The sequence below is a fragment of the Anser anser genome, assembly GCF_964211835.1.
Source record: "Anser anser genome assembly, chromosome: 5".
NCBI lineage: Eukaryota > Metazoa > Chordata > Aves > Anseriformes > Anatidae > Anser > Anser anser.
In genome coordinates, this window is record NC_139725.1 from 40,303,473 (window position 1) to 40,433,106 (window position 129,634).

General features: G+C 51.9%; 3 protein-coding genes across 16 annotated transcripts; 1 reads left to right on the forward strand and 2 right to left on the reverse strand.

Annotated features, from left to right (window-relative positions):
- Positions 1 to 2,866: 2,866 nt before the first annotated feature.
- Positions 2,867 to 20,359, reverse strand: LOC310900175 (synaptotagmin-6-like). 3 transcript variants are annotated; one of them, XM_083837688.1, is made up of 7 exons: positions 17,687 to 19,845; positions 17,324 to 17,503; positions 16,108 to 16,223; positions 14,143 to 14,520; positions 11,849 to 11,968; positions 10,539 to 10,644; positions 2,869 to 9,237 (listed from the first exon to the last, which is right to left on the reverse strand). In XM_083837688.1, exons 2-7 carry the CDS (start codon positions 17,490 to 17,492, stop codon positions 8,936 to 8,938), a joined length of 1,191 nt encoding a protein of 396 aa, XP_083693814.1. In that variant the 5' UTR covers positions 17,493 to 17,503; positions 17,687 to 19,845; the 3' UTR covers positions 2,869 to 8,935. The 3 variants fall into 3 exon arrangements, with proteins under 3 accessions (XP_083693815.1, XP_083693814.1, XP_083693813.1); XM_083837687.1 differs by lacking the exon at positions 17,687 to 19,845 and adding an exon at positions 19,874 to 20,359 and having other exon boundaries at positions 6,814 to 9,237; XM_083837689.1 differs by lacking the exons at positions 17,324 to 17,503; positions 17,687 to 19,845 and having other exon boundaries at positions 2,867 to 9,237; positions 16,104 to 16,223.
- A 3,039-nt stretch (positions 20,360 to 23,398) lies between these two features.
- LOC310900174 (ribonuclease inhibitor-like) lies at positions 23,399 to 35,313 on the reverse strand. Of its 4 annotated transcripts, none has more exons than XM_083837684.1 (11): positions 34,942 to 35,313; positions 33,892 to 33,990; positions 31,538 to 31,643; positions 30,073 to 30,243; positions 28,186 to 28,356; positions 27,408 to 27,578; positions 26,470 to 26,640; positions 25,804 to 25,974; positions 24,906 to 25,076; positions 24,591 to 24,761; positions 23,399 to 24,198 (listed from the first exon to the last, which is right to left on the reverse strand). In XM_083837684.1, exons 3-11 carry the CDS (start codon positions 31,621 to 31,623, stop codon positions 24,111 to 24,113), a joined length of 1,371 nt encoding a protein of 456 aa, XP_083693810.1. In that variant the 5' UTR covers positions 31,624 to 31,643; positions 33,892 to 33,990; positions 34,942 to 35,313; the 3' UTR covers positions 23,399 to 24,110. The 4 variants fall into 4 exon arrangements, with proteins under 4 accessions (XP_083693810.1, XP_083693811.1, XP_083693812.1 ...); XM_083837685.1 differs by having other exon boundaries at positions 33,892 to 33,987; positions 34,942 to 35,307; XM_083837686.1 differs by lacking the exon at positions 34,942 to 35,313 and adding an exon at positions 34,163 to 34,205 and having other exon boundaries at positions 33,892 to 33,987.
- Positions 35,314 to 38,380: 3,067 nt separating this feature from the next.
- Positions 38,381 to 118,600, forward strand: LOC310900173 (uncharacterized protein). 9 transcript variants are annotated; one of them, XM_083837674.1, is made up of 16 exons: positions 38,381 to 38,455; positions 48,786 to 48,867; positions 86,578 to 86,880; positions 93,435 to 93,508; positions 93,910 to 93,995; positions 94,954 to 94,993; positions 95,981 to 96,061; positions 101,927 to 102,034; positions 106,253 to 106,362; positions 107,060 to 107,108; positions 108,431 to 108,551; positions 109,397 to 109,491; positions 111,155 to 111,220; positions 112,217 to 112,316; positions 113,501 to 113,653; positions 114,065 to 118,600. In XM_083837674.1, the coding sequence occupies exons 4-16, from the start codon at positions 93,443 to 93,445 to the stop codon at positions 115,378 to 115,380; spliced, it is 2,391 nt and encodes a 796-aa protein (XP_083693800.1). In that variant the 5' UTR covers positions 38,381 to 38,455; positions 48,786 to 48,867; positions 86,578 to 86,880; positions 93,435 to 93,442; the 3' UTR covers positions 115,381 to 118,600. The 9 variants fall into 9 exon arrangements, with proteins under 9 accessions (XP_083693800.1, XP_083693808.1, XP_083693804.1 ...); XM_083837682.1 differs by lacking the exon at positions 86,578 to 86,880 and having other exon boundaries at positions 38,400 to 38,455; XM_083837678.1 differs by lacking the exons at positions 38,381 to 38,455; positions 48,786 to 48,867 and adding an exon at positions 50,004 to 50,527.
- Positions 118,601 to 129,634: the final 11,034 nt, after the last annotated feature.

The following is a 129,634-nucleotide window of genomic DNA, read 5'->3' on the forward strand; positions in this document are numbered from 1 at the left end:
CAGAACAGCATAAACCTGGTAACGTGGGTATAAATACACATCAAACTAGCTTTATTTTGGAAAGCAGCTAATATTTTATCTCTGGAAAAGCTGAATGCTCTGCAAGTACAAGCTTGCCGACCTCTCAGAAATACATGTGGTGATATGCTGGGCTCAAGATACACGTGTGAAGTTACAGAGACAGAGGGCAGGAAGCGTAGGAAGCTTTAAAAGCCCATCTCCAGTGAGTCACCGGAGCCTGGAGAGCAACCACCCTGTGCAGCTTGATATCCTTCCAGTGCATGATGAAGAAAGAAATAATTTTAATAGCTTTAACTGGTGCTCACCAGATCTGGTCCTGAGGGAGCCGGACTCGGGATCTAGTGGAGCTAAGTGTTACTGCTTGGTTTGTCCCCTTGTGGTAGCTGGAGGTCAGCAGGTCGACAGCTTATTTACACTTTTTGTCCCAGAAATTGCAACAGGGCTTTGCCTGTCCTGGCTCTGCTTAGCCCACTCCTTCCTCAGGGGAACTTTGGGCTTAACCTCTGCCTGCAGTTCCAGCTTCTTTGGGGTCACTGGAAGGGATTTCAGTGGCTCTTGCTGTGTCCTCCCTAAAGAACTGGAGGCAGCTCACACGAAGGCCAGTTGCCCTTTGTGCAGAATTTCTAACCCCGGTGCAGAAGAAGAGGATGTCACTCAGAAGAGGAGGGCTTTCGGTAGAGCTCTCTCCTCATGCCCCAGCTAAAACAATAGCTTTCCTTGGCTTGACCTTCACCTCCCTCTAATACAGATCCGAAGAATGTATGCTGATCTCTGCCCTTTTGCTTGATGTAGCCATATTTTCCATGTGCTTTATGGCTTCATGTTGCAACTACTTACTTTTACAAGTGTTTACTTGGCTCTTTTTTCCTCTTCAGATTTAATTACCTTGTGATAGCCCTTCTCATATCTGATCCTTTAGCTTTGGAAAAGCACTAAATTAAAAAAAAAAAAGGTCCTTTGGGGGGCAAAGAGACGTACTATGGATGTGCCTTGCTGCCACCCACTTAGATTGAAAAAGGTAAAATGGTAAAAACAGAGTGCTTAGATTGTCGTTATATGTGTTCATGTGAAGCAAAAGTGGCTGTGGGCTCGTGCCATATGGGTTTGGGTTTGGACACGGCTCACGGCTGCTGGTTTAGTGGTTTATTACGGCAGGGTTGCCATGAAGACAGCAGGCGCTGACTAGTTACTGGGCTGCCGTTCTGCCCTGCCTCGGATTTCCAGCAGAAAGCTATCTGAATTCTGCATTAAGATGCAGGCAAAGGACGGCATGAGCTCTGCAAACAGAGGGGAGAAAGCAGAGCGCTTTGCTTTGCTTTTCTTCGGTGCCAGATTTCCTCGCCTGCTGCTGGAGACCCTGGGAACTCCATGTCTGTGTGATCTGGGCCCTGCCCGTCCTTTGGAGCAACTTGGTTTCAGCTTCAGTACTTGGAAGCAAATGCTGTGCGTGCAGTGAGAGTGAGAGGCTGCAGGGCAGGCTGGTTGTGGGGCAGCTGATAAAGATGCTGGGCTGACCACAGGAGAGGATCTGCCCCCAGGTCGGTGCCCTTGCAAGGAAAACCAACAGCATGACCTCTGTTTGCAGCCCTCACTGGCTCCTTTGTCCTCAGCCTTCAGAAAACCAAACAAAGCCCTGCCTTCCAGGGCCCCAGGAGAGTTTTGGGTCCCTTTGTTTAACAAAAAGTATCCAGTCTGTACTTGCAGGAGGCCATCTGAACATGTGAATATACAGAAAAAGAAACAAACTAGCTTGAGGACATCTTGATTAACAACTTTGTGGGTACCAGTTACTCGTTTTAAACGATTCATTTTGTGATACCTTTCGCTGACTTGAACCCTTCCTCCTGTGTGTAAAACCTTCACATAGTGAGCACAGGCAGAGCTGAAGGCCTCCCTGAACTGGAGACCTGCTCAGCAATGTCTGGATGCTTTTGGTTAAAACATTTGGGCTAGTAAGAGGAGTTTGTGTGAGAAACCTTTATTTTTTTCAGGTAGTAGAGACCAAAACAAGTCCATAGGGGATGTGTACAGTCAGAGTCCTGTCCTGGACTCATTGCAGACACAACCACGGGATGGCTGAGGTGGGAAGGGAGCTCTGGGCCCACCTGGTCCCGGCCCCGCTCCAGCAGGGCCACCCAGAGCAGGGTGCCCAGGCCCACGTCCAGGTGGCTTTTGGAGCTCCCCAAGGAGGAGCCCCCACAGCCTCTGGGCAGCCTGTGCCAGGGCTCCAGCACCCACACGGCACAGCCGTGCTGCCTGGGGTTTCGAGGGAACCTCTCGTGTCCCACTTCGGGCCCAAATCCAGGCCCTCTGCAACCTCTCCCCGCTCCTCGAGCGTTACTGGGCCTGTGTGCCTGTCCTGGTGGCCTTTGCTGTTATCTCGATCTCAAGCTGTGCTTTCTAAATTGCAGGGAAATAACGTATTTTGTGGTTAATGATTAAGACGTTCTTCTGGGAACCGTGACTTTGCTTGGAGGCATGGGGTTTGCTTGCTAACATATGTTTAAAACCAGATGTCAAGGGCACTCTCTGGAAGGCGCCTGCGGGCACGCGTTTAATGTGGGTTTTGACCCAAATCTACAAGTCTTTCTCTCTCTCACTTAAGGAAGGGATCAGTTCTCTTCCTATGGGTGAGAACAAGGTGTCTGCAGACTGCTTGCTGAGGGTGTTTTCTCAAAATCCCACCATCTTTTGTATATCTTGGGGAAGCGGCTGCGTTAAGAACAGGTTTGTGCCATGCAGGTCTCTGGAGGGAACCAGACTGGCCAGAGGGACTAGAGCTGTCTCCAAAACATCAGCACCTGTGCAGGAAGCCTTAAAAAAAAAAAAAAAAAAAGAAATAAAAGGGAAAGAAAGAAAGAAAGGAAGAAGAAAAGAAAGAAGAAAAGAAAAGAAAAGAAAAGAAAAGAAAAGAAAAGAAAAGAAAAGAAAAGAAAAGAAAAGAAAAGAAAAGAAAAGAAAAGAAAAGAAAAGAAAAGAAAAGAAAAGAAAAGAAAAGAAAAGAAAAGAAAAGAAAAGAAAAGAAAAGAAAAGAAAAGAAAAGAAAAGAAAAGAAAAGAAAAGAAAAGAAAAGAAAAGAAAAGAAAAGAAAAGAAAAGAAAAAAGTTAACCTTTCCCCATCTGGATACCCAGATGAAAGAGCCTAATCTTAAGTAAACAAAGTGCAACAATTACCTGACCTGGGCAACAAGCAGTCTGGGGCAGCAGAGGCGTATATAGATTTCTAAAAACGTTACTGCAAGCAAAGGTCTTTACACAGCTGGCAGCGAGACGTGGGCGCCGCTGGGGCTTGCAATTTCTCTGGAAACAAGTTTAAGCAGAATCCCCATCACCAGTCCCCGGAGCAGCGGGGGGAAACGTGTTGCAGACAGGGCTGAGCTGAGCCTCAGAGAGGGGTCTTGGGCAGATGTAGCACGCTCAGCCCCCGAGCAGCGACTTCCAGCTGGGCCATGGCAAGCACCGCGTGTTTCTGAAGAGCAGAACCTATTTTACAAAAGGGGGTTTCACAATCCATGAGGACATGTGCAGGCTACTGGATAGTCTGAATCTGGCATCTGGTCAGCCGGGTTTTATTTCAATTTGCATTTTAGAAACTCCTTAGGCATGGGAGGGCCCGTGAAACATTTCTCCATTATCCAAGTGCTTCAGGAAAACGATATCCAGAGCTCTGTTTCCATGATGTCACCTGGGGAGCATGTTGTCCCATTTCGTGCCTGCTTGGGGGGGATGGATAAGCCTTTGTCCTTGTTTTAAAAATGGAGCTGTGGTGGTGGGAGAAAGGACCTGATTTTTAGGAAATATTGCAAAGGGAGGTGGGTTCCACTGGCAGGCTTTGTGACATTAGAGGGTGACATTAGGGCTGATCTTGAAGCACCGTTCTCAAACCAGGGATGGAAAGAAGCCTCCTTTTCCTGGAGGGGGTTTCCAGGGGAGGGTTTTTCAGAAGGGGAAATCCAGAAGCAATGACATTGCTCTGTCTCCTTGTCGGCTTTCAGCTGCCCAGGCCCCGGGTGGCTGCCGTACTGCAGTAAGGCAGTGCAAACACAGAATCGCTGCACCCCACACAAGTATTAGGGCAGGCAGCAAACTTCCATGGGCTCTCTTTGGCTGGTTCATAATCCCAACTTTCCCTAAGCCATCAACATCTTGCTTCAGCAGCTCCCCCACCCATGTGGCCACCTATCTCTGCTTTACGTCCCCGTCCTGGCCACCATCCCGCAGCTGCTGGTGTAGCAGGAACCTTGTGTACACACGGGGCATGCTGCAGCCCACACCAGCTGGATCCTTTCCAGGACTCTCCTTATCGATACCTGTTAATGCTCACTTAAATGTATTTTTCCAGCTGTCAGTCTTGCTGAGCTAAAAAAAAAAAAAAAAATCAGATTGCTGCCCTTGGAGATAAGGCTTGTGGATGGATTTGCAGACTTCTTTGGGGCTGGAATAAGAGAAATTCAAAATGCATTTGGTTTGCTGAGCTGCTGGGGGAAGAAATGAATCCAGCGGGGTCCCTGTGTCCAGCAGTGTGTGCAGAAAAAGTGCAAGGTGCCCCAGGGAGACCTGTCCCATGAGTGAGAAACTTGGTTGTCATTCCATTCACAAAATCTGCTGAATTCAGTGTCCGCAGGGTTGCCATGGCGAGGACGGAGCTGCTATTTTTGACTCATAGTGCTGCGATTGTCCGGGGACCACGGCAATCCTCCGCGAGAGGCTGTCCCCAGCCGGTGCTGTGCTCTGAAGCTGGGGTTATTGTCCCCTGGAGATAAGATAAGAGCCCCCCCCCTTTATGTACTAGGAATTACCTCAAGTGTTAAAAAGACATCACTAAGCCTTCAGACATCTTTTGTCTCTGTGCTGGGTGCTTAAAATTGAATTACGAGGTTTGGCAGCCCAAATTTTATTCATTGCTCTGAAAAGAGTTCAAGCAAATTGTGTTCGGTTGCCAGACCATCCCTGTAGGAGCAGAACTGGCTGCAGGAGAGGGCAACAGGAGGGTTCATTTCCAAGGCTCAGAGTTTCTCCTAGGGCTACAGGCTGAGTGAAGCAACGTCTTTGCCTCTCATCAAAGAACAAATTTAAGGCTGCACTTGGCTGAATCACTTGTACCTGAAGGAGCCTCTCCCTAGAGTCTCATTTGGCCCCATGTAACATTTCCTCCTTTTGCTTGCACCTCTTCCTCCCCCTGCCTCAGCCCCCACACATGCACCTTGTTTGCAGCGTTCTTTTTCCTGCCGCATCCGCGTCGTGACAGCAGCCAGACACGGATCGCGTTTGCTGAATTCAGGAATTCCGCTCCGGTTCCGCTGCTCCCCGGCCAGAGGATGCTCTGTGTTTGTTGCTTGAACTCTCTGTGCTCCATGCAGGGAGCCCAGAGCCAGAAAGCCTGGCACAGCCCCGGCTGGAGGGGTGCCAGAGGCACGGGGGAAGGCTTTCCCCTGCGTCAGTGGGGAAGGGAAGAGCCCGAAACGAGCCTGAGAGCCAAGCAAGCACCCCAAGCAAAAGCCAGATCCCAGAGGGGCTCGGCAGCTGGGCACCCAGAGCCACACAGAAACAAAGGGCTTGTGGAGGTGCCCAGTTTAATGCTGGTGGGTGCTCAGACCCCTGAGTGAAGGCTTGTGCTTGTCCTGTGCGCGGTGCCGGAGCAAGGTGGACCAAATGCATTGCCGTTAGCCCCTGCACCAAAGTGCAAGGCTTCCAACCCCCAAAATGACTTTGCCTGGCTGGCGGCTGTTCTCCATGGCCAAATCCATGAGCAGCTGATATTATTTTTAGTTCCCAGCAGCCCCACCTCGGGCGCAGGGTCACGGCACTCTCTCAAGGAGAAAGATGCTCCCTCCCCAGCCGCCGCGTCCCAAACACGTGCCAGGGAGAGCTCGCGGGGCTGTGCATGGTGCCCGTGGGGACAAACCCCAAAGGTGCTGGGGGCTGCTGTCCCCGAGGACCATGAGACCAAGGGGACAGGACAGGCAGCGGCCAGCACAGGCACTTCCGACTGCTTTGGCAACGGGAGCACTTAATTCTTTGTCACCCTGGTAACGATGCCCTGAGAGCAGCGGAGAGGAAACAGCAGATGTTGTGCTCTCAATTATTTTCCCTCAAACTCCGGCAAGCAGGTGCAGGTGTCCTTGGCCTTCCCTCCCGAGGTATTTATTGTGCCTGGCCGCCTCCGCAGATCTGTGTCAGCTCCCTGCACGATGCTCTGCCAGGCAGGACATGCCCTGCCAGCGCTCCCAGCCTTGCAGCGTGTGAGCATCCTGCCCACACGGGAGGCACTGCTCATTTCTGCGAGGTGTCCTGCCCAATAACTCATTTTTTAAATACAGCTAAGGTCCCCGGGAGCTTGTACAGGCTGGTGGGGCACTGTTCCCCACAGGCACAGGGGGTGTGAGGACACTGCGTGTCCCACTGGCTGCCCTGGGCTTGGTGGGACTTTGGGAAGCATCAGCGTGATGTTGTCTGAAGCCCTGCTCAGGCACATTAACCACTTGGGGTGCAGGGCCATAAAAGGGCTGTGGTGGTTTAACCCGGCTGGCAGCTGAACACCACACAGCCGTTCGCTCACCCTCCCCCCTCCCTCTCTGGGATGGGGGAGAGAAACGGGAAAGTGAAGCCGGTGAGTTGAGATAAAGACAGTTTATTAAGACAGGAATATAATAATAACAATAATAATAATAATAGTGATAATGGTAATAGTATTAACAATAATAATGTGTAAGAAAACAAGTGATGCACAATGCAATTGCTCACCACCCGCTGACCGATGCCCAGCCTATCCCCGAGCAGCCAGCCCCCCACCCCGGCCAGCCACCCCTATATATTGTTTAGCATGACGTCAGATGGTATGGAATACCCCTTTGGCCAGTTTGGGTCAGCTGTCCTGGGTCTGTCCCCTCCCAGCTCCTGCTGCACCCCCAGCCTGCTCGCTGGCAGGACAGAGCGAGAAGCCGAAAAGTCCTTGGCCTGGTGTAAACACTGCTCTGCAACAATTAAAACATCAGCATGTTATCAGCGCTCTTCTCATCCTAATCCAAAACATAGCACCCTACCAGCTACTAGGAGGGAAAATTAACTCTGTCCTAACTGGAACCAGGACAGATATCCACCCCTTATTCCATACCATTTATGTCATGCTCAGGTTACACTCTTTCCAACACACAGCTACTTGCACATATTGTAGTATTTACTCTGTCAGAGGGAAATTTCTTACCAAGGAAGCAAAAAGACTGGAAAAAAAAAAAGAAAAGAAAAAAAAAGGAGTATTTCCAAGTAATTAAGATCTCTCTTCGAATTCAGAAGAAATGCAAGCAAGTGAAATCCCTGGCGCTTTGTGCTGCTATTGTCTGTATCAGTGCTGCTTTTGGGATGTTCGCCGTCACTTCGTGTTTTGTGGGACTGTCCCTCCTCAGGAACTTGTGCGTCACGAACACTTCTCCTTTCAGTTCAGCAGGGAATTCTGCTCCGATCCCAAGAACGCTGTGATGTCTGTAATTTCCATGGGTAGGCTGGAGAAGCTGTGCAAGGACCCAAGCCTGTGGTTAACGCTCAGAGTCCTGCTAACACAGGCACACCCAAACCAGTCAAATTGCCAACAGCCAGGATGAGCAATTGCACAGAAATAAATCTCCAATTCATTTTAATAGCTCCAAATCTGAAGTTGCTGGAGGCTAATTATAGAAGCTTTGACAGTTCAAGGATTAAAATTATCTTAATAGTTTAACAGTATAAACACACTGACTCATTGCACTGACAGTCTCCTAAGCGGTGTGTTCACCTGTGAGCTAGAGGCTGATTTATTTGTTCCAGGTTGGCCTTGAGATGGGGAAAGTAAGTGAACGATATGGCTCTGCTGTTTGACAGTGCTTTGCTCTGGTGATGTTTTTCTGGCAGGATTTGCAGAGCTATTTGCTCACCTGTATCCACGCCTGTACATCTTTATTTGTATAATGTATACATTCATATGGAAGTAGTATCTCTTTATTTATAAGCCACCTTTTTCTTCCTCAATTTGTAGCCGCTTGGGCCGGTCAGACCTGCTGGCCACGTGCGCTCAGTAATTGCTTGCAAGGGCAGCACAACTAAAGGTCTGTGCTGCAACCTTTCAGGGCAAACAAACACGAGAGGAGCTGTGCAAGGGTTGGTGGCTGCAGGACAGCAGCACCAGCACATCCTCCTCTCCTTTTCTGCTGGCCTCATTTCACTTGCTTCCCACACCACGTAAGCCGTTGTGACCTAAATTACCATTATTTTTTTTTGGTCGCACTGTGTGCAAAAACACATTTAACAGCTTTCTCATAAGGTGACATCTTACGTGTCTTGTGACTGGAGCAGAGGTAGGATTTTTGAGGACTGTCGCTAAGAAAAAAACGTAAGAAAGGGAAAGCTGGAGCTCCAACCCACACCTGCCTGCAGGCAGGCAGGGAGGATGGCTGCTGCCATCCATGTGAGGGAATGTGCCACCTTGAAAGCCTGGGAGATCAGTCAGAAGGACATGCTAGGAGTGTAGGAAATGACAAATGGGTCTCGTCTTATCAGACCAGGACAGGGAGACAGGTGGAATGTTAAGCCGTGACTCTTCCTCCCCATCCCCTTTTTCCTCTTGTCCACCCAAAGCAGTGAGCACCTCAGGGCAGCCATTATTTCCTTCCATAGGCGCAAACCTTCTCCAGCCCAAGGTGCTGCTAAAACCCTGCTGCTATATTAAATATGATACGGGACCAGCAGAGATGAAGAACCTTCTCCCTGCCAGGAGCAGCAGCACGGAGTGGGAGGGAGCCAAACAAGGAAGAGATCATTACTTCTGTCTTATCGACAGTTCCAGGCTCTGACCCATCTTTTAGCTATGCCTGCCGTGAGCATTGCTTGTTTGTCTTCGTGAAAGACAACTTGGCCAGCTTCAGCATGAGGAACCGGTGCTCCTCTAAACGAGGAGAGGGTGCCACTTAGCTACGGGCTGCTGGATGGACTTTTTCACGAGGTCCCAGTGGTCGGACGCTTCCCTCGCTCTGCTCTTCCCCACTGCGGCCTGTCCGATGAGGTGCCTGGGGTCAGAGCCCACTTGGTAAATGGAGACAAGCACGGTGCAGTCCCACGCTGGAGGCTCAGGCATGTGGAACAGAAAAGTCTCGTTGAAAATGATGAGCGGTGTGTGGGCCCGCGGCCTGGATTTCTGGTGCTTCTGTCTGTGGCGCCTGCAGGAAACATCGATCCTCGCATATACATCTGGGAGGGAAAGAGAAAGGGAAAGAGAGGTGCCTGGGAGCACTGCAGCATCTGTCTCTGTCTCGGTTGGCTTCAGCAATGCTGGAAATCAGACCACTTGGCCAAGGCAATCGCATCTCAATAGGTAGGTAGCTAGTAGGACCTATGTGATCCTCACCATCCTGCAAAGGCAGAGCACGATTGGCAAGGACCACCTCTGAGTAGTTCTGCAGTTGTGTAACAAGCTCTGAAGTCAGTAGGAACAGGACGATGGAGGAAAGCTTACTTTTATTAGTCCTACAAATGCTTATGCTAAACCCAACACCTGCAGCAAAGCTCGGAATGGAACAACAGATAGGAGCCTTTGCAATTGCTTTAACTGCATTTAATTAGTGAAATGGAAAAGTGTGGCTTTAGAGGTTCAGAAAAGAGATCTTCTGAGCACGTAAGGCCGTGGGAAGAGTTCAGCCCAGGCTGTGGGAACAGTTCAGCCCAGGAGACAGCAGCCCGGGGATATCAAAGTCTCCTGTGCTTCTCTCAGTCCCAAGGGGTTACCTTGGGAATACAGCGAAGAGGGAGAGCAGGACACAAAGTGAGGCAAAGCAAAGAGCTGCCTGCCTTCGTGCTGTTCATGTGCTGAGAGCTACAGAGGGAAAACAGCTTCCTGGTCTTCCTCCAACTCACTGCTTGGTGCAGGAGAGAAATCCACATAAGACAAGGGGCCAAAATCTGAAGTGTGGCTGAGTCGGGCTGGTTGCCTGAATCAAATGTTGGGTTATAGGAAAAAAAGGTGGCTCTACCTCAGCCTTTTCAGGGCAAGGAGCTGTTTACAGCTTATCTACAATGCAGAGCATCTCTAAGGCTGCTCTCAGGTGTCATCTCATTGTGGAGATGGAAGGATGATAGCAATGCTCTGGTTACAGCCCCGAGGAGCAACGTAGTACCTCTGCACTTCCTTCACCCCAGGGCATCCTCAAGAGGAAAAGCAAATTGGCTCCATACTGAGGGCAACAGCACTGTAATGAAATCCAGTTTTTGGGTTTCTGCAGAGCAGAGAAAGGGAATTCAAGTCTTGTGATGGAGGGAAGAGGATGAAAGGCGCTGCCCGAAAGAAGTAGCTGGGTGTTTCATTAGTGCGATGGGCCTTGGGGGCTGATTCAGCAGCACTTTTCTGCCAAGGCTGGGGTGTGATGGGCATGAAAGGGACCTGCTTCTCCAACACCCCCACGCTCCTCTGTGTGGGTGAGATAAAGGTAGCGGGCAGCAGAACAGAGAGGAGCAACAAGCCCAGCCAACAGCGGATATAAAAACCTTACTCTTACCTGCAGTGCTGCGAGGGGGGGTCGTCTTCGCCTTGAGCAGCCCGACCTCTATCCTCTGAGAGATGGGAAGGCACTTCAGCGACACGAGCACTTCTCCCACGATGTCCTGTGGAGGGCAGAAGGGCATGCAGTGAGCAGCCAGTGCAACAATCTGCTGCCACCGGGACCACACACCAAACTTTCTGCAGCTCACCAGGGTGCTCTTAGTGGCCCATCAACCGAGGCTGCAGGACCACCGCAGCATTCTGGCCATACCCTGATTTTCAGCATTTTATTGAGACTGACTTTTAGTTTGTTAACTTTCAGCAATTGCCAGCATCGGTTCTTTATTTGTTCGGTGTAGCAGTTTCTCTTTCTCCTGGTGAGGAACAAGAGAGCTCCTGCTCTCCTTCAGCTGGATTACCTAGGTGCAATTCTGAGTCTTCAGGCTCACCAAACCCAGACTGGTTTGTTAGCGAGCATCACGGAGCATCAGTACCCTAACCATCACTTAGCAGAGTTAAACAAGCTGCTCTGGGCTATAGGAAAGAGGCTTTCAGCTCTCTCTTGTTCCTAGGGGCAGTGAGAGATGAGGTACTACTGTACAGACCACATCTGTGCTGATTTTATGGTACTAAAGTACTAATTCTTATGGTACCACAGTGTTTTTTTTCCAGAGGGCCACGGGAAACGCTAGAGGCTGCAGACTGTGACATTTTGGGGTGCTGTGAGAAGCAGGACTGCAACTAAATTCATGTTGCTCACATTTTGCACCAAGTTCCCGTGTATAAGCAACAAATCAATGTTTCTTACACAGTTAATTGTTCCAGTTGCTGGACTTGGGATGCCACTTTTTCTCTGTTACATTATGCACTGCTGTTGTTAGCAACCATTTAAAATACACAGCTATCATTTAAAAACCATTATTAATTCTTTACTGGAACACATCACGTGTTTTCCTTTTGGACCATCAGTCTCTAAACAAACCAAATGGCCACCAGCGCAATGCAGAGACTCTTGTCTCTGTGGGTGGAGAAGGGAAAAGGTGCTGCAACATAAGCCTGGTCATCAATACGCCTCAGTCCTTCCCTGGAGATCTCACCTTTAAGAGGCAATTTGAAACTCCACGCCCCCAGCCTTCCTGCAGAGCCTACCTGAGCAGAGTGCTGGGAGCAGAAGGGGTCTGTTACCACCTGCATCCCACGGATGGATCCCAGGGATGCAGGGATGAGATTTTCCATTAATAAAACTAACGGGTGGCTGTACTGACGTGCAGCTCCCTGGCACTGTGTGGGCACACTGGGTAAGGCCATGTGTTAGTCATTAATTACCTTTGTGGTCTTCTGCAGCTCTGCACACACAGCCAGGCTTCGGGAAGCCTTCAGCTCCCTTAGGGCAACCCTGACTTCCCCCAGCGCAGCGTTTCTGGAGTATTTGTCAAACCGTTGAACCTGTGGGAGAGAGGAAAAAGGCATGTCCAACGGGTGAGGTGTGGGACGGAGCTGTGCCACAACATCCACGTGGCCCACACCTCCTTCAAGGGATCTGCCCGTTTCCACATGTCTCCATTCTCACTGGTGGGCACCAGGTTTTGGGAGCCAGGCTGTCCTGATAGCAAAAGATGCTCATGGCAAGAAGATGCAGAAGATGCATCCATTCAGATGCAGTAGTACCACGCGAAGCAATGTTTCCACCTCTGCTAATGGCCTGGCCCCTCTGGCCTTGCTGAATCCTGCCCTCGCTCTGTGCAAGATTTGCTCCCTCCCAGCTGGCCGGGTGGTTGCTGGAATCCCCTTGCACAAGAGCGTGTCTTCTGACAGCTGCCCACACTTGCTCCGGGCCAGCTCGGGACCTTTTCTGCATGTGCTCACACGTGGCTTCAGTACTGATTTGTGCCTGCCCTCCGCAGCTGTTCCCCAGCAGTTTGCTCTCCGGCATGCAGCCGTTTCCCAGCTCTGCTCTGAGCTCCCAGGCTTCACTGCTTGCTTCCCTCTTGGGAGCACGGTCACAGTGTGTGGCCATGGCTTTGCACACACATTTTATGCAGGTGTGTTTTAGTTTTCAAACGAAATCACTTAAAACTGCTGCCTGATGTGGAACAGATTTACTGCTGTCGCTTTGTCACACTCAGAGCCTATAGCTCAATGTCAGTGCATGAATCTGCCAGGGTCTGGAAGGGAGCAGCGTGAAACCACTTCAGCAGCTAGCAGTCTTGCTCCCCTGAGGTCTCTTGCAGCTCCACCTCCGTCTCTCCTTCCACCTCTTGCTCTGCCTGCACAGCCCAGCTCTCCTCTTTGTGCTGTGCTCCTGCCCTTCCGCTGCAGCCAAGTCAAGCTGTTGCTTTGCTGCGGTGGTTTCCTTTGATAAACCCGCCAAGTGCTTTTTGCTTGTGAAAGTGGCACTCAAAAACTGAACGAGGAGTAAACAAAACTGGGACAGGAAAATGTAATGGCCAAATCAGAGGGGCTTTGAAGTAATGTGAGTCTGGACATTAGTCAGGGAACATGAGATCTGCAGCAACACGTGGGGATCACCATTCACATTCAGACCTACAGTCTGTCTAGCCCACTGATGTCTTTTGAAGCGGAAATTGCTGGCTGGTTGCACCTCAAGCCAACACCTCCAGACCTGTGAGCTTGTCCCAGCTCTGGTTTGTCTTTTCTCTGCTGCTTGTGAGACTCCAGATTTTGGGGTGATCCACTTCCCTCTGCCTCCAGCTGAACTCCTGGGCTCCATGGAATAAAGTGGAAAAAGGAAGAAAGCACAAAGACTTCATCTTCCTGCCCCAGCTCACTGCTGGCTCGTGTCTGACTGCTGGCTTGTGGAGAGAACAGTGGGACTGGCTGGGAGATGTCCTGTCTGCTGTGGATTTCACTGGTGATGGCTTTGCTGCTGTCCCCTCAGCATGCATTTCAGGTACACCCCAGTGTATAGGGTGTCTCACAGCTATCTGTTGCCAAGGCACATTTAAAATCCCTGGGCATTCATGGCTACACTGCAGCGTTATCAAGGCAGACCTGAACTGGCTCTAAGTGAGGCAAGTCCGAAGCTGTCAAACCACAGTAAGAAAGAGTTAGGTAGAAGAGGTTTCAGGCTGCATCTGCTCACCATGTTATCCCCACCAGCTACCTCTGCCCTGCCAGCACTGGGGGATATCCCTCAGCTCAGGGGGCAGCCACACGTTTACCCCAGGCCCCAGCCTCTAAGCCATACCCTACTGCAGGACCATGCATCCCAGGGGATTTCTGCAGGGAATGGCTGTGACAAAGGACAAGAGAATACAAGCAAATACAGATTTCAGGGAAATCAAACCATCCCTACAGCCTTAAAATGTCCAAGAAACCAGTCAGGCACCCGTTTGAAAGCCAAAGTGTTTAGGGTCTCCAGGCTTTCTGACCCTTCTGTCTGTCAGTGCCACATGTTATTGGTGACCTTGGTCCTATTTCCGTCGCCAAAGAGCCAACGTCTCAGCTGGCTGTAGTCCAAGAGGACCTGGTGAATGAGTCTGGAGAGTTACCAACCCCTTTTTTTGTTCCTCTGAGGGATAAGAGATGGAGACACCTCAAGAGGCCAGCGGTCAAGGCAATGCTCTATGCCTGCTACCAGAGCTAGCGCCCCAGCCCACCTCCAGCTTCAGAGTGCTCTTCTCCACCTCGGCGTCCCGCAGGGAGCAGACAAAATGGTCCCCGAAGGCCGGCCTGCTGCAGCTCTTCACCACCCGGCTTCTCCACTCCTGGACCACGCACTGGAGCCCGGGGATGCGGGACGGGACCTCCTGCAGCAGTCGGGCCCGGACAGCAGACCCGGTATGCCCACGGCCTGGCAGCCCCCATGCCTCGAGGCCGCTCACGAGCAGCTCACATCGCTCTCTGCGGTAGAGGAGAGAGAACTTCAGTTTGCCCCGGGAGCTGGGCAGGGGTCCCCCATCATTGCTCGGGTCTTCGGAGGTGCTGCAGGAGGGGCAGAAATGTGGCTCGTCCGGCCCTGCTTGTAACTCCGTCATCTAAGGAAAATGAGGACAAGAGGAAGAGAGAGAGATGGGTCTTTTAAAGTGTGTTGGTGTTGAATTTTCTTCTTTTTCCTACAATGGTAGGCACAGAAGGTGTGCTGATACCTAGTGCTTTTGCTCGTGCAGTCATGCCAGCGTCTGACAGGCCAGCTCCCTGGCATAGCACAGCCTCTTGGGCTGGTTCAGACCACGGGAAGAAAGAGGTCGAAGAAGCTTTGCTGCTCTCAGGATCTGCATTCGAGCTCCTGCTCCCCCCAGGTACTGCTCTGCAAACATCCTCTGCTGGGATCTGTGCCACGGGGGCCTCTCTGGGGCATCCCCAGCAGCTTCAAAGTGTTCTTTGCTTTCATTTTCTCTGCAAATGAGCGCCGTTGATGTGACGCTGAGCACCCTGCATGGTGGAGCCCAACAGCCACGCTGCACCAGCGAGAGCACGGGCATCAGCGCAGCCGCCTGGCTGTGCAGGATGGCCACTCTTTTAGCATTTTTCCCTTCTCGCCATGCTTTTTTCTCCAGTGAGAGACGAGCAGCTGCAGCCCTGCGATAGCCATTTTGTACTCAGCAGCTGCTGATGGTATTTTGGGGCTGTTGCTGAGCAGGCTCTCGGCTGGCTGCAGAGCCGTCTGCGCCCGCCTCACTTCTGCTCCGCTTCCTGCTCTGCAGCGAGGCCTGGCCAGCTGCGGGGAGGTCAGCAGGAACTTGAGGAATTCGTTTTATTGGAAACCACATCCCTCCCATAACAGAGGCACAGGCTGGAAGTGGGGAAGAAAGCGGGTTGTGGGGGAGGGAGAGGGGATGGGAAAGGCCCGCGATTGCTTCTTCAAGAAAACCGGATAAATTCTGGATGAAGGAGAAGCAAGGAGAAGTGAAAATTCCGATCGAGTGAGGTTTTTCACCAGTTTCCCCAGAAATGGCACTTGCGGGTTTCTTCACTTCCCTCAGTGACAGACTCCATGAGCTCTGCGACTGCCCCAAAAACACCTGAAGTAGCTGCAAAGGTCCCTGCTGCACACTGCGACACCTACCTCCTATGTCTTGCTTGCAGCCTGCAGAGCTGGAGCATCTCCTAGCAGCCCTACTTAGGAGATGTCTAAATCTGAATTTGTCACCCAAAACTCACCCAGGGCACTCCCAGTACCCGCTGGGAGGCTGAGGGACGATGACACACATGGCCTGAGTGCACGGGGGCTGTGGGCAGACTGCAGTACCCATAAAACAACCTCACTGGGGTCCTCGTGTGTCAGTGCTTTGCTTCTTTTGCTCCCCCCCTTTCCTCCTGTGTATCTCCGGGACTGTCTGGTCCTGCCTGGGAAACAGGGGCAAGCGGGCTCATGGCCCTGACACAGGTCTGGCCCTGGCACCCCATATGAAGAGTTGTTATTTAAGTGAAAGAGCAGTATTTTGCTTCCTCCGTTCCTTTCAGCTGGAGACATTCTCTCTTTATACGTTTTCTTGCCACAGGGTTTTGCATCTTGTTTTCTAGCAGAGTTGAGAGGCTGTCAGTCAGCCCACCTCTTGACCCTGTGGGGTTTCTGCCAACAATGATGGCTCTTGACCTTGCCCTAGCATCAACGTACTTGCCTTGAAATCCGCATTGCTCGTCTTAGAGGTGTCAAGCAGGAGAGGTGGCATCTTCTTCCCCCAAAAGCCATTCTCTGCCTTTATCCTCACCCTGTCTTCACTGTGGTATTTCTTCTCTGTGGGAATACAGAAAAGCCAAGTAAGTGATGTCCAGCTTGGAGATGGTGATGTTTGGAGGCTGAAAGTCTGAGGATGGGATTTTTATTTGGGAGTTTCTGAAAGTCTTTAGGGAGACCAGAGTTTAAAAAATCCCATCTCTGGAAATCAGGGCCTTTAGATGGGATACCCCAAAAGCTGGGTACAGGTAGAAGGACAACGGATCCTACAGCCTGTCTTGACCTCTCCTCCCTCAGGGACCACGTTGTCACCAGCAAGGCCTTGTTAGTGGGACCTGCTGAAGGGTACCATGCTAATGCTACCATCGCGTGGGTGCTGGCACCGACCTCCTGGTGTGAACGACCTGTATTTTAGACTTTTGGGGACAGCCTTGCAACATGCTTACAATAAAAATGCAGCTTGGAGATGTCGAGCAAGCTGTGCTCAGATGGCACTTGGCCTGATGCTCCCAGACAAGAGAAGGGGGGTGGGCCACGCTCAGTAACATGGCTTGTGACACCGTGCAGCTGGGAAAGGAAGGGGAGGATTGGATTTTTTATCATTTCTCTTTTGTAAAAGCCATCCAAGCAGAGAGGGATTGCTGAGGCTGGGAGACAGGAGGCCGAGGAGAGCTGGAATGAGAGCGAGGAAGAGCTGGTGAACCTGGCATCACCTGGGGCCTGTGATAACAGATGGGCTTGGAGGGACAGAAGCCGTGCATACATTTCTGGCCTGGTGAAGAAGCAGCTGGTTTCCTGGCAGAGCAAGGCTACAACAACTGTATTTGCAGGGTATGCTTGTGGGGTCCTGAAACGTGTGCCCCATTTGTCTCCTTACAGGCAACAGCCAGGAGAGGTGGCCTGCCCCAGCTCCACGTCATGTCAGCAAGAGGGACCTGGTCCCTTGCCTGCCTCGGGTCAGGGCACCTTGGGCATGGTGCGTGGCACAGTGACTGTGACAGAAATGCTTGCAGTTGGAAGCATAAAAACTGAGGACATAGCTGTTAGCGAAGCCATGCTCAGCTCCCGCATCTGGTCCAGGATGGAAGTTGCTTTTTGAGAGGAAAAGGTAGCAGAAACAGGCCCATGGTGGCTGCTGAGCACTGTTGCCCAATACTTACTTTTTCTAGCCCTGTGGCGTTTCTGGAGTTGACACACCTGGCAAGCTAAGATGGTCAGGGCCACCAGGAGCAAGAGGATGGCTATTGCCAAGATCCCGTACTTCCAGGTGTTGGAAAAGGGCAGCTGTAAGCTGTGCAAGGTGAGCGTGATGGAGCTGTCCTCTGTCATGCCTTGTTCCTCTGAGAGAGAGAGAAAGAAGAAAGGGGTCAGCATTGCTAGCACTGCCTCGCCGTGTTGTACGACCCAAGCAGGATGCAGGCTGGGAAGGAAAAGGTCTGTATTCAAGTCATATATAAACTGCAGCTTAGGCCCATACACACAGAATTAATCAGTCATGTTGCTGGCCATGCAATATTATTTACGCGTGTTTGTGCTCGCTGGATCACTGCTGCATCATCACGGATCTGTACTCATCATTGCCACACAGGCAGGCTTCTGCTGGATTTCACTGCTTTTGGCCAGAGCAATTGACAAAGCAGCTCACAGTCTTCCAAGATGAAAGACTGCTGGAAATGTGCCACACCTGCGATTTCCCTGCAAGCTTCTTTTCAGCCTGCTTCCTTGCCCTCCATATACCACTGCTGCCTCCTACCGTTGGAGAGAGACACTTCATCAGGGAGTGGAGTGATAGGACAAGGGGAAATGGCTTTAGACTAAAAGAAGGTAGTTTTAGATTAGCTATAAGGAAGACATTCTTACTCAGAGGGTGGTGAGGGACTGACACAGGTTGCCCAGAGAAGCTGTGGCTGCCCCATCCTTGGAAGTGCTCAAGACCAGGTTGGATGGGGCTTTGGGCAGCCTGGTGTGGGGGGGTCGGAATTAGATGACCTTTAAGGTCCCTTCCAACCCAAAACACTCTGTGACCCTAGGATTCAGTTACTGTCCCTTCTGCTTATTGCCTTCTGACAGTGCCTGGCAAGAAGATGCTTGGGGAGAGCGCATGAGAACATGCTAAGTCCCTGTAATGGGAGCCAAGGGAAGGCCTCTGTTTGGAAATTTGAAGAAAGGGATCTGAAGAGTTTGTCATCTGTCCCTAGAAGTAACCTGACAGTCCTAGGAAGAAGAAGAGGCTTAGTTTGGACTTCCATCTCTGTCCCTTTGCTCCAAGAGAAAAGATGGCAGTGGTCCATTAGGCTATGGCTCGCCATAGCCTTTCATCCTGCTTAGCCTAAGTAACCAGTCCTCTTAGGGTAAATATCCTTTAAGAGCATTATCATCCTTCTCAGGAGAAGGTTGAATCCATCTGGAGAGGAGCAGGGATGAGTGCTCCCTCCCCCTAGGCCTTTACACCCATTCACAATAGAGCTCTGGTTAGGAACAGCACGTGGTGGTGGTGGTTTTTTCTTTTTTTCTTTCTTTTTTTTTCATGATTACTTAAGATGAGATTAGGACACTAATCTTTGCAGGGAGCAAACATTTCACCCAACTCTAGCAAACAAGAGCAGCCAAGAAACAGAGCCCAGCTTCAGATGAGGTCTGTTCCAAGAAATTACTGCTGGTTTACGCAGCCCAAAGCAAGCTTGAAAGCAGGAATCAGTTTAGTGAAACTTCCTGCACAGAATCCCTAAATGTGCGTGATTTCTTCACCTCAGAAGATGTTGCTGTTCATACCAGCTATTTTCTTCTATGATTTCTCATCACTGACTGTGTTATCTGTACCTTTGTTGCAGGACCATGTGCAGCTGCTGGGGTATATGCTCTGTATAACGTACCCCATCCACCTCCACTGGAGATGAAGGAGTAGAAATGAACGGGAAGTGACTGGCAGAGACATCCTTGTGTGGGTGAGAGCTAAATCTCAGTCTAAATAAACACTTCCCTGAAAAAAAAAAAATGGACTAAGGGGAGCCTTTAAAACTGGCTGAGAAATTTAACTCACTGCTAACCTGCAACAAGTTGTTGTGCCATAAAAATGCTCAAAGAATCACAGGCAGGCTGAAGGGCAGTTCTATGGCATCCAGAGGAATTCACCTATAGTATAACCCTCAGGAAGAGCATAGCATGAAGGTAAAAGAACCTGTAGTTTAACAGGCAAACAATTGCATATATCCATTAGTCCTGATTCTGCACTGCAGACCCAGAGACCTTAAAGCTTGTGGCTGGCTGTCATTCACCTGAGAGGTTTCTTATTTTTAAAACCTGCATCTGAATTATGTGGCAGGAAAGCAGCTATTTAAGTAAAAGCAGCGAGGCTGAATGTCTCCTGAACCATCACACTCAGCCTAGGACTCCTGGAACTTGCTCCAAATCAGCTTCACCTTTCAAGGTCTGCTGCGAGCTGCCCCAGCACTGCTGGGTGAGTTAGGCCAACCCCAAAAATGTGCACGGCCGCTCTGCCATCACACAGATGGGGCAGGACAGGCCCGGCGTGGCACGTCCATCGCCCTGTCCCATGTCCCCCTCATGTAAATCTGGCTGTCACTCGTTCCTTGTCATGTGGATGGCAGCCTCCAGCAGGCCAGGTGCTCCCCACACAAAGAAGAGGATCCCATCCCCAGCTCCTCCCAGGTGCCTAACTCAACACTGGGTGACTTAAACAAAAATCATACCTTCAGAAACGGCTTAAAAGCGGGTCTCTGGGAGCCCTCTGAGAGCCTGCACGCCACCAGCACACAGCAAGATCGGTTTGTTATTCTAGAAAAACAAGGTCCCACCCTGCTCAGCAAGACGGGAGCCAATATTGACGAAGCCGGTTCGGAACAGGGCGTACGTGTGGAACAATGCAATGGCAAGGCCGCCGCTCGGTTAACTCCACAAGAGCTGCAGAGGGATGGGGTTTTGGGTGCCCGCTTGGCAAATCTGGCCGTGAGGGTCACCGCATGAGGTGCTCTGTGCTGAGAAACCCTGCAGCTCCCTGGCAGGTCCTAAGCAGGGCGTGAAGGGGAAAGGCTGAGCTTCTGGGCTCTGGGAGGGGAGCTTTTGTAACCCTCTGCTGCTCTTGGCGAAATCATAAAACCATGGCAAATACTGGCCAGTAATCCCGAGTCACATGTGAATGCAAGCCCCCAGAAAACATGGGATAGGTGAGTGGAATAAGAATACATGCTCTTCATCTGTTTTTGCTGTGCAGTTGTTTTTTTTTTAACTCTTCTTCCTTTACCCAAAGCAATAGGATTTTTTTTTTTTTTTTGGCCCAAGTCTGTCCTGTGGATGTCGGGGCTGTTGCAGCTGGATACCAGGATGCAGCTGGATGGGAAGTCTTTGCACACACTACTGGAGCTAGATCCATAGACACCTGAAAGGTAGGAAGGGTTTTCTCCTTCAGGATTAAGAGGGAGGTGCCAAGTTACGTGGCAATTAGAGGGCCAAGAATTGAGGAGGAAGACGAGGAAGGAGGTAGAACAGCATCCTCCAGGGCTTTCCTTCCTCCCTCACCTGGTTCTCATTCCTTGTCCCATCTGGACTTGAGGGCTTGGATCAGTCCTGTTTGGTCTTTCCAGTCAGGAACTCTGCTCTCTCTCCATCAAGTCGCCCAAATCCAGCCAGATTTCTTCCCCCAGAGCATTTGTTAGCAGCCACTAGCCCACCCCGTTGGGATTACAGCTGTAAACCCTGCTGGGATTACAGCTATCTTTGATCCCTGCAGTTAGGAGATGTGGCTGCATCCTTGCTTGCAGCATGTCTACTTTAGATTTGCTTTGCAAGCTGCGGCAGGGAAGGGGGGAATGGATCCCCTGGGAGTCTGCTGTGAAGACAGCAGCATCTCCCCCCTGCTGCAAGGGCTGAACAAGATAGCCCTTTCTCCTCGTTGTGGGAGGTGCTGAGGAGTAAACTCTTTGGTGCTTTCTATTCTAGTGATCCCCGAGTGCAGCCTCGCTCCTTGAGTTGTGGTTGCTGCACATTACTGATGAGCTGAGGCATCAACCCCAGCTACGAGGAGCTCAGTTAGCCACGGCACACCTCGAAGTGACGGCAGGCAGGCAATTCTTCCCAGCCAATTACAGCGTGGCCTGGGGAGTGCTTCTGCACCCTTTGCATCATCTGCAAAGCGTAATTAGGGTCTCAGCTAAGCGTCTAAATGAAGTGTGAAACAAGGCAAAAACAATGCATATCATGTAAAGAAGTTAGGCTGGGGAAAGCTGGCTTTGCAGAAAGTCTGTCCCAACACCTTTTGGTTCTTGGGGTGTGATGGCCCCCGGCGAGGCAGGAGAAAGCCAGCAGCACCAGAGGGTTTGCACAAGTGGCTTGTGGGGTGCAAAGAGGGGCTGTTCTGGTTCTGTATTGCCCCCTGTGGGAAAAGATAACAGAAATATATATATATATATTTTTTCTGTGCAAAAAGAGGATTCGGGCAAGACATAAAACTCCCTTTCAAATTATTTTAGTAGAGGAGAAGCTCTGGAGAGTTGAAATTGCTGTTAGCATCCGTGTTGTTCAGAGGGGGTACCTGGGGCCCTGTTGTGCTCCATCCCCTTCTCCAAAAGCTCCCGCAGCCTGGGTTGCCAGGACAGCAGTAAAACGACACTCTTCCAAAGCAAGCAGCAGGTTTAGCTGGGGTATAACCTGCCTGTGAGGCCAATAATGTTCGCTTAACTGCTTCTGGCAACGTAGCTGGAACACCGTGACCTCCCCGCTTTAGATCATATGATGCAATGAGCGAAAAAATAAGGTTGTTGCAGAGTCCTAAACTACTAGCAGAAACCCAACATTTTAACACAAACTAAACAGCTGTTGCCACTACTGAGATCTAAAATACAAACCTGTGAAAGAATATAAGAGCTCTAGACTCGAGTTCTCTGCTCCCAAATCTATTTGATCTCAGGAGCCATGGTTCTTTAAAAGGGTTTGCTTAAGGTGTCAAGATGTCAGTGTTTGGAAATGTGCTTTGGGGTTACATGCAGTGCAAAGAGATGGTGCACGGCAGCTTATGTGTAAATTAGCCCGCTGTTTGTGTTATAACCCTGGGCTGCACAAAATTTGCAATGGCATTGAGCTGTCTGCCATGATCTGAAAGTTATACCTGGATTTCTCAATCTTCTATTTTGGCTGTGTAATTTTATTATTAACCTTTATAATGTAATAAAAGAGAAAGCCAGTATTTGCAAGCTGCTGGTAAAAGGGTACCCAAGGTCCAACGGTTCACCCTGACAAAGAACCCTGGCATCCCAGGACCAGCAGGCACCCTTTAGGCCACAACATCATGTGCTCTCAAAAACCCACTTCTATTTATTTTTTTTATTTTCTTTTTGGAGCAATGTCTCAGCCCAGCCTTGTGCCTAATTTTTGTTGCTTCCCTCATGCGTGCACTGTCTCTTGCAGCCCCTCTTTGGGTCTACCCTCTCTGCTTCTTCCCACGTTTGAAACGAGCCCACATGTGCCAAATATGCAAGGGACCACGGATGCAAAAAACCCGTCTAAGAGTTCCTCAGAATGGGTAGGCTTCTAAACACAACAACTGCTTCTGCCCTTGATGGAAACCAATTAATTCTAGAAAAAGGGAAGTTTTTAGCATTTTGGGCAGCATCAAGGGAAGCGTGGAGGAACTCTGCTCAGGCAAATGCTCTCCTTTGTTGGAACCATTCTCAGATCAATGATTTAGCTCAGCCCAAGAAAAGCCAGTTACAGCCTCTACAAGATAAATACGTGAGCATCACAAGGCATCTTCAAATTGCTCGCCACACTAAGCAATTGCTGCATGGAGAGAGATGTGAGCAAACAGGATTATTTTTTTTTTTGCATGCTTTCTGCAGGGTTAGCCCCAGGCAACACCAGGCTTCTCACCTGCATTTTTTAAGCTACATTCTTTCTTCCGTTGCATTGTAGCATTTTAAGTGCGCATCAGATTTGTTTTCCCTTGCAAGAAGGTTTATTAAAGCTCCAACTGGACAAGTAGCCCCAGTCAGTAACCTCTGAAACAAAGGGAATGTTTTCTAGGCTTGCAGCCTTCCTAGGGGCTTGACTAAGGTCTCGTGACAGGCTTCAGCTAGGAACGTAACCAAAAGCAAACAAGAAACAAATTATTAGTAGTAGAGTAGTTCAGAGTGATGGATTGGCGTTAAAGAAGAAATATACAGATTCAAGCTATGGGTTGTATCTTATTATTCTTTTTATAAGTAGAAAAACGAAGCATTTAATTATTTGCAAACAGATTTTAATAAAATGCCTGTAAAACCACTCTTGCCAGAGCAAACGTATCAAACCATTTAATCTTTTCCCATACCAGCAGAAATGTACAGCATCTTTTGTTTGTGGGAAAAATCACTTTTCAAGGGATGCTAATTCCTGAAGTTAAGCAGCTGAACAGCCACTCGTTTCTTTTTCCTCTAGTAGCCTGGTCATCACTGCTTTTCCAACAACTCCTCTACAGAAAGGCAGTGGAGAGCTGACTTTGAGATTAAAAACCACATTTGTTGTGTGGCTTGGTTGTTTTGTTGTTGTTGTTTTGGAGAGCTTTCTCCAGAGACCTGGCAAAGGCACCACCCAGTAATAATACAGTAGGTAGTTCTTCCCTTGCCTTTGGGAAGGAGCTCTCTTTTAGAGCCCGACTAATGCGTTAGGAGGGATTACAGGATTAAAGAGCTCCTAAAGGGTACAGACCCGCTTCTAGCAGATGCCCAGTAATTGTTTACTTCAAGGATAACGATGCTGCAGTGAAAATGTACAACGCTTTCATGAGCCTCAGCGCTGCACGGAAGGCTTATCAGCTACCTGGACACCCCACTCAGGGAACCCACAAGTGTTTTTTGGTAAAAGCACATTCTATATTAAATTAATTAGCTTTATGTACGAAAAGTTCAGATTAAGAAGAGGACACTGCTTTGACTTTGCTCTGTAGGCAGTCACCACTCATGAAATGATCTTCACTTCAGGCTTGGACTCTTCCAGGGCTCTTAGTTCATCATCCACTTCAGAACTCCAGAAAATGTCATACAAACTGCACCAAAACAAAAAGGCAAGCTGGTTTAGCAAGCATCCTCCCATTGAGGTAAGAGAGAGCAGGAAGACACACAAATTGCTGTTATGAGAAGACCACATAACAGAAAGGGCCCCATCTAGGTTGGGCAGTCCGCCCCAACAGCCAGTAATGGGTCTTACAGCACCGGACCATGCTCTTCCCACCATAGCACCACCATCTCCTCTTCCTCAGGCCTCAGAGACCAAAGCGGATTAAGCCATTATGGTCACACCACTCGGACGGGTCAGGGAGGGCTTTGCAACAAGCAGATGGTGTTTCGCTCCCCCTAGGGTCACCAGGAGGACTGGTTCCCTTGGCTGGAGCTTGCTGTCTGCCAGCGGAACGCAAGCAAGACCAGAAACATCACTCACATCAACTGCTGCAGCTTGCAGTTGGGATTCCTCACGGCTTCGCAGAGCTTCCTCACGCCTTCATCCTCCAGAGTGTTGTAGCTCAGGTCCAGCTCCGTAAGGCACGGCTTGGCAACCATGAGGGTGGCGAGCGTGGCACAGCAGGCTGCGGTGAGATCGCAGTTGCCCAGCCTGAAGGGAGAGGAGAGAGCACAGCAGAGTGGGAATTTTGGCCCCCAAGCAAAAAAAAAAAATGTAGTGCTATCCCTCTCTGTATGCTGTTCTTGGAAGGGTAACACAGCAAGAGAGGAGATGACTTGTGAGGGTTCCCCTTACCATAGGGAGTGGATGTTGCAGTTGGGGTGCAGCAGCCCTTCACACAGGAGTTCAACACCTGCATCTCCCAGCTTGTTCTCGCCAATGTGCAGCACTTTCAAGTGTTTGTTCACGCTGAGAACAGAGCTGACTGCCTTGCAGCATGCAGTTGTGAGCCCGCATTCTCTAATCCTGCAAAGGAAAAATGACATGAGAACTCCAGGGATCTAGAGAGCACCAAGCACTGTTCACTTCACGTTTGGTTCAGAGGAGCCTGCAGAGTGAGGAAAGAGGAAGTGAAGCCTTCCCACAATCACTGAACTTCTCTCCACCCCCGTCTGCCAATCCTTTCAGAGCAGCACTTCTCCCACCATTTATATTTGGGTTGTTTGTCTCAGAGTATGTATCTAGGACAGACAGCTGCCCATAGAAGCACAGAAACAGACTCCTGTTCAGAGAAGCATGCTGCTCTCTCAGCTCCACCATGCACTCCTGGGGCACTTCACCAATTCCCATGCCACGGGGGTAGGGCAAGAACTCCACTGAGGGGTAGGAGCTGAACTTGCGACGTAGAAAACTTGAAGAGCTGCCTGTTACAGTTCTATGTGAAAGAACCGTTTTCCCCTCCAGGCCATGCAATAGCAGAGCACCCCAACCTGTCATGTAATGTAATGCTGTCAGCAGTGAGAATGCTGAGAATGGTTTTGTCATCCAAACCTTCTCTGGTTAGATTTAGATTGTAAAGTTGGCACCACAGGTTCTGGTGCTGACTTTTATCCAGTCCTTCCAATAAGCAATTATACTCTTCATTTGTGGAACCATCACAACTGAGGATTTATTTTGTATTATTTCACCTACATCCCTCTTTAGTTAGGTCTCCAAAAAAGTAGTGGGTATGTGAAGCCTCACAGCAGCTTACCATAGCTCCTGGAGGTTAGCTTTGGGATCCTTGAGCGCCTGACACAGCATCTCCATTCCTGAGTCTCTCAGGTTATTGTCTATCAGACTGACCTCCAGGAGGGTCTCTTTTGTACTGAGGACTCTGGAGAGGTCTTTACAGCTAGCGCTTGTGAGATCGCAGTCCCATAACCTGCAGGGAAGAACCAAATATTATTTCCCCCAAAAAATTACTTAGATTAGAAAACACAGTTCTCTGTTACTATTCTGAACTTCTGGTTACAGCATTTCGTTTTCTTCAGTCCTTTACCAAACTCGTCCATGTATCGTACCACGGAGCTTTCTCTTTACTTTCCACCCTTTGCACTGAACATTCTGTTTGTAACAGAAAAGGAGTATGAACACTCGTTTCTGGTAGACAGACATCTCAAGAGGAGGAAAAGACACTGTCATCACAAATTCTCATTCACCCTCTCCCCAGAGTTTGGTCTAAGTGATTTCAGTGCAGCCTTACTCCTTCATGGTGTCCTCCACCGGGTTTTGTGAAGCAACTAACTTGCAGTAGAGACATCCTTGTTTCACTAGGGGGTGTAACTGAGAAGCTTTCCACTTTGGAGCAGACCAACAGTAGAACCTAGATAGCTCAGAGGCCACAAGAGAGATTTAAGCAAACCCTCTCTACCCTTACCACAGCTTCTGGATTTTGCAGTTTGGATGCAGCAGTCCTTGGCACAGCAGAGCCAGGCCGGAGTCCCCGATCTTGTTATCCCCCACAGACAGATCTATCAGCGACGACTTGTTGCTCAACACCGCGCTGATGTCCCGACAACTATCGCTGGTTATTCCGCAGTTTTCCAGGCTGCAGGAAAAAAAAAAAAAAGCACAGTTTGAATTGCTGCTCCAAACCTGCTGCATTAGGTACGATCCTCCACTCCCAGTTTGGACATTCACCCTTATATCGACTGTCTTTTTGAAGAGGAACTTTTGGACGTATGACACTGTGAGTTCCCAGCAGCCACAAACCAAACTGGGACACAGAGAATGAAGGAAAAGGGACTGCTGGCTGCTGCAGAGCCCTGAAGCCTCTGCACAGCTGGAGCTGGCTCCCTAGATCTACGTAGCAGTGACTTAGCAGCTGCGTGCTCCTCCAGCCTGGCCGTGCTGAAGCACATGGGCAAGTTAAAACAAATCGTGCTTCTACCCTGAACCCTTTCAGGGGCTGTACCAACAAGAGGACAAATTCAACATCTCTTTCTTGAAGAAAATCTGGGTCTGAATAAATATGCTCAGCCAGCTGGTAACTCAGGGGTAAGAACTAGAGTCTCTGAAGTCTGTTGCTCTGCCACTCGCAGGTACTACTTGTAATTGCAAATTTAACCTGGGGTACATGTTCACACCACACCAATAGACACGGGAGTGAACTTCGAATCACGATAGTTAAAAAAAAAAACACAAAAACACACAAACACACAGATGTGCCTTCAGTTTCCACAGTTCTAGAAATCTGAGCCTGCAAAAAGCTGGCCTAAATTTCAAGCATTCTTGACAACAGTTTTTCTTTCTTTTGCGCACGGTAGGAATAGCAGCAGGGTTATTTGCAGCTAGGGATGACCAGCTCTTCCTTACTGTAGTAACTCTAAGTTGCAGCTTGCCTCCACCAGCCCCCGGCACAGCTGCTTTACAGCTGTATCTCCCAGCGTGTTGTTGCTCAGGCTGAGCTCCTTCAGGGTGGGCTTGGTTTGCAGAGCAGCATTGAGAGCTTCCACAATATCAGCCGTGAGTTCACAATACTCCAGCCTGCAAGGAGAAAAGAAACCCAGGCAAAAACAAGTGTCTCCACCACGTCCTGCTACCAACAGACACATCAAGGCAGAAAATGTGCCAGTGGGGTCCACGAGCTGAGACTAGGCAATACATGAAGGAGAGAGGACCACAAGCAAACTGCAGCCGCTAGTTCTTCATAGCATGTTATTTCTTAAACTTACACTGCAGGGAAACCAAGCAAGACTAGTCCCCCACTGAAGCAACACACAGGCTGCCTCAGCTTTGAATTGCAGCACATCACGCAGCCTCACCACCAAGCCTTCCCAAGAGGGGCTGGAGACTGCAAAGAGACCTGGGTCCAGCTCAGATGTAAAGCACGGACCAGCTGCAGCAGAATCAGCCTTCCCCTGGGAGTCAGAGGCATCCTGCATTAACAGGACGCTGCCAAATGAGCTGAATAAGGCCTACGGGAACAGGCACCCAGCTCTGACAAACCCTCAGGACCCTCCCCCATGAATAAGCATGACCACGTTCAGATAAAGCAGGAAGAAATCCACAGCTGGCAACAAAACTCCTGTTTGTCTCAGGTGCAAGACGTATGCGAACTGTCTGATGACCACAATGCCCAGGGACTACTTACTGCAGCTTCTGCAGCTTACAGTTGGGGTTCATCAGCCCCTGGCACAGCACCTTCACTCCAGCAGTTCCCAGCTTGTTGTCACCCACGTGCAGCTCTGTCAGCGACGGCTGCGCGCTGAGGACAGAGCGGAGAGTCTCACAGCTGGCGCTCGTCAGGTTGCAGTTCTGCAGCCTAAAGGAGAGAGGCAGCTCAAGTGAGAGAAATGCATCCCCAGTATTACCCCAGGGCTCTTCTGGGAGAAGTGCAGCTGCTGGGGTTTGGGCACAGGAAGGACACCGTGGCACCACCAGGGTGTAGCTCTCTCGAAAGCAGTACGTCCAGGTAACTACTGTTATTTTAAGGTCTGCCAAAATATTGTACCAGCTAATATTGTATCTGTAACATGAACATGAGCTCCTAGGTTCCCTTTGGTCTAATTGCTCACGTAGCATCTCTAGCAGAAGAAGGACCCACCCTACATTAAGCAGTACCACAGCTGCTTTATAGCAGCGTTTTAATAACGATAAGGTTAATCCCTGAGAGAAAGCACATCTTACGATTTCTTGTTCCCCTGGAAATGTCATCCAGAGTAGCTAAAAGTAACAATCTTGTCTAACTTGGCTTAAATCCCTGGATGTATCATTCAGAATTTTTACTGTAAGCTTCAAGAAGGATCTATGAAGCTTATCCTTCAGTGCTCAGGCTGGGAGAAGCTGTATAGGAACCAGGCTGTTATTTCTACAGGGTGTTTTGAGCTACTGGACATGACATCCCTGTAATGGAGAAGTGTTGTGCATAGTGGTGCTAAGTTTGGCTTGGATTTGGTTGCTCTTTTTCCCTAAGACACCTTACCAGAACCCCAAAAATGAACAACCATGTTTCTACAGAACTGATACAACCTAATCCATGCTATTTCTTGGGGCCCTGGAGAGTTTGGAGCTCAGGTCAAAAGCTCTCTGAAAAATATCTGGAGTCAGTCTCCCAGTACAGTGTAGCACAGTTACACTTGGAAGCCCACCTGAGAACTGCCGCTTGAGTAGCTTCAGCCTACTCTCCCTTTATTTGCCAATGACTCCTCGCTGCAGGGGGCACGCTGACTTTGAAGCAGGCCTATCTGGTCTAAAAAGTAAACAATTTGTACGAGGCAGCGTCAGGAAGATACCAGATGCACCTCAGGAGCTGGCAAACTCCAGTTCTCTGCAGAAGAGCTCCTGGACAGAGAAGGTAGCACCTTGCTGAAGGTCACTAAGGAGCAAAGGCAGCAACCGCTGGCTTTGACTAAAGCTCCTGCAGCGTGGTTGGGCTGTAGGGCTTGCTAGGGGAAGTCTTTTAATGCCACAATATGCTGCTGGTGCCTCTGCAAAAACTGCTGGCTTGAGCCGAGCCCCACATCTAGCCTCTGCCCAACTGAGAAGACAGGGCTGGTGGCAGAGCCAATTCGGTAGGGTGCAGAAAGACTGACAGCTCATGAAATGCCAAGGAACACCAACACTCACAGGAACACCCTTTTGCTTGGTTCCCAGAGAAAGAAGCAAGCAAACTGGACGGGACTGCTAAACCCCGTGCTGATAACTGGCAGAAGAGTACTCCGAAAAATACATTTCTGAGAATGTCAGTTATGTCCTAAAGGCACATACTCTAAAGAAGGTCTCCGTAAACCCTTAGCTTGGCTGGGAAAACTCTACCTGTCCTTCCCTTTGTGCTGGAAGACAGATTGATAACCTGGAGTCTTACAGCAAATATGCTAGCTAAGTAAAAAATCCTGCAGTATTCCAACCATCTGACCTAGGTAACAGCTGAGATGCACCAGCACAGCTCTGGTCCTACAACCACATACTAGTTTGCCTTGTGACTTCACCTACAGCACTCTGCAAGCCCATCCGAGCGAGGCAATCAGCGTGGCTTTACCATAACTTCTGCAGGCTACAGCTGGGCGTCAGCAGCCCTTTGCACAGGTACTCGATGCCTGCATCTCCCAGCTCGTTGTTGTTCAGCTTCAGCTCGGTGAGGGACGGGTTCATGTTGATGATAGAGGAGAGGTCCTTACAGTTACTGCTGGAGAGATTGCAGTCATCCAGCCTGAAAGAGAAGGAGAGGTGGGGTCCGTTAGTACTCAGGGCCTCTCTGGCTGGAGCGCTCCCCAGGAAAGCAAAGCGGCCAACCTACACCTCCTTGGTCCCTGGGACACCTCCAGAAGGATGCGTGTGGCTCGTTGTGCAACACGTGGCCCAGACCTCTGCTTCTACAGGGCAGAAGACACGCTCTGCCTGCAAGGCTGTGGCACACGAGGGGCTGACGGCAGCTTCCCAAGCCCCAGGCCTCCTCCGTGCTGCGCAGCCACACGTCTTGCCCCCCTCGGCAGGGCTGCAGCTGGAGGACGATGCGCCTTCATCTGGTCTTCGCTAGCGACAAACTACCCATGTCTGAAGCCACGTTTAGCCAGAGGCCGGCTTGCGGGCTGCCGGACTGGTTCTGCCCCGAGACTAGCCCAGCCGGGCCCGCAGCCAGGCTTCCCAGCCCCTCGGGGATCCGGCCTCGTACGGGTGAGTCATGCAGCCCTCACAGCCTCTCTCAGCAGGAAGCAAGGCTGCAGCATGACAGCGGCCTCTTGCACTGAAGGCAGGGTTTTATTCGCTGCCGCTCAGTTGAGGAGAGAGCTGAACGGCGTGGAGAGTCAAGGAACGGACTGGGAGCCGGGGACGGAGCAGGACGGGCAGGGGGTGAGATGGAAGAGGCACGGTGTAAGGAAGGCATTGCAAAGAACCTCACAGTCCCAGGCACGGTCTGTGGGGAAGACTGCAGAAGCAAAGCTTCTGAACAGCCTCATCCCATTCCCCTGCTTGCACTGGGGAACACGGTTCCCCCACAGCGGCTTGCTCAGCACTCTAGGAGGGTACTTTTGGAGACTGCCTGCAGAATTAGGAGGTGTTTGCACGGGGCTCATGCATGGCAACCAAGGAACAGTCACTTGGCAGTGTGCATGCAACTTAATGACCATGAAGGACATTTGCCTTCCCTCACCTGAGGGATCTGACTGTCAAGAATTACCAAAACAGTGGTCAAATGTGTGGATAACCACTCAAGACATTACCTGGGTGAGTGTGCATGCTGTAGTACAAGGGCAGCATTAGTTCACACCAAGGGATGCTCCTCTCTAGACAAAATAAATCCTTGCAAGAGCATTTTTATCTTTTTATCAACTTTCTGGGCAAAAATACGTAGAATCATCTCTGTTCCCGGGCCACTTTTAAGTCATGGGTCAACGATACTACAGCTCAGTCTTGCTACTGAAATGCATTGTGCCTTGTACCTCTCCTCACAGCAGAGAAACACAACTCTTACTCAGAGGAGACGGAATGCAGCTAGGGACTACCTGATGCTTTTGCAGGATTTCATGGTAGACAGAAGCTCAGCCCATCGAGACGGGTCCATCTCCTCACACTGGATGTCAAGGTCCATTTTGGAAGCTGAGCTAGGATCTGAAAACGGAAAATCAAGCTGTTATTTTCGCCACTGACCGAGAAGCAAACACAGCAACCCTCTTCAAACCCACCCGCAGCCCCGATGCAGGTCGGACCATGCAAAGTGGACAGGCCGTGCTTTTTGCAGCTTGCTGCGAGCAGCAGCGTTGGAGCAGCCCAGCTTCACGAGGTTCGGTGCCCAGGCTTTGCAGGGGCACTCTGGGTGGGCAAGTCTAAGCACGGAGAGCCTGCCGAGAGGGATTCTTCCTTGCTTCGCACCCAAACCGTGCTTCAGAAGTACCCCGGCCGCTGCGATAAACCCGCACGGGGATGCTGCGAGGCCAGCAGCTGGGCAAGGACCCGAGCCCGCAGCCCCGCAGCCGGGTGACAAAGCGCGCTTCGGGCACCCCAGCCCTGCTAACGTGACTCAGAGCACGGCGCAGCCGCTTAAAAAACACCCAAACCCAACGCGCTGAGTGATCGCATCGGAATGGGGCAGCTAAAAGAAAGCCAACGAGGCAGCGCCGATGTGCGGCACCGCCTGCCCGAGCCCGGCACCGCCTGCCCGAGCCCGGCGCTCAGGAGCGGCGCTCGTCCAGTTGGCTAGGCAGGCGGCTTTTACAGCTATGTCAGCAGACGCCCCCCGAGCTCCCCCCCCAATTACAATTACCGTTTTTTAGGTGTTTTACCAAACGCCCCCCGAGCTCCCTCCCGGACTATTATTATTATTATTTTACCTTATGGTATCTTAGCCAGCGCGCCCCGCGCCGTGTTCCTGCGGCTATTGTCGTTACTGTCCGGGGCTTTCCGGGCCCCCCCCGGCCCTCACCGCCGCCGCCGCCGCCGCCCGCACGCTGCGCCCGGCCCGCCCCGCCCCGCCCCCTCGGGTGGCCCCGCCCCGCCCCCTCGGGTGGCCCCGCCCCTTTCCCTGCAGGCCACGCCCCCTTTCCGGATAACCACGCCCCCTTCCGCCTCGCCCCGCCCCCCGGGCGCTTTGCCACGCCCCCTCCCGGCTCGCCCCTCCCGGCCCCGCCCCTCCCTCGTGGCCCCGCCCCGCCCCTCGCGGCCCCCCCCGCCATTTTCCCTCCCTCCCTCCCCTCTCCCCCCCTCTTCCCCTATTTCCTTTATTCCTCCCCCATTCCTTCCCCTGCCCTCCTTTTCCTTCCCCCTCCATTCTTTCCCCATCCCTATTTCTCCTTCTTCCCCCTTCTCCCCCCCTCTCCCTATTTCTTACCACTTTTTCCATCTCTCTTCCCTCTCTTCCCCCTCCTTTTCCCTCTTTTTCCCTGCCAGAGCCCACAGGAGCACAACCCCACAGCGAGGGGAGGCACAAAAAGGGACGAGAAGACCAAAAGTTATCAAAAGTGGCGTCCCAAAAGGGACGAGAGGACCAAAAGTGGCCAAAAGTGGCGTCCCAAAAGGGACGAGAGGACCAAAAGTGGTGTCCCAAAAGGGACGAGAGGACCAAAAGTGGCCAAAAGTGGCGTCCCAAAAGGGACGAGAGGACCAAAAGTGGTGTCCCAAAAGGGACGAGAGGACCAAAAGTGGCGTCCCAAAAGGGACGAGAGGACCCCACAAAGTGCCGTCCCACTTTGGGCTGCCCCCTTGCCTCCTTTGGGGCCATTCAAACGAGGGACACCCAAAAATACCCGTCCCTCCGCGGGCTGCCCGGCTGCCACGGGGAGCCCTGTGGGGTGCCTCCCACCCGCCCTGGCCCTGTTTTCTCCCCTACTCCCTCCCGTAGCAGGACGTGCTGGGGAGCAGCACGAAGGCCTCTACCCCGAGCCCCAGGGGTGGAGGCACGGAGGCCGGAGTCCTGCTGCCTCCCCCCCGCAGCCGCACGCACCCAGCCTGGTACCGGTGGGCTTCTCCCGCACATCCCACCCAGCGCGGAGCGGGGCCAGGAGGCGTTCGCCATCCCCCGGCTCGCTTCCTCCTCCGGCTGCTCCCAGCTTCGCTATTGTTTCCCAACGCTTTTAGCCCCGGGTAAAAGCTCACGCAGGCCTCCAGAGGAAGGCGGTGAGGTGCTGAGAGGTTTCTACGCCGCCTCCCCTCGTGCCCCAACCCAAATCTCAGCATCTCCCCCGGTTTCTTCTGGCAGCAAACACCCCGCTCCCCTTCAGTTCTCCGGATAATCCCAACCGGCCGCTCACGACAAAGCAGCGTCCGCCACGCGTGGCCCCAAAATCCCGCGGTTCCCCCTTTTTGCTAAGGGAAAGGGGAAGTTTGGGGAGTTTTAGGGCCCGTTCGCGCGGCCGACACGTACCTCGCTCCGCTGGGCTCTCTGCGGGAGCGCGGCGGGCAGAGCTGACGCCTTCCTGCTGCAGTTACTACGCAACCTCTGCTGTTGTACACACGCCGCCTGCTAGAGGGAGAAGGGCACGGTGGGGCTCTGACGGCGTTTTTCCTCCCGGGAGCACCCAGCATCCTGCTCCCGCCCGTGCTGCGTGCTCCCCAACAGCCTGCAAGGCCCCGCAGGGAACGACGCCGGTGCTGCCCCCCCCTAAAACCAATTCCTGGCTGGTCCCAGCACCCACAGCAAGCAGAATCCTGGCTCTCAGACCTCTACCTCCTCCTCCCAAAGCCCCGCAGGCTCGCCCCCTCACTGGCACGGAGATTAATTAATGTTTCACGAGCCCACAAGCGAGGCGGAGGCAGAAGGCAGGCTCCATTCTTCCCTCCAAAAGAGCAGCAGGGGCTGTGAGGCGGCTTTTGTTCCCTGCGGGGGGGCTGCATCGGGGGCTGCTCGGTCCTGCCATCTGCGCCGAGAGCCGGGCTTCACACCTGGCCGTGTGAGTTTGGGTCATCGGCTTCCTTTAGGGGCGAGGAGAGCAGCTGCACGGTGGGTGTCGCAGCCAGGACGGCCTCGCCTGAGAGGGATAACAGCGCAGCGAGGCTGCGTCCCCGCTTTGGGGTCGTTTCTCAGCTTTTTGCCTTCACGGCCCGGTCTCCAGGACTGAGTGCGTCCATGCTGGAGGACCCTTTGTCTTCAAAGGTCTCAGGGGGTGCTGCCCTGAAAGGGGTCTCAGCCTGTGCTAGCTGTTCTCCCCCCAGCTGCCTTTACAACCCTTCTCCCAGGGGAGGTGGGAACCGACCACCAGAAGCCTGAAGAGCTAAAACTCTCCTTCCATAGTGCCCAGAAGAGAGCCAAACACCAGAGGGTGCACTGCTTCCCCTTCCCTCCCACGAGAGAACAGGTCACCCACAAAAAGGGGTTGCTGGAGCACTCCTATGACCCCCAGGCCAAACCCCAAACCCACCAAAGCCCCGGCAGCATGGTTTGAGCATGGCACTGGTGTCTGGCCTCGGTGCTCACCAGATGCTCCTGGACAGGAGGGCGGGAGGGATGCTGCAGGTGGTGAGCGATGACTTCTGCTCTCGCTCGGAAGACCACAAACTGCAAGAAGACGACGAGCACTGCCGAGAGGTTGCAGCACCCCACCAGGTTCTACACCTTCAGCCTTTCTCCAAAAGCAGGTCACTGCTGTTCCTGCCTGTACCTCCTCAGCGCTCGCTGGTTTAGAGGTTTCAGAGTGTTTTGTGTCACTGGACTTTCAGCAGACCTCCCACCCTGGACAAAGCATCTGCTCCACACTGGTCTGTGATGGTAAAAAAAATGATTTACAGTCCAGGCAGCCAGGCCAAGATGTTATCGGCTTCTACCTCCCCTTTGTCCCCTTGGCTGCCCTCACTGCGGGGACAAACAGAGGCATTTCGGGAAAAATCTATCGCCCTTTCCCCAGCAAGCAGGGCCAGGCTGTCCTACTCACAAATACACGCAAGTCCAGGGGAAACGGTGTGCAACTGGGCTGAGAAAATCGACAGGAAACACCGACGAGAAAGGCGTGTGCATGTCTTTCCTCTGCAACAGCGGAGTCCCAGTGAGTGAGATACCTTCTTTCAGGTCTCTGCCTGTTTTTCCTTCTCCTTTATGTCCTCTGCGAGGTCACTCAAGTTTGCCCCCATTTTTTGGGAGGGGATTGCCTCCCAGCTGCACCTCCTGATGTACCAGGGAGCCTTGTGTCCCGTGGCCTGGGGAAGTCGAGATGCGTCTCCGCATTTATTTCATTTTAAAATTAACATATGCACATAACCCTAGAGCAAGCAATCTAGAAGGATGCTTAAATTATCTCAGAATTAAACTCATTAGCATAAGCCAAAAGCTTTGTCTTTTCTCCCTCTAGCTGTTTGCCATTATGTCCTCCGTGCTCTCAAGATGCCCTTGTGCAAGCACTTAATTGCAATTAAAGACATTAAAATTTTCAGGCTAGTGACAGATCTTTTGCAAGCTTGGCTGTGTGAGGCCTACCAGCAAACTCATTACGTAAATTCAGTGGTGGTGGTCATAACAGCGAGCTGTAAGAACATGCACAGCTCCATTTGTTGCCCTCGGAGCCCTGCTTTAATTCCTGCTCAATCCATTGGCACTTCCACGCTCGGTCCCACTGTCCTTCCTTCTGCCTGGAAGCCATTTGATCCTTGAGCTTGTGAAGCAGGGCTTTGTTGGGGAGGAAATGCAAAACTCGTGTCGTTCCTCTAGAGACAGCAGGCTGATGCAGCTCTTGGAAGTGAAAGCAGCCCCAGCATCTGTGGAGCCAGGGTGGAGAATCTGACACCGTGGCTTAGCTGATGCCGCAGGAGCAAAACACAAAAAAGGGAGGTCAACAAACAGATGCCACTGGCAAGCAAGTGGCTGGGAGCCATGAGGTGGCCAAGCAAGCCCTGGGCTCCTCGGCAAATGCAGGCAACTCCCCCCCCCCCAGCTCGCATGTGTGCACACATATGGTTGATCTGCACCGTGACAGCTCGTTAGAGATTCCCACAAGAAATCCATTAGGAGGAATTTTTAGCTGCTCTGATGTGGTCATCTTGTTCTTGTAAAAGAAAAGCCGATCTCTTTGTTTCATGCTGGCTTTATTTTGGGCGCGGGGATGGGAATCGTTATAATGAAATAATTCTGTGAGTATATGTGCAATATATTGTCCCTGTGTCTACTGGGGTCACCACTAGCCCATGCTGGGCAAGGAGAAGCGTGCAGAAAAACTACAGCCCGAGGAAATATTCCGATGAAGATGCCAGATTGTGCCCTGCCTGTCTGCAGAGGGCGGTGCAGCCTCAGGCTGAGCGGATTTGGGTGCCTGTGGTCACCAAGCTGAGCTACCAACAGCTAGCGGGGAAAATGAGAGCACCAGGCCAGAAACACAACTGTGCTTCGTGACGCAGTCTCCTCATGTCGGCTGCGTGGCAGCTGATGAAATAGGAGACTGCAACGGATTTCACTTTCCCATTAAATCCCGCTGCATATGAATATTTGAATCATTTGTACGAGCTTTGAAGGCTGTGGTAGTGACAGCTGGTTATTTCATGAGTTTGTCTGGGGCTCCAAAGCCTGAGTATAAATCAGCCTTAAAAGATGAGAACAAACTTTTTCAAGTTAAAAAAAAAAACAACCTCCATACGTTCATCTGTTTTTCAGACTTCAGCCTGCGTGCTACCATTGCCATTTTCTGGAAAGGGCTGGTAGGTTGCCTCTGGCGGTGGAGAAGTTTCTCTCTGCTGAGAATTCATGGAAATTTGTGCCAAATAATCCCTTTGTAAAAGGCGCTGCATCTTCCCTTCGATCCAGTTCTTTGTGCTATCGCAGCAAATCCCGTTTTACTAGGTATTGTCCTATTTACGTGGCCTTGCTGCTTAAAATGAAGGGTAGTGGGGTCAGGATTTTCAAAGACAGGGTTACAACCTGCAGGAGTTATAATGTAAAACAGTACTGTTGAGACCGGGGTATGGCGCTGCTCTAGGTATGCGTGAACCTAGCCGTGTAGTGCAGCTCTGCAAAACGTCTGGGTGTCAGATTTATTCTGACAGGAAAAAATTGCCCAGGTTTGTTCTTTTTAAAAGGAGGTGTGGTGTGGTTGAGTCTTCTTGCTCTTTCTGTATGAACGGTTTAGGTGAAGAATGCTGTTGAAGAATTGGGCCAGTCCGCAAGATGCCCACTGACGCTTTCCACAGTGCCTCAGGGCCTTCTCGGGGACCTGACGAACGTGCCACGAGGACCCTGCGATTTAAGAGCGTGGGCTCCAAGCCACATCTCCTCCCCACCACCCACCCCCAGGGCCCCAAACGCCTCCAGTACTGAGGCAGATTTTAATTAACCCCAGCACCGCCTCCACAGAGCTCTGAAGGAAGACCTTTGGTGCAGCCGGGGGCTGCGGGCTGTCTGAAAGCTGGAAGCCACCCTTGGCCGCTGAAACGTGGCCAAAAGGCCCTTTCCCCAGGCACGTAACTGGAGGAGCCGTGCCGAACTGCTTCACACCTCCGGTTCCCAGCTCTGCTTTCGACTTGGATAGGAACACCATTGAAGCCCTGAGGCGGGTCAGGCAGCCATGCTGGGAGGATCTCCTTTAAGAGGGCGTGTGCGGATTAAAGATGGTTTTAACGGCAAAAAGCGTTTGCAGATGACAAGGGCCGACCTCTCGGGATATCTCGCAGCCCGATATAACATGGAGGGAAAGAAGGAAGGAAAAAATCGTAGTGGAGAATGCGGGCATCGATCCCGCTACCTCTCGCATGCTAAGCGAGCGCTCTACCATTTGAGCTAATTCCCCCCCTTGCTTCACCGCCTTGCTGCGCCCCCTCTATTCTCTTCTCGCGATACTCTCCCCTCCCTCCGCAGAACTACAGCTCCCATCGCGCCCCGCGCGCGGAGACGGGCCGGGGCCTTGCGCGAGCCGCGTGAGGGGGAGGGGGGCGGGGCTTGGCGCGGCGGGGCGGGGCCGAGGGGCCGGGGCGCGCGCGCGCGCGCCAGTGGCGGGACCGGGAGCGCGCGCCCGGTAAGGAGCGGCGGGACCGGGGAGGGGGCAGGAGGGGGAGCACCGGGGGGGGGCGCTGGGGGCGCCCGGGGCACCGGGAGGGTCTGGGGGCCTCGGGGGGCTCCCGGGGCACCGGGGGGGTTTGGGGGTGCGGAGGGGTCCCGGGGCACCGGGGGGGTTTGGGGGTGCGGGGGGTCCCCGAGGCGAGGCGGTGCCCGGGGTCGTGCAGGGCTCGTAGGGGATCATCCCCCCGGGATCCCCCCGTCGGTGCCCGGGGGGGTCTCGCCTCCGGTCCTCGGGTCGTGCAGGGGGATTTTGGGGGTCCCGGGGGGATTTTGGGGTCCCCACCGGGCTGCGGTGCCCGGGCTGCGGCCGGGGGGAGCGCTGGGGTCGGTCCGTGCGGGTGGCGGGGGTCACCGGGGAGGCTCGGTGCGTGCAGCTTGGTCGCCGAGGTGCCCCCCAAAAAGCGGCAGCCCCCCGAAAAGCGAAGCGCGACGAGAGGCCCTGCCCGATGGCGGGACGGGGTGCTCGGGGCGGGGGGACCGCAGCGGATGCGGCCGGGACGCGGTGCCCCGCGCTGGGGACGGATGTGGGGCGGTAGGAAAAGGGGGGGGCGCTTTTTGGGGAAAAAAGTGGCCAAATGGGCGAGTGCGTCGGGACCCTCCGGCATGGTGGCGTCGACCTCTGCCGCTTCTCTTCCTCCCCAATTTCGCTCCTCGTGAAGAAGGCGGCCAGAACGGAGCAGTAACGAAGACCTGCTCTTCCTGCGATGCGCAAGGCGTCTTGTTCCTGGGTACCTTTTCTGAGCTACCCTCGTGAGGTTCTGGTGAAAAGCTGCCGTGTACCAACGGCGTCACAATCGAGAAATGCTCTTTTGGTATTTATTTCTTTTCCTGGACAGGTTGTCATCTGTCAGTGGGCTTTGCCTCTTGCAGAGCTTTCTCAGTAGCTTGTCTGAATGTTATTTTCTCTAAATTCCTTGAAAGTTTAAATTTACTCCTCTCTTCTAACACTGCATCTTCCTTTAAAGGGCCTAAGCAGCATGGTCTCAGCTCTTCAGACGTTCTCTTGGCTTTGGTTTTTTGTTGTCGTGGTTGTGGGCTCCGTTCTTGTTTTGTGCAGCTGAGGGAAGACTGGCGAACACGTTCCCCAAGACACATTTATCTTCCAAAAATCCCAAGCAGCAGTGACCGACCAAGCAGGCTTCCACACCCCCAGCAGCACGACTTCTTACCTTGGAGCATGTTTCTGACAGCTCTGTACCTTTTTTCGCTATTTTAAAATCCCAAGTGCTTCTCCCAGGTGAGCTACTGCCCTGCTTACCAGCTTGAAGAGCATTGTATCGTTTCTTTCTTCGGTGCCCTCCTCTCTTCTGCATCCCCCTGAGCTTCAGGAACTCCAAGTTTTTTTCCTCAGGCTTTTTCTTTTTGTGATGCACAGAAACGAGGAGATGCCTGACAGCATTTCCTGCTGGCAAACCTCACCTGCCCTCGATACCTTCAGCATCACACCTGCGGGGTTCTGCGAGGCTTCCGTCTGGCTCTGCAGGGCCGGAGGAATATTTCGGCTGCGTTTGGGGTAGATGCTCTCAGATGTGAGGTTTCGCCTCCGTGGCGTTACATGTTTTTCCCATCCCGGGGCAGGCTGCCTTCCCGCTTTGCATGTGGCAGAGCACAGGTGCGAGGTGCAACAGGACTGCCTCAGCCTTGCTGCGTCTGCCCCGTCCGTGGTCTTTCCCTCGTTTGCTGCTCGTGTGGTTTAATGACGGGGTTGTTCGGCGGGATCAGTTCTCCCAGCAAAACCTTTTGGCTTTTTGTAGGATTAAAATTGCGCTGGAGAGAGCGTGTGTTGGGATTGACTTTGAAACTCGAAGCCTGTTCAGTCCTTCATGGTCACACTGGAGTAATTCCTGCGCTTTCCTCTCCTGCTTTTTAATTCCAGGAGAGAGTAGTCCAGCTCCCACTGCCCAAGCTGTTGCAAGGGCACGTCTATACCCTGCAAATGAGCTCTCCCCTTGCTTTCTTTTACTTGCTTTGGCACTGCTGAGCATTGGGTTTCCGTAGCTGGGGATCAGGCAGGAGTTGAGGCTCAGCTGGGTTTCCACGGGGTCGAGAATCCACCGCTTGGTAGCACTGATGCAGGCAAAAATTGTTCAAGTGCTGGTGAATCTCCATTTTCCCCTTGCATTCTCTCCCTGCAAAGGACAGAAAAGTCTCTTTGCAGGTGGCAGGGGGGGAAAAAAAACAACAAATCTACATCACCTTAGTGCACAGCACAGTCCTCAGGGATGCTGAAGCTGTAATACACGCTGTGGGGTTTTGCTGTAGACTTGCTGCGTCGAGGTGCCCTGGAAGGAGTGCTCTCTGTTTTACACGGCGTTTTTTGAATAGGTGCTGGGGCTCAGGTGCTTGCTCTGACGGCAAGGTGCGCTCCTTGGCCACGGGTTTGCTCTGGCAGCCCCGGCACCAAGCGTTTGAGCTCCAGCCCTGCCAATTAGCCGCTCTTCCCTTGCTTTATTACCCACGCCGTGCCTACGCGTGGCTTCATCCTCTGCTGCAGGAGAGCTAAATGGGATTGGAAGAGAGCTGGCACGAGGCCTGGGTGTTCCTAGAAAGATATTGATTGCCCTGGACGGTTCGTGTTTGCTCCCTTTGTTCCCCAGCTCTTGTCACGGCTCGGGCTCGCCTGCCGGAGGATGGAGAAGCGGGGCAGGGCGTGCAGATGGGGGCTGGACGGCTGCCATCCCATCCCATCGCCTCGCCTGGAGCGGAGCCTGAGGCAGCCCGCCTGGTAATTCCAGCAGCAGCAGCCCGCTGCCCAGCCGATAAATGCAAGCCCAGGGTAAACCCTGTGCTCGGGCACACTGGAGGGCATGCTGCTGTCGGTAACGTGCCCCCGTCTTGCCCACAGCTGATATTTAAGCTATTGGTGTCAGCGTAAAGACTGGGCGGTAAAAAAAAATCGCAACTAAATCTGCCTGCGGAGAAATCCTTAGCTCTGGAGCCGTGCTCCCTTTCGGAGCCTAGCAGTCTGCTTGTAATAGGTTGTGCCACAAATGAAAGTTTCCTGCTTTAACTCCTGCCGTGCAGGATGACACAGGGCTGGCCCACCAGCTGCTCCGGGAGCTGGCTTGCAGGGGATGTGTCCAGAACAAGCTCGCTGTGTTTAATCCGTGCCGAGCAAACAGCACAAAAGTGATACCGTGTGTGAAACTGGGTTAAAAGCTTCCACGTGCACCAGCACTACCCACCACAACTGCAGGAGCTGCTAGCAAAGCTCCTCCAAGGTTTTTTGGCCATATGGCCCACCCTTGACTTCAGAGATTGCTCTCCTGGCCAAGTGTTTTCCCAGTTGGCTTTTTCTGCAGACCGCATCTTCCTGTCCGCAGTCGTATAACACCCCGGCGGCACCGTCAGCAAGTCCCGCATTGGAAAGGAATGGTTAATTGGGGTATTTTTAGCTCTCCATGTGGCTTGGATCCTGGAAATCAGGCGCAGGAGCCAGCACTGTTTAACCGTTCAGCTTTACGTGGTGGAAAGCAGCGGGACCTCATAGAGTCTCGCCGCCCCGCACCAGTTCGTAAATCTCCTGCCCAATTTTCCCCCCAGCAGCAGCATTCCCTGCTCTCAGCGAGTTGCTCAGGGCATGCTTTGCACGCCTTTTGCCAGCTGCTAAGCCGTCTGCATGGAGGAAACCCTCGTACCATCGCCATGACGTCCCAGTGCTGACGGGCCATCGGGGACTCAGGTACAAGCCGTCAGTCTTCCAAAGTTTCACCCGTCCGGATCACGTTTTAATTTAGTCGCGTGATTTTCCTTTCCCAAAGTAAGCTTTCCAAGAGTCTCCTTCCCTGCTTTCTTCACTACTCATCGTAGAAGCGCCGATACCTGCTTTGAGCGGGGGGGAGCAAAGTTGCACCGATCGCAAGTTGCCCATCTTGCCCAAGGGGGGTTGGAATTAGATGGGCCTTAAGGTCCTTTCCATCCCAAATGGCTCTGTAATTCTATCAGAAACTGTTGTCGTAGTCTGTGATGTCTTGTTCTTACTGTCTTCCCTCGCCCCTCAGTTTCATGAGTCAAAACCGGCCGTGAGAGCATAGTTGCTCTCAGTTGTTTGGGGGTGACTTACCAGGGAGGATGTAGTAAGTGTATTTCCTCTGGGTGATAAAGTTATAAGTAGGTCACAAGTGTTGCGTGTGTTTATTTGTGCTGATTACAGTGCTAACCGAGTAAAGTTACCGAATTTGTTTCAAAGCGTCAGTATTTTCTTGGCTCCCTGACTCGCCTCATGGTTTTCACGGGGAATCCTGTAGCTTAAAGCTGCTCTGCAAAGCATTGCTTTGCTCGGTGGTTCTTCCTGGCCGTGATCCCCTGTTAAGTCACCTCTGAAGACCCACACCATCACACCCCTCCCTAAGAACCAGTGCTGGCAGTGGTATCGCTTGGCCTCCTGGAGACTCCAAACCCGCTCCATTTGCTCTTGACATCTAGAGGTTGAGCTAAAAGAGCCTAATGACATCTTCTTTTTGATTGCCTCGAGCTGATGGCATAAATTGCACAGCGGACTGTGCGGGTCATGAGCTGAGGGTACCATCTGCTGCCTGGCTTCCATGAAATGTTCGAATTGGGGAGCTTCTTGCTGCAGTTTTATGATAAAACACCTGCAGCTGCCAGCAGGGAGGGATCGTCCTGCTGCTTATCAGACTCTGGTCCTGCTCCTTGCAGCGGCCAGCTCCTATGGGCGTTAGACCCATCGCCGAGCCCATTTAATTCAGTGAAGTAGCAGGGAGCTGTTGAGATAAGCATATTTATTTTGCTGCCAGGGTGTTGCATCCAGCACAGGGGTGGCTGGCGAGGTGTGATGGACAGAGAGGTCTGGGAGACGGGGCAGGAGGTGCTGGCTGTCCCTTCTGGCAGGGCAGCTGCTGCCTCTTCCCGAAAGGTGAGGAGCCGAGGTGTGCCCAACCTTTGCTGCCAGGAGGCTGTGTGCAGGCAGTGGAAAGGTCCCCAGCAAAAACATAACAAGTGTCCTGCCTAGCCTCGTGAGGGCTGTGGTTTCAGCTAGTTGCAACTGACTTTGAAAGTCCTGCTGTGTTAAAACTGGCCTGAATTAATCAGTTGGGTTTCGTCTTTTTTTTTTTTTTAAGTTGAGATAAGATCTATGCTTGAGCTTTGTATATATAAATAAAATAAAGCTCACTGTTTTCTTAAGGATGCTTTGGGATATTTCTGGGGTGTGCATGGTGACAGTTATCAGGGGATCTGAGAACAGGGTGGTTAGAGATGCTTAGCTGTTAAACTGATTTTAATGCTGTGGAAGCTACATTTGAGTAGCCTTATGCTTTTTACAGGGGCAGAAAAAAAAACGTGGCGGAGCAACACTGGGTATTTCTGTGAAGGGTGAGGCTTGAATGTAAGGGTTTTAGCTGTGCTTTTCTGTTGGTGCTGGCAGTGTTAGTGGTTTTGGTGTGAGAGTGCGGAGGAGATCACTCGTGGTTCAGAAGCAAGGCCTGCAAGTCCTCGAGGTGGCTCTGTCAGGAGCTTGTGTGACTAATGCTGCATAAACTTGAAAAAAAAACAAAACCCAAGCACCCAAAAAAGAGATGTGAATTCTGCCTCCTCTGTCTTTGAGGTCTAGGGGTGCGGGGAGCTAGGTGGGACTGTTGCTGAGATCGGTGGTTGTGTTTAGATGGCATCTCTGGGTGCGTTGCCATTTCTGGGTCTAGAGATGTATTGGCTCACTTCACGCTTCGTGGCTTTTACCCCTTCGGTGCTGACTGTGCTCTCGCTGTTTTTTGAGGTGAAGTCACCTGCTTTCGGACTCTAAACCTCAGAGCTATGGTCCAAGCAGTGGCCCTTGCAAAGAGGGCTGGGGGCAAGGGGACCTGAGGACAAGCCTGGTACCTAGAGCTGTGGCAGGCTAGAAATGTCCAGGTGGATTTGTACTTCGGTGTTGAGAAAGGCTGCACAGGTTTATTTTCAGCATCCTGCTGCCTGCTTTCCTTATGAACTTTTGCTAGGTCGTTTGCATACGCCTGGCCTTGCTCATTTCCCCTCAAAAAAAACCCTTTTGAGAACACCCTTCAGCTATGGCAAAGCACATCAAAACAAAAACAACAACAACAACAACAAAATATCTTAAAGAAAATCTCCGGCTGTTCTTTGTTAAGCCACAAGGCTTACATAGCTATAGTGTGTGGCTGTTAGGACACATCAGCCCGATTTGCAGACCTCAGGTAGCACGTCACCAGGCTGTTTTGGATGGGTCTTCAGAAAAGTGAGCATCTGGGCACGGTCAGAAGGGAATGGAGCTGTTAAAGTGGTTTTGAGTGACTTAACCCTGAGCAGAGACAAACCAAGAGGGGTTGCTTCTTCCTAGTGCTGCATCCTGGCTTGAAGGCCCCACCTAGGCTTCCAGCTGTACCACAGGGCCATCTTTCTGAGGCCATGCTTCCCATCAGCTTAGCTGATCACAAGCTGTGCTCCTGCCAGAAGTCAGGCTCCTTCCCCTCTTATTTTCTTCTTTCTGGGATGGCTTCCAGTTGGATCAAACGAGCCGTGGTCGCTACCGCAAGCGTGGAGGAGATGACTGGGACATGTAGAAGTGGGAGGAGGGAGAAGGCAGGACTGTCTTTTTTGGCAGCAAAAGATAGTTTGGGATCAGCTAAGTTGATGAGTTAATTGCACCCCAGAGGCATGACGCGAAACACGAGCGCTGGGCCCTCCTGTCTCCACAGGGGCTACACCACAGGCAGTCGCTGCGTATGAGGAAAGGCCTGCTTTTTCAGATTTATCAGAGCTGTGGGGGGAAAAGAAAACACATTTGATGGTAGCTGATAATTCTGTGAGACTTTGGGAGAGGGACAAGGCTGGTCTAGAAGAGTTGGAGGCCCTGTGGGATAGGGCAGTGTCAGAGGGAATGAGCACCACTTTGCTGAGGGCAACTATGTGGTTCCGGTGGAGCATCCGGCTGGAAAATTGGGTGGTGATTTCATTGTTAACTTGCTTGTGCTCCATCTGCCTCAGTTTCCCTCCCTGCAAAGGATGGGTAAGGGCTGCAGTGTGTGTTAACATTTCTGAGAGGCTTTGAAGTTGGTAGAGCCCTTTGAGGTGCACTGCTGACAGACAGCTTCGTGTACGTGCAGAGTAACAGCTGAAAACGTTCAGCTTCCCAATTAACCCAGGGGAGGTATCCCTCTGGGAAGACTTTGAGCTCAGCTTTTAAATAAAACATTTTTTTTCTGAATGTATCAAGCTGAGTATTTCTCTGTTTAAATACACTGCAGACCTGGGCCTGATGACTCTCTGGGAGGGAGCAGGCCAGATCCTGCCATCCTGTTCTCCTCTGGCCGTAGGCCTAGGGGTAGGTTTATTTTCCTGCCCAACTTGTTATAAACATTTATATGACCTGTCTCAGGCTGAAAAGCTGTCATCTTAGGTGCTCGTTGCTTGTACGTTACTGCCTTGACAATGACTTTGCAAGGTCTGCAGGCTGGGGAGCCTGCGTATTTTTGATAGCTCTTTTGGTGTGCTAGTCATACGCGAGGAGTTAGTCCTATCTGCTTGTATCGAGGGGACAGAGCATCATTCCTGTTGAAAACCACACAGAAATTAAACCTTGTTGTTGCCTGCAGGGGGCCAGAGCTGTGTGCTTGAGCTTGAAGATGCTGGTATGGCAGGATCATCACCAACAGGCTGCAGGAGAGGGGAAGAAAATTACCATAAGCCTCTTAAACAAAACTTGATGATTTCTCAGTGTTGACAGGAAACACCTTGCACCCCTATTTAGACTTAAAAGTGGTGTGTATTTATGGTTGGTGTATCTGCTCCTGACAGGGGTGATAGCAAAGCTGCGGGGTCAGCCCTGGGGACTGGCAGACCCCTTGCAGCCTCTGCGTCCCCTCGCAGTTCCTTGCCTGCTCTCGACCAGTGCTGCCTCTCTTGTTACTTATCATCGAATCATCTAGGTTGGAAAAGACCTTCTCCAAGGTCGGTTGAGATCACCCAGGCCAGCCAAATAGTGCGGGGCTGTTGCCGTCCTTCCCACTGTGCAGAGCCATGCTGGTTCTCTGCCCCATTGCTTTGCTTGCACCCTTCAACCCTTACCCTTTCCCTTTGTAAGTCACCCAGCATTGCTCAGTCCTCTACCCCTATGCTTCCCAACTTTGTTGCCCACAACATAGTTGTATCTGGAGGAGAGCAGCCCTTGGGGAACGGCGCTGCTGGACCCTGCGAGGCTTTGCTGAGAGGGGAGCTCGGGAACAGAGAGCACGCGGTTGAATCCTTGGCACCAAGCTGTGTTTCCAGTGTATCTGGCTGTTGTGGGACAAAATGCTTTGTTTGAGAGTTGTGGTTGCTTTGGGGAGGCAGGCCAGGCCACCTGCATATGGGTTTTATTAAATCCAGCAGTCAGCAGCACTTAGAGAAGCTACAAGCATCTCTGTTTGCCTTGCTCAGCAGTACTGGTGGGAGATGAGTTTGAACTTTGCAGTCATGTTTCTGTAACATTGTCCAGTAGCAGCAATCGTATCAGGAAAGTTGTTAGAGGAGAGGAGCTGGAGGAGGAGGCAGGGAGCAATGGTTTTATCCACGGGAGCTCTGCTGCTTCCCGAGCAGCAGGCTGGGCCCCGGTGCAGGAGCGGGTTGATGCTGACACGGATGAAGCCCTACAAAGCTCCTGCAGTTCCTTTCAGATGTAAGCCATGTGAAGCTAAGGCAGGAATTTCCTTGCTGGGGGGAAATTGTGTTTCTGTACTGCATAAATAAGCTGTCACTGAAGATTATTGGCCAGGTTGGATTTGTGTTGTGTTATTTCTGTCTTTGTAGAGATTTTATGTTCCACTGCAGAACAGTGTTCAGTTAGTGACTTCAAAAGAAAAACAACAAAGATCCTCCTGGAGGTACATAACATGAGTAAATAACTCGTGTTCTGGTTAGAGCAGTAATGTAAAGCAACAGGGAGAGCATTATAAACAGCGACGGAAAATTTGTGCTTGAGGCTTGCGTCCGACGTCCGTGCTGTGGTCTTGTGGTCTTCAGCATTGTTTGCATCCTTAGAAATGACTTCAGTCCTTCTGTAGTGGGAAAAGAGAAAGGAAAAAATGGGGGAAGGGTTAATGGATTATGATTTTTCTCTTCTTTTTTTTTTTTTTTTAAATATTGGTTGGCAAAGGCTGAGGTCCATGAGTCATGCACAGAGGGAATGCAGTAGGGAAAACAAATAAGTCTCTTTTTCTCAGTCCAAGGTAGACCTATGCACTGCATGAGTAAGTTTTCTTGCGTTTTATAACAAGGTCCTCCGTTTGGCTGGAAATACGTGAGACATCCTTGGGCTGATCCTTTTTGTTAAAACCTCGGTACGTCCCCCTTGCTGTTTTGGTGCTTTGACTGAAGAGCTGCTCAGAGAAGTTGTCCCACCCTCGCTGTCCCTGTGGGGCTTTGCCGTGCCTGTTTCCTTACCTTCCCCATTGTCAAATCCCCTCTCAGTTAAAACGTGCTGAAGGATGGTTGTTCAGTGACTCTGCTCGTTGCTGTCCCCAAGCCGTTCTGCGAACAGAACAGGAAGAGTAAAACCATCCTGCGTTTGACTTCTGTTACCCTACATGGCGACCTCCGCTTTAGATGTGTGGCCAGGCAAACGTCTCCTTATGGCTGCTTAGAAACGTTTCCAGGAAGACCTCTCTTTTTGATGTCTCTTCATCAGCATGCAGCGGGGACTTTGAATACCTCCAGCTGGGTGTTTCCACAGCTGGTGGAGCAGATTTCTGTCACTGCCTGTGCTCCGTGCTGCGAGTTATCTTTTGGTGTGACTCACCTACAGAGGCTGTATAAAGTGATTGGGAGGAAATAGCAAACCATTTACATGATGAAACCGTCATGTTGAATAAATAATAGTGAAACAAGCAGCGTGGCTCTGATGTCAGATGTGATTCACCTGCTTTAGGAAGTAGAAGGAATTGCAGAAGAGCTGTAGTGCAGATCTTCGTCAGCGTCACAAAGGGATAGGAGAGCTTAGCAGGTGACCACTCATGCAGTTTATCAGCCTATTGTTTGCTCTCCTGCTTAGACATTAACTTCACTGCATTGACTGCTGAGGAAGCTTTGCTGGGTGAACAGCTTTGTTTTGGGACAGATAGTCTTGCCTTTTTTCTTGGCTTCCTTCTGTGATTTTGGGTAAGTCCATTAAAATCTTGTGTCTGGTAGCTCAGCTGTGGGCAAGGACTAGGCAGGAGTATGTTCCGTGCAGAGATCTAGCATCCTTCAGTCTCTCCTAAGGTAGGCTTGGCTTCCTTTCCTTTCACCAGCCATGTCTTATTAATGTCACTAATTAACATTCTCTCTGACGCTTGCAGGATTTGCCGGTTCCCGTACGCCAATGGGGTTTGTGCTCTGGCTCGCTGTCGGAGCCTTCAGGGAAGCTGACGCTCTGAGCAGGTACGTCACGCCGTGCAGTGAGTACTTTTTTCTGTGCAGATGTGAAAACACACGTGCAGAAGGTAAGGTCTTCGTTTAGCTTAGCCGACAGCCTTATGGGAAGAGGGTTGGAAAAGGTGCTGTCACTGCTGAGTGGGCGGCCTGCGGGATGCTGCGGGGTGGGAGGCTGTATCCAGCCCTCAGTCCAGAGTAGAGACCTCCTCCTGCTTCTCCTGGCCTTCATCTGTGGGGAAGCAGTGCTTCAGGTGGGGCCAGGAGTGTGCTTCGAGCAGGAGGAGCTGTGTTTTTTGCCAGAGCTTGGACCGTCTTTGCTCCCACACATGTTGCGCGGTGCATCGTGTCATCATCAAACGCGAGGAGGCTGTGAGCTGGGGTTCGCTTTCAGGAAAAAAAAAATCCTCACCTGATTGTCTGAGCTTGACCGTATGAGGTGTTTGAATACGAAACCCATCTCCTTCCCCCTGCTTGCCACAGGGCCAGCCCGTGTCCCATCCCAGCGGGGCAGCTGGCCACGCTCTGGGAGCTCCTGCGTGTGTGCTGCTGCTGCGCTGCCCTTCTCTGCTCACTCCCCTACGGCGTGCGTGCACACACCGTCCTCAGTGGGACCCCAGATTGCTGCTTTTGCCTTGATACATGAGCAAGTCCACTGCTGTTTTCTTAATGTGTCTCTACTTGCAGCCTGTAGCAGCTTATTCTTCCCTGGATAATTATTGCTCGGCTCAGCCGCCGATTGCTATCGGAAGTAGTGGAGTTGTGCCCGGTGCTGCCCAGTGCATCTTCTTGCTTGAGTTGTTCAGCGTGTTTATTGCTTTAAGGCATCAGTGCTCAGCTGAAAAATCTCATCTGTGCTCTCTGAAACTGTTTGGCAATGAAAGTGGGTTGCTGGAGTTGGTTTGAGTTGCCAAGATGCTTTCGGTAATCACCCCTCGCTAGGCTACCAGCAGGTCCGCGTGCTCCTCGATTTCAATTACTGCATTACTGTCAGGGCTGCTTTTTTAGTGACTGCAATTGTGTTCCCAGCTGGCCGGAGGCATGTGTGCAGCCGTGGGGATTGAAGTGGAATATTTTGCCGTTTGTGGTCACTCAGGGGAGGTCAGAGGTAGGTGGATGCTGCTGTAGGTGCGTTGGTGAACATGGAGAGATTGGCCTGGCACACCGAGCTTCAGCTTACCGCAAACGCTCATGAAGTTGAAACAAAACAAACAAAAAGCTTCTTTTCCAAATGTCCATCCCTGACAGATCCCTTCTGAAAATAGCATTGCACTTGGCCAGCCTGAAGCCACCCTTTCGGTCGTAGGAGGACATAATCCTTAATTCGCTGCATGAAGCTTTCTTGTTCCCTAAAAAGGCAAGTGGATTAATTAGGGGAACCAATCTTTCCTGAAAACCTGGTTCAGCTGGGATTGTCTGGGTGGTGCAGCAAATACACTGGAGGAGTAGGAGTTAGGGCGGAGCTGTTCCTACCTTATCCCGGGTATTTACTGGGATTTATCACCCTGTGCAAGAAGACAACGTGCTTTCTCCTTCTGAGCTGATGGCGGAGGCAGTTAGGCTTCCCGTGCTAGCCTTCCAGGCATGCTTTCCATTTCTTAAGGCTATGTGCTAGCTCAGAAGACCTCTATTTAAAGGCAGGAACGTAACGAAAAGGGGAACAGCGAAGGTAAGCATGGTCCCCGTTTGCTGGTCTCCTGAGGTGTGTCCGCCTCGGAGGGGAGCGGTGCTGAATCAGTGCCCCGGACTGCTGGTGAGTCAGGTGGCAAAAGCACAAGTTGTTTTCTTCCATGCCTGAAACATTGCAGTGGATTTCCTGCAATGGGGTTTTGCCTCCTGTAGCGGCCTTGTAGGGAACAGTTTGTCATCCTTTTCCTTTCCTGCGGACAAAGAGCAGCTGGGTTCTCAGGGAGCGCAGGCAGGCGTTGGCTGGAGCCCTTCTCGTCCTGCCGTCCTTTTCTGAGTGCCCAGCCCGCTGGAGGAGCCGGGTCTTGGGAGGCTCAGTACTCTTGAGTGGGAGAACTGTGTTTTCAGGGAGCTCCTGTGGCTTCTTCAAAGGGGAGTTCTGTTCTTTGCATGTCAGACACAGATGTGCTGGGGTGTGTGCGTGTGCGAAGGGCCTGAAATGCAGGCAAAACAGATGGAAACTTGATTTACCCCAGTGCCCTCAACCCTACCCCTCCTTCAGTCTCACCTCTCTCTTTTTTTCCTGTTTTTTTTTTCCTTTTTTTTCTCAAGGTGGGGCAAGTTAATGTAGTTGCAGATGCTATCTGTTGAGCTTGATGAGATTCTCATGCAAATCTGGAGTCTGTGTTCTCCTGTCAGGTCTCCTTGCATGTATAATCCACTATTTTACTGCAAAGGGGTCTATTTTCTGCTGCAATTGGGTTTATTTTTAGCCAAGGCTTTCCCTGTCTAATTGGCAAAAGTTCAGCATTTGCAGAAGAAGCAATTTCACCAAATCCACGGGATGGGGGAAGGGAGGGAGAGGGGGAGAGAGGAAATGTATTAGATAAAAAAAGCTAAATGCTGATTTGGAAACACGGCTTGAGATGCTGTTGTGAGAGCAGAAGGGTGGTTAATCACAGCTGAGAACAACGTCGCACTTGCTGCATCGGGTAATTAAATTGCTGGGAGCTGGGCAGGTAAGGGGTGGATACAGGGATGCTACAAGCTTCATCACCCCCGGATTTCAGTACCCCTGTCGGGCACCGGAATGAACAGAGCGGTGTGTGGGATTCCCTAGGGCGCTGCTGCAGCTGTCTGTCCCCTCTTCCCCAGCGGCTGCCCCAGGACAAACTGCCTTCGCGTGCCTCCTTGGCTTGACCAACTGCCCATAACCATTCTGGGTCTTGAACCGGCTTGTCACGCGAAGAACTGCCCTTCGGAGGTGATCTGCTTGCTTGTTCTTCCATCTTCCCTGACGTTTCCACCGCCCCTTTTATGGGGTCACCGTTGTTACTGTTAGCTGCAACGCCACAAGCACGAGCTCCCCCAGCACGGCACAGGAGGCGGATGGATGGCTGTGTTCAGAGCCTTCGATGCTTGCCCCTCTGACAAATGAGACTTAGCTCCACGTGTGTGTCTAGAAATTTGTTTGCTGCTGCTTCTACTGAAGTAGCTGCCCTGCAGGTTAACCCCTGTGGTTTGCTTTGTCCTTCTGGATTTTCCAGAGCCTCTTGCAGACAATCGCACAGCAGGCTTGTTACAGTTCCATTAAGAACGTGGGGAGAGATGTCGGAGTGTCGATTTTCTTCTGAATGTTTAGAAAACGGAAGAAAGAGGGGAAACAGCACTAGGACGTTATTTGTATTCTGTGTTCAGTCTGAGGGGGTGTGCTCTGCTGCTTCTCTGCTCTGCTGAGCAGCATGGCCTGCGTGGAGCTGCGTCTTCGCGAAGGAATTGGGGACGAAACTTCTCAGTTCTCTTTCAGTCACTGGGAGAAGAGCACCAGGAGAACTGAGGTAAGAGCACCCATTAACTGCCTAGAGCAGTAATCTTCTCTGGGGTATTAATCTAGCCTCACCAGATAAAAGGATTTATGCGGTGGGGGCTCTGTTTCTTTTCCTGCTGAGCCTCCTGAGAAGACTGGGAAAAATTAAGCGCCAAAGCGACCCTCTTCTCCCTGGGAGGGCTTCTCTTTTCCTAAGACATGTTGTTATCTTCCTGTTGAAAACCATCTGTATCAGTTGGCAAATCAGGGTTGTTTTAGCTGCTCAGCTTCGCGTAGTGTCCCCGTTCGGGTCCCTGTGTCGCCGCGGTGCCTTGCCCCGTGCCCCCAATGCCTGGGAGCCCTCCTGGATGTAGGTTTCCTTCGTCAGTTCGTTCCTGTGGTTAACCAATATACTGAGTTAAATAAAAATGGTCCTAGGGAGTGTTTTTTCTGCATTGCATGAGCTCTGGAAAAGCTGCAGCAATTAAAGAGCTAATACAGCAGTAGATCTAGTAGACTGCAATGAGCTTTGGGTATGTAGGTTTAATTATTTTGAAGCCTTTCCTTAGGGAAAGTTTGTTAGTTTTTTTGCCTTGTACTGCTAATTAGTTCAGGGGGAACTCCTTTCTCATTAGTGCTTTCTTCCTGAAAGGCATCTCTTTTCCTGTCTCTTGCCCTCAGAAGGCTGGAAGAACCCTTACACATTAGGAAAGTAAGTCTCTACTTTAAATGGCCTTAAGCACGTGAATATTCAGCTCAATTTCCTTTTACAGCGGCTTGTTACGAAATGAACAGGAATCTCGGGGCATCCCTGGGTCAGCTCTTCTTTTGAGCCCTGGGAGAAAGCCCAGCAGGTTTTGTTCCAGCGGTTGAGCGCTTGGAGGAGGTGTCCACCTCCAGCTTTGAGTACTCCATTAGGAAAATATTTCTCCTATCAGTGAATTCCTGCTGATGTTGTTGTGCTGTGCTGGAAGTATGTGGGCATGTCTTTTAATCTGCTGCTTTAGATAGTGCGAAGACAGCCGTACCGGGTTGAACCAAGGGTACACCTGAAACTGATTGCGTCTAAAGCAGTGCCCTGCCTCCAGCAACGGTAGCGGAGCTACTCTAAAGAGCTGGATAAAGGCTGAGCTGCCTCATTCTGCACAGTAGTAGCAAAAAACAACCAAACAACAAACAACAAAAAAGCCCCTGTCCACCTTCATCTGCCTTTTTCAGGCTGGTGGTTTGATCCTCACCTTCTCCTACAAGGACTTGATGGTTGGGCTTAGCTGGAAGAATGATGCTGCTGGTGACGTTGCTCTTTTTGTTGAATTACCTGTGTCTCGCAGCCTGTTTCTTAGAAGGACAAGGAGAGAGAGATTGTGGAGCTTGCAGAAAGCCATGGTCTGCCGACACCACGAGGCAGTGCGTGTGCCCGTGTACGGTGCCCGTGGCTGGGGGTTCTTCCCCAGCCCGTCCTGTTGCTTCTGAAACCCCATAAAACTGCGAGCGGAGCAAACACCTCATGGCAAGGAGTTGCATGGCTTAATTCCACATCACGATGTCGTCTTAGTAAGTAGTTTGGTTCCTGGCACATCTCCTCAAGCAGGTAGTCCCGGGCTCCAACAGAGTACCAAAGGAGGCTGTGAGCTCCCTGCCCGTGGAGGATGTGTCCGGGGACAGGGGCAAGTGCAGGGTTTCACTTCAGAAAGTAAAACCTCTGTCTCTTTTGGGTCAAACGGTCCTCTCGCAGCCAGCAGAAGGGGAATTTCCTGATCCTCCTGGGAGCATGGAGCTGTGAGCACTGGAGGATGGTCAAGACTCAAATCTGCTGTAGCCTGAATTATTTATTTTTCCCCAAATTTTCTGGGTATTGAGCAGCTTGAGAGCTCTGTTGGGGTGGAAGCCTTTAGCCGCACGTCGTCTGGCACGCAAGGAGCGGCCGTGTACATGGCTAAACTTTGAGATCGAGGCCTGCAGGTGTGGTTGCAGCGGTGGGGAGGCTGTATCTGGGTTACTGCCAGCGAAGGACGTTCTCACAAGGTTCAGATCACCGCTTTCAAGACCTTCGTTCAGAGCAGATGAGCAGTTGTGACATGCAGGTCTGTTTCGTGGGCACTCAGCAGTTTGTGGTTACCCGGCCCGCTGTAACCATGACAGCACAAATTTAAGGCTGTTTGAATTTGCTTTCACATGCAAAGACCTCGTGTAGCCCTCCCTGAAGGCAGTTTGGTGGCTGCCTAAATTGCTGCTTTTCCGACGAGGTGACTCAGGTTCTCCTCTGCTCTGCTGTATATTTACTTGCCCCACGGTGGTTGACAGCTGTAAAATGGGATGCGAGGAAGGTGGTAACGGTGACCGTCTTATGGGCAGCGTTTCGGTGACCTGGGGTGAAAGGCATGGCACTAGCCAAGTCTCTTCTGCACATTCAGTTTCCAAACAAAGCATGCTTTCCAGCAGCTTTTGCTGCATTAAAAAAAAAAAAAAAAGAAAATGAAGTTAACAGTGAATGGACATCTAGGAGTGCTGCTGGGAGTGGGTAAGGGGAATGATGCCTTTGCCCTGATACTTGCACGAAGCGTGCTCTCCAGTCGGATCCCACCAAGGCTCTTTCTGAAGCTTCTCTTTCCTTGGCTGAGTCTTTGGAAAACCCTTTTCATTCCAAGTTTGGTTTGGAAAGAGAAACACCCCCGCAGATGGCTGCTCTTCAGTTGTCATTCAGGTTGGGGTTTTTATGTTCCTTTTTGCATTACCCTCAGGTGCAAACCAGGCTTCCGGCCAAAAACCGTGTCCCAGAAGTAGAGAGAAGCTGAACAATAAGGATATTCTGTTTTTCCTCTTTTCTTCTCTAAGCTAGAAATGCAACAGGCTATCTGATGTTTTATCAGTTCATAAAGGACTGTGTTGCTTTTTTCCTCTTTGGCTGAGTCTCAATTTAGTCAAGTTTTGTTTTCCTCAGATAAAAAACACAGCTTTCATTAAGACTTGGGTTGGCTCTGTTTTGCTCCTTGCTTGATAACGTCTGAGTGGTGCCACTTCTTCTAGACAAATGCCACTGCTCTGCTTCAGAGTCCTGCTGGTCTCATCTGATAAGCTTTTTTTTTTTTTTTTTCATCCTAAGCAGCTCTCAAAGGAATTGCTGGATTGTTAAAGAATAAGAAATACTTTTAGGCCTTTGAGATACAGAAAGACTTATCGTAGCTGAAGGCAAGGGAAGGAGAGCGATAGCATTGCTGGAGGACTTGGGTTTGGTGTGCTGGTGAGTTATAAAGCTGAGGTTACAGCTGCTTGCTTGGATCCCGTGTTGGGATCCAGGATGCTGCGGATGGCGCAGTCGGTGTCGACTCCAGTTTTCTGGCCTCACAGGAGCTTTGGTGTTGCATTTCTCCTGGCTTTTTAGACACTGAGGAGAGCCAGAGGGAAGTTGTGACTGTGGCTGGGCTTCTCTCTCCAGGTCCCTGTGAGCGGCTGAGGGAGGTCCCTGCTCTGTGCTGCCCAGCTGCAGGCAGACAAGGCTGAGGAAGCTGGTGAAAGCAGCAATGTGGAGACAAAAAGGCTTTGGGCGGGGGTTTCTAGCAGAACTGGTTGTTACCTAGCCCTGCAAAATCCCTACAACAGTGCCTGGGGTAGCCTGTAGTTATTCTAGCAGGGATGCCAGTCAGTGCAAGGAGGTGGCGGTACTTCCATGTGTACTGACTCGTCCCTCAAGTGTCCATATTGATTGATTTTTATTTTATTTTTTTCTGGGATAGCTGTTCCTCAGGCCTGGCTAGCTGTGCTTTGCGTGGAAGTGGGACTAGGTGCTGCTTCGGGACCTGCCATTTAGCAGGCTGCATGTAAATCTGCCGAGGTTATTTGCTGCTTGTTAAGCCGTGGCTCGAAGGAAGCCCTTGCTGTCTGCCTCCTGCGATGGGGTTTTTTAACGAGGCACCTGCAGAAGAAGCAGCAGGCACGGTGTTTCTGTAGGGAATGGGAAGGCGAGATGTTGGGCTGCTCTTCCCCTCCTCAGCCCCGTGTTTATCCCACGGAGGTGCCTTCCCATCTCCTCGCCTTCACTTTAGAAGGAGCTTGGGGGACGGGGAGCGCAGTGAATAAAACCTCACGTGGGTACCTAAAAACAGGAGGCGGCTGCGACAGCAGAGGCTCCTGGCAGGGTTGAGTAACGAGACGCTGGGTGATGCTGAGCCCTACGCCCTGCTCTTGCACAAGCAGCAGCACGCAGGAGGCAGCAGCAGCCTGCCCTGGGTTGAAATTCTCCCCCAGCTGTTGCAAAAACAGCTCCAGCCTTGCAGAAAGGGCTTGAAAAAAATGAAAACGGGCAAACAGCAGGCGTGTGGCAGCTGGAATAGGTGACTCCAGCTCAGTGACTTTCTTTTTTTGGTCTTTAGTCCTAGCATGCGTCTGCTGCAGTTCCTTTGTGTTGTTTCTAAGCGCTGGCCATCCTGGATTTCTGAAAGTGTGTTTTCATTTTTCTTTCTTTCCTGAGGGTTTTGGGAAGTGTTTCCCAAAGCTATTGTGGTGGGCATTTCCCCTTCCCTCCCGACAGCAGCTTTCATTTTTGCCTGAATAGCTCAGCATTGTTCACATTGTCTTCTAACTTTATGAGCTTTTTTTGATTTTTGACCAAAGCAGTTTCCTAAATGCTTTTGGAGTCCTTGAAGTCACTTTGCAGAAACGTGGGAGCAACTTTTCCTCTTACAGCACGTCTTGTATTTGGAGCTCCAGGCAGGAAAACTGTTTTGTAGCGCTCATGTTTGAGTTTCTGAAAGCATGATTCTTGTGGGCTTTTTGTTTGTTTTTCTGGACAGTTTTCTTTAAGATCATGCTAAGTTCAGCTTTGAGGAGGACTTCATAGGCTTGATGGAATTTACTTCTGTTGAAACTTGAGGTTTCTGACAATGTAATGAACTCTGCTCCAGGTTTCTAAACAGCATCCGTTCCTCCTCTTCCAGCCCAACAACTATTTCTCCCCCCTGCAATTCTCGCCAGAAATAACAGGGTATTATTAGGATTTGTATGCATATTCGTTTACTAGGCCTGATATCGCTTGGCACTGAGGATGTTGATCTCTTCTACCCACTTTGGTCTCAGAAGCTGGGCCCTGTGTCAGCACGATGTCCATCTGCAGATCTCCCATGGTTTGTTTGGAACATGGTCTCCTGGCTGTGCAAAGGCTTAGGGGTTTGCTCCCCTAATTCAAGCAGCAATAACAGCTTTCCCCACTGATATTTCTTGGAAGTAAGCATCTTTTAGCCAACAAGTGGGCATTACTTGTTTTTCTGGGTGGCTGGTTCCTCCCTCCACTTTGAGGACTGAATACTGATGAAAGGCTTTGGGTTATGGCAGCCCAGGTAGGTGGTATTTGGGGCATAGAAGTGGCATCTCCTGGGATGTGTCTGACTTGTTCCTTGTCTGCCTGTGGATGTTGGTCTTGCTGGTTGGGTGCTAGGCATCTGCTGATCCTGCGGTGGGAGGACCCCAGTGAGCCAAGGGCTCAAGGACGGGCCGCGAGCCACTCACCCAGTACAGCAAGTCACTGGCAGCTCCTCAGCCGCTGGGAGACGACGGCGACCTTGCAGTGCTTGCGGCTTGTGACCTGATGTTCAGGAGCCAGGTTCCCTGAGCATTAACTGTTCAGAATCATGGAATCATCTAGGTTGGGAAAGGCCTTCAAGGTCACAAGTCCAGCTGTCAGCCTAACCTATGGAGTCCCATCACTGAACCACATCCCTGACTGCCGTGTCCGCATGTCTCCCCAAAACACCTCCAGGGACGGGGACTCCACCACTGCGTGGGCTCGAGCTCTGCAGTCCCGTAGGGCAGCCCGCAGCTGAGCCATGGTGGATGTGCTCCGACGGATGACGCGCTCGTTGGCTACTGTGTGCATGCATGGCGTTGGCTGGAGCATCTGGCACTGGGACGGGTGCTCTTGGAGCTGGGGCTCCCCGTGTACAGGAATGTATCTTTACACTTCTGGTTCGAATTGGAAGCGGATCTGCCCATGGCTGCAGCCAGCGCTGTGCAGGAGAGCGGTGCTCGCTGGGGTCGCTGGTGGTTTGGGACCCCTTAATTCATCTTTCTTTGCAGCATGCCAGAGCACAGAGCTGGGCACGTGAGTGCTTTTACAGTGTTTTTCCTGCAGGCACTGAAGGGCCAGTAATGTGGTTTCTTTTCAGTGAAGGAGGGGTTGGTTGGCGTTTTTTTTTCCCCTTCTTTTGTTTAGGTGATATATTGCTGTGAGATGGCCCTCATAGTGCTGTTCCTCACAAAGACGTGAAATATTTTATTGTTGTAGGTTTCCTTTCCCATTCAGATAGGAAAAATAAAAAAGGCATTAAAAGGGTGTGTGGAGCGGGGGGGGCATGTAGTGGTTACTAACCTCTTTTAAAGTCACTGTTCTCATTTATCCTTTGAATTAGGTTTTTGTTTTTTTCCAGTACTTTGGAATAAAATCACCAGAATTTTGCAGTAAAATCCACATGTGGGAAACCAGTGGCGCATCTTCTAGTCAAAACAGGTTGCATGTGATCTAACTACTTAAATGGTCATAGAGAAATGTTTTGATTAAGCAACTGGAGGCCAAATGCATGTTGAATTGATTAGTTTCTACCTACCCTTCACACTGTAATGAAGATGCCATTACAGAAACTACGTGAGATGAACGTATCTCAGAGTATTTTTTTCTGAGTTTGTGTGTTTAAAACTTCAAACCTGAGTGCTTTTAATTGCAATTAAAACCTTTCTGGTTTCCTTTGGAGATGCTTTTCCTTGGCTAGGCTTTGCGGAAGGGCAGCTGTAGTTTACATGCTCAGAGCCCAGGAGGCTGAATCCTCTTTTCTCAGCCCTTGACCACTTTCAAATGATACTTGGTTGTGTCAGGCCCTCTGAGAGGCTTGGTGATAGGTGTGGAGCAGTGTTAATTATTTTTCTTCAGAATGATGTGGTGCTCGCTTATGTTGAACTGGAGTAATACTCTAAGCATGGTAATGACTTATTTCCATAGGAAGAGGTGCATTTTCTGTCCTTACTTAACCTTGCTTCTCTGCTCTAAGCAGCTGTTTCTTTGGTTTTTCTCAGATACCAGCCAAAAATACCGACGTTCACATTTCAGAAAGCTTTATATGTAGATTAAATGAAGGTCCCTTTAACAAAGGACCTGACCGTGTCACACAGTTAGGTGTAGTCATAGTTGCCTAAAAAAGCAAAGGTATAACGTAGGAAGGTGAAGGTGCTGCTCCTTGCAAAACCTGGTTAGAATTAGGTCAACTGGTAATTGTAATTTTTTGGAAAGGCTTTTAATTGACAGCTCTCTGAATACTTAAGGTTATTTCTGAGTGACAGTGTCTCTTCCTCCTTTTTTGCACTTTGTGTATTGCTATGGTACGAGCAACCTGCAGAATGTGTAGTTTGAATCTTTACCTGCGTGCTTGGATGACATAACTATTCCCATTATTCAGAACTGTTCATATATCTAACGAAGGGCTGTCCTAACTGTGGGACTAACCTTGAAAAATCACTGTGCTCATGCTTGTTTCGAGTTTTATTGATCTTCAAGTTGGGCCATCTCCTTCTTTTTAGCTGGGAAATGTGACTACCAAATGCAAGTCTTCTGATTAATTTCAGTTGCATTATTGCCTTCAAAATCTAGAATTACAATTTATGAAACTAACAATTATTTTCTTGATTTATCTTAGTTCTGCCTTATAAAACCACAGAAGATCTTCAAAGCGTGCAGCTGGCCAGACTGCCTAGTTCTGTTTTTGACCAACGGACGTTAATTCTTTAGTTGTGAGTGTTGCAAAGGAGATCCCTCTGAGACCGGGGGAGAAAACAAAACAAAAATAACTGCCGCGTTTTATCAAAATAGATTAATGCAAAATATTGCAAAGCAATCTCTTGATCTGGCCTCAAAGATGAGAGTTGACAGTATTAAAAGAAAACAAAGCCTAATCTGAAACATACTCTGCACGCAGCTGAGTGTCGTTTTACGAGTAGGACCTGGAGCCTGCGAGGGCTCCTCGAGTTTTCCTTGTGAAATGGTGAAGCTGGGCACGGTCACACGCACGGCATGGCTGTGGCTGGTCATTGTGTCAGTTCAAGGCCAGAATTAAGGCTGGTGTCCACGTTTTCATCAGTCCTCAAGGCTGATGAAGGATGAGGTTGCATTGTCGGTAGTGCTCAATAGACATCCAAACACAGGCTGGCTAAAAGAGATTTAAGGCAAATGCAATCCATGCCGTAAGTTGGATGGAGGTTTATCTCAGTCCAAACACCGTGCCTACAACCGCATGTCTGCTTTGTTCTTTCAGCTTTATTTTTGTCAGAATTGAAATAGCAGTGAGATGGATCTGAGCTTCAGCTTCCGAGAGGATTTTTTGGGTTACCTGCTGCAGAGGAGAGGCAAGGAGCTGCCGGCCTTCTCGGCTCAGTGAGCTGGTCCCCAGGCTGCAGAGCAGATGTTGGAGGGCACCGGCTGGGTCTGTGCGCCTCGCAGGTGTGTGTTTTGCAGACTCTGCACTTAAACACTCTGCTTGACTTGAGATGTGCAAAGTTGCTGTCTCTTCCCTAGAGGCCGAGCTGTTTGCCTGGAAGGGGAAAAAAGCAACTGTTAGTAGTAGATGAAGAAGAGCAGTCTGCCAGCCGTCCTAACGCACAGGTTACACTCCAGCCTGGAGCTGAGCTCTTTTCATGAAGAGCAACTCAAAAAAAAAAAGTAAGCAGACAGAAATAACCTCTGAACAAAACAGAAACCAAAACTAACAAAGGAAGTGCTTGCTATTCAGATGAACCGATAGAGTTGAGGGAGGAAAAAACAACTCATCAGAGATCTCCAAAGGTTTGCTGCTTTGGCCAGAAAGGTGCAATTTTGAGAAGGCAGGAGTTTTGTAGTCTGCGCAGCCATCTGAGAGGTGATGCAGACGTTCCTGTGGTGTAATCCTAGGCGAAAGCAGGCTGGGGGATGATGAAGAGGATGCTGAGCTGGGATGCAGGAAGGCAAACCTCAGCTCTTGCCCCGTGTAGATGAAACCTCTCCAGGGCAGCTTCAGTTCTGTTCCCCAGCTCAGTTTCGGTGCAATGAGAAGTACAGCAGGGAGGAAGGGAACCTGGTCCCAGCCTTCACCTCCACCACTGTTTCGGGTGCCGAATAAAGTTAGTGAATGTTAAAATTTAAATTTTTTTTTTATGTAGTATATAGTTTGTATACCAGCATCTGTAACCCAGAACTAACACCAGAGGAGGAGGCCTGTTTGCTCTTCTTGCTGCCTCAAGCTAGTATGAGGTGGGAGAAGACATGAGAGTAAGTGTTTTAGCTGCGTGACAAGAGGCTGGGTGCCAGATGTAAAGAGCAGGTAGGAAATGCCAGCGGGCTGTGTGGCTGGCGTGTAAGTCTTGTGAACAGAGAGGACAGACTGCTTGTATTGATGCTGCTGTCAGCTCTCATTTCCTCACAGCTCGGGGACCGTGACTGAACAGGCCCTGTTGATAGGATGTGCTGGTTTTATGTTGTGAGTGGAGGGATTTGTCTGCCCTGAAGCGTAACACGGCTCTGTGCGCGCCTTTCCGGCAGCACCGGGTGCAGGCCTTCCCGGCACTGCAGCCTGGCTCTTCCTCGCCTCTGCCGTCAGACAGGACTTGAGGGGAACTGCTTTATGGTTTTGCCAAGCTTGGGACTGTTTGGCTATGTTGGGTATGGGGAGAAAGGGTTGGTTGGTTGTTTTGGAAGTGTGCAGGGGAGGTGGTGCTGCCTTCCCTGAGAAAGCAGATGTGCTGGAGAGAAGGTGCTGCTGGTACCCGCCGTGCCCCGTGTGCCTGTCTCCCCACACAAGTGCTGCAGCTGCAAAGGGTTTTGCCCCAAAAGTGTCCCCGCCAGCCCCAGAGGTTTGTGCTGTGCCACTTAATCCTTGCCTCTCCGTGGAGTGAGAGATGCCCGATCGAGGCTTTTTCCTGGCTGTCCTGTCCGCGCCCCTCAGTTCAGAGCCTTTTACTTAATGAGCAACTGGTGAGAGCATCCGTATTTTTACCCTCATAACGTTTTAGTCAGCTATCATTTTAACGCCTGACAAGTCTTGCCTCCTTGTATTTGGAAGTGCTGGAATGAGTAACCTGGTGGGAGAGTCCCTGGCCGCTCACAGCACGTCCGGATGCTTGAAGCAGTCACCGGGGGTGGGAAGCGTAGGGTGACTGCAGAGAAACAGGAAGAGTTGGTCAGCACGGTTGCAAAGTAGCTACAGCAACGAGCCAGTGCTTCCTTTTCTGCGTGCACACTTCTGACATTGAGGCAGAAGGCAGGCAAAGTGCCTTGGCGAAGCAGCCGAGGTCTGGAGGACAAATCCCTGGTGATTACCTCTCTGGAGAAGTGGATAAACGTGCCAGAAGAAGAGAGCCCACCACCTGAAGAGAGCTTTTGTTGCTGATGTTTTGTTCTGGATGGCTGGTTGCCGCAGGGAGAAGGATCTCTGATCTCTCTGCTCCTTATTACTGGTGCTGCATCTGCTCCCGGTTTGATGGAGTGAGGAGAGGTTTTGTGCTGAAGGAAAAACTCACCAGCAGCCGTCCTGGCAGGCTCACTGGCACTCACCTCGGGTGCTTGCTTGGTCAAACGGAGGAACAGCTTGGAACCAGCATCAAGGTCTTGGTGCTTCAGTGCTAGAGGGTGAGTGCAGGAATAAACGGCTTAAAAAAGCTTTCTTCAGCAGCATGACCCAGAGCTGTCTTCCTTTTCCCTGTGTGTGTGTCAGTTTTTATGGCCTTCCAGCATCGTCTACCCACTAATGGTTTTGGTAAGTGTTTATCGGGGAAAAGCTGTGGTTTGGAGGTGATCCTGGCGTGCCTTCCTGGAAATTTGTCCTAGCTGGTGGCCCAAGAGCTTTGTAAGCACGTCGCAGTGTCTGATTGCAGTGGTCGATGTGTCGGGGCTGTCTGGAGGTGCCTCCTACGCTCAGATTTCCTTTGTGAAGCTCGTTGGGCTGGGAGCAGCTGCCCTTCCGAACAGGCTGTCAGTGAGCAGGGTGCTTGTGGATGCTGGGTAGATCTTGTACGACTCGCTGGGGGTCGCTGGGAGTCTGAGCTGCCTTTGAAGGGTTGCTGGGCTCGTTCTCACCCGTTTGCACGCTTGCAGCGTGTGTTTGAGTGACACGCTGCGGAGAAGACGGGACGTGCCGCCCCTCACTGCTTGGGGCTCTGCACCGGAGCAGACAGCATTTCCCCTCAGATCTGCTGCCCGAGGAAGAGCAGGTGGAAGTTAGCAGCGTCTGTGGTCCCTTCTTGCCTGCTCCTCTTGCAGAGGTGGTCTCCTAACACGCCAGGACAAAGGGCTGGAGCCCTAAGCTCTCTCCACTGGCACCGTAATAGCAGTGCGTGGTCACCCAAGCGTGGAAGATCTCCCACGCTGGCTCCAGCCAGGTCCACCTCGCCCAGCGTTGGCCCAGGCACACCCAAAGTGGATCCTCAGGGAAGGAGGAAGAGCCGAGGAGGGTCGGGGCTTTAGCAGCGACAGATGGCCCTGTTCGCCTGCCGTTTGCGTGTTACTTTTTGGGCAGTTTCTATAACTTGTTGGAAGCAGCAGAATGTGCCCCAGCCCAAGCGTGTGTCACACGGAAGAAGCATTTCCTCCTTTTGTTGGACTTTTATAATATGCCATCTGACCGTCTTTCACCGAGGGGTGAACAATCCTTCTTCATTCCTAACATGCTTTGCATGAAACCAGTGGCTCCTGCAGGCTCTTCAGCTGCGTGCCTCAGCACATAGGGTGGCTTTTTTTATGATGCCCACGGCTGAGTATTTCGTGATGACAGACTGTTTGCCTTGACTGTGCTGCTCTGGAGTCTGCTTTTAGGCAAAGGCTTTGGAGGGGGGTTGGAACTGACCTCTTAATTGCAGAGAAAATAGGTTAATTGCAGACTTGGTTGAAAAAAATGGTCTGTGCTTCATCGTATTGACTTTCTTGCCAGAAGAGTTGTTGAACACATATACTAAAGAGCAGGAATTTGGAAACATGCCCACATGACCCCGTATCTATTACTCAGCAGACATTTTTCTTGCACATCTTGCATTTACTCTCTCGCTGGAGCGTTAGGCAGTTCATCAGTCTTTCCGTTCTGTAGCTGCGTGCCCTTTGCTCTGTCTTTGCAGCTAGAAATGAAGTGAGAGTGACGCTCGCTAGCGGTGTGATCTCTGTGGCTCATCTAGAGGAGGACAGAAGTTGGCTGCTCTCACCACTTAATCCCTTGGTTAGAAGTACTGGAAGCTGCACGTGAACTTGCTTGGGTTTTCCAAAAGGTGCGATATTAAAATAACCAGCCCCATTTCTTCAAATTGCCAGAGCTGACTTAAAAATCAATTGCACCCAAAACCCAACTCAGAGGTCCCAATGTAAGAGTCTTCTTCTCGGGGTCACTTGATGGAAATAATAATGCACTCAAGTGAATTGATGTACGGGATTCCTGTGGGCTGTCAGAGGGGGAAGGTAAGCCTGGAGAGCTGTCATCCTCGGCAATAAACACTGCACTTTCTGGCAGCGTAATTATTTACTGTGGTGCGTGGGGAGGACGGTTCTGGGGGGTTTTCTGGTCTTTCCTCAGCAAAGATTTTCTTTGCCTGTCCACAGGTTCCTGTTCCGTGCATATTGAGCATTATTTAATGTTGACTTCGGAGGCAAAGGGAAAGTTGTACCAGTTTCTGTGGATAATGAGAGCTCTTGCTTGATGTAACTGGCAGAGGGAGTAGGCTCGAATCTCCACTTCTGTGCCAAGCCGTGTATTTTCCCAGTGCTGATCCTTGCTGGGAGGATTGGAGATGCTTAGAGAAGGAACTGGGTGACTGGTTTCCCCTGTGCCTTGGTTTCTCTTTCCAATGACATCTTGTAAGCTCTCCCTGTTCCTTGTTTTCTGTGGACTGGTGCTAGAAACAGAAATGCTGGAAAACAGCTCTGGTGTCACACGGAAGGGCCTCCGGTTGAAGCTGAGATGATTTAAGCAATAAGATGCACAGTTACCGTAGTACTGTGAGAAGGGGCTTTATCAGTGACAAGACAAAGGGCGGGGGGAAGCCAACCAAGCATTATTTGAATTGATAAATCATTGTCTAGGGATGAGAGTGCTGGATAGGTGAGCGAAATGTCCGTGTCTGCAAAATACGGAGGTGGTGTATGTGTCTAGGGAAGCTTACTGGCATTTTGGGTGACGGGGCAGGTTGTATTTCCGGTGGTTTTATGCTCGTCTTGCGAAGTTGAAAGCCTAACCTGTTTTTGCGATAGCCCTTGTGGTTTATTTTTGAGAGCTCCTTGCTAAAACCAGACAGTTTGAGACATCTCGGTCGCTAGCAGAGAAGCGCTCTGTGTTTTCAGCAGCTAGATGTACATCTACAACTCCTGTCAGAGGGCTTCTTGGTACAGAACACAGCAAGCGGTGGAAAAGCTAAATAACATGTCCTCAGTTTCCTTTATTCACTGCACGTGCAGGGTTTGTGCCTAACCTGAGACCAGAACCAGGTAAAGTAAGGGGATGTTACTCCAGGAATAACCAGCAAAGCAGGCTGCTGTGAGCTCTGCTCCCAGTGCTCTGCTAAGTAGAATTAAAGGATTGCCGTTACCCAGCATTTTCTTCTCTTATCCTTGCACTGCTGGCTTTTTGCGTGTCTTTAAGTCTTTGGGGAGGCAGCTTTGGTGGCCTCTCAGCTGTGAGGTGGTAAGCCTCTGGCTGAAGATGTGCAGCTACTCTTGGTGAGCTCCCCCAGTGAAATAGTACCACTGGGGAGCCCGGGAGCAGCCAAAAGGTTGGGCATGAGTAGGGGTTAGTGGTGTCTTCTGTCTTCTCCGCTTGGCTAGCAGATCCGTTCCCCCTCCTGTCTCGCTGCAGCCCATCTTCCAACATCTGCATCTTCCTCCTCTCCCACCTGGATCGAGCACTGCAGCGTGTCTGGGTGGTTTTCTCCTTCTGAGGACAGGCACAGGGCATTGCAGCATCACTCCTTGCAACAGGGGCTACTACGGGGAAGACGTCCTGAGCCACAGACCTCTGGGGCTGCTGCACACGTGGTCTTGGGAAGGCCCGAGCTTTGATTTCAAGGTATCAAGTAGCATCAAAGCCTCGGTAAACAGCTAGAGGACGCCCCGTCCTCTTGTGAATTTGGTTGCTGTTCCTACCCCTGTGCCACAGCAGAGCTTCCTGCTGCGGAGGCGTGTGTTGAACCAAGGTCACTCCAGACTTCTCCATCTCCTGCGCCAAATGGAAGGAGCTTTCTTTCTCCTTTCGTGTTCTTTGAAGAACCTTGTGCCAACACAAAGCCACAACTTTGCTGTTCAGGTTGAGGTTTGCCACGGCCCTGTCCATCCCTTTCAGGGAGGCGTGGAGAGCATGGACCAAAGATCACAGGTGTTAGGCTTTAAAGAAAATTACCCACCAGACCTCCAAAATCAGAAGCCTGATGTGTCTGATCTTGGAGCAGGCCGTGCTCCCGGTGGTATTCAGAGCCAGCTGCGAAGACTTGATTAAAAAAGGTGTTTGACCCATGGAAAAAAAAGAAAGGGGAGTGGTACCTGCAGTGCTCGTCAGCAGCAGCGTGCACACAGGCTCGGTGCTGGAGGCAGACGCTGGGTGCGGGGACGGAGGAGTCTCCTCGCAGGTTGGGAGCAGCGAGCATCTGCAGTTGTGCTGAGCGTGGTGCAGACCTGCTTGCCAGAGAGTGTCTGTCACAGCGCGTGTTTACAAACAGAGATCTCATTAGTGAGGGCAGCCGGGGAACGTGGCAGGGGGCCCAGCTTTGGGGAAGCTTTTGGGCAGCTTGCTCGAAGGAGGAGGCAGTTGCCGAAACGTTCGTAAACTTGCCTGTGAGCAAACTCTTCCTGGCTTCCCTGTGTGCAGGGGGAGAGCTGGGGGGCGAGCTGGGGCTTCTCCACGTGCTCCTCGTGGTCAGGCTGAAGAGGTGTGCTGGGGGTTAGTGATGGCTACCGATGGCAAGTCTGAGCAGCCTGGGCATTCCTGTCATAAAGTTCTGCATTCAAAACTCTAACAGAGTAGAGATCTGCTAGGCTGATTTCAGGGGCAGGAGCTTTTTCATTTTTTTTGAGCCTTCTTCTGTAAGGTTCACCTGAAGGAAAGTGCTTTATTGTTGGTTTTTCTTGAGACTATAAAAGCAACACAAAGTATCTGGTTGCAGTGGCAAGCCCCTTGTGATGCTAGCTCCTTTCCTCTGTTGCTTACAGAAGTGCAAGACCCTTTCTAACATTATTCCCATGTATTTAGAGAAGAGGGCGCCATAATTCAAACTCTGAACACCTTTGGTCTTTGCCTTTCTCCCAGGATGGGAGGGTGCCGGTGCCTGGTTCTGCAGACCCTTGCACAGCTGCCAGGCTGTGCAGTCCTGTCCAGTGGCGCTTTGGTGTCTCTAAGCCTGCATTATCTTTCCTCACTCAGTATAAGGAACTGCAGACGTCTACGTTGAAGAGGTTTATTTCCTTTGGCAACAGGTTCCTAACCAGCCCTGAATGCTGCGTGTTCAGCGCGGTCACCTCAAGCTGCATGGTTAACACTTTAGGATCACCGTGGGGTTTACTTGAACTTCTGCGTTTGGCCTTCAAAGTGTGTAGCTCTTTCATAAACAAATTTTCCATGAAAGTAACTGCAGTCCCTCTAACAGGCTGTTGTGAAGCAGACTGCGTTGTGAGAATTTCCCAAATCGTTTTGTTTTCCTCTGTACATTTTCTTCTACTGCAAATGAACGCTGGATGGTGGCAGGAGCAGCGGAGCCAGGGAATTCAGAGTTAACTGATCAGCTTGTCCTTAGTTCACCCTTTTCCCTTCTCTGACCACAACAGTCTGTCTTAAGAAAAATGATGTTTTGTTAGCCGGAAGAAATATATTTACTCTGAAGTGGAAAAACCCAGAACCCAGCAGTTGCTCTGGTCAGGTACTGGGAGTTGAAATGCTCAGCCCTTCCCTCCTCTGCTGGAGCCATGCCTTGCTTTCCTGCCCGTGTAAAAGCTGGATGGAGCAGCGATGTCACGGAAACCCCAGGCTGGCCGCAGCGAGCATCCTGCAGGAAACTCGCCTGCACCAGTAACCAGCTTTGGATGTTAGGCTGCGATGGCACAAGCGTACAGTGGGGCTGTCAGCCGCTGTGTTTGGGCTCACAGGTTAGTGCAGTGACCTTTGTGGCACGGCTGATCTGTTGCCTAATGCTCTGCGGTTGCTGGAAGCTCCAGTGTTCAGCAACGTTTTAGTCTTAAATGAAAGAAGGTAGATTTAGGTTAGAAGTTGGGAGGAAATTCTTCACTGTAAGGGTGGTGAGGCACTGGCACAGGCTGCCCAGAGAAGCTGTGGCTGCCCCAGCCCTGGAGGTGTTCAAGGCCAGGCTGGATGGGGCTTTGGGCAGCCTGGTCTGGTGGGCAGCATCCTGCCTATGGCAGCGGGGTTGGAATTAGATCTTTAATCTTTAAATCTTTAAGGTCCCTTCCAACCCGAGTCTTTCTACTCTATGATTCTGTGATGTCTCTGCTCAGAAGGTGAGACTTCATTTCATCTGATCACATGGGGAATCAGCTGAGTATTACGTGCCTCAATTTCCCCATTTGCAAAGGTTTTCTTGAAGGCCAGGCATTAACCTGCCTGTCTTCTAACGAGCTTGCATCTCCATCAACCGGGCGTAAATTCTGACTCCAAATCAATTTGCAGTGGCTCAAAACACACCGTGTGTAAACGGGAGCGTGCCTCGCGTCCTCTGCAACAGTGCTGCGTCGCACCAGGCTGAGTCTGGCTCAGCTTCCTACAGACAAGCACAAAGCGTCTTTTTGGGCATCGTTTGTGGCGCAGCCTACCTAACAGGATAGACTTTGTTTTTCATGCTTCTCTTTTTTTTTTTTTTTTCAGGGTATTTTTGCAGACGTTGGGATTAAAGACCTTCTATTTTTAAAACCTTTAAAATCTTGGAATGTGGCTCCATAGCAGTATGTAGTGGAATTTGGAAAAAAGTCTGTTAAAATGTCATACAAGGGGGAGTGCAGCGCTTAGGTCATGTTTAAGCTGTTAGGCTTTCTGTTGCTGGTGCGTATGAGTTCTTTAATGAACGCAGAGCTATGAATGTTTTTCTCTTTAAAGAAAAAACAAACAGTGGGCCTTCCATCTTAGACAAACGTCCCTTTTCTGAGAGGGCCTCTTCACTTAGGTTTTTCCCGTTTAATGGCCTTTTTCAGTGGCCCTGTTCTTTCCATCTGATCTCTGTGCCCACACGTCTGAATGTTTCCATCTCAGAAAGGAGGACAACGGTGCCAGCAGACAAACTTCCAAATTCTGAAGCGCAGAAGCGTTTTTAACACCTCAGAGCTGTGGCTAGCAAGAAAAACCCCACCAAAACCCCTTCAACTTTTACTGCAGCGTAAAGATAACAGCGCTGCTTAGGTGCTTGTCGCGCTAAAATACTGGAACGGAACAATTTGCTAAAAGAAGGGCAGAGTTTGTCTAGCAGCACTGCAGCTTTCGGAGCAAGTCGGATGATTTGCCTATCTAATGCTGCAGCTGGGCTGTCAAACGTGTGGTGGCTCAGAGTGGGACTTTTGGGTGTTTCTCGGCTGCAGGACGCAGGAGGAGTTCTGTCTCCACCTGCACGTTGTCACGCCGCAGAGACGAGTGTCCCCCAGCTTTCTGGGGGGCCGAGCTCACCCCTCACCCCCGTCGCTTTGTGAGTGATGCCCAACTGCAACCCAACTCCGGCCACCGTGGTCGAGCAGTCTGAATCGGGCAATGCTTTTCTGTCTGCCCCCAAGCCTTCCAAGAGTCTGATGAGGGGAAAGGGGAATGGCTTTTTTTCAAGAGCAGCTGAAGGCAATGCCCTAGTTACCATGGTTTTTAAATGGAGCACTTCAGGGGTTGTACAAAAGCATCTTTAGCACTTGCGGTGCAAAGGAGAATGAAAGGACGTGGATTATGTCAGCACTGCATCAGAGGCTTAAATGAATGTCATTCATTTATTGTTCGGAGCTGACCCAATTTGGGTTGGATTGATGGAGTGGGAGGGGAGAGGGGACCTGTTTCGGATGACTTCCGAGGCTAAAATGCACTCGCAGGCTTTGTGTCGGGCCTGCATTGGCTTCTGCAGGGTAAACAGCGCGGTCTGGAGGGTGTTCCCGGTGTGCCGGCGTGGCGACGCGTCCTGCCCTTCCTGGCTAGACGCGCTGCCAAAGTGGGTTGACTCACGCCGCCTCTCCCCGTGCCGCGTTCCGCGGGAGGGGAAAATTTACTTGTCGGGGGGAACCTGCCCCGCCGAGGTTTGTTTTATTTATTTTGCAAGGTTTTGAAAGCTTCCAGTCGCCGGATGATTTGCGGAGCGGCTCCAGCCGAGCGGATCCGCCTGCTGGTGGCTCTGGATGAGGTAAGTCCGCCTGGGCTCGCTCGGTGTGCGAGCTCCTGGGATTAATTGCCAAGTGGCACTTGGTAATTAATGACAGAGGCCATTACTGCCAGCACTGGCTGAGGAGGCTGCATGGTGCCAGGCAAAGGCTGTGAGGCCGAAAAGGCACGATGGAGGGAACAACCTGTTCAGCCTGCCCATGGCAGGACACTTCTTTCTGCTTTTTCCCCGCACCCTGCGGTGCTTGCTCGAAGCACCAGTTGTGCCTCACTCCTCATGTAGCAGAGATGCTGGCGAAGAACTTCGTTCCCATCTTACGGGGCTCTGAAGGTTGCCTCGGGGGCTGCTGCCTGCATCTCCTGCTGGAAGGCTCTCGTTTGCATCTCTTAAACGATTTTGGTTCTGCCAGGAGGAACGCTCCATCTGCCGATCCGGTGAAGGAGGCACTTCATTGGATTTTCTTTTTTTTTTTTTCCTCCCTTGCACAGATTCCTGTGGTCGTTACAGCACGCTCCTTCCTAACGATGCGGCTTGGTTTGAGAAGTGCCCCATACAGGTGGTGCTGTGCACCTGAACCTGTCTGCAGATTTGTGAGAGAGAAGGGAAAAAATAAACATAGAAACTCCTGAGGAGCCAGGCTGGGAGTTTCAGAGAATCTCAGCCTGTTGAGCAAACGCTCTTTTCTCTCCCTGTTGTGCAGACCACTCAAACTCTGAGTTTCATTGTATGTTCGTTAACAACATTCCACTTAATTTCAGTGGAGCCAGGGCTGCGTCTTCCAGCCAGCCGCCGTGGTAAGCCCCTGCCTGGGCTCTTGCGGTCCCTCTGGAGTGGCACGTCTGCCTCGCAGCCTGTTCAGAGGAGTTTTGGAGGGGGAGGAAGGCTGCCGGGGGGGTCCAGGAGCGTGCTGCAAGGAACAGGAGGCTGAATTTGCTTCTTTTTGAGATGCAACTAGCAGAAAGCCCTGAGGCGTCAAAGCCAAGGTTGCTCTGTGTCCCCTAGCCCGGTGTCTGCATTAAGAAAGGGTTTTGCTCTATAGAAATCGGTGTCTGAGGCTTTTAGGTTCGCAAAGAAACCCGCTGGCTGGGAAAGGTTGCTCGTTTGTGGGTGAGAGTATCAAAATGATGTTAAAAGCAGCTGTAGTGCACAGCAGGGCTGTGGGGCAGGGGCCTTTGGGGTCTGCCAGCGCGCCCATGTCACAGCGGCACCTGTCAAGCGTGGCAGGGCCAACGGGTGCTTTTCTCTTTGCCCTGCCCTTCCCGGGGGTGTGAAGGGCAGGGGTGCCTTCTGGAGAGCAAAAGGGTTAATGGGGAGACATCTGCCTGCTGTGGGAGACCTGAACCTGAGACCGGTCTGCGATGTACCCGTTTTCTGTCTGTGAGAGCTTTTGGCTTGTTGTTTCCTTAACCGCTGTTCTGCGTTTCTTCTTACTGATTTTATTTCTTAGAATCAAATTTGATAATGGCTGCCCAAATAAAGGGTAATGAAAGTCGAGTAGCTTGCCTTACCCCTTACACAGCCGCTGCTGGGAGCGGTTAGTAGTTTCATGAGAAATGAGGCACGACAGTTCATTTTGCTTTGCTGTGCCTGAGCTGGCTCTGCGGGGCTCAGAAGTACGACGGGGTGGTAATTGGGCACGATGCGATCCTTGTGGCAAGGCTTTGCTTTTATGTGGAGCCACCGAAGGCTACAGGAAATTCATTGTGTTCCTTTGAACAGGATGGAGCCTTTCACGTGATCCTTTTTTTGAAATTTAATTCTGCAATCTTTACCCATTACCTAACAGCAGGAAGACTCCCTAAACTTGGAAGTGTATTTCATCTGCTCGAAGGGAGGGGCGGGGGGGGGAACGCCTCTGCCTGGGTCCATCTGGGGAGCTGTGTCTGTCCCCTCGGAGGGGTTAAAAGCAGCAGCTGCGAGATGGCTCGCTCAGTTACGGGAGGAGAAATCATCCCTAGCGTGAAGCATTACGAATGGCAGCGTCCGCCGGCCACGTGCAAGTTCAAAAAATGCCTCCCGGATTTGGGCAGCGAGGGGCAGAAACGTGCTCGGGTTCGGAGGATCTCAGGGGAACCGCTCGCGTGGGCGAGGGCGTGCTGCGCGCCGGCCCCCAAAGCCTGGCGCCGGGGCACTTCTTAGCGCCGCGGTTGGCAAATGCCGCGGGGCGCCGTGCCGAGGGCGCCGCGCCAAATCAGCCGAGGCTCTTTTAACTCGCGTTTAAGGCTGGAGGGGTTTGTTGCGAGTTCTGCTGCTGTTTAGAGGCTTTGCCTTCCTGGCCGGCCTCCAAGGTACGTAGCTGGCTGTGTAGCACTCGCTGGAGCGTACCTCCCCCAGACTTCCCCTCCGCTTTGTCTGGCGTACCCGCGACCTCGCTCCGGAGCAGCGTTCCCCTGCATCTTCCCACCGCAATGCCCGCGGTGAAATCTGGCTGCGGGGCGGCCTGCAATTCATCTGCTCCGGCTGGTAAGCTGACTGCTTCCAGAGCTCCCTGGGATTTAAGGAGGGAAAAGAGGTTTTTAATGTCAGTGCTTTGCATCAGGAGGGCTGACGACTGGAGTCCTGATGGCTTTTCTTCTAGAGCTTTTGTGCATGCGAAGGTTATAATTTAGTTTCTTCTTGAATTTAACAGCTGTGAAAGGACTAAAATCTGCTGCTTGTGGGAGCTGTGATTGGGGATGCATGAAGAGGCAGAAACTTTCATGCCCTTCACTTCTAGAGCAGGTAGTGCTTCATGTGAAAAGGAGAGCGGAGAGCTGTCCTATAAAGTGACCTGCTGCACGTTTACAGCTAGAATCCTGTTTCAAGCCATGCGGGGTAATGTTTTGGGATGTTCTTTTAATCTGTGACCGCCAGCTTTGAAATAGCACAGCTGAGCTGGCTTTGTTACCTTGCCAGGTTCAAGTTGTGCGTGCTGTGGTCCCTGGGCCTGGAGGGCAGCACTTCTGCCGCGGTGCTTCTCCCAAAGACTAAGGAGTTAATTTCCCACTTGCTGGCTAAGCAGGGAGAGCTGCGATCCTCAATCCTCAGTTACGGCTCGCCCTGAGGGAAGGACAGATGGGACTTGGTTGCCTTTGGCAGCTGCTAGCAGTCCCGTCTGCTTCTCGTATGCTGGCAGTCCATCGAGGGTAGGCACAGCGTGTGCTTCCTCTTGTCCGGTGGCTTGTCACCGGAGATGCAGAAGAGGTCATTAGTGCATTGCCAGAGGCTGGCATAGCTCTGGGGACGCAGGGGACGAATCGTTAAAAATTGGGCTGCGGCAATTAAGGCATCCGCAGAATAACTTGCGTCCTTGTGCTGCTCTGACGCCTGGTCTGGAGCTCGGTGGGGCCGCGTGGCGAGAGCCTGCTGATGGAGCCGCGGTGCTGCCACGTGGAGCAGGTGACAGCCTCCGATGGTCCTGCAGGACCGTTAGAAGATCCTGCAGGCGGAGAAGTCCATGGAGGCCGCTGTTGGCTCACTCATAACATGCACGGGCTCCTCATTGTGGTCCTGGAGCACGGGGAGCGTGAGCTCTGCTCTCGGAGGCTGGTGCGAGACAAAAAGCAAAGTGCTACGAACCGCCACGACTTCCACTCTAAAAACACCATAAAAGGCTGTGTCCTTAGGAGCTGGGCATGGGAGCCGTTCCCACCCACATTGCTGCAGCATGAGTCACTTGGCTATCACAACTGCTCCTGGTGTGGATGCCCTGCCGAAGATGCGGCGAGGAGCGGAGGGAGGAAGGGGAACTGCTCCGCAGCGCTGCCGGGGCGATGGAGAGTTACAAAGAAGAGGAAGGCACGCACGCTTGCGTGAACTCGCCTGAACTGCTGGCTGGTTTTGCTTTCGTTAGTATTTTTTGAGAGCTTCCAGAAAGTGCTGCTTGCTGGTGACGTGAAACTGAAGTATTTGCAGCAGAGGGCCTTCTGAATGAGCAGAAAAAATAAAAGTTTGCTTTTAGGAAGCACAGTAACTGCCACATGAATGTGAAGCTGGAATACCTCTCTGACGTGAAAGTATGTTTTATCCCCTATCTTTAAACTTTAAACTTAGTTTTTTTCTCTTCTTCTTCATCTTCATCATTCTCTTTCCTACGCCGGTGCAGGACTAGGCCAAGCTGCTTTTTTGACAGGCTGCGTCCACAGAGAGCTCCCTTAATATACCCATACCTGTGCCTCTTCTCCCACACGCAGGTATTGGGAAGTAAATCTGGGTTTGTTTTGGTTTCTTTCCCGAGGCGCCACCCACCTGCCCCGGCCCCAAAGATGGGGCGGTTATTGTTTTTCCCTTTTCCTTCCTTCCGCTCGATGAAGCCTTGGCTATCGGGGCTTACCGGATTAAGTCTGTCAGTGGGAAATTCTATAAAAAGCTTCCTTTATTTAGACGCCAGCCCAGTGATGACATCATGTGGGCAAGTTCTCCAAGTTTGTCCGGGCTGCGTGCGCAGAGGAAGAGGTAGCGGCCGTGGAGCTGTGTGCTTGCAAGGACGTCTCCATGGACCTGCTGGGTGGCCTGAGAGCGGGATCCTGTGCCAGAACAGGGGTCCCCATCTCCCAAAGAGAGCACCGAGAGGTCCTGCAGCAGGTGGTGTGGGTCACTCTCATCTCACCCCAGTCTCTGGCTGGTACATCTCCTGAAGGAAGCTTTTAAAGGCCGTGAAACCATAGCCATGGTTGTACTGCTCACCGCTTTTCAGGTTAGTCCTTTAATGTGTTCTTGTGCTGCTCCGGGCAGCAGCCACCCAGGCTCTGCTCCTGAGTGTCTCCTTGCTGGCCTTGAGGCAAAAAGGGCAGGTTTACGGATGCGTCTCCCAAAGGGCTGTGAGGAAGCAGGGAAACAAGCTGCTAGTCTGGAAACATGGCAGCGGGCAGGCAAACCCACGTGTCAGCGTGAAGGCAGGTGTGAACATCTCGTGGGTGTGCTGTGTGGCTTGGGGCAGAGGGAACGGGCAAGGTTGGACGCCAAAGGTGGCAGATTTTTAGCTATATTTTTTTGGCATTGTAACGAGAGTTTTGAAGTGGGGGGCAAGACCTATATTTGTGAAGGGTTAGCGTTAGCACAGGATTACTACTGTTTTTTTCTGCCATCACTTGTTTCTCATCCTTCTGCAAAACAAGTGGCTTCTTTCCTCCATGTGCCTACCTTTTAAGCTACTTTTCCATCCTTCCTCTGCGCAGCACCTGCTATGTTCACAGGTAAGAATGTGACCTAAACAAGGCCTCCAGGCAGAGGTTACCACTGGGCTTCGTTTACATCTTTGGATGAAAAAGCATCCTTTTGCGTGCTGGCTTTGTTTCAGTATTATTGTATGGTAGCACAGGCTTCTCCTTACCTGCCTGCAGGAATTCCCGGGTATTTCTTCAAGTCAGAGACCATTTCAGTGTTGGAATGGTACAGAACCCCCCGTTGTGATGCACTTAGCTGGCATCACAATTATTCTACTTGCCCTGGTAGTTTTGCAAACCTGAGGTTTACATAGTTTCTTGTTTTGTTTTTTTTTGTAAGGACTAAGCATAGTCTTTATTACCTGCCCTCGTCTGTTCTGCTGTGGCAGGTGGTGCTTTTCGGTGTGTGCTGCCTTTTGAGCAGCTCTGGCATCGATGCTTAGATGCCTTTTCAAAAGGGCCTTTGGGGTGCAGGTGGGGTGTGCTCGGAGCCCCTGGGGTTTCTGTGTGTGGGGTACGATAAAGTTGTCAGCCAGGACTGCTCGGCTCTGAAGGGATAAGGCTGACACTTTTGTGTTAAAAATATTCTTTAAAGTGTCAGAAAAATCTGTTTGTTATTCAGGCAGTGTATCCGAGACATAGCACCGTAGGGTTCCTGTGAAATGAGTGGAGCTGACGAACAGTTGCAGAAGGCCACGTGCAGTATTTGTTAACAAATGCCTGTCACCGCGTGAACCGTGTACACGCTGCACCTGATGGGCATGGCACGACCCACGCCTTTCTGGGGTAACGCTCACAGAGAGGAGCGCGGTGTGGCTGTTGGTGTCCCCTAAACCTCAGCGACCACCTTAGGGCTGGGGATATTTGGGGCTGAGCCACCAGTTGAGGCTGTCCATAACGAAGGTTTCCCAGTGCCCTGTTGGACCCAGGCTCTTGGTCAGAGGAGAGAGGCCGATTCCAAACCTGCGTGTGCCCGTGCCTGCTCTGCACCGCTGCTGCTCCACTTGTCAACGTGATCTTCCTCCCATCTTCTCCAACTCGATACCCTGAGCTATAAAAACAATAATAAAAATAAATCTGCACGGCACAAGCGTTCTGCACCTCGCTATGGATGGCTAGAATGCTCTGCTGTCTTTAGAAAGTTATTTTGCAACATGAGGTCATGTTAGTAGAAAATTCTGGGCTCCCGGGTCTCTGCCCTCCCGTACGAGAGAGAGGCCTCTTCTCACAGATAACCAGGGAGAGGACAAGAGGGAATGGCCTCAAGTTGCACCAGGGGAAATTCAGGTTGGAAACAGGGAGACATTTCTTCTCAGAAAGAGCAGTCAGGCATTGGGACGGGTTGCCCAGGGAGGCGGTGGAGCCACCGTTCCTGGGGGTGTTCAAGGAAAGGTTGGGCCTGGTGCTTGGGGATGTGGTTTAGTGGGTGACACTGGTGGTGGGGGGATAGTTGGAGCAGGTGATCTTGGAGGTTTTCTGCAACCCGATGATTCTACGGGAAATGGCTGGAGTGGGGCTGGGACCAGGTGGGCCCAGAGCTCCCTTCCCACCTCAGCCATCCCGTGGTTGTGTGAAAATACAGATTTACACGTGCCAGATTTAGATAGCGTCTTAGCATTGGATTGCCTAGAAAATGAGATCTTGGAGGCAGCAAAAAAAGTTTTTTTCCTAAGGTACCTTTGTTGTGTTCCCTGGTAAGAAAATCCAGCGTTCACAATACCACCTTAATTAACAAAGAAACAAGCATGTTTTTAACATTGGGAAGTAACATCTGATAATATTTGCTCTGTAGAATGGGTGTGGGGATTGGGTATTTTTAGCTGCAGCTATTCAAGTTGTTCTGTTATGACCTTCTCTCAATACCCTTTTATAACATTTTCTTGTAAGTATTTGTAATTGCAGTAGCTTTTTTCAGCCAAAGACGTGTTGCTGGGGGGAGAAGAGGGTGTAGCAGCCTATTTCTGGTAGGTGTGTGTGTGTCCGGTGATAGATTGTTGGTGTCGAAGAGGGTACGGTTTTAGAATAGGGTGCATCTTGGATGCACTCAAAGGACCTTTCCCAAGGCAGAGGGTTGGCTGCAACACTTGTAAGATTGCCATCGCCTGCTTCTTAAAAGCAGTTTAGGCTGTGATTTGTGAGCTCTCGGCCTCTCTCAAAAAGCTGAATTTGGACAAGAAGTGTAAAAGGTACTGGGCAGAGGAGCGGCATGCTGACAGAGATGCTGTGGTGTAAGAATCCTAGAGGAAGCAGGGTGTAATGAATGACAATCTAAATTTCAGGTGTCTGTGCAACAGTTTGGTCTATAGCTGACTGCTATAGATTGCTCCATCCTTCCCCGTGCAGCCGAATGGTTCAGGTCAATGTGTCAGGCTCGCTTTCTGTGCTGGCATCCCGTCTTTTGGGGACGGGACGGTCATGGCGCTGTCTCGCACAGGTTTGGGTCGGGGTCCCTCCTGGCTGCAGCACCTAGCAGTGGGGTTGGAGCTGTCTGGCTTAGGCTGAGCCTGGGGAAGGGATGAGAATGGTGTTTAAGTGGTTAATTGTTTATATTTTCTCAGCACCCAAATCAGTGAGGATTTTCTGCTAATGGGCAGTAAATTAAATTAAGAAACCGTTCCCCGAGCCAAGACTTGTTTTTTTTGTCCGCAACAAGCGCTTTCATGCTGTGGTGCGTTTTTAATGACCACAAGCGTGCGTGAAGCTGGGCTTAGAGCTGCTAGAAATGGCAGCAGAGCATCGTGAAGGTATTGAGACTGCACTCGGCCATTGGTCCAGCCTTGAGTCAGGAAAAAAACCTAAGCAGCTGCTCCCCAACACGCTGAGCGCGCTTTCTGCAGCTCGCTGGGGCGACAGCACTATGGGCAGGTATCGCTGAAGACTTTGCAAGGTGTTAGCTTGGGCAGTGATAGCCGAGTATTTTGTGTCCTAAGTAACACTCAGACTTTTGTTGCCCTTCTCGGTTTTGGGACCTTAAACATGATACTCTGGTTGCTTAAAAAAAATATATTAAAAATAAAAAGTGACTGTGCGTGTTAATGCATTCAGTGCTTTTTTCGGAGCTGTAAGCTTGGCACCAGGGCCTAAGTTTTCATGTGACACCCATGTTTAATTCTGAATCGCTCACTGGCAGCATCACTGTGGGCTTAGTGCATTTGTATGGTTGCTGAGTAAAAGACCAGTGGCAGCAGTGGAGGCTTCATCCTGGTGGTTTTGGGGTGAGGTATGGTGATACGGGGTCTGGCAGGAAGGAAGCACAGCGCATGGTAAAGAACAGAGAAACTGCTGGTGCTTGAAACTTGAGTGGGCAGAATATTGTCTGGAAACGGTCTCTTGCAGCAGGTCCGAGGGTTTGGTTCCTGATGGTACGTGTGGTCCCGGTGGGACGGGCAGGCAGCGCGGGCTGTACCAGCTGAGAGCCGCCTCGGTCCCAAATCCCCCGCGGCTGCTGTTAGCTGGGAGGGAGTTCAGGCTGTGATTCTACCGACAGCCCTCCCAGAACGAGCAGGGAGGGGAGAAACAATCTAGAAAAGCAAATATTTTGCGATTGTGTTGAGCAACAGTGTGTGCTTTTGTTTTCTGTCAATGGAAGGAAGTGGGAGAAATGTGTCATAGCTTTAGTGCATCACAGGCTTCGGTGCTGCAAACGAGATTGAGCGCAGTGGATCACAGATCAGGATCCAGGGGGTAATGTCTGTAAGGAAAAGATGCTTGGAGCAGCACGTGGGAAAGGCGCCGCTTGTGTTCAGCTGCAGCCGAGCATCTGTCAGAAGCAGGTGCCGAAGGAAAAAGAGCAGAAATAGAGAGAACCTCAGCTGAAGCGGTGTGTTTGCCTTCGGTTGTTTGAAACGCAAGCATCTCTCGCGGCTGCTTTGCAGGCTAGCAGTAGAAAAGCTTGTCCTGTGCGTTGCACGAGTGCTGTGGCTTTCATCACAGCGCTGAGTAACGCACTGCTACCTGCACTGCTGTGCTGCCACAGGTGCCTGCACGTATGGTGCTCTGCAGAGTGGTTCCTGGGGCTGCCGGGGTGGAGCACTAGCTTTGGGATGCTCTGTGGGATGGAGGCAGGAGGTGCGAAGCCTGAACGCCGCCGTGCAGCTTCCTGCAGCCCTGTGGTTCTGGGCTGAGGTCCCTGCAGTGCTGCTAGGCTGGCGTGTGCTGGCCCTGGTGCTCGTGTGCCCTGCCAGGTGGAGTGTGGGATATTTCTGCTCCTGGACTGAGTGGCAGGGGGGTCTGCGACCAGGGACTTGCGGTGAGAATCCAAGTCCCGGCACGCATGGGGATGGGTGAGCCCGTGGCACTCACAACTGCTACAAATAGGCAGTGGTGCAAAGCAGCCTGCAATAGTGAACTTTGATCTTGTAGAGATCAAAGAATTGGGAAAGTTTGTGCATGAAACGGCGACAAGAAACCGATGTTTAACACCTTTATTGGAGCACTTCCTTCCTTGATCCTGATGTGAGCAAAGACTGACGTTGGTACAGGAAAAATGAAGGCTGCTCTGGCTTATCGACAGCTGTTTTGTAGAGTCGAGGAGTTTTAGCTTGCTTTCTGCTGCTGGGGAGTAGTCATGGTGTCAAGGTGCTGGGACCAGGCAGATGAGCTCCTCTTGTCCTGTGCTTAGCCAGGACAAGGCTGCAGTGGCTGTGCTTTAGGGGCTGTGCATGCTCCAACGCAGGCTCCTCTGCTAGGCTGACAGTGGTGTTGACAAGCAAACAGGCTCCCATTTGCTCTCTGGAAAAGTTCTTCCTGCTAGTGACTTGATGTTTGTTAAAAATAACATGCAAAATCTCCGTGATTTTCTATTCTGAAGTGTTATTTCGGGGCCTGCAGTCATGTTCTAACTCCAGTGCGAATCTTACTCCTTGTATTGGCCCCACTCTTCACCTCAGGAAAGAATAAACGCCATTTCTTTGCTCCTTTCCTTATCAAAACACCCCCCCGCTGTTCTCAGGTGCATGTTTCTTGACAAACCGCATTTTCGGAGCGATCTTGTAGAGTGCCAAGTCCAGCTGCTCTTCAGGCAGGATGCGTTCAGCTCTCCCACATTCAGATCTTGGAGTATAAGGATGCCCGTTTCCCAAACTCCAGTGGAAAATCATCATCCTGTTTCTTCGTAGCAATTAACCAAATTAATGGACGTGCTTTAAGTAAAGTGTCTAAGTGTTGTTTCTCCTGGGTGAACGTTAGGTGCACTTATTTTTAAAATGCTTTTTCAAGTTCAAATCCTAACTCTTTTTTCTTAGCTGAACATGCCTTCAGAGAAGTCGGACTGCGTTTGCTTTTCACTGTCCTTTTGAAACCCCAGGCGATGCCTGATTTGTTTTCATTTGCTTCCAGGGGAGAACACCACCTGCACAAAAACACTGCAGTTCGGGACAAAAGCAAACAAAACGCAACTTCAGGCCAATCTTGCCCTAGCCAGTGGTGGGAGCTTCTTGCACTTCCTTCACGCTGTCAGGGCAGGGCCCTGCTGCTGTCTCACAGTTTATGGATTCCTGCATGTTTTCCATGGGCCAGATTTTTAAACTTTCTCTAACAGAAAGGCCGTGTAGCTAAATTGCCAGAAGCGACCAGGGGAGCAGCCTTGCAGCACGGTTTTTCTGTGCGTGTTGTCACCTGTGCCATGCAAGCTCCAGCTCTCGCTGGCACAACCCGTCTCAAACACTGTTATTAAAAGATGAAGTTTGCTGTGGTCCCCTCTCCCTTGCTTTTATCCCGCTTGTGTTGTTACTCGTATTGGAAACGGCTGCATCCCCAGGTGCTGTGGAACTTGGGCGAGGTGCTGGCGAAATTCCCGGCGCTTCCCGACGGCTCTGCCCGTGGATGCCTGCCCACGGGCTGTCCTCGGCCCCTCTCCTGCTGGGCGCGTGGCCAGGCGCTGAGCTCATGGGTAGGGCTCTTTCCCCAGAAACTGAGACAAATTACTGCCCCGTCCCGCTGCCGCGATCATCACAGGAGGTTTCAAAACCAAGCGTGGGGAAGAAGCCGGGCTGGCGAACCTGAGCTGCTGGTTTGTGCTGGGTTGGGTTGGCCTGCGAGGAGAGGTAGGGGTGGTGGGGGCTTGTGTCGTGACTAGGTCGTGTATGCCATGAATTGGTAAAGAAATGTAGAATATGGAATAGCTTGGTTGGAAGGGATCTACAGAGATCCTCGAGTCCAACTGAGAGGTGTAGGGTTGGAAGGATGTAAGGTTTCTGGCATTTTATCCTTGTAAGGAGTGCTTGGACATGCTGGTACGATCCCATATGAGTCTCCAGTGCTGCTCGGTGTCCCCTGGCAAGCACTCTGAGTGCTCCCACATGTCCTGGACCAGCAGAGTGCTGTCAGTCCCTGGCTCTTGCAGTTGTCCCTGTCCCCAGCAAGCATCCCCATCAAGTCCCTGTCCCCAACAAGTGTCCCCTTATCACGGCCTCGGGGCAGCGCTGTCATCGCTCTGCAGACCCAGAGCGCAGCCTCTCCGCAGCAGCACGGTGTGAACCACCTTTGCTGAGCCCTTCAGGGATGATTAAATGCTAGTTAGGAAATAATTAGGAAGTCCCCGGGGAGCGGTGGCACCCCACCGCAGCGATGGGGCTGTGCTTGGTGCCGTGGGCTCAGACCCTGGTTTTGGGCGCGATGGTTCAGCTGCTGTTGATCGCCTGGGGCTGGAGCCCTGCGGTGCATGCAGCGGGGTTTTGGTTACGGCCGGAGTTTGCATCCTCTTCCACGCTTACCAGCCCGCCTGGCTGCCTGCTCATCGCTCCCCCGAGCACCGTTTTGTTGCATTTAACTAATATTGCAGTAACGTTTTTGACTCGTGAACATCAGCACCCTTTCCTTTGCCGTGGCTGGAGAGTCGCGTGGCCGCCCCTCGTCGCGCAGGCTCAGCGGATCCATTTTTAGCATCAGCCCTGCGCTCCGTGTCAACCATGGTAAAGTGGTAACAGCCAAACGCCTTGTGAATCGTAAGCAGTATCTTGGAGCCCTGACCAAATTACCCAGATGTTGATTTCAACACCATTAAAAAAAAACAACTGGCTTTATTTTTACATCGACTCCTAAGCTGGTGAGCTGCCTTTAACAGCGTGTCCTACCCGATCCTTGCTGTTTCGTAAGCTCAAGGCTGCTGCTAGTACTGCATGTGCCGTGCGTCTGCCCCTCCAGTTGGATTTTATAAACATGTTTTCCACAAAGGGAAGAGGGGAGGCTTCTTGTGTGAACGCTTTCCTCCAAGGGAACATGACCATTACGTTTTCTTGTTTATATAAAATGGTGCTTTTGCACAAAATAGCAGAAATTCCAGCGAGCGTTCAGTTCGGGTAATCTTAGGAATTATCAACAGAAAGGAAGGGAAAGGTTATGTTGTAATTAAGAAAAGATTGCTTTAATGCTCCTTAAAATGCTGTGTGTCCTAATGCTGTACTGCAAAGTCGTAAAAGATCGCAGAGCTTGGGGAGACATTTTCTCAGTGCCTTTCCAGTGCTGGATCAGACACTTCTTGTTTCCCTGAAGTTTTCTGTTACTTGATGTGATTGCTTGGGGCTTCGGTAGTAGAAAAGTTAACAACAGTTACTGCTTTAGCATCTGGAGATGCTCTCTGAAGGTGGTGGAAGTCCAAGGAACTGCCAGCATCGTGGTCAGGGAGCGTCCTCGCACGGGCTGCCGTGTACAGACGGGTTCGGAGGCTGTGCCTTCTGCTTAAACCCATTACACTGCTCGAAGAAATGAGGGCAGTACCGGCAGAACCTCATTTAAAATACTTTTTTTCCTAGGAGCACAGGCATTGGTCTGGGTCATTGTAACAGCTCGAGCCACTTCTAAAAACGGAGTGCAGCCAGGGGCTTCGGCAAGCGGTGGGAGACCTGCACAGCCATACAGTCTCTCTTTAACTGAGTTTAGATAACTGCAGCTTAGGAACCATCAGCCTCAGCGCCTATTTTGGGTGAGTTTTCCAGAGGCAAGCTGTACCTCATTGTTAGTGGATTTTTCACTTCCTACCTATTTATCTCATTGGTTGTCCCAGTGCCTTTACATAATGGGACGTTTGTTATTTCCTTGTTTGCGTTTTAAAACGGCGCGGTCCCTCTGTGCCAAGGAGAGCACGGGCTGCTGGCAGCGCGGTCGCTGGCTTCTGTGTCCTGCTTGTTCCCGTATCCTTCACTAAGGACCCTCTCCAGCTCTCGTGGTGCCAAGGGGGAAATCTGAACCGTCGGCCAGGACGCGGGCCCTTGTCCCTTCGCATCAGACACTTGTTACGTGTCGGTAGCCTGGAGCTGGCAGTGGCAACCGAGCCTAAAAGCAGAAAAGACTTGAAAAAGAAAAAAGGAGATGCAGCAAAAGCTTTTAGCCCACCCAAAGTTGCCCTGCGCGTCTTGGAGGCAAAAATCGCCGTGGGAATGGTGAAAGGAAGAGCAGCGTGTCCCGTGGTGTTGCTGTGCGGGTCGAAAAGAATAAAGTACAGTGTGCCGCGAGGAGGGCTTGCCGGGAGGAGAGCCTGCGGTCTGGCAGATCCTTCCCAGAGCGTCCGAGGGCCGTTATTCCCCTGTTCAGCGGGGTGGAAGCGTTGTCTCGCCGCTCAGCCTGGGTTCTCGCTCAGCGCTTGCAGTGCGGCCGCTTCCAGGTCGTTTTATCCGGGTGCTGAATCCCCCTTTGGAGTTCGCCTCGCTGGATGCTGAGGTCCAGCCACACTTCCGTGCTTGGAAGTAGCGCTTGGATTTGTCCTGCCTGCTCCACGCTGGAGTGGAGAACGATCATCGCCGTGTCTTCCTGTGGCTTGCTGTTAAAGAAATGTAAGCTGCTCTTCCAGTCTTAAGCAACCAGAAGAAGTCAGTTCTTGAACTCTGTGTTTATACTGTTCCTTTCCAGCACCGTGCATCATCCAAAAGAGTTTTTTTTGTTTTTTTTTTTCTGGCTTTCTCGCTTTTTTATAGACACTGGAATGGAGGAAGGGGGGGAACGCGGAGTAGAGAGAAAATAAGTCTTCAGTTCCCAAAACAGCATGTGGACTTTTGCACTTCCCAGTTTACTTCTCTTTTTTTTTTTTTTTAGTGAGGTCAAGTAGAAATCATTTCAATAGTGAAGCTTAACAAAAAAAAAAAATTCATTCATCTTCATTTATTGTCGTCTGCAGAAAATGAGTTCCTAGCAGAAAGAGCCTAAAACAAATGTCTAGATGTTTTTTGTAGTTTTAAAATTTTTTTATTCCCTGTGAGGTCTAAAAATAGAAGCTGCCGAAGAATTGTTTGCAGACCCACAGTTCTGCTCGAGGGCTTCAGCTCACATCTAAAGCTGTGGCTTTTGGCATTGCGGCGGTTGTTCTTTGCAGAAGCACCGAAGCTGCTCTGCTGTAGTGTGAGCAGGGAGGAGCCGCTGTCAGAGCCCGTCTCCTTACTGGCCCTCTTTCTCCTCCCTGCTTCTCTCCTCCTGCCTCAGCCCTTGGTCGGAAAGCCTCCACCTGAGCCCCAAGGCACGCCGCGGCACATTTGCCTGAAAATGAGAGCGAGATGTAAGTGCTGGGAGCGTGGGGAGGAGGCTGAGGTTGCACTTACTGCCACGCACGGTGTTAGCCTCGGGGGGGGGGGGGGGGGGGGGGGGGGGTGGATAGCGTGGCAACGCAGCCTCACGTTTAAGTATTTCTGTAAGGAAAAGGCTTGGCCGATGCGTTTGCGTTTCACCGCGTTGCCGTAGTCTGGCGATACTTGCAGAAAAGTATTATCCTCGTCGTGCCCACAGCTTTCCATTGTGCTTTGCGACCTCGATGTAAACTGGGGGGACAGAGGAAAATGTGAGCAATTTGCATTGCAATGTGTGCCAGCCACGTTATAGGTTACTCAAGGGCAACGTATACGTACCATAGTCTGCGTTACGGGTTACTCAGCGCTAACTAATGGTGTCCACCTCAGCAAGGAACACGTGGGAAGTCGTCTGCCCCGGGGGGCTCTGAGGCACTGTGCTGGGGGGTGACGGCACAGGAACGGGAGGGAAAGTGCATCAGGAGTGCTCCCGAGTGAGGTTGGGTGAGGCCGTGTTGCCGAAGCAGGTTCTCGAGGTGGAAGTGAGCCGTGCTTCCTCTGGCGGGCACGCGCGCACGCTTCCCCCCTTGTTTCTAACAGCAGCGTCACACTTCGGAGCCAAGTCTCATTTCACACTTGTGCAACTAGCGCATTACTTCCATGGGTTGCTTAAGGTGAGAATTAAAAATTTGTTTAAGAGGGGAAAATCCCCCCCCCCTTTTTTTTACCTCCTTCTGCTAAAAATTAGTGCTTTGTCTCCGGCTGCCTTGATAAAACGCTGCCTCCAGCAGTCGTTGCAGACCATCCTGGTGCAGCAGAGGCGATGTTGGAGCTGTGGCCGCAGGACTCCTTAGGCTGATCCGCTGCAGCACGTCGGCTTTGTTCTGGGAAGGCCTGTCACCAACCGAAACGCCGCTCGGCTTCTGCATCCAAAGCTATGGGATGTGAGCGGTCCTCAAAGTCACGTGCGAAATGTGCACGTGCCTACACGGCGCAGAGCGCAGGCTGACAGCCTTCATGTCTCTTTTTTTTTTTCCTTTGTCGCTGCTAAAATTCGGAAGGAATACCAGTTCTGGAGGCTGTCACAACAACAGCTCCACGTTGGGCTCTGTTCTTTGAATTGCTTTTAGCTGGTTGGATGTGTTGGGTAGAAGCTGAAAGTGCTGGGAAGTAGCTCAGCCAGCCCCAGCTCTCCAGCCCTGGGGTAGGGCACAGAGCATCCTCTGCTTGCTGAGCCTCGGGTAGCGTGTCCGCTGGTGCAAAAGCGTCACGGGCTCTGAGGTGTGCCAGGGACGGAAAGCTCACCGACTCCTTGCTTCCTTCGCAGTGACTCCGTGGGAAGAGCGAGCCCGCGTGCGGAGAGCTTCCCGGCGTGCCTCTTCTCCCGGCTGCTGGCGCTGAGCTACGGCACCGCGGGGCTGCCGAGGACAGAGCTGCAGTGACCGGGTGGCGTGAGCCAGGCCGAGGGAACGGGCGTGCGGCTGGTGCTGCGGGACGGCCGGGATTCGTCGCGCCCTGTGGCGGAGACGTTGGCTCGGGGCGAGGAAGGCTCGCGGCCGGTTAGATGCCCGAAGGGGAGAGCGCAACTCCGGCTGAACGGATGCATCTCGGCACCTGATACCACGCTCAGGTAAGGGCGTGCTGCTGGGCACCGGGTTGCATTTCCACGCTCCTTTCTGACTCCAGGGATCGCTCCAAGAGCACTTGTGTGCTGCGGGTGCCTGTGCCAAGAAATTGAGACCTGTGCCGGCCAGTCTGTTCTGTCGTAGTCCTGGGTGTTCTCCAGCTGGGCTTCTTGGGACACTGCTAGTTGCATCAAGCAGCTTGTTGCAGAGGCTCACTTGGCTGCTACAAGTGCATCTGCTGAAGGAGGTGGATGTGTTTGTATAGGGATGGCTGTAACTTTCTCTGTTGTTCAGCATGTGGAGCTATTTCACTGATAGGACTAGAGGGAACAGCCTCAAGTTGCACCAGGGGAGGTTCAGTTTGGAAACGGGGCGACATTTCTTCTCAGAAAGAGCAGTCAGGCATTGGGCCGGGTTGCCTAGGGAGGTGGTGGAGTCACCGTCTCTGGGGGTGTTCAAGGAAAGGTTGGGCCTGGTGCTTGGGGACGTGGTTTAGTGGGTGACATTGGTGGTAGGGGGACGGTTGGACCAGGTGACCTTGGAGGTCTTTTCCAACCATTATGATTCCATGATTCAGATACGGTGCAAGCTTATTGGGACAGGAACTGGTATGAGCTTGCTGTAACATGTCTGCCACGCAGAAAGGGATCTGGAGGCAGTCATTTCCATGGACCCTCAAGACAGTTGAAACATTAACCCTGCAATTCAGCTGGCTTAGTGCTCCTTATGCTATTTAAAACACAAAAAAGCATGTCTGCGTGCTCTTGGGTTTGTCGTAGTCAAGGAAATAAACATGCAAACAGGATCTGCTGGATATTGGTTCATTCTGCCTGGTAGTAATTTTGTTCCTGAAGCCGTTATTCACTCTGTCAGTGCAAGTCTGATTTCCTTTCCTGTAGCCCGTCTGTAGCCGAGTGCCACTTTTTGGGCGAGTATCAAAGCCAGGGGCTGAGGCTGCCTAAAGCCATCGTCAGGAGGGGACAGGGAAGGTTTGTTTGGGTTGAAATCTCCCTCCTAGGATTTCTAGCGAAACCACTAGACGGCTGCGAGCGGAGGTCCTACAGCTCAACACCCGCCCCCACCCGAGGGCACGGCGCAGTTGTTGAGCAGAAGGACCTGGGTCCTGCCGCGCAAGGAGCTCGGGGTGCAGGCCGGAGCGTGCCGTGCCACCCCAGCCGGGGAGAGCTGTCATCTCCTGCTGCTTGGCGCCTACAGCTGGCTGCGAGTGCTCTGAAGCACACCGAGGTGCCTGTCTGTGCACTCGAATAAACCCTACCGGGGGATTTTTAGCGCTCTGTAGCCTGTTTCTTCCTGAGCTGCTCCTCCACGGGGCTGTGGGGCGGCTCTGCAGGGCTGCACGCCGCAGGGCATGTGAGAGCCAGCACCGCTGCTCGAGCTGCGGCTGCTGTGCCCTGGGGCACTGCCTCCTGGGGACACTGGGGGCTCAGCTCTGGCAGGTGTCCTGGGACAAACGGCTCAAGCTCAGCTCCTTTAGGCACGTTCCCCGCAGGAAAATCGCAGGGACTGGCTCGTACCGTAGGCAGCTAAAGGTTGTAAAATATGCTAAAACGTGCTTTTAAAATAGAAGGCGAAACAGGAACAGAGACGTGCTTAGTTTCGATGGTGGTGGATGTGGTCGTCAGTACGTACCTTGGTGACTTTATTCCACAGTAGCTTCAGTCTGATGCAAGCTAGTGCATTATTTAAGTACAGTGTGTCAAAACTTGCTTTATTTACTACTCCTTTTTTCCCTTATAGCAGTCTCTACTAGTTATTTGGGCGCATTCAGGGCTCCAACACACCTTAGCCCAAACTCATTTCCTCTTCAGGGCAATAGTTATCAATGACTTGCTGCTCAGAGGGGCAGCCAGCCTTAAAATCCCCATTCTCAGGGGCTCGGGTGCAGCTGGGCAGCACAGAAGTGCGCTGCTGCAGCAAGCGTGCAGGTTCTGTGCACTTTGCCCTGGGGAGATGAGGGGTGCAGGCAGCTGGGATGGCTCAGCTTGGGGAGGGAACTTGGGATTTTGCAATTTGGCTGCGTGCCTGTGTCGTGCTTGCCTTTTAATTTGCTGGAACTGGTGGGCACAGCGCAGACAGAAGAAACCAAAACACAGAGGCTGTAATCTCAAGTGCGCTGAGTGGCTGCTTCTCTGCAGGATAAAATATTGAAAAATTGCTTTGCAGAATATCCCCAAGTCTGGTCTAAGGTTGAGAACGTGATGCTATGCTTACTGAAAAGGAGATTTACTGGCATTTTCCCTCGAAAGCCCTTATGCCAGGTTATAACTGACCTACTGTCCAGCAAAAGAGCGAAGGCAACAGTGAGCACAGCCTGCACTGGTGCAGCATGACAGTATAAAATCAGCACATGTGTAAAAAGCCTGTATTTTCCCTGTAAGAAGGCCAAGAGAAAACTGGAAAGTCAGCAGCTGTGGCTCAGGAGGGGTTTGGCTGCTGGGAGGCTGAAGAGCAAGAGCTCAGCAGCGCCCGAGGAGGGAGGTTTGACACCAGGGTTCAGCTCACGCAGGAAACACGGGGCAGTGCCTGCTCTCACACTGCTGCTGGAAACGGTAGGTCCAGGGTGAAGTGCTGCTTGCTTCAAGCTCACTTGGTGTGAAAAATACTGGATTGGCACAACATCACTGCAGCTTCTCCGTTCAAAGGCTAGGAGTTGCTTTCTGGCAGGTCCCAACAGCAAAACTGTTCTGCGAGAAGGTCTCGGAGGCGTCAAATCCTGAACTGTGGCTGAAGTGAATTTCTTGTGAGGCACCTTCCCTTAGACCAATTTGTTTGGTGCTGCCTTCCTGCAGCACCATGGAAGTTCAACGACTAGTTTAAATGCAGAGCATAGATTTAGATACTCCACTTTCCCTAAGTATTTACTGTTATGTATGATAATGATTTTATGGGACAAAAAAAAAGATATCTGTGGCTTCTTAGGGAGTAAGCTTGACTTAAAGGTAATAGTGTTTGCACACAGTCACGTGTTTTTGGTGCAGACACCTTCGTGCTGCTGCCAACACTTGAAATCCACACGGTGAATTAATATCAGAAAAGTTGTTCTCATCTAGGGAAAACTTCAGTGTTTTGTGAAGAGTTTGCATTTGCTCATGGCTAGGTAGGTATTCAGTGTGGGTTGGCAATAACGCGCGTTTTCACGGAGCATCTTTTTTGCTTGCTGTTACTGGGGTTAGTTCTTCATCCCTTAAATCATAAACTGGGAGCTGCAAATTTTGTGGGAGATGGCAGACTGTGGGTTTTTTCTTCTACTCATTATTTTTAAAAGAAACTACTTGGGAACTCTGTTTGTTAGTTAAATTCCATGGCTTGAGGCTTTCTGTTGCTTGTATCATAGCAAAATCATCTACTACCCTAATGGTTAATGCCTTTTCGTTCCTTTTCGTGGCTGCTTCACAATGGGGGATTGTCACCAAAAAAAAAAAAAAAAAAGGGAAAATACAGTGCACACAGGAGAAAATTGGGCAGCTGGAGGAAGCCATTGGAGTTGTGTATCTAGGGGAAAAAAGGAAGTCCTAAGCCTGGTGTATGTGAGTGGAGAAGCGAGGTAAGTATGGGCTTTAGCTAATTGAACCCATGTTGTTGGTTGGGGTTCGGAGCCAGGCAGCCCGCTCTTACCCCGGTGCCATTTCTGTGATGTGAGGGCATTTTCTGTTTGTTCTGGTTTCATTCAAACTAAGCAGTCGCTGCTGGCTCTTCCATGGGGATTTTGGGGGGTGGCAGCTGGCCTTGTCCACCAGCACCCCCTGTGCTGGCTGCACGAATGGGCAGACGAGCGAAAGCGAGCACAGCTCCGCCTTGTCCCATTGCCATCAGCCATCTCGTCTGCTTTTGAGTTGTCTTCTAAATTCGGGTCGACGAGCAGCAGAAAGAGAACCAGCACGCGTGTTCCAGGCAGGAGATGCAAAACGGGCTACTTTGCATTAGTCTGGGGCTTCTGGCTGCTGGGAGGCTTTCATGTAGGCTGAAGACAAAAGAAATGTGGTCTTGCTGCTTTCTTCTGCTGTGGGAACCCTCCATTGTCACCAAGTAGCTCTTCCTCTGGTTATTCTATTACAGCATGAGGTTAGAGACAGAATAATTTCCACTTCGTAAACACCTTGCACGTTTAATTTGACACACAGTTTTATTTTTCCCTCCGGCCTGCGGAAGGTTTGTATTTTTAGCAGCACCTAAAGGGTGTCATTTCTTCGGCCTCATAACAATCGGAAAATGATGTAAGGAGGGAGTGGGGTCAGGAAAGCATTTGCCTCTGATTTAAACTTCTCAGAAGAAAGCCACACGAAGGAGAAGATAAAGATATGTCAGAGGACACGGTGAGACTGTCACTCAGACCTTGCATCGTGAAAAAATGAAGCCACAGTTAGCATGTGTTAAGCAAAAGCCAGGGGAGCATTTTGAGTAAGATCCATGGCTCGGAAAAGTAGAACAACATGCGGTTTAATGTATTTGTCCTTGCTGTGTTCTGGCTGGGGAGTGAATAACGGGGAAATTCCCTTCCTGCTGCGGATTGAAAGAGTTTGCTCTTTAAAGAGCCTCAGCCAACATGCATCCTACCCCCAGAGAGGGGACCGAGGTGCTTCCTCGGGGGAGGTCAGGGCAGCTCCGGGTTCCCACTCGTTTGCAGCGACAGCTCAGAGTGAGCAAGCGGGATTTGCTTTGGGGTTGTGGATGCGAGCTGGTGTCTTCTTTTCAGAAAGCAGCAATCTTTCCTGCTTGCTTTCCCGCTTACCTGTAGCGGTTCTGACATCGAGTGGCTGATTCAAACGTTGCTCGTCGGTCTCAGTGCTGTCTATTGGTCTGTGGGTGTCCTCAAATTAACGTGGGCAAACAGAAAAGGACATTTTTAACTGATCACTTAAGTGAAAACAAGGTGGGTAGGGCTTTTCTTCTGACCCTGCAGCCGGTTAGGATTCACTGTGTGCTGTGTTTTCCCATAACGGGTCCCACATATACTCCGTGCTTCAAGCCCTGCAAGAAATCTCTGGACTGTGTTATTAAAGCCGCTCAGCTTTCAGATGTTCTGGGTAAATCACTGGATGATTCATTGTGTGGCAGTGGGGAAAATAGTTTATGGTTGCGGTGGCTCTTAACAGTTTTTTCCCGGCCCTGCCGAATCTTTTGACAGCAGGCAAAATCTCCTCGGAGCAGGCAAAAGCAGCCTGACTTTCTAACGAACTATTCTAAGAGGTTTTGTCCTCATAAGCTGTCAGAAACTTCCAAACTCTAAGCCATTTGGAAAACCCCGTTAGAGCTGTGTTCCCTGTGTTCCCTCCCTCTTGAAATGCAACCTTCCCATCTGGGACCTGCGGAGACGTGGCCGCGTGGGGGATAATGCGACATGACTTCCCAGAGCTCGTCCTGCCCGCTGCGAGTAGGGTTCATAATTCGCGGCAGAAGCGTGGGGAGCGCTTGGAAAAAATAATAATAAGAACTGAGCGCTGCGGGAAGGGGAGCAAGGGGAAGGTACCAGCAGATGGAAAATGCCGGGGCTGGCTGGAGTCTGCCCGGTTACAAAGTGGTTGGGAATGGGGGCTGGGGGTGTCCCCCGTGGGCTGGGGGTGTCCCCACTGCCTCCTCCCTGCCGGGGGACAGGGTGGCTCCTGGAGCCCGAAGGTGTGGGTGGCGTTGCTTGCAGCGCTCCGGCACCTTGCCAGCCTGGGGAGGTGACGTGGCCGTCTTGGCTGGGCCGTGCATGGCAGCATGCGCCGCACGGGGCAGCTCCCAAGCTCTCACAGGAGGAGGAGGACGTGGTGGAGCTGCTCTCCGCTCTCGCAGCCTCCTTGCTTTCTCCTCCGGGCTCAGCTTTGTTCGGCAGGGAGGGTGCTCCCGTGGGTCTGTACGAGGAGGCGTTTGCGATTGACGACTGAGCCCCACGTGGATCACAAAGCAGCTGGGGGCTCTGTGGTCACCTCGCTGCCCCGTTGCCCTTCTCGTAGGGATGCGTGTGGATGCTGATCGTCCAGAGGCCATTTAATCGCGTGCGCACTTCAACGGGCAAACATTTCTCCTCTTAGCGTTGTCTTTGACGTTGAGTCAGCCTTCGGATGTCCCTACAGCTCTGATGGCTTCACACCCAGAGCTGAGGGCAAGAGTTGGGCGTTTTGCTCTCGTCCCGTAAATGCTCAGCGGTGCAGCTGGCGTGCAACCGCGTGGTGCAGGGGCTCTGCGGTAAGCACGGCTGGTTTCCTCGTCTCCGTTTTAAAAGCTTGGTGTCTTTCCTACAGGCATGTGTGTGCCTAGAACAAAGGCACAGCGTCTCATCCTCCAGCCTGCTTTGCAGACAAAGCTCCCACTTGCTCAAATTCAGTTGTTCCCCATGCAGAGCGAGGAGCTGGCAGTCGTGCTGGGTGCATGCGAGCTCCACACATGCTTTGTATGGAGGCTTTTCAATCTCAGCCTAATTTTAGCTTTGGGATAAGGCTGGAAGCTAAAGTTGTCAGCAAAGCTTTTTCCTATTAGCACTTGCCTAAAATATTTCCCATGCTGTGTACACATTTACTTATCTCCTTCTCTCTTTTTTTTCCCCTCTGCCTTACAGCTTCTGACATGAAGAAAGATATAGACACTTTAATAACCCAGGAAAAAGCGGAGATCGTTGCCAAGTATGAGAAGGTACCAAGCTCGTGCTTTCCCCCAGCACGCTAAGGCTGCAACTATTTAATCAGGTGGTCAAGCAGGGATGCTCCAAAGCATCTCCACCATAACCCATCTCTCCCTGCCCGCACATCCCCTCTCACGTTGTCCCCAGACTTTCTCGTGGATCCTATCCTTTGGCTCAGGCCAGAGTTTGAAAGGTCCTGGGATTCCAGTGCCGCCTGGAGCAGAGACGCCCCCCCCAAAGCTGGATGGTGCAGATTTTTCTCCTGCTTGCATTGTGTTTCTCTCTTTAGAGCAGGTTTTAGTCTCCAGGCCTGTTGCTCTGTGCTCACGTGGGGGCTGGGGCGGAGCGGGGTGCGGGCACTGGGGTGTTCCCACTGCTGGGGGTGGCTCACGGGCATCCCTTCTGCTTCCAGGGCAGGCAGGAGGGAGCCGAGATCGACCCGTGGGAAGATGCCGATTTCACGCTGTATAAAGTTACCGACCGGTTTGGGTTCCTGCAGTAAGTCCTGCTCTCCTCTCCTGTCCTTCCCCAGCGCGTGCTCGTGCGGGGTGCCCTCTGCACAGCGTGGCAGGGCTGGCATCCTGGCTCCAGGCTGCTCTGTGGCTTGGCTCCGTAAGCCCCAGATGCTGGAGGAGAGGCTGGGGGCACCTCCTCCCTCAGCCACGCTGGAAACACGCTGCTTTGAATCTGCTGCAAGGCAACGTTCAGAGCCCTCCAAAACTGCCTCAAAATGCTCACGGTGACCTTCATGACCAAAAAAAAAAAAAAAGTTTTGAGATAACCACTTGGTAGGAAAGGTGTTTGTTTTGTTGTTTTTTTTTTAAAGGGGGGGGGTTCAGGATGTCCTTTTGCTTGTTGTCTTCTTTGGGGAAGAGGGATTTCCCATCACGTGGTGTCAGAAGCTGCAGGCTGGTGCTCGTGCACCTCCTTGGAGGCCTGTGGCATTTGTTTGAAGGAGATCCTCCTGCGTTTGCCCCTGCTGATGCAGGGCTGTGTAGGAAGGGAAGAGATATCTGATCATTCTTCCTTCCCTTAGGAAATCCTTGCCCTAAGCAGGGCACGAAGGAATTAAATGCACGCCTTTTGGCTGGGGAGAACGTTTAAAGAGCTGTTTCTTTCAGATTTACAACAGAAGTAAGAATAGTGGGTGTCCTGTCTGCAGCAGGGGGGATTCAAAGCACTTGCTGTTCAGAATTCCCCTGCTTTTTTTAATGGATGCCCAAATGTGCACAGGGTTTCCAGCAATATCTGTGCTTGATATCCCCCCAGCAGCTCCCACGGGGTTTTGGCTGGTGCCTCGGGCAGGCTGTGGCCCAGAGGGGCAGCTGTAGGACGGGCACGAAGTCCTGGAGCCGCGTGGCTCTGGTGCGTGGCTCCCTGCAGAGGGACCCGCAGCACCCGGTGCTCCTCACCCTGCTCACGCCCAGGCTAACCTTGTCATCCCTTGCTTTTCCAGTGAGCAGGAGCTGCCGACCCGCACCGCCTTGGAGGAGAAGGTGAGAGCTGTCGGCTTTGCTGGTGCGGTTCTCAGATCCTTATAAGCTTGTTTTTAGGGAAACAAATGTGCAAGTGAGAGCGCAACAAGCGGAGGTGGGGACTCTGCATGCTGCAGCTCCGGGACCGCTTGTTGGAGCTTTCATTTGTAGTGCCAGGCACCTCTCTTCCGCCACGCTGCAGCGAAACCTCACGTTTTAAAGCGCATTTTGCACATTTTTTCCTCCTGGGAAAAGCTTCCCTCGATTGGGCTGCGGCATGGCGCTGAATGGCTGCATCTTAAGAAGGGGACTGAAGGCACAGGGGAAGACAGCAGTGGTTGTGGGTAACCCTGCTCCATCCTCCTCTGCCCCGACCCGGCAGCATGCCCTCCTGCAGGGACACGAGGCTGTTTGCAGAAAAAAAAGCCATTTTATTCTGAGATAGAGCCAAGCCTCCCTGTGCACCGTGCCACAGCTGCAGGAGGTTAAAGCTCACCTGGAAAGTGGAGATGTCTGTGTGGGCTTTTGTGGCAAGTAACAGCTCTTTGCTTCGGTTCATCTAATAAAATACTTTGCCTCGGAGGGACCGGTTTGGTGCCTGGTTTATGGATGTTTGGCTGCTCCACTGGGATCCTGCTAGCTGGGACTAAAGCGTCTCATGTCCACCTGCCTTCTGGCAGAGGTGAAGCAGAATGGTCTGAGGCTCGCTGAACCTGGAAGGATTTTGTTGTCAAGGGCTGCTCCTCCTGGAAATGCTTTCTGTCTGCTAAGCCGGTGTCTCTCCTTGTTTATACACTGCATTTTTAATGACTGGGGGTTGAAATTGCCAGCTCCTGCAAACACCTCTGGATTATTCCTGGCCCCAGCAAGAGGTGTTTACGTGTAGCTGAATGCAAAGTTCAGCTGTTAGAAATTTCAAACTAAAGAGAATGAAGTTTTATTCTTTCGGAAAGTATATTCAGAGGCTTTTTTCTTACATTTGTCTTGTCTTCTTCCCCCTTACACCAGCAAAAACAGCAGGAAATTGAACGCGTGGACAAGTGGCTGAAGATGCTGAAGAAATGGGGCAAATACAGAAACAGTGACAAGGTGAGGTGGAAAAGAGCACGTGCGAGGCGGGATGTGGTGGTGCAACCTTTGAATCAGGCTTTCAGAAAGTTGAGGGAGAAACCAGAGATCACTGGAAAATATTGCCTAGTTCTACCCATTAGTCTTTAAAATTTTCAGTCTTTCCTTGAGCTTGCTGCTTTACCGGTAGAGGGAATGTCTTGTTCTGACGAGACTGTTATTAAAAATGGTTTCCTAAAAGCCGCCTGCGTGTTTGCACTTAGCTTACCTATGCAAGCAGGAGCACAGCAGAAACATTCTCATGCCCTGCCTGCGAGAGCAGGGGGTGCCTCGTGCCCCAGGCTGTTTGTGTCTCCAGCGCCTGGGAATCGCAAGGGAGGCGTGAGGGGTACGGTGCAGCTGATGTTCCGTGTAATCCTGATGTTCCGTGTAATCCACGCGTTGGTAAAGCAGACTTAAAGCAGAAACCTCTTTAACCTAATGGCAGACTTCAGACCCTTGCTGGGCACGGACAGGAGCACTGTGCCTGCTGTGCGCTTTGGGCAAGGTGGACGTGCTGCCTTTCTGCGTGGGATTTCGGAGTCTCGTGCTCCCCAGGGGCCAGCCTTGGAAAGATGCATGCCAAGTCCTTTGGGCTCACGTAGATGGATGCTTCCCAGCAGCATCAGCAACCCTTACAGCCTGGGGGCCCAGCAGCTTGTGGTGGGCTCTGCTGGCTGTATGGCACCCTTTGGGGTGTCCCGAGGGACGGGGGCCCCATGTACAGCCCCAGAGGAGGCCCCAGGAGCCGAGCAGGATTTTCACCGCCCAGCTGCTTCTTGGCTTTTGGTTTCTGGCTCGCGAGGTGCCTGACCAGCCATCTACCAGCAGGCCTCTTGCGGGTCTTTGTGTCAGAAAACCGCAGAGCTCTTGTCATGGAATAAATGACGTTATTATTTATACCAGCCCCTAAATGGTTCGTGACTCCTGGACACAGAAGAGGCATTGTCCCCTGGAGGACTCGAGCCTGGCTGCCCTGGCAGTCGGCGTCAGCCCCCTCAGCGGATGGAGGGAGCATAAAGGAGCTTTGACTCGGTCCTGATGGTCCTGGCAGCCCGGTGGCACTGCTCACAGGCCGGCCTGTGCTGCTGCTGGTAGCCACCGGGGAGTGCCTCAAGCTGCCACACAGCCCGGTGCTCAGTGCCGAGTGGCAGGGAGCAAGACCCTAGGAGGCACAACAAGAAGTGCTTTCAAAAAAAAAAAGCAGGTTGCATCCTTCACCTGGATGTCTTTCCATCCCCGTCCGTCCTTTGTGTGGACCGCTATGCTGTTTGCATCCTTTTTTATTAAAGGAGAGACGCTGCACCACCCCGTGCTCCGTGGGAGCAGAGAAGCTGCTTGGAGATGCACGTTGCCATGAGCTGACGGCTGGCTGCAGCTCACAAATGGACTTGGAAGGACAGCAAAGAAAGGAAAACCTGCTGCTGGGAGCGCAGTGATGCCCTTCAACCACTTGCGTTTTTTCCTAGCTAAGGAGGCACGATGAGCTCTCGGTCTGATTTTTGCAGTGTGCAGCGGGTTGGGTTTGTTCCTTCCCTGAGCAGTCAGCCTGTCGGCTGCATGGCTGCTCGTCTTCACGGTTGTTTTCAGCACTTCACTGCCGTGACAGAAGCCCAAGTGTCACAAGACGCCGTCTGCCTGCTATTTTAATAAAGGCTTGGCTGTCGTCTTAGGGAAAAAACCTCTTGCTGAAGCCAGGAGCCTTATATTTGATCTTCGTTTTGATAGAGCCTGTGCAGAGGGGCCCTGGGCTCCTTGTGCAGGCGGGTGTCTTTTGCAGCACCTCTCAGCACTTGCATGGGACTCAGGTCGTTGCCTCGGCTTGCCTGTTGTGAAACGTGTGCTGCGCAGCTGGGAAGGGAGTGAGCTGCTGAACTTCTCACGTGTGGACCAAAAGCTGCCCCAAGAGGACCCGCAGGCTTTCTCCTGGAGAGGAGAGAAGGGCCATGGTGGAACTGTCTTCCCCCCATCTCTGACACCCTACCAGGAAGGCCGTGCCGTCCCCAGGCATGTCCCATGTCCCCCAGCCCGGGGGGCATTGGTTCAGCAGTGGCTGGCAGGCTGGGGAAGGCTGCACGCCTGGCTGTGCTCTGTTTTGCTCCCTGAGCAGCGTGTCCCTGTGTGCTGCTGGCCACTGGCTGCCTGTTGCGGCTGCCGCAGATGCTAGGGACCAAGGCAGGAGAAGCCCTGGTGTATTGCCTGGCCCAGCGTGGCACGGCTACACCTAAAATCATTCCTGGTATAACCTGTTTGGAGACGAGCAACAAATTGGATTGCCGTAATTAAAGCGATGCCCTGGGGCTCCTGGTGCTTCTCACCCTGTCAGATCTGTCTGCGGAGCTGTTCCAGACATGCTGTATAGCAGTGTGATTTCATTTCAGCAGAAACACAGGTGACACCGGTGCTGTTCCTAGCATGAATGTCAGGCTGATGTCACGGTGCCTTTCCCTGGCTCTACGTGCCGTCTTCTGGCTTCCACAAAGGAAACGATGAGAAAATACACAAGTCCGTGCAAAGAGCACGTGGTCCTGCAGAGCTGATGTATGCCAAACCTGTGAAAAAGTATTAAATCGTCTAACTCAGGGTGCAGCACCGGGTGGTGTGTGTCCCCTTCCCTGCTCTTTTAACCCATATGACCGGGTTTAGGATTCTAGGAAATGCCCTGATAGTGCTACGTAAGCATGCGCAGTTAAGGCAGCACAGTTTAGGGGGAAAAAGGCTGTGCTGAGTGCGCTCCGACAGCAGGGTGACTTGCTCGTTGTAGCTCCGGAGTAACGGGATTTCAGCCAGAAGCATCAGTCCCGTGGGACTGAGAGCTGCGGAGAGGACGTGGCCTCTGTCTGCACCGTTTGCAGGCTGCTTGCTGCTGCTGGCTGTGGGGAGCAGGACCTTTGGAGAGGGATGGCTTTGGCCAAAGACGTCAGGTTTTTAGACAAAGCCTCTCTCTGCACGCAGGCGTGGCCTCATCTCTGCTAAAGGTCACTGGGCTGCTGGGCGCTCCATCCAGTGCATGCTCGCAGGGCGGTTTGGGATGAATCAGGGCTCTGTAGGGACGGGCACAGACCCCCGGGAGGGAGCAGTCTGCTCCTGCTGGGGCCAGCCTGGTGACGTTTGGCAGGGCAGGGGCAGTCCGAGTCAGGTTTTGCCCCCGCTGCGGTGCTGCCAGCAGGAACATCCCAGGGGAGAACAAGGCTTGCGCTATTGAGCAAGCCTCTCTGCCGTGGCCATCACATCTGCATCCTCCTTGCCACATGTCCACCGGGGCGGTGGAAGGCTCCACGTCTGGGGTTTGCCAGAGGACTGTTGCTAAAAATGAATAATATTTCCCTGTAGTATTATACATTTTCAGCTGTTTGGGGGGTTCAGGCTCTCACCTTCCTTTTCCCAGCAGCTCTATCTGCCCTGGCAGCAAGGGGAAGCCGAGACACTTCCTAAGGGAGGACTTCTCAGCTGGCCCTCACTTCTCTGTAGGCTTTACTCACAAGGACTTCTGGCTTCCTTCCTCGTTATGCTGAAGTAAGCGAAGGCAGGCAGCATTTTCCTCTTTCCCAAAGGTGGCTGTTGTAGTAAATGTACGTGCCTACCCCGAAGGAAATGAGAAAGGGGGCTGCCCCCTGCTGCAGGCTGTTGGAGACGTGGAGAGTATACTGAGAGGCTTGAAAGTGAACTAGCCATGCCTGCCCCAGATTTGGGTATTACTCCTGCAGTCCCTTCCTGGTGGGCTGTGCACGTGGCTGGGAAGCTAAGTGACAGACACCAACATTTGAAAGCGGGCTGAAATGGGCATGTTCTGTTTTTAAAGCTGCCCTCCCACCCCTAGCCCTTTCTAAGGGCTTCAGCCACCAGCATCTCCAGCTGTAAAGCGTGAAGGTGTTTGCTCCTCCTGCTGAGCTGCAGCTCGTCTGCTTGGGTCGTGGTCCTGGCCCTCCTTCCCCAGCTGCAAGCATGGAGCAGTTTATTAGAGCCAAGAGATGGTGACCTTGAGGGTTCTTCATTTTTCCCATGGAGTGGGGTTCCCATCACCTGCGCTTCCTTCCCTGCACAATTCCCTCTTTTGATGATAACTTCCCTCTTTTCCTTCAAGTCTCCCGAAGAAGGAAAATTGCTCGTTTTTACTCCATGTGACTCACGGCACTGAGGTTTTATCACTTGCACTTTTGGAGGCGGGGGGAGGAGGAAGGCCCTCAGATAAATAACAGAGAGCCATTTCGGTTTGGTTCGATCGCAGCATGTTTTGTAACTCCCTTGTTTCTGCTGCACTCGCATGCAGAGAAAATCAGTAGAGACAGTTGCTACATGCCAGTGAGGGCTGCGCTCGTTACAGTACAACAATAACAGTTCAGAGAATGCAAAACAAAATAATTTTCTTCCCACAAGCCGAGCATCTTGCTCTACCTTGGCAACTGTCAGCTGATCTCTCCTAACGCTTCGGAAATAAATAAAAATAAATAAATCGTGGGATGATTTTAACTGAATGGGTATGTACTCTGTTTCCTTGATCCCATCTCATCTTGTTCTTCGTCATCTTGTTCTTCATAAAGTCACGAAGGCTTGCAGGAGCCGGGCTTGGTGTGCTTCTTACCAGTGCAGCTTCGGAGCACTCCCTCTAACCACATTCGTTTGCGTCCTCAGCATCTTTCATGCTGATTTAATCACTCCCAGGTAACTCAACCCAAATATGAGCTGGAGCCATGGGGACAGAGGTGTCTGGCAAAGCTTCGAGGCTTGCTGTCCTAAAGTTTTGCCTTTATTACATTTTTATGTTTACATCCTTCTTTAGTGTGACTAGGATAGGGTTATTTCTTTGCCTGTCCCCTAGCCTGTGTCTATCTGAGCCCTCCTCACTCATCCCACACCAGCTCTTCTGGCCAAGAGCCGTCCCTGCTGTGCTTTGCACAGCCCCTAACGCAGTGAGCATCGTGCCACAGTGCAGGCAGCGACAGAGTAGAGCTGCGAGTCTTTAACCTTGTGCCCAGGCCTGTGCTAAAAATTCAGGTGAGAAGAGAAAAAGCTGATTGCGCGAGATGCACCAGGAAGGAAAGGTGGCAGCAGCAGAGGGTGGGAAGGCAGAGCTGCAGGACCACGACCAGAAAGCCTGCTGCTGACATTGCCCACCTCGATGCTTTCCCCTGTGTCCCAGCCCTTCTTTTGCACCAGCCTCCTGGAAAAAGAAGAGGGATTTTGGAGGAGGTCGGATAGGTTTAAACCAGGCAGCGTGAACTGATCGCTTGGTGGAACGTGGACCTGCTGTGCTCCGCCTGCGTGAGCACACCTGGTCCTATGGGGTCCCCCAGGCCCAAGGAAATCATCATATCCTAACGTGAGCCCCTGTGGCTGGAGCCTGGGCACATGCAGCGCATCCTTCAGCACCCGCCGTGTCCCCAGGAGCCGGGAGGAGTGCTGCAGTTGGCTTTGCAGTGCAGCTGCAAGGCATTTCAAGGGTGGGATGAATGAACGCGTGGAAAACATTCAGATGTAAGGCGCTTTTTTTTTTTTAAAGTGTTCTTTTAATGGGAGAAGTCAGGGATGGAACAAAAGCTCTTTTTTTCTGCTTCCCATTGAAATTTAATGGTCTATTCAGAGAGGGGGGCCTTACGACAAGAAAAAGGGAAGAGGCATCTGTGAAATCATGAAAGGCGCACACGGAGGCAGGAGGGGGACGCTCAGATATTCATCCCTGATCCCCATCCTTGCTCCAGGGATAGCACACACGGTGTTACCTCGCTCAGGGTGAGAGCCATGCCAACTCAGACCGAAGGCTTGCACAGCCAAGCTGCTCCGCTCCTCAGCCTCGCCGTGCCAGGAAGCTGCAGCACGCTAAGGTTGCACGTGTTTTCCTCCTGGCAGATGTGTCGGCGAGTGTACAAGGGCATCCCGCTCCAGGTGCGAGGCCAGGTCTGGTCACTCCTGCTGGATGTCGAGAAGATGAAGAAGGAGAACGAAGGAAAGTACGAGGTACGGCTCCGGCATGGGCAACGGGAGCAGGTTGGGATTCATGGCGGACGTGGGTATCTCCGTCTCCATCTGTGATGGGTGGGAGGGGTGCGAGGATTCCCAGCGGGAACCTTTTCGGGGTGGGGGGAGCCCAGCCCCCGCGTCCTCACCCACAGGCAGTGAGGTGGTGTGCAGTGGTGGTGGGGCTGAGTCCCTGCAGCGACCTGCTGAGACCTCTGGAAAGGAAAGGCTTCAAATTAGCGAGGGCTGAGAACAAGAGGGGGATAAACTCTTTATCCGTGCGTATGTCAGGCAGGGGTCTGTTGGCCAGCTGCTTTCCTCAGCGTGCTGCTTCCACGTCTTCTGTTGGAAGCGGCTAGCGAAGGTGCTGTAGATGTTACTGCATCTTCAGGGAATGAGAGGGGACAGAAAGCGAAGGTGCTGCTCGTGGTGGTTCCCTGAGCTAAAAGGAGGGATGCGGAGTGGCCACAAGCACCTTGAAGCAGGCGGGTGCCCCGGACCCCTCTGTGTGCTTTAAAACTTCACTTGTGGCATTGTGAAGCTTTCAGCAAGGTCAGAAGCCTTGAACCAGCCTGCGAAGGGGCAGTAGTCAAGAAAGCCAATTACAGCGGAGCGAGAGCAGATCTTAAAGCCCGTGGGGGATTTTTGAGCAGTTTACGACTTAGATGTGCAGCTGGAAGTGCATAGGAAGAGCTGAAACAGCCTCGATTGAAGCAGCTGGTGTGTGTCGTCTTTTATCTTCAGACGTCATTATAGGAGTGCTATCTTGAAAGTTTCTATTAAAAATCAATTTCCATTGTTTCCTCTGCAGATAGGAGCAAAGTCCTACTTGCACTGCTTCCTACCAGAGCTCTTCATGCTGCAGACTTTTCTATGGATTTCTTGGTATCAAACAATTTCTGTGGCGTGTGTTGAACAGCAGTTCAAGTATTGCTTGCTGTATTTTTTTTTAATTATTCTTTACTCCAAATGTCTAGGCTGCTTTACGCTGCCTAGCTTCTTTCCCTAACCTGTTTCACGATTTAGCTTGCATTAGCGTAGCTCAGAGGCCAAGCAGGCTGCCTGGGGGGCCGTGCACACACCGAGCACACCTCAGCACACCCCTAACAGCCCGCGCAGCACCCCGCTGGCTGGCTGCTCGCATCTGCACCACCACCAGCACCACCAGCCGGGCGGTCAAGCAGCAGAGTTTCTTGTGACAGCGAGCAGAGTGTGATGGAGCCACGTGCGGGGCGAGGAGCAGGCTGTCGCGGAGGTGGCTGCTTTTTGGAGGCAGGAGGTTAAGTGCCGCTTCTAGCAGGTTGCGGGCATTTCTAAAACGTCTGCTTGTTAAGCAGGGTGATGCTAATGCTCGTCATAGCTAGTCAAGTGTGGATGTTAATAGCGAAGTGCTGCTGGGATGGAGTCACATGAGGGGGCTCAGGGAGCAGGGGCTGGGATCGCTGCACTAACCAGGGATAATGAAGCTCTCCCAGCATGCAAGTTCTTATCATGCTTCCTCCTGGGAAGCTGTGCCGTGCAGGCAGGGAAGCAAAGCAAACAAATGAAAGTCATGAGGAGTATTCATCTGTGCTCCAGAGAGGGGGGTCTGCCATAAGCAGGAGCTTCAGGGTTAATAGGCTTTGCTGGACTCAGCCCCCCAAAAGCTCATCTTAATCCTCCTTCTCTTTGGTGCCACCTGCCGCCAGTAATTAGCTCTCCATTAATTTGCTCCAGAAGAAGGTCAGGGGCACCTCCTGGAAGAGAGATTTTGCTTTCAGAAGGAACCAAGAGTCAGCCTCAGCCCCTTGTCCTGTAGGGGCTGGCCCCAAGGCTGCCGTATCTCCCTGGGGATGAGCTGGGGCACAAGAAAATCCCAGTGGCCTCGAAGCATCTGCTGCCCCTTGGGGCAGACCCATTGCTGGGGGAGAGCAGGGTCCTGCTGGCTGCAGGTGGCTCTGGAGAGGATCCCAGCACCCTGTCCAGTAAAACCAGGTGGTTCCCTCTCCCTCCTACCTAGCAACATTTTAGGAAGCAGCTGGCCAAGGAGCTGCCCTCTGAGCTATGGGTGCCTTGCTCTCCGTCTCTTCATTGGGGTCCTCTCAGCATAGCTGGGTTTTGCGTTTGGCAGCTGTGCCCAAGAAGCTCTGCTCACACACACGTGCGGCTCAGCACACGCTCGCTTTCCCAAGCAGGTGTGTTGCTTTTTCAAGCCAAGTTTGGGGAGGCTTGAAGAAGAGAATGTCAAAATAGGGGTGGTGGGTTTTTTTCTTTTTTTTTTTTCTTTTCAGGCTTTGAGAGACTCCTGTGCTGTTTTAGTGGGGAAAACGAGGGCCTTCAGCAGGGAACTCTGAACTCAAGTGGTGCAGGGTGCGCACCCTGTCAAGGAGGGATGCAGAGAGCACAGGATTTAAAGCAGGGAAATGATAGCATTTATCAGATCATCATTCTCTTGTCACGTTTCTTATCCTGCCTTGTCTTGTTCAGGCAATAATTCAAAATAATCCCTCCATATACAGTTGCTTTCAAGGTCGGACTTAAATTTCCTACTATTAGCTGCTGTGAGCATCATCTGTGCCCGGCCTCCAGCCGCTAACGAGCTGTGGTGCTCCCAGCATTGGTGTGGCCACCTCGGGAGGTGAGCAGCAACCTGCAGGCCCCTTGTGGCAGGCTGGGAAGCATCCAAAGGAGCTTCTGAGTGGGTGATGAAGTGTCCCTGCAGCTCTGTTACCTTCAGTCCCCTGCTCTCGTGAGGAGGGGATCTGACCCTGGGCTTGCTGCTCATCTCCCGTGCCCCTACCCTGCTGGGGGATCTCAGGCTGCCTGAAAACAGTCACAAAATGTATTGTTTTCATGCACCTAACCCTGGGGATGTTGAAGAAGGAGGGTGTGATCACAAGCAGTACCTAAAGGCTTGCTTAGCAGTACCAAAATGCTCCTTGCCTGCCCGTTCGGGGCAAAACGCAGGGCTGTGAGGGACCTGTGGTGGCATTATCCGTGGAGCACCACAGAGCAGAGTAGTTCAGCTGGAAGAGACCTTCAAAGATCATGGAGTCAAACTGCCTGACCACATCAGGGCTAGCCAAAAGTTAAAGCATAATGATGAGGGTGTTATCCAAATGCTTCTTTGACACTGACAGGCACGGGGCATCAACCGCCTTGCCAGGAAGCCTGTTCCAGTGTTTTGACCACCCTCACGGTAGAGAAATTTTTCCTTATGTTCCATTTGTCCAATCTTGGGACTCCTGAGTGTACAGTTGGTTCGGGTGGGCCTCGCTTTGGTACAAATTTCCTTTTTTTTTTTTTTTTTCAGTGGGCTTCAGTCCTTTCTCTAGGTGACACTGCTTTAAATGATAAGCTGGCATGGGGGAATGCAGGGATCCTCAGTTTTGAGTTTAGCTTCTGTTCTGTACTCTGCCAGTTCCTTACAATTGTTCCAGTGCAAGGCAATACCCCAGAACTGCTTTTCTGGGATTCAGTACAAACTCCTTACAACCCAATGGGATTCTCTTCTGCAGGGGAAGTAGGGATCACTTCCCAGACAAACCAAAGCCTTAACAGTTTGGACTTCATTATGAGCAAGCCTCTGAAGAGCTCAGGGACTTGGTGCTGTGGGCACGCATGTGTCCATGTGCTGGCTACAGGTGTGCGCCTTCAGCGCCGACAGAGCTCTTGGTGCTTCGGGATAGCCCTGAGAGAGAGCGCCAGGCTGGGTGCCAGTAATCCCAGTAAATTTAATTTCCCAGTGGAATTTAATCGTAAAGGTTTTCAACTCTGAAAGCTCCTTGTGTGTGTCTGAAGATGAGCAAGGGCAGGTTTGGGCCTAGTTGCTGTGGCAGCGGGGGTGTCGATTGCGGTGCGTTCACCACAGGCCTCGGCGGTGGGAGCGCTGCAGGCCGTGTGGTGAGCGGGGTGTGCCAGCTCCGTGCTTCGGGGGTCACTTGGGACGGGCGAGACGTGCTGGCCCTCATCCCTCTGTGCAGACACACGTCGTGCTCGGCCACCTCGTCTCTGCCTTGGTGGGGAGGTGAGCTTGTGGCCTGTTGTGGTTGCTGCTCCTCGTCCCTTCACCCCCAGCCTGCAGATCACCGCTCGCTGTCCGGACTGCTCTGCAGCCCCTCTGCACCTCACGGGCTGCCGCTTCTGCTGTGGGCAGATGTTTCTTCTCCTGCCCGGCGGGAGGTGGTAGGCTTACACAAGGTCTGACCCCTTCTTCTCGTCTGCCCCTCTCCCTTCCAGCAAATGAAAGAACAAGCAAAGAGCTTGTCCTCGGAAATCAAGCAGATAGATCTGGACGTTAACCGCACCTTCCGAAACCACATCATGTTTCGGGATCGCTACGGAGTGAAGTGAGTACCGCTTTTGAGGCTTCAAACACCTCTATGGGTATTGGTAAGTTGGCTGCATTGGGGCTGGGTTGAGAGCTGGCCAGGATGGCCTCCAGCCCTGGGGCTGGGAGCAGCTCACAGGAGAGCGGAACCACCTCTGCCTGCCCCAAAAACCACAGGCACAAGGTGAGGCTTGGGCCGCAGGCGTTGAGTTCAGCTGCTGAGTCTCTCTTTTCGGGCAGGTCCCCGCTGAACCATGTTCAGCACCATTTCTGGGGCCTGTTGTGGTGCCTCAGCCCCCAGATATGCTTGGGCTGGAGTTGCGGAAGGCCTGGTTTGGGGTGGTGGGGTGGGTCCGTACGGAGCAGGACGCAGTGTACGCGGCCTCTGCAGTGCATGAGTTTGGAGAGGTTTGGAAAAATGGCTTCGTCACTTGGGTGAGCCACACGTGGCTGACCTAGGCAGACACGTGGTATGCAAGGAGGTCTGCGCTGCATACCTATTCATTGGTGACTCCCTTAGCAAGGAGGGAAGGGAGAAAGGAAAAAACTACTTATAAAAAGGTGACAGCATTCCCCCTGGGATTAAAACACTTGCTGCCTCAGAGGCCTCCAGACGACTAAAAAGCCACCACCGCCACTCCAAACCTGATGAACGGGTGTGTTGAGCACTGTTTGTGTGGGCAGTTCATTTTAGTGTCCTTCTTCTTTCTCCCCAGGCAACAGGCTCTGTTCCACGTCTTGTCGGCATACTCTGTTTATAACACCGTAAGTAGTAAGTTAGTCCAGTTAAAGTGAAAAGCACTGTCCTGATACGTGTATATATAGATCTGGCAGGTGTGTATATGTCAGGCAGAGGCAATCCCAGCTGGAGTCCTACTGCTGGTTTGTACAGACTGCTGCAAGGCTCGCAGGCTGAATAAGCGCAGGTTTCTTCACCCAGCAGTTTCATTCCCTTGTTTGTTTTTTCACCCGGTAAAACGACGCCTCATAGATTTGGTTTGAGCAAGTGCCAGCACAAAACAAGGAATTACTCTTTGGCTTTCCACAAGACTGCTCTCCTGGCAGAGGGCTTGTCTGCCCATCGTGTTCCTGACTTGTCATATGCTGAATAGCATCCTTGTTGAAAATGCTGGTTTGTGACAGCAAACCAGTCACTTTTAGCAGTAGGCAGAACAGTCCTAAATTAGCTGCTGAATGCACTGCCTCCATCCACAGGGGGTCACAGCTACCCCAGGAGGCACAGGTGACTCAGGGTGGCAGTCAAAGGAACAAAGACCCTGCCTTCCCTTGTGCTGCTGACTGGATAAAGGCTTACCAGATTGATTTAATTTTTAACTACTTAAGTGCTTCCATGGCTGAAGGAGTCCCAGGTAGCATTGGAGCCACGTGCTGTTGGGCATCCCCTCCCGTATTCCCAGAATAGCTGTGGGCACCACTAAGGGGCTGGCTTGTGGCTGCTCGAGCCCATTTCTTTTCATCACCAGTAGGTGTTGGTGAGGCTGGTGGCAGTGGGGTGGGCTGGGTCCAGTCCACTGCAGAAGCAGCTGCCTGCTAACTTAACCCCCAGCTTTGGCTCTTTGGCATCGTTAGAATCTTGCATAAACATTCGGAAGGTGCTGTTCAGCAGATGACGCAAACCCAAAAGGCTTTTCAAAGGCCTGGGTCAGAGCTTGGCTCTTGACTTAGGCTGGGAGAAAGAGGGAGAAGTGCTTTGCGTGCTGGTTTTAACCATCGTGTGGAGGCGCCTGGAGATTTTAAAGCCTTGCAGGTGGGACGCTGTAGACCATATGGCAGACTCTGTAGACATATGGGAACTGTAAACTTGAGAATAAACAGTAAAGACCTGGAAATGGGACAGACCTTGAAATAGGACTGGGAGGCACAGGCAGCCTGAGCTGCTCCCAGCCATCCTGGCATAGCAGCATCAACAGCACGGGTCCGGAGGGCACCAGGATCCGTGCTGCCCCATCCCCTGGGTCCTCCTCGTGTGCACCTTTTTGCCAGCAACAAAATCACTGGGATCTGACGGGGTTGCATGGAGAACCACAAGTGGCGTGCGAGCACGTGTGCCCCTTTGGCTCTTGCAGGAGGTGAGCTACTGCCAAGGGATGAGTCAGATCGCAGCCATCCTGCTGATGTACTTGAACGAAGAGGATGCATTTTGGGCACTGGCACAGCTGCTGACCAACCAGAAGCACGCAATGCATGGTAAGGATGAGAGGGATGCAGGCAGCAACACTCCCTGTGGAGGCTTGCTGAGAGGAGGCTGGAGGCCGCTGTTTAATTTGGTCAGGAGAGCCTTGCTTCTCCTTAGGTACTCGTTTTAAAGCAGGTAAAGCTTAATTACATGCCGTCATGAACAGAGTACAGAGCTGAACTCCACTCCAGGCAGACAGGTTCATCAAAGAATGTGGTTTATCGGTACCGGCCTCTAATACTCAGTAATTAACGCTGTTGCAGCGGTGATATCTTCCCTCCAAAGTGCCTTGCCCTTGGCAATCCATTAATTTAAGCTTACAAGTTTTTAAAAAGCCTAACAGAAGTACATCCAAGAGCACCACATAATGCTGGTTTTTGTACGCCATGAGCTATGTGCCCTTACATTTTTATGAAGATGCAATTCCACCAAATGGGCTGTATTATTTTTCTTCAACCACATGAAAGTTCCTTTGATCTTACTTGTGGTTAGAAGTCATCTGTGCAGAGAGGATTATTTTAGAAGTGGAGGGCTAGCCCTTATGGTTTGATAACTCTGGATGGCTTCTGTGAAGGAGCCCCGACAGAGCCTGCTCCGGGTCTGGCCATGCTTTTATGCTCTTTACTAAAGCACTGCTTTATCTGTGATCCTGGGATCTCAGGGCTAGATAGCCTGCTGGAGGTTTGATAAGGCGTGCACCGGGGGCTTGTCAAGTGCATCTCCTTCCAGGTTGCAAGCTTGTGTTGTACCCACACTGGTACGGACACGCAGGGAATGTGCAAAACCAGGCTGCCCCTGTGACCGCTCGCTCCCAGAGCTCTTCTAATTTTTTCCTGTCTTGTCTTTTCTCCTGTAGGTTTTTTCATTCCCGGGTTCCCGAAGCTGCAGAGATTTCAAGCTCATCATGAGCAGATTTTAAGCAAACTGTTCCCGAAACTGAAGAAACACATGGTATCTCTTTGTTATCAGTCTTCCTATACTAATGTTGCATTTTAATGCCAAAGCAATTAGTGTAACGTTCTGCCAAATACATGCACAACTAAGCGTATTTCTAACTATATGGCTGCTTCAGCCACACAGAGGCAAGTGTTTATTAAGTTGTTTTTCCCATGAATCTTGCTCAGGGGAGTGGCTGTCGTTTGCTTGCTGTTTATCATTAGTGCAGGGACTGCTAAAATTGGAAGGCTTCCTGAGCAGAGCCAGGCAGGAGGGCTTAGAGACTGCAGCAGAAGGAGCCGTGGCGTACAGCAGTGAGGCCACACCACCTTACTAGACCGGCTGCGAAGCCCAAAGTGCCATGCTGGAATGTCTGGAGTTTTACTTGAATAATTATTAGCCCCGAGTGCTTTCATTTAACGCTTCCCTGCCCTGCTTTGCTGCTTGAAAGGCAGGAGAATCCCTCCCGATTCTGGAGCAGCATGAGATGTGCTGCGTGTTTCCGTGGCTCGCCGTGTCCAGTTGTGTTTCTCCAGCAGCTGGCACGAGCCCATCTGGTGGCTGGAGGGGTGTCTGCAGGATGCATCGACTGCAGTCCAATGGCTCGGTGACTGTTTTGCAACACCTGCTCCCTTTTTTCCCCCCTCTCCTCCCCCTTTGCATTTGCTTTAGACATTCGGTATTCAGTGGCCAGACTGCTGAAGGCTTCTTATGCTCCCAGGGGGCTCGGTGGCAGGGCTCCAGGAAAAGCCGTTTATATTGCCATCGTCTGAAACAGCTCCTGCTTAGTGCTACGAGCCAGCCTTGGCCGTGTCGAGGACACAGAGCCAGGACAGGTTTTCACTTCATTATAGCCACTGGGGGTAGGGGGGAGAACGGGAGTAACTCAAATCCTAGCCAGCAAGCACAAAAATGCCTTCATTAAGAGACTCCGGTGGTCAGTAGGTGCCAGTAGTGGTGGTTTCCTGGCTGGAGAGCGCAGTGTGCTCCCTGTCAGGTGGGACAACTCTTTGCTTGCCTGGGGTGTCCATGCCAGTGATTTGCCTGTGTGCTCTGTAGCAGTCCTAGAAAGCATTTCCCCCTAATGAACAGCTGTCTGCAGCTGATTTGGGTTTTTTAACACTTGGCAAGAGGCACGGCTCCCTCTCCAGTGCCTCTGCCCTGGCAGAAGGTGTAGCTGCCGGGGAAGTGGAGTTACTAGGTGGGGGCAGCGGGGAGCGAGCAATGGCTTGGCCGTGCAGGTGCGGATTTGCCGGTGGGATGCCTGGGGTTCCTCGTTTCTGTGGTGCTCTGAGAGGCTGGGCTGGGAATTGCTATGGAAACACAACTGGTAATCTCATGGGTTTGGTTCCTGTGAGGTTTTTGTAAATCCCTGGGGTGGAGATTAGGCCAGAAAAGCTTCTCTTAGACGTCCCTCCCCATGGCTGTGGCATGGCTGAAGCCTGGCTGCAGACTTTACTCAGTGAATAAAGAACCAGAGCGGGGCTTCAGTGCTGGCATTTAAAGCAGGGGCCTTTGTGTGAGAGGCAAGAAGCCTGACAAGCCACAGCCAGAACCTGCACCCAGACCCCAGTGTCAATAAATCACCCAGCCCACCCCCAGTAAGCCCCGCAAATCGCTCGAGCTGCCCACAGCCTGCCTGCTGAAACACGGGTCTCTGTTTGTTGTCTCGTCCTAGGACAAGGAGCAGATGACAACGGGGATTTACACGACCAAGTGGTTCCTGCAGTGTTTCATTGACCGGGTGAGGACCCCGTGGGCTGTGTCCTTCTCTGCCACCTGCTCGCACGCTGAACCCGCTTGGTTTTTCTACTAGTGAATTGGGAGGAAGTATCATAATTTTAAGATGGTTTTAATAATATATAAGGTGGGATGTTATGCATGCTCTCAGAAGGCAGGAAATTCAACAAGGGAGAAGCTAAGAATAACCGCCTGTCATTCATGGTGGATGACAAGCAAACTCCGACAGCCCCGCTGCAAATAGCAGCTGGGAGCTGGTCCTGCAGCAGTGCTGGGAGCCTCCCAGCTCGGAGAGCTGCTTCTCCTGCCCACTGGCACTGCTGTGGCCGTGCAGAGGCAATTAACCTCACTTTGGCTCTGGAAACGTGTATGGAGAAGAAGAGCTCGAGGCACAAATCCGAACAAATTGCACTGCAGCAGTTGCACACAAATGAGCAGGCTGTGCACTGGAGACATATGAAAGCATGAGAAAATTACCCTGATTTGTCCAAGGCTAATTTGGAAAGCCCAAGCCAAAACTACCTTACTTTTAGGGGCAGCCTTGTGCTGGCACACGTGAGCATGAGATGGAGGCTGGCTAATATTTAGTACATCTGTGCATCCGCAGTCTCAATTTTCTGCTTCCCTGTCTCCTATAAAACAGAGGGCAGTCTCTTCTTGGGATTGAGCTCAGGCATGGACGTGCACTGCCTTCCTTGTCACTGAAAGCTGTACAAAATGCAGCCACCTGAGTTTCTTAGAATCACAGAATCACCAAGGTTAGAAAAGACCTTCCAGGTCACCAAGTCCAACCATCAAAAGCCAGGAAGTTTAACTTTAAACCAAAACCTTGGATGATAAAATACGTTTTTGTATTATAGACGAGTTCCAGATACCTCACCGGGGTGCATGTTTTGGTGCGAGGGGACGTAGCCGTGCCGCTAACCTCTGCGTTGCAATCCCGCAGCCGAGTGCTGCTGCCTTGGTGCTAACGGGCTGGGTTTGTTTGTGTTTGGAACAGACGCCCTTCACCCTCACCTTGCGGCTCTGGGACATCTACATCCTGGAAGGAGAGCGGGTGCTGACGGCCATGGCCTACACCATTCTCAAGCTGCACAAAAGTAAGTGCCCGGCGCGGTGGGGAGGCGGCGAGCCCCGTGGGCAGCACGGGGATGAGCTGCCACGTAGCCGCCAGCCCGGGAACAGGGTTTGGTGCTCAGCTCAGGTTAGCCCAAGTCAGTGCTGCCATCCAAAGGCAGTTTTTTGTCTCCAGCTGGAGCGTCTTCCTGCGCAGTCGCCACCTTCAGAAAGCTTGAGTTTTGACAGCAAAACCGAGGCGAAGGCTGCTGGAGGTGGCTCACCCTGAACTTGTTTTGTCACCAGTCTGCGTGGGCATGGAGCACCCAAAAGAAAGCAGATTATAACGCGTGGTCCTGAGCTCGCTGTCCTTTACAACTGTCAAAACTAATTCTGGAAGCAAGCAGGCACCCTGAGCTTAGCTACTGCTTGTTTATTGTGGAATCGAGTTGTCAAAAGAAGGGTGATATGCTTCTAAAATGACCAAAACCTGGTTTTCATACGTAATGTCAAGGTAGCGACATTTCTGTCGATACCTTTTGGACTTCGAGGTGAGCTGACGAGCTTCTCTAGAAAGTCAGAAACTGCTCCCACCTACCACCAGGCCTTGCTTTGCAGCCCTGAGAGGTTGTGAGATCCTAAAACTGGGACAGAGAGATGCTGATACTGCGAACTGGGCACTTGTGGGCCTGCAGACAGGCAGTCAGACTGCAGACAGTCTGCTTCTGCAGACAGCCACCCTGCCCTTCCTTCCGTTGAATTAAGAACATACTGCCCCGAAATAAATCTGAAAGCATCGAGTTGGTTTGCAAAGACAGCGTGGGTCGGGTCGGCAGCGCTGCCTGCGGGCATGGGTGGAGGCAGCTCTTGGGTCTGGGCCTGTCTCGTGGAGCTTTTCCTCCTCCTAGAGGCATTGGTGAGAACTTCTAGAAACGGCCCCAAGCTTGTGTCCTGGCCTCCCCCATCACCTACCAGCCCCTGCGTTGTGCTGTTCTCACCGCCAGGAAGGCGGGTAAGAGGAGGGGCAGCACACCCAGCCCTGAGCAGCAGCAGGAGAGGGGCCAGCACCTTCAGACCCCAGCACGGAAAGGGCAGCACAACCCCTGGCTCGACGGGTTTCACGTCTGACCCAGACAAACCAGAGCACAGCAGCTTGTTCTGCTTCCCGAAACAGAGCCCCGGGGTGTGCCACTGCTCTCACCCAGCTGGGTTTTGTGCCCTTCCCCAGAGCGCTTGCTGAAGATGACGCTGGAAGACCTGCGGGAGTTTCTGCAGGAGAAAATTGCCGCTTCGCTGCAGTATGAGGACGATGCTGTCATCGAGCAGCTGCAGGTGTCGATGAGCGAGCTGCGCAAGATGAAGTTTGACCTCCCCCCGCCAGGTGGGCAGAGCCCCCAGCCCCCGACCCCTTGCTGCCATCTCCCCGCGGCCTCTGGGGGCTGTGACCCTCAAGAGAGGGGTGGCCAGCAGCTCGGCTTGGCCACTGCCTTCTCCTTAGCCCTGGTCCCGCTGCGTGCTCCTCCTGGTGCCGCTGTTAGCGGGGGGAAACGGGGCCTTGGGAATGATGGGGGCAGAGCGGGACGCTGCTGGAGGGGCGCTCTATTTATTTAATGTTTATTTTTCAGTTTGACTATTTTATTTCTAACTTTTTATTGCTTTTCCATTTTTATTTATTGCTTTATTTTTAATATTTCTCATTTAATGTTAATATACGTATTTGATTCCAACTTTTATTTTAATCCCTCTTTTACGTCATTTATTCTTTCCCCTGTCTCCCCTCCCTCCAACGCAGCGAAGCCCGAGGAGTTCCCACGCAAACCCCTGGGCCTGGAGCTCTCCCTCAACCCGGTGGCCGTGAAGGCCAACGCGGCGGCCAACGGCCAGAACGGGCTGCTGGGCGAGCGGCCTCCGGACAGGGACGCCACGCAGCCTCCACCCCACAGAGGGCCTCCAGGAGGGACAGCCACCGGCACTGCAGTGGCCGCCAGGACTCCCGAGCAGCTGGGCAGCGACGCCTCCGAAGCGGCCGACGGACGCTTGCATCCCCCCCGGCGCGATGGCGAGGTGGAGGCTCCCGAGGCCGTGCAGCAGCAGCCTCCTCCGCCAAGAGGCGAGGCTCCGGCTTTCCCCACCGGCCAGGAGGCCGCTGCGGTGAGCGGAGAGCCTGCCTCGCACGGCAACCCCCGGAGACCTCGGGGGGAGCACGAGGAGAGCCCCGTGCTGCTCGCCGCCGGCCGCACGAGCAGAGCTGCCTCACCGGCACGGCCTGGAGGCCCGCAGCCTCTGCCCCAGCGCGAGTCGCCCAGCCCTGCTCCCTCCCCGCACGGCTCCGTGGACTCGCTGCACGACCCCAGCGCCTCATCCGGGACTGCGCCAGCCGGGGAGGCTTTGGCACCCGAGCAGCTTTCCAACGCAGACAGCTCGCCGAGGCGGCCGGATCCTGCTGCGCGTGGTCTGCCAGAGGTGGAGCAGGCGTCTTCCCCGCGTGGGGAGGAAGAGGAGGCAGTGGATGCCCTCCCTCCTCCTCTGCCGGCTCAGCACGAGGACTTCCCCAAGGCTGAGCAGTGCGGAGCGGTGCCGCTGACCCAGACAGACTCGAGGAGCTCGGTACCCAAGTCCGCGTCCACGGGCGAGCTCGCCAGCCTGCAGCAGGGCGCGGGCGCAGCGGAAGGACTGGGCTCGGCCGCGCGCCCCCCGCACAGGCAGCCGGGCGGCAGCGTGCCCCTCTTGGCAGAGACCCCGGGGCGCCCCTTCCAGCGGGGAACCGAGGGGAACAGCCCCTACGCCGTCGTAAAAACCACCACTCCCCTGCACGTGGCCCACGCCACGGAGCAAGACTTGTTGAACAGAAAGCAGGTGGCGCTGCCCTTGCCCGAGGCCGGCCGGCCCCTGGCTGCCACCTCCCAGCTGCCTCCTGCCGCCTCCGCCCCGGTGGCAGCAGCTGCCCAGGAGGGCGCCCAGAAACCATTCAATGCACTGAAAGCGCCGCGGCCGCCCCTCAGCCCCAAACCAAAATTATCCCTGCAGGTTGCCAAATCCCTCTCCGAGAACAGCTTCGGCTCAGCCTCTCCTCCCCCCACAAAGCTGCCCAAATCGGTGACGTTTTAGCGGGGCGCACGGGGAGGTGAGGGAGAGGGGCTGGAGCGGCACTGGTCCCGCGATGCCCTCGGCATCGCCCGTGGAGCCGTGCTTTGGTACGAGAGCCCGGGGCAGCCGGAGCTCCAGGAGCCGCCAACAAACTCCGTCTTGGTTTGCACCCGTGGTTTCTTTCCTATGGACAGAAGTGCTTTCATTTCGGGTCGCTCGACGGAACTTGCCAAGCCCCGGGACGCGCAGGGAGGTGAACTCGTGGGCTTTGTTGCTCTCCTGCCTGTCTCCTGAGCTCTAGTGGTGGGTCTGTGGACACAAGGCAGCAGAGTCCGAAATATTTAGCAAGAGAGGCTTTCCTCCCAACTGCCCCGTCCGTCTGGCCAACGGCGTTTCTATTCCTGTAGCAATAGACCTTCATTTCTTTTTCCAGACCCGCGGGAGGCAGCAGCCCCCGGGACGGGGCCGCGGCACGCCTGCTCGGCAGTCTATGCAATTCCCCGCCGCTCCTGGCGAGGGTCCCTTCCTGCTCCCCCCGCCGATGTTCTCCTGGAGGGGAGGCGTTGGCAGCCGGGGCAGGTGAGCCCCTGGGCCTGGGGGGGCTCCGAGCGGCGCCCCCGCAGCGGGTGCCAGGCAGGGCCGTTCTGGTTCAAGTTCTCGAGGGGGCAAGGACAGCGGGGAGGGTCGAGCCGGGCGTGCTGGGAGGCTGCTGAGTGGCCTTCCCCTCGTGGGCGCGGGGCAGCGAGCAGGCTCGCTGCCTCAAACCAGCTGAAGGGGCAGAGGGGCGGCTGCTGCCCTGCTGAACCTGGCGAGGTGTGCGCTGGTAGCTAGTCCCAGCGCCCGAGCTGGAGCCTGCTGCTGCTCTGAGCAGGTGAAGTTTCAGGGTGGAAATGCTGTAGAAGTTAGGACAGGCGAGCACGTCACCCAGAAACCTTGGGTCAGCCCTTCTGGTTTAGCCTAGCCAGAAACTGCTGCCTGAGGAAGGAAAACCTGGGCACGGAGGGGGGGGGAGATGATGCTCCAGAGTTCCCACTTGCTCTTCACGCAGGGGGAAGTCCTGGTGGCCTGTCCATCTCCTCCCCTTCCCCGTGACCACTCGGGATCCAAGCCGATCCTTGCCTCCAGCTCCTCTTTCCCAGCAGCTCTTCTCAGCCCAGGGGGCTGTGGGCACTCACCCTACAAAGGAACGGGGCCAAACTCGTGTTTGCAGCCCTCGGCAGCTGCCTCACCCCTCCAGGCAAGGAGGAGGCTTGAGGAAGGCAGCAGGCAGTGAACTCGAGTCCAAACGTGCTGTATTTTTTGCTGCTTTCCTAAGGCGGTGGCCGCAGATGCCACCTTTTGGACAGCAGGTGGGACCGCTGGCCTGCAAACCCGGGCACGAGCTCCCTCGAAGTCTCAGCAGACCTCGCAGACTGGTTTTCATCCTTTAGGCTGCTTCAAGAACGTAGCCTGAGCCAAAGCCTGCCTGGAAGCCCAGCAGAAAACACCCCCTGAATGCCTCTGGGGGCGGTGATCAGGTTTTTGTGTGTGCGCGCGCGTGTTTGTGCTAGCAGGTAGGAGCAGGTGCTCCCCGGCTGTGGATGTGGTCAGCCAGGCCACAGCGCCCACAACTCCTCCGGAACCCCCTGCTCTGTCGGGGACCCCATCTTCTGCCTCGGCTGAGTCTCCAAACCCACCTGCCCCCCCTCTGGGGGGGCAGGATGAGCCTGGAGCTACCTTGCGGGGGTGCTGGGAGAGGGGTTAGCTCGTCAGTTGAGGTTTGGGAGGCGCTTTGAAGAGAAGTGCTGTGCGAATGCTCCGTGTTGGGATTTTTGAGACACCACAGGTCATTTTTAGGGTAAAGGTGCTCAAACTGGTTTTAAGTTAGAGTATGTTCTTCAGTAACTGTGCAGCCGTGAAACCCAGTCGTGTGTTACAATACCTGGGCAGTATTTCAGGGCAGGAACCCGCTGCCTTTTGCTAGGAGCCGTACCCCGCTGGCCTCTGCAGCCCCAAGGGAAACAAGGAGAAGCAGCCGAGGGCTGCCCCAGTTTGCTTTCTGTCCTCAGCACGCAGAGGTGCGCTTATGTGCAGGTAAGGCCTGGGCCCCTCGTTTCTGACAGCCCTCGCCCATCGGTGTGCGCGCCCTGGTGCACGTCTGCGACCTTTTGCAGTATTCACGTTGAAAAGCTGATTTTAGGGAGCTGGCGCTGCGCGGCACCGCTGCACAAGCTACCAAGCACTGGGGTTTCCCTGCCCTCCGAGCCCCCCGGCTGTAACAGAGCCGTGCAGCAGGCTCTCCAGACATCCCCACGCCGGGGGCAGCCACCAGCGGGGTTCGGGGACCTTTGGGCCAGGCTCGCTGCTCCCACCGGTGCCCCCTGCAGCAGGAAGGCAGGTTGGGGTAGGGGGCAAGCAGCGGCCGTCCCCACAACGTCCCCTTCTGGGCTCAGCCTGGCTCACTTGGCCCTGCCACCACCGAGGCAGCTCTTCCCCAGCCTGCAGCCCCTGTCTGAGGAGCACCTTCAGCAGGCGGGCAGCTTAGCAGCTTCTCTGCCTCTCGTTGCAGATGTGGCAGGTCTGCTCCCTGCTGTGACCTGTCTTAGGGCACCTGCTGCTCCTAAAAGGGCGCTGTTTTACAAGGCCCCCTCCTTTTCTCTCCAATTCCTCCTCAGGCAGCCAGAAAGAGCTCAGCAGCAGCGGCAACGCTTTGCCCCTGCCCCCGGCTCCCAAACCAGCCTCAAGCCCATAGCGAAGCCAGTGGGACCGCGAGCAAACTCAGGAAAGGGCTCCCAGCTCCGTGCCCTGCCAGCCCCGGGGTGGCTGCCACCGCCTGGCGGCCAGGCCAAGCCCCGGGGGCTGCGTTTTGTTCCCTAACTGAGCACTTTGAGCAGCAGCACCAGGGCTGGGCACGGGCCCCGTCCTTCCACGGGCAGCTGGAGGCCGGGGGGGGGTCTCCTGCGTGCACTTTGCTAGCCCTGCGACCGTCGGCTTTTATTTGAATTGCTATTCTTGTTTACAGAGTGGAACGCTTCCTCCTCCGTGACTCCTCCTAATGTATTATAATTATTACTGAAAAACTATTTTTATGTCTGTGCTTTTTTTCTGTTTTTTTTTTTTTTTGTAAGGAAGTTTTTTTGGGGGGGAGAAAAAAAAAAGTCAATCATTCCTTTCTACTCTGATCCCAACAGACTGTACATAGTATTCAGTGCTGTGTTTTACATGGTTGTAATGACGATGGTTAAAGAAGTTTAGCATAAAACCTGTCTCTCTGCGACCTTTCTTGCGGCAGCGAAGCCCCGGCTGGCTTTCAGCTCGGTCCTGTCCCGCGGCGCGAGCCAGGTGCCGGCTGGGAGGGCCAGGCTCGCACGCGGCAGCGCTGGGATGGAAAACCGCTCCGGTTTTGGGTCGGGCTCGGTGTTTCCCTGACGTGAGCACAAGTGGGAGCTTCCGTGCGCGCAGATGGCGGAGACATTTGGCTGGAGCAGATGTCCTGGCTGACAGCAGCGTGGTGAAAGCATCCTGGCTTGTCCTGGCCTCGCGCCTCCGTCCTGAGTCAACAGCCCCAGGGCCTGAGCAAAGCATTACCAGCAGCGGAGGCCAGAAAACCGCTCTTTTCTGTGTAAAGCCTTCCTGTCCCGGCTCGCTGAGCTGACAAGGAGCGCGTCCTGCTTCCAGCCCCCGGCACTGCCCCGCCGCTGGCGGCCAGGAGCCCTGCCCCGGCTCCGTTTCAGCACAGTCAGTGCCAGCCCCGGGGCCGGGAGGGTTTGCCTGGACGCGCTGCAGCTGCCTCCTGCGTCAGGGCTGAGTCACGCTCCTGGCGCTCACGGGGCGTGAGGTGGTGCCCTCGCAGCTCAGCACCCTTGGGGGAAGCTGCGGGGGGCTGGCACCGCTCGCACACGCCACCCCCTTCAGGTCCTGCACTTCCTGCTCTCAGATGCCCACGGCGCTTTGTGCTTTGGGGGTGTCAAGGTCGTGCAGCAAAGGGTTGTGGGTTTTTCTGGGGCTTTGCTGCCCAAAGAGGAGGCCGCTGGGGCTAAGAAACACCCGGAGAGACCAGGCCTGACTGGAAGGACTGCAGTTTTTTCTTTTTTTTTTTTTTTTGGCCTTCGTTTTGCTGGCATGGAGCGGGGGGAGGTGGCCTGGCTGCTCAGCACCTCATCGCCTGCCCCTTGCGGTCCTCCAAACAAGCCACGCTCTGTGCCTCCAGCGCCAGCTCCTGCCTGAAGATGGCAAAGGGGAAGGGAAAAGCAACAGCAAAGCAACAGTGCCTGGGAGCTGCAAGCCGGTTTTGTCGGGTGATTCAGCTGTGATCCTCCTGGAAACCCAGCCCTTCTGCATCTGATATCAGGGGAGATGAAGCAAGCTGCTCCACTCCCCAGCAGAAGTGGCACTGAAGTACTGCTCGGGACGGAAAGGTCTGCAGCAGGGGCTGCAGCCCAGCAGGGAAAGGTCTTCTGCTCCTCCTGACCCAGCCGAGCTGCAAGTGGGGAGGTGAGGCCAGCATTGAGCCTGGCCAAAAGGGTTGCTCTGGAAACCTCAGCATTTCAGCTGCCCCCTCACCTGCCAGGTCTCCCCTCAGCACCAAGGTGTTGCTGCCAGCTCCTGCAAACCTCAGCTGAACCCAGACCCCATTAAAGCCTTCGGCAAGCACTGTGAACCCACCTGGTTTGGAGTTACCGCTTCTGTTGGCTTAGGAAAACGCTTCTGTTGCAGCCTTCACATACCAAAAGGCACGAGACCTGCTCCAGCACCTAATCAGCATCATTAAGGATTTGTAGGCAATTACGTTGGTTGACTCAGCTGCGATCTTGCTGGAACCCCCAGCCTCCCCGTAACAGGGTGTGGGTTATGGATGATGTGGGAGAGGTTTATACATCAGTCCCGAGACACCCAAACCTGGCCAGACCAAACCAGAACTCCTCAGCTGTTCCGTCATACGAGCCCAGGTTCAAAGCAGGCACTCCTCCATCCCGGGAGGTGCAGCCTCCCCAGACAACCAGCACCAAGCCGCCTGCAGCCGTCTCAGCTGCTTGTCCTGGGGCCTCGGCAGCTCCCGAGGTGCATACCTGAGAAATAGATGAGTTTACCAGCACCAGAGAGCATTTCTCAGCTTGGAGGTAAACAGACAGGGCCTTCTCATTTTCAGCAGAATGAGGGACTCCCTGCGATGGCAGCCATCAGACAAGGAACTTGTGATAGAGCCCAGTGGTGACCTTGGAGGCCACAGAAATGGCCAATATCCAGCCAAGAGCAATAACGACCAAGCAAAATGTGTTGCTGGAGCAGTCAGACAAAGCTGCCACTCATCTGGTTCCCCACCCGTGCATCTGGCAGCACTCAGGAAGCACCAAGTTTCGCTACCCTTGTGCCACGCGACCTGCATCCCACCGGGCACCACCGAAATAGCCCTGTGATTCAGAGAGGCCAGCAGCAGCACTAAAAGCTTTGTGAATGACACCCTGTGCTGAGCACGTGCCCCTGAGGAGCCCCTCCAAGTCTCCCCTCTCCCTCTGTGGATGGAAGCAGTGACTCACGGTACAGCATTCATTTGGATTCAGCTCCTGGATGCTCATTAGCATCGAGTGATCATAATGAACTAAGTTGCCTTGTGCATTCAGGCTCTCTTAAAGCACAGCCCATTGCTTTCACATCCTCTACACCCTCTCTGCTCTTCTGTCAGCACCTCTAAACTGAGCATTTTTATTTCAGCCTGATTTCCTGCGGCAGCAAGGCCAGCACCTGGCCTCTGTGGGCATCCCCTCCCTCACCTGGGCAGGTCCCTGGCCTGAGAACTTTTTAACTTGTTAGCTTATTTGAGTTAAACCTGGCAGAAGGATAGAGGTCACAAAAGTAATTAAGCTCCTTAATTAAGTAATTAAGTTTCATAAAATAATTCATTTGAGTTACAAGAAAGCGGGGCTGTGCAACTACAGGCTCACCTCAGACACCTGTTGAGTTCTGCTGTGAGACATCAGATCTTTTGGGGTGTCACTGAATTACCTTCAGGCAGGGCCTGCAAAGGGAAAGCAGAGGAACTTGCGTAGGTGTACGCTGAAGTAACAAAGTCTTAACTGTTCAGTTAGAAAAATCAGTCAGTCAAGAGAGAAATCCATAGGAAACTGCATTTTGTGAGTTCTGTTGCTCACGGCCCTTCTTTTTTTCCTTTGCTCTCCTGCATACCTCTGGAAAACGTCCAGTTTCCCTCCAACAATTCCCTATTTTCAGTGGGAGAACAAAGAATGCAGAATAAAATCTAAGTTCTTGTAATAAAAGTGAAGATTACAGAAAAACCCAGCAAAAGGCCAACACTCAGATTTTGTGTCTTTCCCTACATTGCAGACGCCTTTCTTTTGAAAAATTATTCAGCACATTACATTTCCTTGGCTGTAATTGGAAGACGCCAGCATGGTTTTGCTGTGAGTTAGTGAGATTTACAGCCCCATGTGCACTGAGTCCTTAGAGCTGTGGGCTGCGGACCGGGAGCCTCGGGGCCGCCAGATTTCCTCCAAGGCAAGCTGGCAATTCATGGCAGGTGACTTCTGCTGGTGGGAGCACCCCGTCCAGCCGCGGGACTGGGGTCACCGCAGGGCCCCGCAGGCACTCGGGCTCAGCACCGTGTGCAGGGCTGGGGGACAGAGGGTCCCGTTTTGGGGCCCTGGCAGCCACCCACAGAGGACGCAGCAGACGCTCAGGGAGGCAGCAGCTCGCTGCTCGGGGCAGCGGGGAATTCCCCGTGTCTCTGGGTAAACAGAATCAAAAAAAAGTCTCTGAAAGTCTGACACGGAGGGAAATTTTGCTCGGTGCTATTAATGAACACAGAAGATAAAAAAATGACTCAGGTAATTAGCATGTGTTCTGTGGTCACAAAGGTTTACACATTTACAGCACTAGGAGGAGTCACTGTCGTGTACCCTGGTAACCTCCGTAAATCCCCTTGTGGCCTGCAAATAGCGTTTTCCCCAGGAGCAATTTCTTCCCGCATCTCTCCTCCTGCTGCCTCTTGCTCACACCTGAGATAAATACAGCATAACCCCAGGTAAAGAAGGATTTGTAAGATCAGCCACTGGCTGCATATCAGTTACTCAGCCCAGACACTGTTACCATCTTTTTTTCTCAGAAAACTTTCGTTTCCATGGTATAGATTGTTGTTTTTTTTTCACTTCTACTTGTAGCATTTTTGTTCCAATGCCTCAAAGCTTGTTATGAAGATTATTAATGCAGCCTCCCCTCCCTGGGTTCCCGAGGTCACACAGGAAGCCTGTGGCAAGCTCCGGCACAGGGCAGGGAGGCTTGGGTCCCGTGCCACGCTGTACGCCCCAGAGCGTCCTTCCCCCGGGGGAGGAAATGCAGGTCATTCACAGCAATCATCTTCTTGAAACCTCTGTTTCACACAAGCAGCAAAGCCAGACTTTCCTTCTCAAGAAGCAAGGAGTTTGGTGCAGGTTGTTACCTCCAGCCACCCACATGCTAGAGCCATGTATCTGGATGCGCAGTGAAGCAGAGCCCCGGCTATGCAGCAGACACGGATGTGTCTAAATCTAGGATGTGCTAAATCCTGCCTAAAGAGAGGAAATGTGAAAAGCAGCATCATTTTCTGGACGGCGCGGTAGCTGCTGTGCTTCACAGAATAATGCTTGTTGCAGCGAAATGGCAGGAGGGGAGCCAACGTGACCTTTGGAAAAACCAGGTGTGTGGCTCTGACCTGTGCACTCGTAAGCGGGTTAGAGAAAAGCTGCCAGCCTGCTTTGCAAGAATAGGCTGTAATGCAACACAAAATATAGATTTCATTATTTAATTGTTCTGATCAAATAAAAGTCCAGGATTTTTCTCCAAGCAGCCAAGAAGCAATGGCACGATGTGCTAGATGTGTCAGCCAGCTGGAAAACCTCGTCTGGATAACCCATTCCTTTTGTGCTCTTCTTTCACACACACAGCTTCTTCCTACACAGTGAGCTCGTGGCACAGGCACCTAAAAAGTGCAAATCTCTCAAACTAAAAGCGTGCCAGCTGTGAAAACTGTAGGAGGAGAAAAACAAACTGTTTTCTGGTACTGCCAGCTTGTTTTTGGCTGAAGAACACCGCTTCTGCTCTGAAGCACATTGCTCTCCCGGTTCGTGCCGGCAGCGGAGGTATCGCTGCCCAGAGAAGTGCACGGGGCAGGAAGCCGTGCATGGGATCTGCTGTTTAAGCACAGCCCCCGGCCCACAGCATCCACTCACGGCTGCAGAGGAACCCAGCAGCCCTTCCTGTCACAATTCAAGGACACGCACATGAGGAGCACAGAGGAGATGCCATTAATAGTTCTGCTGCTTTCTGTCAGGAATTTCCAGTGGAGCTATAAAACTGGGATGCCTAAGGCTTAGCGGGGATGTAATCAATGCGACGGTCCCAGGCGGTGCTTCTTCAATAGCAATTTCACCCTTCGCTAACCTCTTCAGGTGGGTGGCTAAAATTCCCCTGCCTTTGCCACCTGAAGAAAGTTGTTACAACAGTAGCTGTTCAGCAGCCCTCCGTTGTACGCCTTGCTCGAGCCAGGTGTCTCCTGCCACTGTAAGCTCCTTTTGCTAAGCACACGCCTCATCAACGTTCAGCAAGTGCCACGTCTCCTCCTCCTGTCTTACACAAACTCAGCAATAGCCCTTACACTGCCAGTCTCAAAGCCCTGTTTCTCTCTCCAAGTTCAGGAAATCAAATCCTCCTGCCTCTTACACCAGGATAGCTGTGGATTTGCCACAGCACAGAAGCAGATTTTTTTTTTCCTTAAAAATCAGATCAGAAATTTAAAAAAAAAAAAAAAAAGTTCTGTTTTCTTACTGTTACTACTGTGGCTCAACAAATGCTTCGTTGCTCACGTGTAGTGCACAGAGTTTGGTATGTAAATGTAGCAGAGCTCATACAAAGAAGCAGCCAGTTGCATCACCAAAATAAAAATCCACATCTACAGCTTTCCTAACAGGAGTTTCATCTCGTTCAGGTTTCTGCGGACTCCTCTTGGTGGAGGAGAGGAGGTGGTAGTTTCCTGAACCGCTCCAGCCTGGTTCTCAGGAGGGGGCCGCCAACAGCTGGGATGCGGTCAGGCAGCTCAGCACATTACGCACTTTAAGCTGGTGCAGCTCCAGGATGAGGCTGCAACGATTTGAGGAATCTTTTTCCCTTCTGAATAGAGGCATGCAAACCTTCAAGATGTTTGAGCTGGCTGGCATAAGGAACACAGTGATTCAGCTTTATTCACCTCTTTAAAGATGAATCCAAAACACTGGACCCCAGAGACCACAGGGGCTGCAGGCAGGACACGGGATCCTGTTCCCAGTGGCTGGACAAGTGCAAAGCAGCCTGCACACAGAGGACAGGCACTAATCCCAAGTCTTGCAGCCTTGGCCTCATTCTGCTACTGACCAGTTATACTACTGCCAGGAAGACACCTCATCTCTGCGTGCTTCCCTTCCTGCAGCGGTTAGGTCATCGCCTTGGAATAAGGCCCTTGGAAAAGGGTCTGCTCCTAACCCTCATCAGTAGCACTTCCAGGACACCGTAGGTCTGATTTAAGGAGGCATCTTTGCACCACAAAATTATTCACCAGGAAAGGATCAAATCCTGTCCAGGAGATGAGGAACCATCACCAAAGTGCCAAGACGGGAGATTAATTCGCATGGCCTGTTTAGATTGGAAGTCACAAAGGTCAGCCAAAAAGGAGGACAGACACTTTTGCTTCTAAGTTTTGAATTGTTGAAATTTTCTCCAGAAGGACCTAGAACTCGGCTTGCAGCATTGCCTCCAGATGTAAGGAAATTCTGTGTGGTGAAGGCTGAACCCATGGACTGCTTCTTAGAAACCTCTTGGAGACAAAGATGGACAAACAATGGAAAAAAAAAAAAAAGATGGATAAATATGGAAAAAAAAAAGATGGACAAGGTATGGAAACAAAAGACGCACAAGCTAAACCTACTCATGTGTCTGTCCCAAGCACTGCAAGCCCCTCACAAACTATGCTGCTTAAAAGCAGTCTATTTGCATTTGAAAACCAGGAAGCTTTTGTTTTTCAGAGAGCAATCTAAAAATAGAGCATTAACTAAGCCTAACATGCTAAATACATGAGTTGAGATCACGTGCTGGTGGTTGAGAATGGGCTTTAGGATGGCTGGGGCAGAGGAGTATTTATAACTGCTGCTGGATCGCGGGACCTGTCGGTCACTGCGAGTGTCCTCCAGGGACAGCGGGATGCTCGGGGGTGCCAGCACCGCCAAGCCCAGCATGTGACTGATGGTGGGATCTAGGCAGCAAAAGGGAACTGTGAATTCCTGATCCCACAGGCAAAGCTGCACGCTGCCCAGAAGCACATTCAAAGCCATGATCCAAAACCAAGATGTTTCAGCATCCTGGATCGCATTTCTGGCGTGTCACAGGAGCCAAGCCACAGTACAACCGGTCTCTTACAAGTCCTTTCCTCTCCAGACTAATTTGATCTGTAAGGTTACCTAGACAAGAAGAGTAGAAAGGCACATTGATTATTGTATGTGCTCTTATGGGACTCCATCTCGGGAATGGTTATATAAAGCCTAAATGAACTGGTAAACAAAGAATAACAAACCAACAAAACTAAAGCTCGTTTGTGTGAATATCAAGACAACTTTGCTGCAAATCACAAGGAAAACAATACCTCCAGCACCCTATTTCCAGCTCCCTCTCATGGTATGGGCTGTACCCAGTGCCAGAATACCAGCACCATGTACTGGGACCACTGGGCAATTAAACGTGCTGCTAGCACCTAAATAATAATAATACAGTTAATATAAATAATACGCCTAAATAATAATAATAATACAGTTTCAGCAATTTTCCAGAAAAGAAGCACTAGAAAGCTAGAATGATATGTTGTGGCAGAGAAACAAGCCCAAAGTCACCATCTGGGTACTTTTTGGTAAATATATGCAGTTTGTGGACTTCTGCCCCTGAAAGCATTTTGGGTGTAGTTTACATTGCTGCTTAGCACGTTGTTGTCCAGAGAGGTATGGAGTGTCCTTCTCTGGAGATATTCAAAACCCACCTGGATGCCATCCTGCACAATGTGTCCTAGGTGATCCTGCTCAGCAGGGGGATTGGACTGGGTGATCTTCAGAGGTCCCTTCCAACCTCAGCTATTCAGTGATTCTGTGATGTTCTCCAAGTACCAAAAAGCATTGGTTTGGAAAAAGCGTCCATTTGCCAGAATGCAGCTGTGATTATCTGTCAGCACATACATGTCCAAGACAAAAGTGCTTCAACCCCAGCAGATCAGATTGGTCTGATTATTTAAAAAAAATAAATATAAAACTTAAATGCAGCTACAGCCCCATGATGTCCCTGCAGTCCTGGACAGGGGCTGCTGCTTTCAGTAAGTCCCAGCTTCACCACACATATCCCAGGTATGGATGTAACCTTGAAAGGCACAAAAGCACAATGTTCGTGAATGGTAACCAGCGTACGTAGCTGGCTTACAGCAATTAAAAAAATAAAAGCTTTTAAAACAAGTATACACATATATCCACATAATTTAAAAATATGTATGTTGTTCCCAGATTCTGCAATATGTGGACATGTTTTAGGGGTGGTGCTACTTCATTAACCTTATTTGAAAGCAGATAGGAATCAAGGTGATGGCTTTACTTACCTGTCCTTATAATTTTTGTGGTTTGCCACACAAATCGGTTCACCTTTTGCATTTGACTTAATCCAAACATCTTCAAACCTGAGTGCCCCAAAACGGGACGCTTTATTAGTAACTGGAGATCGTCCAAGAGGGGTTGTTACTGAGGTCTTGTGCTGAACATACGCACAACTGCACACATAAGGGCTAAGTTTTAAGATAGCACTGTTTTAAAATAATTAAAATAACATTTGCCTTAACAGATTAAGGGAAACAGGTTGCTGATGAAGGGGAGGAGGAAGAAGGCATCAACCGGCCTGCTGGTAGCAGGCTCAGAAGTGTCAGCACAGCGCTTTGTGGCTTGCTGAGCGAAGCACAAGGAGCCCCTCTGGAGGGCAAGACCAGGAACCTGCAGCTCTGAAGATCAGGACAGTTTAGGTGTGCTGGGGAAAGAGCTCCTGGAGTTACAGCAACCTAGCCACACACCGTACAAAAAAGTTTCTGCACCTATCTGGATACAGGCCGTTTTCAGAGTGAGAAGGCTTTTGCACAGCAGAAATAGCCCTTGGGAGCCTCCAGAAGCATTAGCTGGAAGTGTTGCAATCAGTTACGATAGCAGTATACACTAGGCAACATGACCAGAGTTAGTCAGGTATTATTTACTTGAATACGAACAGATGAAATGTGGAACATACAAGACTCGTAGGCTAAGGGTTAATTCAGTAGTTACATCAACATTTCAGAAGTCATAAAGCCGGGTGACCTCCTGAGTCACCAGATGACCAGCAGCAGCATTACCTTGGGCAGGCCTCCATCTTGGTTCGGTGTCCCAGACCTGCTCACTGCTCACATCCGCAGCACAATCTCCACTTTTGGACCACCACAGCTTTATAGGGGGCAGGGTGCCGGGCATGGCTGTAGCTTCCGGCATCAAGTCAACTCTTCAGGGCAGTCCCTGCCTCCCTCTGCCTACACGTGCAGGCCCTCCCTGCTTTTCAGCTGCCACCTAGTGGTTTCTAAGTGCCTGTATTCACTACAATTACGCTAAGTCCCTTTTCCCTAACTTCAGTACTAACAATTACGTGCTCTCCCCTGCAATACTCAAAATACTTCTTTCTCCCCCTGCACAACCGCCACCCATCAGTGGCTGTGGGACGTGGTGGCCCCAGCCCAAGCCTGTTGGAGCGGAAGGTGCTGCCCCAGGCCTGTTACGGGGCCTGGCCTGCCTGATCGGGGCAGCTCCACCTTTCCAGTGTCGCTGGAGGTTTCCAGGAGCTCAGCCGTCCACAGGCAAACCTGACACGAGATGCACCCGCCGAGGAGATCACCCGCTGGCTGACGCAGGTGAAGGGACCTGGCACAACAGCCTTGCTACGCTGCTGCTAACTCACGCCACGGTGCAAGCAGCTAGCGTAAGCTTGTCCGCAGCCACCCCACCACATTGTGCTCAGCATTTCAAGACAGGACTCCAGGAACAAGTCTTCTCCTTCTAACCTAGAGCTGCCAGGGGAGGAAGGGCAGTTTCCAACAGTAGCAGCCACAGGAGAGATTTGTCTCCTGAATCCCTGACCACCTGTGGTGGCCAGGAGCAGAGCACGCTGTTGAAATGCAGATTTCCTGGAAAGAGACAGTACTGTGGGCTGGAGCCCAATTCCTCCGCAGGAATTAGCCCTGCTGGTATGAGAGAATCATCTCATACAAAAAGCATCAGAAGAATGAGTTTTAACTGCCTTAGACAGTTTAAGTCCCAGCTCTGTCATGAATAAAAGGGGCAGGAGAAGTAAAGCGACAGAATTTGCACAGGAGAAAAACTAGCTGCTGTTAGTCTTTGGATGCCTGCTGGGCTACAATATACTGGAGCTACCGAGAAGGAAAAGACTTCCACTAAGCAATTTTGTCAAAATTTTACTTTTGAGAGCAGACACCAGACTTGGAGCTCATGGAAGCCTACTGCCTGTGTTCTTGAAGAGCCTGGTAAAGTCCCATTAGTCAAGACCTCTGAACCAGAGATGAAACAGTTGAACATACCCAGTTTGCTCCTCCTACAGATAGTGCATATCCCTTCCCCTAGTAGTAAGGGCATTGGATGGCAGCCTGAGAAAAGCGTGCTTACAGTAAGACATGGGTTTGTTTTGCAGGAAAGTTGAACAAAATGCGCACCTCTCCATATCCCACCCTCAGCAAGTTTAACTAAAGCCTTAGGCATGCAAACTTAATGATAAATTGGTAACTTTGGCACAAACATACAAACAACCCAGGCACAAGCTGAGAGAGATTTGGGTTGAACAGTTCCCATCTGCTCCACCCAAACTCAAAATTATACTTGGGTTGCTGAGGGGAAGCTATTGAAGGAAACAACCTTGGAGAAAAAGTGATAGGAATGAACAGCTGGGAGTAAGTTGAGGACAGTAACAATTTCAATTGCATCTGCCACAGATGGACTTGGCCAGTTCACTGTGCCTCCCACCCCAAGTACTCACATTCAAGTCAATGGGAAGCATTCATGTGGGCAAGAACTTGCACAACTGTTTGTGCAACCTGCCTGTCAGTATGTTCACAGCCTCTTGGGACTCGACAGATGCATGGATATCACGTTCAACCTGCACACCATGCAAAGGACCTTTCTGCTACTCACTTCCTTACAGTATTTGGCATTCTTTGTGGTCTGAA

Bases quoted from the DNA above. Each gene is read 5' to 3' on its own strand.
- LOC310900175 (XM_083837688.1), bottom strand. From the start codon at position 17,492: ATGACAGAGGACAGCTCCATCACGCTCACCTTGCACAGCTTACAGCTG. The intron at 16,224-17,323 runs GTAAGTATTGGG...GTATTCCCACAG, and splicing joins ACGCCACAGGGCTAGAAAAA to AGAAGAAATACCACAGTGAA. The intron at 11,969-14,142 runs GTGGGCTGGGGC...TCTCTCCCACAG, and splicing joins AGAGCACTCTGAAGCTGGAG to GTTCAACGGTTTGACAAATA.
- LOC310900174 (XM_083837684.1), bottom strand. From the start codon at position 31,623: ATGGACCTTGACATCCAGTGTGAGGAGATGGACCCGTCTCGATGGGCT. The intron at 30,244-31,537 runs GTAGTCCCTAGC...CTTCTCTTTCAG, and splicing joins AAATCCTGCAAAAGCATCAG to GCTGGATGACTGCAATCTCT. The intron at 25,077-25,803 runs GTAAGCTGCTGT...TTTCCTTTGCAG, and splicing joins GCTAACCTCCAGGAGCTATG to GATTAGAGAATGCGGGCTCA.
- LOC310900173 (XM_083837674.1), top strand. From the start codon at position 93,443: ATGAAGAAAGATATAGACACTTTAATAACCCAGGAAAAAGCGGAGATC. The intron at 93,509-93,909 runs GTACCAAGCTCG...TTCTGCTTCCAG, and splicing joins TCGTTGCCAAGTATGAGAAG to GGCAGGCAGGAGGGAGCCGA. The intron at 111,221-112,216 runs GTGAGGACCCCG...TGTTTGGAACAG, and splicing joins TGCAGTGTTTCATTGACCGG to ACGCCCTTCACCCTCACCTT.